The 117,502-nt window shown below is 38.9% G+C and overlaps 2 protein-coding genes across 2 annotated transcripts; one reads left to right on the top strand and one right to left on the bottom strand.

Annotated features, from left to right (window-relative positions):
• Positions 1-29,201: 29,201 nt before the first annotated feature.
• Positions 29,202-84,113, top strand: RNF17 (ring finger protein 17). Its single transcript, XM_081952457.1, has 34 exons — positions 29,202-29,276; positions 31,876-31,956; positions 34,247-34,347; positions 34,928-35,099; positions 35,642-35,718; positions 36,978-37,052; positions 39,873-40,111; positions 41,941-42,021; positions 42,816-42,971; positions 43,659-43,845; positions 51,544-51,715; positions 54,144-54,334; positions 56,460-56,598; positions 57,739-57,898; positions 58,854-58,969; positions 60,058-60,178; positions 61,464-61,584; positions 61,776-62,000; positions 62,221-62,371; positions 63,697-63,815; positions 64,752-64,842; positions 65,733-65,839; positions 66,295-66,575; positions 67,550-67,713; positions 71,547-71,666; positions 73,983-74,063; positions 75,763-75,891; positions 78,507-78,566; positions 78,979-79,095; positions 80,419-80,563; positions 82,276-82,411; positions 82,541-82,730; positions 83,273-83,371; positions 83,947-84,113. Exons 1-33 carry the CDS (start codon positions 29,274-29,276, stop codon positions 83,366-83,368), a joined length of 4,404 nt encoding a protein of 1,467 aa, XP_081808583.1. The 5' UTR covers positions 29,202-29,273; the 3' UTR covers positions 83,369-83,371; positions 83,947-84,113.
• Positions 84,114-85,619: 1,506 nt separating this feature from the next.
• Positions 85,620-115,303, bottom strand: CPAP (centrosome assembly and centriole elongation protein). The gene is made up of 17 exons (XM_081952684.1): positions 115,144-115,303; positions 109,123-109,625; positions 106,475-106,598; positions 104,654-104,938; positions 101,724-101,862; positions 99,954-100,059; positions 98,262-99,807; positions 96,150-96,282; positions 95,345-95,510; positions 91,675-91,914; positions 89,828-89,927; positions 89,476-89,534; positions 88,812-88,916; positions 86,968-87,108; positions 86,801-86,885; positions 86,583-86,703; positions 85,620-85,957 (listed from the first exon to the last, which is right to left on the bottom strand). Exons 2-17 carry the CDS (start codon positions 109,543-109,545, stop codon positions 85,765-85,767), a joined length of 3,966 nt encoding a protein of 1,321 aa, XP_081808810.1. The 5' UTR covers positions 109,546-109,625; positions 115,144-115,303; the 3' UTR covers positions 85,620-85,764.
• Positions 115,304-117,502: the final 2,199 nt, after the last annotated feature.

A 117,502-nucleotide genomic window follows, 5' to 3' on the forward strand; every position in this document is an offset into this window, starting at 1 on the left:
CCTGTTCTTTGAGCAGAGTCCTGAATCCAGAAAATTTTCCAGAGCGTGCATTGGATCTGTCTGGGGCAGTGTAACCCATCCAGCACCAAAGATGGTAAATCTCCAGATATAGAAGTACCTAAAAGCCAATGCCACTCAGTCTTGCCAGGGTTAAGCTGAAGCCTATTGTTCCCCATCTAGATCCCACCGGCTCCAGGACATCAACAACATTGCTTAGCTCACCAGGGATGAAGATGTACAACTGGATATCATTTTGTCATACGTAAACAGTCTTGTGTACCAAGAGCGTCCACCAGCAGGTGGCGCTGGCCCGCTTCCCCCTGATTGGTCCAGCTGAGCCAAATTCTTGGCGGGATAATCCTTGTCCTCCTATTGGTTACCGGTCTGACAGCTGTCAGTATAAATAGCTTTCAGCCGGTCTGTTGTTGTTCTGTTCCTGTCAGAGTTGTGTTAATAAACAGTTGATGGTTCAGCAGCCTCCTCGTCCTTATTACCTCAGAACTTAAAAAACAGTGATGAATCTTTGGTCCATAAAGCCAGTCCTTGATGATACTGATCGGGATGACCCATTGCTCTATACTAGTGTTTCTCAACCTTGGCATTTTAAGACAAGTAGACGTCAACTCCCAGATTTCCCAGACAGCCATGGTGGATGGGGAATTCAAAGAGTAGGAGCCCACACCCTCTGAAAGTTGCTGAGATTGAAAAATACTGCTCTAATGCGATTTGTCTGATGCACTTTAAAAACGCTGTTCGTGAAACATCTAAAGTCAGAAAAATAAGCAAACGAAGTAATGATTGAATGTGTAGTGCTAGTTGTTATGGTTGGTAAGCTTTTGTTTATAGTTTAGCATAGGGTATGAGCATACCCATTGTGTCTTGCTCATTAATCATGGGAAAGCAAAAAGGTTGTGAATCTAATCAACTGACAACAGCATTCTTTCCTGCTCTATTTGGAGATGCCAGAAGTCCAGTATGGATTTTTATGCTCTACAAGCTTGTCAATAATGTGTATATCTTAACTTGCAACCTCAATGGGCCTCCTAGGCAGCTTAAAAAATATTGGTTATCATTTTTAAAAAAAATTAAAATAATGAAGACAGCAGTAACTGTAAGAGAAAATTCTCTTATTAGCCCACAAGAGGTCAATAGGAATAATATAACTTTGAGTTGTTGCCTTTGAAAGGATAAGAGGAAATAGCTCCTGAGAAAGATTTTCAGAACTGGAGTGCTAATAGAATAAAAATGCTCTGATTGCTGTCTTCCTAATTTCTGAAGGTATCTGGCCAGGCTTATTTTAGCAAGTAGGCTTTTAGATTACAGAAAGTCCTCACTTACTGACTGCCTCGTTTGCCTTCTGTTGAAAATTACAATGGTGTAAAAAAATGAGCTTTGTCACCAGACCTCATATTTATGACAGTTGCCGCATCCTGAAGTCATGTGGTCACCATTTGGGTTCTTCACAACTGCTGTGCATTTATGACCATCAGAGTGTTCTGGGGGTCACATGATTGCTATTTGTGTATTTCTCAACCAGTTTGCAATAAGCCAAGTTAATGGAGAATGTGGACATAAAATCTTAAGTTACAGTCATGTGTGTGTGTGTGTGAGAGAGAGAGAGAGAGAGAGAGTATATATGTATATATATTTCAATTCTATCACAATTTAAATTTCTTGATGTGTCTAATATTGTTGTACTCTATATAGAAAAAATATTAGGGCTACATTGTATATAAAGGTAAAGGTTCCCCTCGCTCATATGTGCTAGTCATTCCTGACTCTAGGGGGCAGTGCTCATCTCCATTTCAAAGCCGAAGAGCCAGCGCTGTCCAAAGACATCTCCATGGTCATGTGGCTGGCATGACTAAATGCCGAAAGTGCACGGAAGTCTGTTACCTTCCCACCAAAATGGTCCCTATTTTTCTACTTGCATTTTTACATGCTTTTCAACTGCTAGGTTGGCAGAAGCTGGGACAAGTAACGGGGGCTCACTCCGTTACGCGGCGCTAGGGATTCAAACCGCCGAATTGCCAACCTTTCTGATCGACAAGTTCAGTGTCTTAGCCACTGAGATCATTATTCAGAAATGGTTTGGAACTTATGCAAAGGTGAATGTAGCCTCTCTGTCACATAAAAACAACCTTATTTTTTATTTCTGTGTGAGCCAGAAAAAAAGCAGTGTTTTTAATGTGTTAATTCATTAAAGCAGCTACGTGCTTACTGCCATTATTATGGTATTTCATCTTTTTAAAGATGTATGCCAAACCCCAACAAAATATGCTGCTACTTTAATCATTAGCAGAGATATGTTCCTATAGATTCCAAAGCATTTCTTATATATATATAATTTTTGAAGAGTACATAGTCCTACTAAATATAGTAGCTTATATCTGAAAAACATGTGACCATTTAGTATGAACATAATGCCTTTTATGTGCTTATTCTTTCAACTGTAGGAGTACTGCAGGTGGTCTGTGTGCGGGCCAGAGACGAGGGAAATAATATAACATAATTCAATGTACTGATTAAGGATTATATTTAATGTTACGTTATTATTTGCAATGTAGCTTATTTCATGAAGTTTCTTATATAATATAATAGCTTATAAATTGAAGTACTGTGTGTTCTTTTAACATTAAAATGAACCTATTTTTGCACATCCAAAGATTGAATGAGGGCATACAAAAATGTATTGGTTGTCTATGCTTAGATATTCTAGAGAGTAGGAATACTCTACTTTGATTACCCAATGAGCCATAAACCTTTCAATCGCTATTTATTAATTTCCATAAAGGAAATATTGGAAATCACTGTCATTTGGTCAAGAATGGCTAATAAACACAATGACTCTGCTCATACAACATTCTGAGCCAAAACAAACAAATTGAATTTCAGCTTGGCCTTGTTCACACATATTATAGCATTAATTGTTTGGCTACGACTTATCTATTGGTTTGTTATATTCTTAGCAATCTTTGTGATCAGTCAGTACAACTTGCCTCCAGAAGCTGTGAATGCTCCAACACTGGAAGTTTTTAAGAAGATATTGGACAACCATTTGTCTGAAGTGGTGTGGGGTTTCCTGCCTAAGCAGGAGGTTGGACTAGAAGACCTCCAAGATCCCTTCCAACTCTGTTATTCTCTTATTCTGTTGTTTGCATGCAGCAACTCCGCAGTCATTTGGAATTCCACAAAGAGGAATACAATCACCTGCCTTATGTATTTCCCCATGTGAAACCATGCAAAGGTCACCCCCAGTGATGACAATTGAATTCTATACAAAAACTCTCTTTTTACGACCTATTCAGAGTGAGTGGGGGGTGACTGAATGGAGCTGGGCATTTACTGGCAGGTATCTTTTCTTTGTGCCCTAGGTGAGGAACATCTGCCACTACCTAGGATTGAACTCTCAACCTTCTAAGGGGCTGGTGAGCATCTTCACCACTAAGCCAGCATGCCTTTCTATATCTAGGACTGAAATCATGCCGAAAATAATTACTGTAAAATAAATTCTCATTCCCTCTGGAATTCTCTGTAATTGGTGCGGTACTACTACCTTCTCCAAAATCTTCCCTGTTGCACACTACACAGCACCTCTCCAAATGGCTGGATCCAGAAATGATTTTGTCAGAAGGGAATTCACCATTCAAATCAATGGATATAATCCCCTCCCTCAGAAAAGCATCAACCTCAAGATGTCTCTTTTATCTGTTGGAAGAAATATCCATCTGGTTCCGTTCCAAGTTGGGAGAAAGACACTGGAAACATGGAGGCTGATTGGAAAGATGGATTTAATGGTGAATAGGACCACCAAGCACATGGTCCTGGTGCAGCTGACCACTTGGACTTGAGAATGAGGGCTATTTATACCTTCTGTTGGGCCTTGCCCTTGAGCTTTTTGTTCCTGTGCAAGAGCATGTATTCTATTGGCTGTTGTAGGGGTCAAAGCTAACCCTATAGGTTGTCTGAGAAGTTTGGTTGAGGTTTGGAGCAGAGGTGGGTTCCTACTGGTTCAGCCCGGTTTGGCCGAACCGGTAGTGGTATGGCGGCCTGGGTTGCTGGAACTGGCAGTGACCCAGGCCTGCCACACCCCTGAACCGATTCCCCGGTTGCCGCCGCCATCGTTTGAGTTCTGCGCATGCGCAGAACAATTTTAATTGAATTGCACATGCACGCAAAGCGCCCACACAAGCAAACCAGCAGTAAAGCCAGCCAGAACCCGCCACTAGTTTGGAGGGTGATGCAATGTCCCCAGGTAATTTTGCAATGTGGTGAGCTCTGCTATTATATTCTGGAGGGTCATGTCTTAATCCCATTACCTTGGACCTGAAGGTCTTTTGTTTTGTAGATAGGCTGGCTCAGCCCTTCTTAATGGGCACCAAATATTTGCTGGGAGCAGGGAGCTGGTTTCTGCCTTCTGAAACACGTTTCTCCTCTAGGGGAAATATTTTATCCTGCCTTTTTGAATATTTCTCAAAATATTTCATTTTTCTAGAAGAGGTGGCTTCCCCCATATCACTTCATGTCTAGAGACCTTTTGTACATCAAGATGTGTGTTAAGATTAGATTACAGAAAGGCCACTTGAGGCCTTCAAGTAGTCTCATCCAGTGCTTTCATCACCCTGCATTCCATACTATAACGTTAGATGCCACGAGGTCGCTATCAGCCATGTTATCAATGATAGCCCCAAACCAAGATTCTCTGTAGCACTTTTTCTGACTAATACATTTTAATAAAAGTCACATGTTTAACAGAATCAATTAGTCAGAAAAGATTTTTCTTCTGACTTGGGGTTACAAGAGAGAACATGGCTCTCCTCCTACCATGATTCATTCAATTAGCCAAAATTATCTGGTTTTGCCTAACATATTGTGAATCTTTAGCTAATTCCATCAGTTGGGGTCATACAACATGCTAGATTAAAATACAACTAATACTCTAGGTCCGTGATGGCGAACCTATGGCACACGTGCCACAGGTAGCACGCAGAGCCATTTGTTACAGCATTCAAGACATTGGCCTCTCAGGTCCAGTATGCATGCTGACTTCGACCTTCATTTTCGGCTATTTTTCGCCCTCTGGAAGCTTCCCTGAAGTCTTTGGAAGGTGAAAAACAACCCAATGTGCAAACCGGAAGTTTGGGAACGGACTTCTTGTTTGCCCATAGAGCCGTTTTTCGCCCTCCAGAGACTTCAGGGAAGCCTTCAGAGGGGGGGGTGTTTTCACCCTCCCCAGGCTCCTAGAAAGCCTCTGGAACCTGGGGAGGGTAAAAAATGGGTGCATCATGCATCAAAAGCAAGGTGGGAAGGCGGGGGTCACATGCACATGCACACGGGGTGGGGGGGTCACACATGCATAGAATTATGGATGTGGGCACGACCCCCTGCACTCTCCCCGCTTTTGGCATGCAATGGGAAAAAGGTTAGCCATCACTGCTCTAGGTCATTCTGTCATAGGAACACAATAGTCAATGAATAGCTTCACATTTTACCCAAAGCTGTAACGTGGGTAGCTTTTTTTGTTTGTGATTTAGCATATTGTATGTACTTAACCCAGGGACATGGTGGCTCAGTGGCTAAGACGTTGACCTTCTCGATCAGAAAGGTCAGCAGTTCAGTGGTTCGAATTCCTAGCACCGCATAACAGAGTGAGTTTCCATTACTTGTTCCAGCTTCCGCCAACCTAGCAGTTCGAAAGCATGTAAAAATGCAAGTAGAAAAAATAGGACCCACCTTTGATGGGAAGGTAACAGCATTCTGTGCGCTTTCGACATTTAGTCATGCCTACCACATGACCACAGAGATGTCTTGGGGACAGCACTGGCTCTTCGGCTTTTTAACAGAGATGAGCACCGGCCCCTAGAGTCAGGAACAACTAGCACATATGTGTGAAGGAAACCTTTATCTTTATGCACTTAACGCATGTACTTTATTCATGAAAGCACAGCTAAACAAACATAATTTAGCACAAATTCAGTTTCTATATTAGCTCTGCATATGGATGCCAAAACTTCATGGTCCAATTATATTCATGTACCATGTTTATATTCTATTGTTTCATTCAGCCTTGGAAGAATGGGCAGTATAGTCTCAATGCATCTGGAGGGCTGAACAATTTCAAGGGGACATAATGCCTGACTAGGCAGATTTTTTTGCCTGATCCAGCACAGCCCTTATCGTTTTTAATTTATTTTATTACTCCTTCACACTATACATCAGTTTGTCAGGCAATAGCGTTTAAAAAGGCTGTGGCAATTTTCCACAAAGAAGTGATGGAGACATTCTTTTCAAAACTGCAGCACAAAATACCTTTTCTCCAGCCTGATGCCTTCCATATGCGTTGGGTGTGCTAGCTAGTAAAAACCAAAAGGGATTGAAGCATTTGAAAAGTTCAGCAATCTGGAGAAAGGTTTGTGCAGATGTTGTTCTAAACATCTAAACACCTTAAATTGCCTCCTTTCCTTCAGGAGAAGGTAAAAATAAAGGCTCGTCAGCTACCCACTGTATATATTTTACCTAATTCATAATTGGGAAGACCGTCTGAATCAGAAACTGGAGAGTTACTCACCACATCAGCCATTTTAGATTCTTCATTATTTTATAGTGCAGAATTATTATAATATGGCCTGCAGTTATCAGAACAATTTGCCAAGTATTGAAAAGCATCTTAAGTGTAGGAATTCAGCAAGCTGCTCAGACTCTGGCCACTATTGTTTCCAGCCAAGAAAATGTCCATCTTAATTGGTTGAAAGAAACCAGGACACTCACGAGCTCCATCAATGTTAGTTTTAACAGCTGCTTTCTGCTGTGCCCCACAAATAGGGACCAATAGTTTTCTGACTTAGCCTCATAGACCTCTCTTCATTTGTATATCTCTATTACAGGTAGTTATGTATATTTTTAAATAATTTCACCCTGCAGTAAAAATCGCAGTTTCGTTGGGGTTCTCTGTATTCATTACACCCATGGTGGGAAAACACATTCTTCATTTACACATACAGAAGAGAAATGCACAGTATTAGAGTCACAGAGAAGTGAGCCTGCTGTGCAAAGCATTATTCCCTATTTTAAATGTGCCAAATCTGAAACAGGCGTTCAAGCAAATTATAAAGTCATCCATTTAAAGGAGTTGTTTTGTTTGGCCATCAGGAAGATTCCCCCCCACCCCAAAAGATGATTTAGAATGAAAACTCCTCCCTGGAAAGGAGCCATTTCAAATGCATCAAAAAACCTCTTATCTGAACAGCTGTTAGCAGGTAATCTGAAGTAAAATGCAAACGCCTTGATGGCTTAAATTGTGTGATTTTGTTCAACTGCAAATTTCTGTTTATTACAGAACTTTCAGGAAAAGCAATTATGGGGAAGCTAATAGCTATTAGATAGAACATCTTCATCCTTATCTTACTCTACCCATCCCATTTTGAACAGGTACCAACAATAAATCACTAACACACATGGGCTGGCTCTTTACAAATGTCTAACTTGGTTACTCAATTAATCCATTTCTAAATTTCACATAATATATCCCATATACTAACCAAGTATACGGATTTGCTCAGAAATCTGGGCTAAAAAAGTCCAAGCACCCTAGATGGCAGTAAAGAGACCCAGTAAGCTATCCTTATATACCATGTAATACATACAGTATAACAAAGGAGTGAGTACACCCCTCACATTTTGTAAATATTTAAGTATATCTTTTCATGTGACAACACTGAAGAAATGACACTTGGCTACAATGTAAAGTAGTGAGTATACAGATTGTATAGCAGTGTAAATGTGCTGTAACACAAGCAACACACAGCCATTAATGTCTAAACTGTTGGCAACAAAAGTGAGTGCATCTTAAGTGATCATGTCCAAATGGGGGGCAAAGTGTCAATATTTTGTGGGGCCACCATTATTTTACAGTACTGCCTTAACCCTCTTGGGCATAGAGTTCACCAGAGCGTCACAGGTTGCCACTGGAGTCCTCTTTCACTCCTCCATGATGACATCACGGAGCTGGTGGATGTTAGAGACCTTGTGCACCTCACCTCCCATTTCAGGATGCCCCACAGATGCTCAATAGGATTTATGTCTGGAGACATCCTTGGCCAGTCCATCACCTTTACACCTTCTTTGGCAAGGCAGTGGTCATTTTGGAGGTATACATATTCTGAGAATTGATGAGTTTTGATACAATAAAGTGAATTTGGCTGTAAAATATTAAGAAACACAACCTAAAAATTTATAGAAGATGAATAAAATGAATTATCTGTTCAGATAATTTAATGACTGTAGTATAAAAACAAATCCACAGAAGGTAAATCCGAGAGGCAGGGGTTTGTTGCTGATTTCATTGTACGCATATTGTAATCAGCAACATGTATGTATTGTTCCACTTTGAAGAAGCTGCAAATTATGTCATATAAAGCATAGTTTTCCAGTATTTGGACTTTTATCCAGTGCTTACATTAAAAAACAAATCTGGAACTGCATACCAAATAATAAAATAGGTGTTATTCTCAAAGTCCATTCCCTCTTTTTAATGTTTAATGCTTTTAATGTTTAATGTTTAATATGTCTTACTAAATGAATCCAGAAGTTTGGCAAATCTGAATAGGAAGAGCAAATCTAGTAGGGCACCAGGTTTCTGTAATATCTTTCATAAGTGCTTGAAAATCATGCATTTCTGAAATGTTCAAGACCAGATGAAGATGTACTTTATTTCCTTGATCACATGTTTTTTTTAAACAAAATTTTATTGGTTTTTTAAAAAAATAGTCAAGGAAAGGGGTAATGGATAAAGTTACAAATTTTGACAGTTACATTATGCAGGAAATGGCCCTCTCCCCCATTCTCATAACTTTCATTTATCAATACATTAGATTGTTACTACTTAATAGTATTTTGTCAGCATATAAACTTTTATCTTCAAATAATTTCAATCATTCTATATCAAACAGATTTTCTAGTTCATTTTTGTGATCTGAGTTTTCTAGATGTTGCCTCTTCTCCCCCCTCCAGCAGAGCTCCGGCACCTCCCGTGTCCTGTATGTCCGGTGTAGTGTCCCTTGATCACATGTTTTTGATGTACACAAATTCCATATGAGTAATAATAGTCACCAGCTCTTCAGTGTTTTCCTTCTATTAGTTCCCCAATCATTTATTCCTTTTATTCTTTAGGGAAGCATAACCACTTCCAAATTTTGAGACTGGACCATAATATCTACCCAGTGGGTACAGTGGCTTGCTGAAATTTTCTCATTTACCTTTTTCCCATGAATATATTCTGCAACTTAACACATGAGGAAGAAAGACACCAAATCTAATCAATGGTAGATAAACTGTATATGACCAGACATTCCATCTTAGATTAGATTAACAGAGTTGGAAGGGACCTTGTAGGTCATCTAGTCCAACACCCCACCCAAGCAGGAGACTCTACAACCATGTCGAACCTATTGCACGCGTGCTAGAGGTGGCACACAGAGTCCCTTTCGGGAGAGGGGGCGGTCTATAAGCGCTAATAAATTCAAATTCAAATTCAATTCCCTCTCTGTGGGCACGCGCACCATTGCCAGCTGCTCTTCTGGGTTCCATTGTGCACATGCATGCCAGCCAGCTGGTCTGGCGCATGCACACTAGCCACTGTCCAGTGTGCAAGCACACTGGCCTGCTGTCCGGCGCACATGCACAGGACATTACCAGGAAGAATATCTGGCCACCACGCACCAGCTGTCTCTTCCGGGTTCTAGTGCTCCGGTGTGCTCCAGTTTTGGCACTTGGTGCCAAAAAGATGAACCATCACTGCTCTACACCATCCCCAACAAATGGCAGTCCAATATCCCCTTAAAGCCTCCAGTGATGAAACTCCTACAACTTCTGAAGGTAAGCAGTTCCATTGGTTGATTGTTCTCACTGTCAGAAAATTTCTCATTTCTAGGTTGAATCTCTCCTTGATCAATTGCCATCCATTATTCCTTGTCCGGCCTTAGGTGCCTTGGAAAATAGGTTGACCCCTTCCTCTCTGTGGCAGCCCCTCAAATATTGGAGCATGGCTATCATGTCTCCCCTGGTCCTTCTCTTCACTAGACTAGCCATGCCCAATTCCTGCAACCGTTCATGAATGTTTTAGTCTCCAGTTCCCTAATCATCCTGGTTGCTCTTCTGTGCACTTTTTTTCTAGAGTCTCAACATCTTTTTAATAGTGTGGTGACCAAAACTAAATGCAGTATTCTAGGTGTGGTCTTACTAAGGCTTTATAGAATGGTATTAGTACCTCACTTGATCTTGATTGTATCCCTCTGTTAATGCAATTTAGGATTGCATTGGCTTTTTTTTTACTCCTGTAACACACTGCTGGCTCATATTTAGCTGGTTGTCTAAGACTCTAAGGTTCCTCTCACAGTTACTGCTATTAAGCCTGGTTTCAGCCAGTCTATATCTGTACTTTTGGTTTTTCTTGCCAAAAGTAAAACTTTACATTTCTCGACATTGAATTTAGTTTTGTTAGATCTAATTTATCCTCTGTTCATTTCATCTGAATGTGCTGCAAATATTATGTATTCCTGATCCACCAGATAGTTTATAATCTAAAAGTGGAGCAACATCACACCCCAGAGAGAGTAATAAGGTATACTTGTATGTGTGAATTTTATCTGAATGAGATGGCAGCAACCGATGATCTTCACAAAGCCTTTTTCACTTTTTCAAACAAATGTTCACTTAGGGATCATTTTGCTTAACAACTTGGTTGTTAGAATGGAATTTTGATGCTACACGAAGAGTTATAAATAAACCCATAATCATGCTAAATCCTAATGTGATTTGTTTGTCTTTGTTGTATAAACCCAGCTAGCAGAGTTTGTACATCAAAGTTTAGCGTGTTTTATAAATACAACCAATATTAGTTTATTCAATAAATATTGATTCAAGTCAAATATAGTTAGGCCACTGATGCTCTTCATTCTTTCATTCATTCACTAGGTATCCAGCAAGGAGGCACAGATATACTGATAGGAGACACTTATCTTGACCTATAGATTGATACCCTACTATCAATCCTCTTGCCTTTGAACAAAGACTTGATTTCCTTAAAATACACATTTATTAATGTTTACTAAAGTGGTTTGCACATTTCCTGTTTCTATACGTGGATGGAGGCAGATAAAGAAGCACAAAAGTTACAACGTGGAGTTTTAATTTCCAGTGGTCACAGTTTCCAGTAGGAATCATAAGTGATTTTTTCTCTCTTCTTACCCATATCTCTTTAATTAAAACAGATTGCTATGTTAACAGTACTGTACATATTTTTATATATCTTCGGAAGCTGTGCTAGCTATCATTACAGCTTAACTATCATAGAGGATCATATCATGAGGATCTGTTAAAGATATGCTAACATTTGGCATTCGAGAATAGGACAGCCATTGTTAATTGTTGATAAAATAATTAACATATATACATTTTCAGCTAAGGATCTGTATATCTAGAGGGATAAAATTTAAAAGCAATAATTGTAATTTAAATAAAAATATATTCCCCAGATAAGGGAAATATTGACATAATTTTCTTTGTTTTGGCTATCACTGCCCAATTTCTGCAAACCTTTTACAAGTTCTGTTTCAATATGGGATAAGTTATGAAAAGTGATAGCTGGATTCTCTGGATTGGGGATCCTTGACTCTCATGGGATGGAAATTTGACAAAGTTGTGGCCACTTCAGCAATTATGTGCTCATCATTTACAACACTTCCTGCTAGCTTCCCACAAGGAAAGTCAATGGGGAAGACGACAGGAAGTCAGAATTTGCTCCTGCTCCCACTACATTTTTGACCACCCGTAGTCATTCTGTTCTTTTGCTGAGGTGAGAAATATCTCTGAAATGAAGATGAATTGATCGTATTCTTTCTAAGGTGTGCTGACCAGAAGTGTATGCCGTGTTCCAAGAACAACTTTGGGGCAAGAAAATGTATGTGATAGTGGTGAAATGTATACAACTTGAGCTAATACTTATATGCAGAGGTGGGTTGCTGCCGGTTCGGCCCGGTTCAGCTGAACTGGTAATGGAATTCAGGCCTGGGTCGCAGAAGCAGCAGCGACCCAGGCCTGACATGCCCCCTCCCCGTCGCTGATGTCGCCACCATGTTGGATTTTAGTGACTATGCATGCGCAGTTCACTGTAAATTGTTCTGCGCATGCGCGCAGAATAGTTTACATTGAACAACGCACACGCACGTTGTGCACGGGTTGCGAACCGGTAGTAAAACTGGCAGCAACCTACCCCTGCTCATATAGTTTTGGGGATGCTTCTACAGCCCAGCTGTTTTATTGCTAACTAGACAACCTGTGACCAATTCATCTTCATTTCAGAGATATTTCTCACCTCAACAAAAGAACAGAATGACTACGGATTGGTCAAGATGCGCCTGCTGGCTGGTGGGAAAAATGCAACTGTCTCATTGGTTCCCCGTCTGACAGCTCTCGTATAAATAGCTGTCATACGGAGTTTGTTCCTCTGTTCTATTCTAATGGTTACCATTTAAATAAATAGTTACTGAACGCAGCTATCTCCTCAGTTATTGAATGCGTTAACGGAGACTACAAAAGTTATATGTGCCGAACAAGCAAAATGGCAGCCCACTCCTCAAGTGAGAGAAGAAGGTTAGTCTGGACAGGTGAAAGAACTGGTATTCATTGCACAATGAGCTTGTCCTTCCCTTGTGAACTGAAGGGGATCCAAGGGCCAGGCTGCTGATCTTCTAACTGCCCTCTACTAGTGTTCCCAGAAAATCATGCAACACTTTCCTGCCACTCCAGTTGGAAAAACATGGCATATCTGTATCCCTGATCTACTACTGTAAGACGTTTCCCCAAGTTCCAATGCTGAGAGATTCTGGAGGGTACAGTAGCTGTAAGGCCTGCAAATATTTCATACCATCCATGAAGGCTGTTAGAGTTAATGATGGAAGAGTTGAGACTGGGATATGGTGGCAGCTAAGCTTCATTTCTTATCTGGCCAAGATGAATTATTGTTGGAACTGGTTGTTTCTTAGTTTAGATCAGGGTTGTCAAACTACCGGCCCGTGGGCCAGATGAATAGAATAGAATAGAACAGAACAGAACAGAATTCTTTATTGGCCAAATGTGATTGGACACACAAGGAATTTGTCTGGTGCATATGCTCTCAGTGTACATAAAAAGACAAGATACATTCATCAAGAATCATAAGATACAACACTTAAGGATAGTCATAGGGTACAAATAAGCAATCAGAAAACAATTAATATCAATATAAGTTGGTAAGGATACAAGTAACAAAGTTACAGCCCTGGAGTCATAAGTGGGAGGAGTTGGGTGATAGGAACAATGAGAAGACTAATAGTAATAGTAATACATCACGCACTGGCCACGCCCATGTCCTGGTTTAGCAAACGGGGAAAAGGTCCCGATATGTCACGCAACACCGCCATGACGTGAGTTTGACACCCCTCGTTTAGATCGTATCTCAGGATTCACCTAATTAAAGGGACAGTTTTTGCATCAGGGTATCCAACTTGTTTCTACAGTACTTGAACATTTTGCATGGTTGAATGTTTAATTTAAAAGTTTCTCATTAGAAGTAGTTTTGAACAAAAAGTAAAATTCTCTATCACTGTTGTCAGATTTAATGGCTGATTTCATGCATCAAGAGGCAAAAATTAATACAAATGACTGCTTGAAATCATGACCAAATTTGTGGGGAACAAAAGGTGTAGTTTCTTCACATTTCTCTGTAGGAAGGAAAAAAATCTCCAATGTTTCTAGAGCAGAGCTTCTTTGCAGTGAAGCTGTATTACACTAGAAAAAGTCTTATGGGATAACTGTCCATAGTATCTTCCCCTGGGGTTTAACTAAAGCATTATGGATTGGAGAATGCTGAAGATAATCACACAAACAGAGACTAGGCATGTACGTGAGTTGTTTTATAATTCTTCCAACAAATTATCTGCAATTGAATGAGCTGCCCAATGCTGTAGGGGGAAAAATACAAGATAATTTCTTTGCTTGGCTCTACTCAACATCTAGAGGATAACAGATTAAGAAAGCTGGCCTCATTATTATGTGTTCTAAACACTGACATTTATATGATTTGAATCAACAGAATGGATGCAAGATGTGGGAAACTGGTGTCCTTGGCTAACCAATCTCTTGTGTAGTTTCAACATGGCATCTAATATTACTGTAAATCATGGTTCTCTAAAATGGTCAATATTGATCCCCAAGGATCAATGAGACAATCCAAGGAATTAATGCTATTATTACTATGGTTCGTTGCACAGTCAGTCAAATGTTTAAGCTGGATTTGGGATTTTTATCCACCTCTTGAGCCCTTCCCAGGATCCTGAGATAGGAAGATGTTGTTTGACATCTTGTGTTAAAGATATCATCATAGAATGCAAGCATTTTATCCATCTATTGAGTCTTTCGCAAGAACCTGGGCTAGGCAGATTTGATGTTTGCTGGTGTTAGAGGTATCATCACTGGATGTAAGCTATTCCAAGTAAAGCTTCCTTTTGCAATTGACTGATGGTGAATTTGTCTTTGCTGAACACATTCAAGTAATGCTCCAGTTGTTTTGGGGTTGCACCCAAGAAGACTATTACTACTGCTACTACCTTTGCTTTCTTTTGCCAGAATGAATGCTCTTACACTGATGTCCATTCAGTTCCAATGTTTAACAAAGCTCATTGCTGATGTTCAGCACAGCTAGCAGATGATTGCAAACAGCTTCTAACTTGCCTCTGTCTTTTGGTACTCAAAAAGCTGCTTTCACAATTGACTTGCAGTTAGGCATCTTACACGAAAAATTTAAGATTAGGGCACAATGCACAACTTACTTACTTTAACCCTAACAGTTAACTGATAGAAGCACTTGAACATTACTATTAATACTATAGATCAGGACGGTCAAACTCACGGCCTGCAGGCCAGATGTGTCACACACTGTCCACGCCCATGCCCAGTTTAGCGAAGGGGGGGGAAGTCCTGATACATCACGTGATGCCGCCGTGACACTGCAAGTTTGACAGTCCTGCTGTAGATGTATTATAGAATTAGATCTAGTATCTTTGGTATGCCTATTGCTATTTCGTTTTGATTTATCCAGGAATAGTATTTCCTCCAGAAAGCCAGTTTAGTATTATGGTTAAGAGATGAAGAATTCTAGTCTTGCCTTAGGCACAAAGCCAACTGGGTGACCTTGAGCTAATCACTCTCTCTCAGTCCTAGGAAGGAGGATAATGACCCACCATTTCTAAAAATCTTGCCAACAAAACTGCAGGAACTTGTCCAGGCAATCTCCAAGAATCAGACACAACTGAATGAAAGAGAAAAATATTTCGGCAATGCTTCACAAGCTAGGACGGTTTTTATTCTTTTGTTTAAAGAAGGTCTTCACAATATTATCAAACCACATCTAGGGAGTATAAATGTGAAGAGATAAGCATTTCCCTGTAAAATATACCATTTTTAGTGCTCCTTAAAGAGAAACAGAGCTGAAACATGAAAAATTGGACAAACTTAACAGTTTGCATCACTTTGTAAAGAAATGCTTGAAGATCCATTATTTATGCTTGTTTGACAATATACACTACAGTATCACATCATGAAGTTTGAAAGATCTATGGCAGTGACGGCGAACCTTTTTCTTACAGTGTGTCAAAATTGTGCCCTTGCACATGCCCACTCAATTCCCGCCCCACCCACGCATGCACACGCGCCCCCCCTGTGCATGCACGTACAACCCTTCCCCAGGCTCCGGAGGCTTTCCTGAAGCCTGGGGAAGGCAAAAACAGCATCCTCCGGCCTCCCGGAAGCAGGAATCGTTTCCAAACCTCCGATTGGCCTGTTGGGGCCATTTTTCGCCCTCTCCAGGCTTCAGGAAAGCCTCCAGAGCCTGGGGAGGGCGAAAAACAGTCCCAATGGGCCAACCAGAAGTTGGAGCTGTAGTTCACCCTCCCCAACCTCCGGAAGCTTTCCTGAAGCCTGAGGAGGGTGAAAACGGCCTACCCTGGTCCTTAGGAAAAGCGAAAAATCAGCTGGCCGGCGCACACATATGCACCAGAGCTGACAGCTGGCATGCCACCAAATATGGCTGTGTGTGCCACTGTGGCACACATGCCATAGGTTCGCCATCACGAATTTATGATAATAAAAATCCCTTTATTTTTCTTAGGAACCACTACCATTTTAGTACCTATAACAAAGCCGTCTATATAAAATTTATAATTTTTTCCCTAACAACAGCTGTAACAGATAACATCTTAACTGTTAAAACAAGTATGTGTTTATTCATATTTATTATACTGAATTAAGACAAACAACAGGAAATAAAGGTCTATTAATGACGTGTTTTAGAGGGAAATATATCCTAATCCTCCCTTTAAGTGAGAATTAATTTAGACAGTTAAGTTAAAACCATTTAAATTAGAAGACCACAACAGTTCCATTTCAAAATCTGCAATGTACACAGAAGCAAAAGTTTAGGAATTGGGATATTAATGTGACTAACCTTTGGAGACTGATGGTCCCATATACAACATATATATAAGCTTAGAATTAGAATAGAAGTCTTTATCGGTGATTGGACACATAAGAAATTTGTCTCTGGTATATAAGTTCTCAGTGTAGCTACAAACAACAAAATAAGTCATAAATCATAAGATACAATCATAAAACATAGGATACAAACAATTGATAAATCATAGTACACCAATAGGAGAAGATAGTAGAAAAGATGAGAGGTGAGAAAGATGATACATAACAAGGATAATAGCAATACAGCCTACTACATGGGTAAATAGCTAGGCATAAGATAGTGCCGTGGGAGTTAACTGTTTAGCAGAGTAATGCCATGGCGGAAGAAACTATCTTGTATCTAGTTGTTTGGGTAAAATTATATTATTAATCTAAATTATATCAAAATTCAGCCTCTGTGGTTTGTAAACCATAGTTTAGCTTATAGCTTACTATGATTTGTGATCACAGGCAACTATGCCTTATTAGCTATTAACTTATACAAACTATGTCTGATCAAGGTATTAAATTCAAAATATTTAACTCAGGTAAATTATCAAAGATGAAAATTTGCAAAGTTGTCTTGGCAAATTCATATGAAAAACTCCAATTTTGAAATCATTACTGAAATTTTAAGCAGTAATCAAAGAAAATGAAGTATATGTGGAGTTTCTAAGTTTACAGTCCAGCTGCAAATGCTAATTGGCAGCTTCAAAGTATCTGTTTTATTCTTTCTCAATATAATTTAAATTGATTTAAATATTACATAGTCATTTTGACAGTCCTTTTTTATGGCCATTCACAGTAGGGATGGTTGACTATAGTTTCCCTCTTATCAAGTTAAATTTTTGGTGAGTTCTTAAATGTTTCCATTGAATGATTTTGGCAACAGCAGGGAAGTGGCTTATCACTGCTTCTTTCAACTATTATTTTACTGTGAAATCCTGACACAGATCTTAAGAATAATGTGTATTTTGGCACTAAATACATACTACTATGACATGTTCCGAAACAAACAAGATAACTAAATGAAAGAAAATTCTAGATTATGTCCTATATTCATATAGATTATTTTCTTAGAAAATGCTCTTTTCTGGGGTATGGAAACCATTGTTACATTTTTAAAAAATTAAGCAGTTTTACGGGACTATATTTTTGGAAAGAAAAGTATATTGCATAAAGCAAATGACAGTTTGGTGCCATAGTTATGGCATTAGGCTTTAAACCAGGTGACCATGAATTCTAGTCCGAACCTTAGACAGAAGCCAGGTGGGTTTGGGTGATCTTCAACGTTTTCTCAACCTTAAGGAAAAGGCATAGCAAAATACTTCCAAGAAAGAACAGTGCAAGGAGTGGTCCCGGAATGTGGCAGGAGTCAAAATTGACTTTTGAAAAAATAATTTCATACAATTCTGCTAAGGAAATACTTGCATTTTAATATAAAGATGCCTGGATTTCAATTTAGGCCTACATGAACCATGGCTTGCTTTAATTCATTTGTTGAATAAGCCACAGTGGTTGGCTCAGGGGGTGAGCTGCTGGGGGTTCACAGGGGTTCAGGATAACTTCTAGCTAAGATTCTGTGCAGTTTGGAGAACCCCCAAATCCCACTGGCCCTGCCCATCCTGCTCCTCCCCTCCCACATGTCCCCTTTTGGATGCAGGTAAGTGCAAGGCACACATGGAGGCACGGGGAGGGTAAAGAATGGGCCTACCAGATGTTTGGGCTTTTTTTTGCCCTCCCAGAGGCTCATGGAAACCCTCGGAGCCCAAAATGCCTCCCCCACCAGCTGTGGTGCAGGCGGCCGACTAGCCCACGCCCACCCAGCAACCAGGCAGAGAATCCCTTGCTAAGAATTTTAAAGCCCACCCTTGGGTTGGGTTCACATAAGCCAAAATCAATATCAACTAAACTACATTATGATATTCACTCTACAATATACTAAATATAACGAAAATAATTGCATTTAAGCTGTCTAACTGATCGGCTAACTCTGTACTTTAGATTAAACTAGCTACTAACCCAGCATTGCCCGGGTATTTATTTATAGGGGGGAAATGTCCAGAACAAACATACAGTAATTTTTAATGTTGGATTTCCCCACGTACCAGAGGGAGCCCCCTTGTGGAGTACTGTGAAGCCTTTACCATGGCAACTCCACTGCACTGTACAGTAGAAGCCAGTGCAGCAGTAAGGCACAGCAAGCTGTAACACACACCCCAAGGGGTGTTAGAGGTATCTTACCCCCACAGTATTTTTCTCCAGAGAGTAAGTCATCTGTGTACCAAGTTGGCTGAAATTGTTCAAAGCGTTCCAGAGTTATGGTGAAACACACACACACACACACACACACACACAGAGCGGGCGGGGTGCGGGGGGAAGAGAGAGAGAGAAAGGTATAGATAAGGTGGGTCACCTCACCCAACATACTGAGTCATAGTATGTTTGGGGTCTGTTTTAGCTCTCAGCAAAGATGGACAACTTTGATATGGGCAAGGGCTATTCTTTTAATTTTTTAGTGTAGACTTTGAAAAATATGCCAGTGAAAAGACTGTTACCAGATGAAGTCGAATTTGGTGTTTTTTAAAATAATTATTGAACTGTAGGATATGGTAGCTGTAACACAGAGATGCGGGAAGTTGAGGGAAGCTGTCAGAATTTATCTTTGTCACTGAGTTATCCCAGAAAGGAAACCGAGGTGATTTTTCCAAGCACATCAAGAGAAAAAAAAAAGTCACTAAGTGATGAATGAAGGCTAAAAATTAGGCATTTGCTTTTTGCCATTCCTGATCATTAGAGATTTATGCAGCTGAAAATGTTGACATTTAATTCTTGGTAATAAGCATGACATTTTCAGAATTATGGCAACATAATCAAATGTCAGAATAAAGTGCCATTATCACATCAATCACAGCCAAACAGCTACTAGGCATCACAAGTTTATGTTCATCAATCTTTTGTCTCAATCACCTCCCAGTGGTTCCTAGAAATAATGGCAGTGAATAATCACAAAAGGAGTAATAGTAAAATGAGCTCAGGATGATAAAGGAACATTTTTAAGGAAAATGTTGATTACTATTCTATCATATGTCAGAAAACCAAATAGTGATCAATTGAATTAGTTGAAACCTTGAAATGCCCAAATATTTGTGACTTTATTTTTTTTTTTCATCTATTAGGTGTAGAAAGTTGGCACCCACCCCTCTCCTAGAAGAATGAAATATTTTGATAAATATTTAAAAGGCAGAATATTATATTTCCCTAAAGAAGAAATATGCTCTTGGAAAGCAGCCCACACCTTATTTAATAGCCTCAGCAGGACTGGGCCAGCCTATCTACAAAAGACCTTTCGTTCCAGGTTGATGGGATTAAGACATGACCCTTCAGGACATAATAGGATTATCTATCAGCAGAGCTCACTGCATTGCAAAATCACTTGGGGACATTGCATCACCCTTCAGGCTTCAACCAAACTTGATTCAGACAAACATGGACCTCTGCATAGCCCCATGGGAGCCTGACAGCAGCCAATAGAATACATTTCTTGCACAGGAACAGGAAGCTCAAGGCCAAGGTCTAAGAGACGGTATAAATAACCCTCACTCTCCATTCCATGTGGTCAGTTGCCCAGGACCTCATACTCATGTAGTCATGTCCATCAATAAGCCATCTTTCAGTCAGCCTCCATGTTTCCAGTATCTTTCTCCCCGCTTGGAACTGAACCAGATGGATATTTCTTCCATCAAAGGTGTTCCTCACTCATCTTTTAGCCCTGCACTATGAAGCTCAGATTGCAAATCCTAGACTTCCCAACCAACATGGCTCATAACATTAAGCTATTGTTCCATCATACCTTTAGAGAAAATGTGCATATGACAAGTGAATTGTTAAAAATAATGTATGCCTCTTTTTTGAGCAGGTATAAGCAACATATTAATTCTACTTCCTCCATCCTATTTAAATTCATAGCAATCAATAATGTCTCTTCAGTTTGCTGCCTATGTGCTATCAAAGGCAACAAAAATATTTTCATAATTGTTTCTTGGGATTTATGCTCTGCAATTTGCAAAAGTCATATTGTTTTCAAGAAAAGTCATTTATTGTCAACAAGAACCTAACAATCAAGTAAAATTAACTTTCCATTGTGCTCAGTTCATTCTTGTAACTTCACTTTTCCTATTCCCTTAAGTTGTAGTTATTTTTTTAAAGCGTAAAAATATGAATCAAAGAAATGCTGACAAAAGATATATATCTTTTGGATATTTTTGCTGATGTTTCCCAGAACAAAACAAAAATGATAACTGAATCTCATCCTTTGCAGTAACTGAATTTAGTAACAAATGTTGTAGACTTGTGTAGCCCTATAAAATTTTAAATTAGAAATAACATTTTTAAAAAATATACTCAAACTAAACCGAACAAATCAGGGGTGACATTCACTTACTTTCCCTACCGATTTGCAAATGTGAGAGCGCACTCGTGCACGCTTTGCTCACATGAGCCACGTCTGCACATGCGCTCAGCCTTATCAGTGTGAACCTGCCTAAAGTACAATATATCCAAACGAGAAACAATTCTTTTCTACATTTTTTGAACATGCCTGGAAGTGTCTTATGAATCTAGGTATTCTGTAGGACAAGGGAAGGAACTACTATACCATGATTAGATATACACCTCAGTATGTCATCAGGTGATAAATTGACATTTTTAAAAATTCAGAAGAAGGCATGTATTAAAAATTAATCAAGTTGCAGTTCAATGCAGATTCTCATTGAAACTCGAGTCCTGTAGTCTACATATTAAGCATACTACAACTGATTTGTTGATGCTGTGCGCTATGACATTTTCAAGAAAAACATCTGAAGCTTTGCAAAGGTCACCTTCTTTGAAGTAACACCAGAAAAGACAAGAATGATCTTTCCCAGGAAATGCAAAATTACCACTTTTGATCATGATGTCAAACCCACTCCAATATTAACATGTATGACAGCCAATCTTCTACTAAATTGTGGGCACATAACACTCCCCCCCCCCCAAACACAGCCTTATAGGCTGTGGGTGGAAAAAGAATCCAGAGATAATGCGTTTACTGGGATCAACCAAAGTTCAGAATTTTTCCTAAGACAACTTGTTAATAAAAGGAGATACAGATTATGGATTTCAGCTTGTAAATTTTCAAAACAAAATTATTTACAAAAAACCATAGATTAGTCTTCTATTAAATTAGTAAACACTTTTTCATGTTACTGAACAGATTTAATGAAGCTGCTCAATATTTACTCAAAATAATGAGTCTCTTGTCTTGAGCTGCATTTCAGGTTCTTGAAAAAAAATCATAAAATTAATCATAGGCAGAAGGATGAATATGTAAGAGTCTCTGTGATCTTCAACAGTGGATTTCCTCCGCTGGAAAAATAAGGTCTGGCTTCACGCACCACACTAGGTCATAATAACTTGATAAGATGAGCCATGGTTCAAAAACCATCTTTTATGGATTGGCATAAGTATGAACCTGACCAATTGTGGTTTATTCGACAAAAAAGTTAAGCAAATCATGAATTGGCATTGAATTTCAATTCCGTCCGTTTCTGAAAATCCATTGAATTTTCATTTCTAAAAGCTATGAGAGACAGAAAAAGTTTTGTGAAAAAAATATTGCCTTCTGGAAATTCTCTTCACTAGACTAGACATACTCAATTCTTTAATGTCTCCAGAAGAGATCAAAAAATATATAATTTGATTTTAAGCTATTTTTAAAAATATTTTAAAATGCTTTTATTGGTAATCTAGCTAAGGAGAAGCAAATTCATTTCTCTGGGATGTAGTATGTTAGCCAATGATCTAAAACAGAGGTGAGTCTCACAGACGTTTACCACCAGTTCATTATGAGCACACACACCATCCGTGCATGTGCGCAGCCTTCTTCGCATACACTTTGCTTGGGCCCGTAGCTTGCACACCAGTGACGTGCGGTGAGGTTTATGGCTGGTGAGGCTGGTGACATCATCAGTGCGAGCCGCGGTCCCCTTCATGTTGACTCAGGAAGGCGGGGAATGGGACCACGTGTGCAGGAGGCTGAAGCTGCCTCAGCCTCCTGCACACATGGTCCCATTCCCCTCCTTCCTGACGCCTGAGTCAACATGAAGGGGACCATGGAGCACGCTCCCCGGGATCACGGAGCGCGCTCCGCGGGACCACAACTCACACTCCGCGGTCCCCTTCATGTTGATTCAGGAAGGCGGGGAATGGGATGTGTGCAGGAGGGAGGCTGAGGCTAGAGGAGCCTCCTGCACATGTGGTCCCATTCCCGGACGTGTGCAGAATGCTCCTCAGCGCCTTTTGCCTTTTCCCTTTTTTTTATTTTCATGATGAGCGGTGAGGCTCTGCCTCCCCTGCCTCTCCTGACCGCACGTCCTTGTTGTACACACATGCGCGGCTTCGAAAACGTGGCTAAATAGGATGTCATAGAGCCAGGTGGCCACCCACAGGTCGCCATTACCGGTTCATTTGAACCGGTCCGAACTGGCTGAATACCACCTCTGATCTAAAATGAGTACAATGAATGTACAATGAGTAAAATGAATGCAAAGCATAAATGTTTCCAAACGTACCAATATTAATTGTCATAAATCTCAAAACTCATTGCCAATTTGATAGTGCTTTCCCCACAAACTACTAATAAGAAAAAACTAAGATCTTGAAAGGATCAGATACAGAACTGTAAAAATCAGTACATAAGCTATCTGGAGAAACACAACTCATTTGCAGTCTCGAAGTATCTATCAAATTTCCTGGCTGCTTTGTGCATTACGCCTCAAAGAATCTTGACAGTTAATTGCAGACATGCAATTATGCAAAGATTCAAAAGAAAATTAACAAGCAATCCCCTTCTCTCCTCATTTAAATGACAGCCATATTGGTTGAGCTGATTTGTAGGGCTATATTAATATTATTCTGGCATCAGTATGCATACTTAGAATTTTGTAGATACATGGAGTTTTATTACACTGTTATTCTTTCCATGTCGAGATCATCCCCAATGTGCTACATTGCTACCATGTCTTTGGCCTCAATCTGCATGAATTCAAGTGCATTTAGCATCTGGTTGTACAACTCAGGGTTTTGCTAAGTGCCTTCAGCAAATCACAATACAGTACATGTCAGCCAGTGATGCGATAGTCTCATCCGTCTGAACAATCAGGCCTTGCTCTCCAGTCTTATGCTTAGCATTGCGTATTTTCCTTACAAATCCAAATAAGGTTACATGGTGCGACAAATGAATAGTTTTGATATGATGTGACAGTGCTCCTATAGAAATTGAATGAATAAATCAATGAACCTTTGGTTATCTTAAAAGCTGTCTGGTGTAATCCCATTTAGACAGCAATTTAACAAGAAAAAAATTTAAACAGTAAGTTTATAATTCCAACAAGAGCAAGTACTACGGGATAATTTTCTGGCGAGATTAGTGTTTAAATTGCCCTAAGGAACTGGTGGTCATATGGTATGGGATGGAGGATATATGTCAGAAAGAGACAAAAAACCAAGGAGGCCCTATCTATCAATACCTAAGTCAGTGGTTCCCAACTTTTTTTGGCCATTCCCCACCTAAGCATCTCTAAAATTCTGATTCCCCTCCCCCCCTCAGTGGTGGGTTTCCAAATTTTTTAGAATCTCTTCTGTAGGTGTGGCCTGCTTTGTGGCAGCGGCTTGCCGGCCATGTGACTGGGTAGGAGTGGCTTGCAGCCATGTGACCGGGTGGGAGTGGCTTGCCAGCCATGTGACTGGGTGGGCATGGCCAACTTGTAAAATGTGGTGAAACTCACTTAACAACGCTCTTGCTTAGCAACCAAAATGTTGGCTCAGAAACTCTGGCATTTGAAGCACGCAAGTCTTAAAGCTGTCAAATTACAAGACCCTTGCACCCATAACCCTTTAGAGAAAAAAAACCCAGGGATGTTCAAACTTGACAGCTTTAAGATTTGTGGACTTCAATTCCCAGAATTCCTCCTCCAGTCATGTTGGCTCAGGAACTCTGGCATAAAGCTGTCAAGTTACAAGACCCTTGCATCCCTAACCCTTTAGAAAAAAAACCCAGGGATGTTCAAACTTGACAGCTTTAAGACTTGTGGACTTCAATTCCCAGAATTCCTCCTCCAGTCATGTTGGCTCAGGAACTCTGGCATAAAGCTGTCAAGTTATAAGACCCTTGCACCCCTAACCCTTTAGAAAAAAAACCCAGGGGTGTTCAAACTTGACAGCTTTAAGACTTGTGGACTTCAACTCCCAGAATTCCTCTTCTCGCTCTTCATCTTGATGATGTGCGGACTGGCGGGGGGGGGGAGCTGGAACCGGTTCTAAACGGCACTGTAGATTTGTGGAACCTCTTCTATATAAGAGGTTAGAACTGGCAGGACCCCCCCCCTTTGTCGTCCCCCCTCTATAATTCTTACTATTCAAAAAGTGAAATCCTACTCACACGGAGGAAACCTAAATGGCCATTAACTTGGTTTAAATAAGGTTCCAAATTTTCCCCGTTAAAAATCAAATTCCCCTCCCCCACCTAAGTAGAAAACCCAAATTATCTTTCTTCACCAGACTATGCTTTAGTTAGTATATAACTAGTTTAACTAGCCAGCTTGTGATTATTTTATCTGAATATCGGTGAGTGTGACTGCTACCTTTTCTATATTGTCTTATCTCCAGGAAACTTAAGTCTTTGGCTTCATTGGTTCAATAAGATAATTTTTAATTCTTCATTTCCTAAAAGGTGTATGTTCATTTTGGGTACAAAGATCCCGAAGCATGTTCCTTTGCTTTTCAAAAGCTGGACTAATAGTCCTTAAGACCCAACATCTCTCAAAATAGGTGAACTTGGCTATCACATATATTTGTTACCTGGATATTTTACAGCAAAGTTTTAAAATATCCCCCTTTTTTTTGTTTGCAACCTATGATTGCAGGCTTTCATGTAAGCACTTAAACACCTGTTGAAGAATTGTCTCTAGTTTTGGCTAGGAGTGTTGCAAATAATCTATCCAACTGGAACACAAGCATACATGGGAAGTGGAAGAAAAGATGGGGGGGGGGGGAGAACGCCTCTCCTCCTACAAAGCAGAAGCCAACACTAACATATGTTTCTAATGTCAATTAATGTTAATTGGAAATGCATACAAGATGTTTTGAATTCATAAGGCATAATCAAAGGTGAAGCAAATCATGGATTTCAGTCAAATAGCTGTGTGGAGTGGGGAAATGCAAGTTGACAGCACAATCACATTAACATGCTGCAATGGGTTGGCATATTGTGTTGGAACATGATAAAAAATACAGATTGAAAACTTTACATGGTTAAAAATATTTCAAAAATTAAATAATGTAATCCATGTTGCGTCTTTAAAACATTGAAAGATCTAGTTAAATGCATCATCCATGTTTTGGTTGCTTTTAGTAATAATTCTTGATATCACTTCATATTAATGCAAAAAAATTAAAGACATCCCGTGTTGTCAGGTAAAACACTCCCATTAGTTTTCCTGATACAGGTGTATCACAGAGTTGGGTAAAAATTGTGATAATAAATGTTATTTCTGGAGATGGCCTGACCCAGCTAATAAAATTTCGACTAAGGACCTCCTCCTCCAGCCAGTTTCTAGGGCGCTTGCGGTACAGTGATTGGCTATCTCAAGGACGCTAAGGCGTTACCATTGGTGGAAACGGACATGTGACGCAAATAAAGCAAATAAAGCGGGGGAAGTGGGCGGGGGATAGGTGGCTTGATGGTTAGTTCTACTGTAGTCTAATTAGCGGATACTGTGGTAATTTTGAGTTGGATAAAACATAGGAACGCAAGTAAAAAAAATGGCGCCATTCTACGGTTTTCAGGAAGGGAGATAAGGCGAGGCTCGGCGTAAAATTCACTTCGAGGGGTTCTGGCAGAGCGGAGTACTAGCTCAACGGGGCTCCCTTGAGCGCTTCCGCAGGTAACGTGCTGGCAAACCGGGGTTGCCCGCCCGTCTTGCTTTGTAATACAGGCGGTTTCCAACCAGAGGAGGCTTATTAGACGCAAGGGAAAGCACCAAGGACGCGCTCGTTGCTCCGAAGGAAAGTAGAAGTTTGCAGCACAAACAGCGAGACCAAAATGCTTAAGAAGGACGCACTTGCCAAGCGAGCCCGTGTACAAGGTTGCAACTGGGGAACAAGTTCCAGAAACACGCGCAGGATCAGGCCAAGCGGCATATTCTCCAAAAGCATGACCTTGTAACATGGGGTGTGTGTAAATTCCCTGGAGTTCAGAGTTTGGAAAAATTGGGCGTCTTGTAGTTCCCTTAGGGTGGGTTGGAGTGTCTTAGGAGTCAAGCCGGCCGGCCTGATCCAACGCGTGTTTGTCGAGTGCTTCGAATTGCCATCGTGTGGACGTGCTCATTTAGCCACAATCTTGGTTATCCTTGATGAAGCAATCCTGGTTATCCTGGGTGAAGCAATCTTGGTTATCCTGGGTGAAGGAATCCTGGTTATCCTGGGGGAAGCAATCTTGGTTATCCTTGATGAAGCAATCCTGGTTATCCTGGGGGAAGCAATCTTGGCTATCCTTGGTGAAGGAATCCTGGTTATTCTTGATGTGAAGCTTACGTTTCCGCAAAGCAGGTCTAGAAATTGTTTTCTCCAATAAGGCTTATTAAACAAGATCATTAGAAGATACATTAAAGGAGCTATTAAATAGTTATTGAACGGGGATGCCCGGCTCTTGGTTGAGCTCGGCTTAGGAAAGAGGTGAGGCGAGGTTTCCTTATGGTGGCTCGCTTCAATTTTGGGTGTGAGTGGAGCCTTTTGGTTTCCCTGCCAATCTCATTCAGTTAACAGCGACCCAGGAAAGGAAGGTCGTCAGAAAATCACGAAACTTGGAGTCCTACCCGGTCTCAGCCAGCTGGATTTTGAAGCTCGCTTTAAAGCAAACTCCCCCCTCCCTCCCCCTCTTCCTGATTTTAAGGTGTTTCTGTAAAAGTCGTCTGCTTGAACAGGGGTTGGGCTAGATGACCTCCAAGGTCCCTTCCAACTCGGATTCCCTTTTCCTACTTCACCCGAGGTGCGCCCTGTGTAGCGGCCTAGAGTTTGGCGAGATGCGGCGATTTGCCCTAAATTCATCTTTCTTGGGACAAATCTCAGCGCGAGATTTCCGTTGAAATTGCTTATCATCCATACCCGGTACAACAACAGTGCTGGCAGTGACTCATCCCAGCTCTATTTTTTTTTAAAAAAAGCAGCGTTGTCCACTTGTTGCAGGTTTTGCTCATCTTTTCAGAAGTCCCACTTTGGAGAGAAAAGCAAGTGGTTTTAAGATACTGAGAGCTGCATTCAGAGCAGTACAGCACAAAGCACGTGGTGGTCCTTGTGTTAAATTGAAATGAAGCATTTGCATGCAATATTCTTAAAGGGCCATCTAAGGTTTATAAAAATGCTTTATTGATTGAGGGTGGTTGTTTTTTTTTAACTTTAGATGGCTTTATATTTTGGGGGGAAAGTTCAGCTTTTTTTGTATAAACATAAACGTTAGATCTATGTGGAAAACATAAAAAGATAAAAGTTAGATCTATGTGGGGAAAAAATGACATGGTCTGGAATAGGTGCTAGAAAAAATGAAAGGTCCTTAGAGTACAGGAGGAGTTTAACCCTTGCTTAGGATTTTGTGAGCTACATTAACTTTGCTGAACATGGGCTTACCATGATTGGTTTCTGTTTGGAGAAAGAATTTTGAATGATGAGATTAATGAGAAGCAAAATGGGGAAGACACATTGCGCTGAACCACATTATTTTTATAATAGATTTGGTGGCAGATTCATGCAACATCCAAAATTGAAACCAGACCAGTTGCATTTGTGGAGCAATGTGATATGTGAGCCCAACCATTAAGAATGATATAGGCATAACATATTCTTTTAGGATAAATAGTGTTATACAACGCAGGGACGTGTGGGCAGGGGAGGCAGAGCCTCACCGCTCTCATCATGAAAAGAAAAATAAAGGGAAAAGGCACACGTGGTCTGATTCCCTGCCTTCCTAAGTCAACATGAAGGGGACCGCAGAGCGCGCTCCGGCTCGCACTCCGCAGTCCCCTTCATGTTGACTCAGGAAGGCGGGGAATGGGACCACGTGTGCAGGAGGCTGAGGCTGCCTCAGCCTCCTGCACACGTCGTCCTGATGACGTCACCAGCCATAAACCTCACCGCACGTCACTGATACAACGTACAAAAGAAGAGAAAGAAAATAGTAAGCAAAAGAAATTGGAACCAGAAGATGAGATTTCCTTTTTGTTTTTCACCAGTACTGTTCACTATAGTTTTAAATACTTTTCTGTCCTTGCAAATCATACATCTTCCCTCATTTCCCTATACTTTCAAGAATCCCACTGACTGAAAATTAACATTTCCCACTTTTACCTCCATGTAAAGGTAACAAGTAGAAGCATGCTTTTATGTAAGGTATCCTACTTTTTTGACCAAAAAGTTGTCATTCCAATTGTTGGCGTGCTCCTAATTTCTTTTAGATTACTTTTCATGCCTTAACATTTCTCAAGTTATCCATTTTCAATAAGCATTCAGCCAAGTGCAGCCATTCAAGAAAACACAAAAACATATAGCTTGTTTTGACTTTGTAGTTGCAGCATTCAGAAAGTACACGACCCAGTTGGACTACAATTCATCAATTGCCTTTGAAGGCATCTACAGTCAATATGGTACGTGAACAATCTAACATTGCTTTATTTCTATTTATTAAAGAGCATATTAACCAGCAACTAGAAATGCTGATTTTATAAAATACTAAGATTTTGTCTTTAGGTTTTAGGTACAAATAAGGAGTCATAATTTCAAAGTGAATATTATGAAGGTGTCTTAGAGCATATTTGAAAGATACTCTGATTCTGGATACTGGACTGTCATATATATTATTTGAAAGTGGGATTAAGTCTCTATTTTACTGATCCTCATTTAATGGACTCTAGATACAAAGGAAAATATATATAATGTGATTTTACATACATTTTAATATATGCAATTACATAAATGTGGGTTTAATGGTCACGTGGCTTTTCAATTGGGACATAAACTACAGGTTTTGCTGTAGTTCCATTTTAAATATAATAAGGCTTCTTCCTAGAGTGGTAGATATGGAATTGAAGCTTAATAATGTGTTTCGAACCAAACCTGTGGAAAATGTAATGACAATGTTCTTAATAGGACATGGTAAGTATTGTCTTTTAAACATGTGCTAAAATTAGTGCATAAGAATATGTTGAACAATTAATAGGCTTAAGAAAAAGTACTTGTTTATCCTTTTAGTCGAATGCTCCCTATAGTTAGAAAAAAACAACAACCCTTCAATAACTTCAATATTCCTTCCTACCATGTCATTTAAATATGGAGGATCAGATTATGGAACAATCCTTTTTGTAGTAATTTGGTTCGTTATCGACTTAAAATTATGATAAAGTCAAATTTGATGAATATAATTAGGCTTTTTTTAAAAAAAGTGATATATAGACAGTTATTCCTTATAGATATTTTATTTTTGTTTTAATAATTGCACTCTTTGCCTATCTATTGATTTGCTTAAATATTTATTTTATTGTGATGTGTGATTACAGGACTTTCCTTTTACTAAAGTTCTTTTGCCTTAACATAAGAGTGTTTTAGTATAAAAATTGAGGTCATTGCTCATTGTTGGAGAAAATAAAAACAATAGGAGTGGTAGCTAGCTACTTTATTTGGAAGTGTGTAGAAAGCCAAAGGTTAGTTAAACATACTGCATGAGGGGAAAGTAGAAAGGTTGGCAGATAGACCTGTGGTAAATTAGTGATTTGTAACTGCTTATTTCTTTGTGTGAATAAAGAACTGCACCCAAAGCATTCATTCTGAGAGCATGCCCATAAGTTAACATTTTCAATAAATGCCCTTTGTCTATGGAAAGTTTATGAATGAAAGATATATGTCCCAGAATAATGTTGCAGGATCACTGGGACCAGAGGTTTTTGTCTAGAGAGCTAGAGAGAAGTTCCCTAAAGATGAGCCCAAAAGCTTGGAAGACAAAAATATTTGGTCCAAATGACCCACCCAGATTGGATTTTGCATAGATGGTTTATTTATACTCTGACCCATTTTGGTAAGGTACAATTTGAAGTTCTAAGTGTCAGAATTAAAATTTGTAGTTTCCCAATTGTCATTGAAGATTCTTAGTCATCTAGGTAGAGTTGTCTGGAAGTTAGGTCATGGCAACTGGTTATCTTGTTAGTTCAGAACATTTTTTTCTCTCTGATTAATTGCTCCCTTCCCTATAGATCCAGCAAAGAAAGCGTATTGCATATACCAGCAATGGCGAACCTTTTTTGGCTCGCGTGCCATAAGCGGGGGGAGCACAGGGGGGGCGTGCCGCTCCCATAATGCAATGTGCGACTCCACCAGCGTGCATGCATGCATGACAGGCGCTCCCCCGTATTTTTTGCATGCTTTTTTCACCCTCCCCAGGCTCCAGAGGCTTTATAGAAGCCTGGGGAGGGCAAAAACAGCCTCCCCCCCCCCGAGGCCCTCCAGAGGCTTCAGGATCTTCCCTGAAGCCTCCACAGCGCAAAAAGCCGGCCCTACGGACAAACCGGAACTTCAGGAACGGACTTCCGGTTTGCTCGTAGGTCCGGTTTAAGCCCTCCAGAGTCTTCAGGGACCTTCCGGAGGCTTCTCTGAAAGCTCCGGAGGATGAAAAACGACCCTATGAGCATACCAGAAGTGACTTCTGTTTTGTCAGTTGGGTTGTTTTTCGTCCTCCGGAGCCTTCACGGAAGCCTCCGGAAGGCTCCAGAGGGCTTAAACCGGCCCTACCAGCAAACTGGAAGTCTCCTTCCTGTTTGCCCGTAGGGCTGGTTTTTTGTGCTCCCGAGGCTTCGGGGGGGCAGGGGAGGTTGTTTTCACCCTTCCCAGACTCCTATAAAGCCTTTGGAACCTGGGGAGGGTGAAAAATGGCTTTAAAAAAAGCTGAACTCAGCTGGCCAGTGCACACATGCGCGCTGGCCAGCTGACAGGGCAACAGCTCTCATGCCCTGACAAATTGCTCCGCATGCGATAGGTTCGCCATCCCAGGCATATACCATCTTCCAGGGACTTATATTTGGTAGGACCTTTTTATATTTTGAAAGGCTTGTTTTGTTATATATATTGTTTTTATTTAATAATTGTATGCTACACAGAGTCACTTGTTGTAAGATAGGGAGCTATATAAATTGGATGATGGATGGATGGAGTTCTAGAATAGCATCCTTCTAACTCTTTCCTTTTGACTCCTCTTAGGACAGCAAAATTCTGCAAGACATAGAAAAAGCCCTCAACAAGGCTAAAAACAACCTTGAACATTTAAAGGTTTTAGAGGAGGTAGGTGGGCTAACTAAACTTTGTATGAGTTCTTATCTCCCAACAACTCATACTTTGGGAATTGAAAATTTCCTTTTTAAAAAAGAATTGAAAATACTACTTCAACATTTGTTGGTAACTAAAAGAAGAGATAATACTAGATATTTGGTCAGCTCCAGAGAATTAATAGCCTGTTACTGTTAATAGCCTGTTACTGTAATAATGAGATTGGAATCAGATATCAGACAGACCTTCTGACCAGGCAGAAGATACCATTGCGATCTTTTTGGATCAGATGATCAATCTTTAAAAAAACTATTAATAATAGCAGTGAAAGATTTCAATTCTCCAGACAACTTCTGAGAATCTAACTTTTCCAGGAGCAAATTTTGTCTCCTCTTATTATGACAACAAATGTCTCAATGATTCCACTCATAGTTACATGAATGACAATACTCAAAGAGTGCTTGTTAATAATTTCATCTCATCGTTGAAAATAGCAGGTGCTAGAGGGATTTTTCCTGGACCATGTATTCTTCAAACTTTTTATTAATGACTTGATTGAGAGAGCTGAGGGGATATTTGTCAAGTTGGGGAAAACAGTTAATGTTCTTCCCAACTTGACAAATATCTGTAGAGTATAGACGGAAAATTCCAAAAGATTTCAACAGGTTTGAGCAATGGACTGAAATGAATAGGGTGGAATTTAACATAAAGTTCTGTATTTGAGAAGAAAAACAGAATTACAAGCACAGAATGGAGTGTCTTGCAGGTGCTGAAAATGCAAATAATATTCTCAGTTGTGTTAATAGAATAATGAAGTCCTGATCACAGGAAATAACTGTTTTACTTTGTTCTGCTCTAGTTATGTCCCTCGTGGAATACTGTGCCTAATTTTGGCACAGTTAGAAAAATAATGACAACTTGGAGAAGGAGCTGTCAGGATAATGTTGGGTCTGGAACTAAGTCCTACAAGGAATTGTTAAAGGATCTGAATATGTTTAGCATGCATGGAAGAGTGATGTAGGAACAATCTTCAAATGTCACTTAAAAGAGGAGTATAAATAATTTCTATATTCTATGCCCCAGGGATAGAACTAGAATTGGTAGGATCAAATTTAGAAACAATTATGTTCAAGGTAAAGGAGTTTAGGAGCAATTGGCCAGTAAGGACAGATTGCTGCCTAAGATTCAGTACTTTTGGCTGGAGATCTTCAAATAAGATGGAGCATCTATCAGAGATGATAGTGAATCTGGAGCAGTGGTTGCATTACATGACCTTTGCTTGTGTGTAAAATTTGATCACCTGAAACCAGGTGGACCCTTACGAAGTTTATCTAGTTAAACTTCACAAACATAATGCTTTTTTCTAAAAGCCAAGTGGTGTTTTCATACTCTTCTAGAGAAAAAAAAATGGATGAAAATGATTTTCTTAAGTAGTAAATATTGTGCAGGCAAGCTACAAGAAGTATATAACGCTTGCTGTGACTCATTTTTTTATACAATTTGGATGATAGGTAGAACTTAATGTATTTAGTTAGTTATCTTTGTTGGCCATAGACAAAAACAAGGGGCTAAAGGTTTCTGTTTGTATTAAATTTCTATTGCTTCTTTTGATGGAACCCTTTAAAGCAGGGGTATAGCTGGCTGGGGAATTCTGGGAGTTGAAGTCCACAAGTCTTAAAGTTCCCAAGTTTGGACACCCCTGCTTTAAATGAAATGTCCTTTTTGTTGTTGTCTTTCCTGAGCTTCCTGAATACAGAACATGAAATTTAGTGCTTTCCTAAATCGGAATGTTTCACACATACAAATATGAGTAAAACTATGAGCTGATAATGGCTTTCTGCATTTAAAATAAGGACTGCTGTAATATTTTACATTACTAAAAGTACATTGGAAGAAGTGCCTTATTTGTGCGTCTACACATACATGCTTATATTTCTTTAAATCACCACACTGAGCATTTCAACTAGAATAATCATAAGTAGTGACTAGATTTCAATGGCATTCCTATTGACTTTGACCACTGGATATTTTTCCAAATTCTTTTTAATTCTATTTTAGCTATGTCTTCATTTTATTTGGAATATTTAATTACCATAACTGTTAAAACCGCATTGAATAAATAATATCAAATAAAATTCTTATCAAAATCTGTCTTCTAAAGCATTTGGAAGAAAAGAATGTAAATATTAATTTTGAATTGCTTTTGTTATTCTATCAAATAGTGCTTACGTTGCTTTTAAATTCTGTCGTCAATGTGTGCAAGTGTGGATATATTTTTTATTGTTATTATTTTTAAATGAATAAGCTACTTCAACAGTTGATCACTGAGACAAAACAGGAAGAAAGCAAGATTGCGGATGTTATCACTGCCAAGTTTACAGATTGTGTGGCTTCTCTGAACTCAAGGTAACCTGATTAAAATTATAATACTGATTTTGTCTGAATTCTACAGTACATGTTTATATATAAATTAACTTTAAGATAAATTGTGGAAAAGGACAATGTATTCAAATTATTCTTTGGGTTTGTTCTGGCAAAGAGAAACAAATATTTCAAAATAACTACCTTCCATGTTTCCTTTTCTACCGTTACTTCCTTTATTTTTTGCACCTTGATTTGTTCAGGTTATAATTCTTATTCTAATACTATGGTTTGTTAGCTTGGAGTAATTGTCATGCTTTCACCTAATTTAAAAGTGACTTTACTTTTAAATTCTTTATCAAAATGTTAGTTTTTGAAGCATTCTTTCAAATGTTAAGCTACTGTATTCCAGAGTCAGATTTATTTATCTTTCAGAGTAATGTAAGTTTATGAAGATAAACAGATTTATGATATAATTATTTTGTGACTAGTAATTTATAACTTTGTTTTTAAATGGGATAAAGTGTGCTTTTCTATGCTATATAGTTACCTATTGAGATGCTTAAATTATGCGGTACTTTTGTAGGATAGGACCATTTTTTCTAATGTATTTGTTTCTAATCAGAAAAAGGAAGATTGAGGCAGAGTTGGTAATGAACACCAGTTACTATGTAACTGATATACATAGCATTCAGGTTGCTGTTATACAGAAAAGAAGCAATTTGATTGACGCGGTAAAGAAAGCAAAGGACTTGAAAACAACTCATTCATTAGAATCCTGCCACAGCTTGAATCAGGTAAGTTAAACTATGTATTGCATTTGTTTGATTTCTGGTTGGGGTTTTCATTAATGTAATCAGAAATTCATTTTAAGTGTTTCGGTAAAGGTAATTTTAACAGTAAAATAAACTATAACATATAACAAAATAATACAATTAAAATAAACTTCAGAACTAGTTTTATTGATCTTATTGTTTTAGAATTATAACATGAGGGGTAAAATACAAATGATTCTAAATTTAATTAATTAAAATTGGTCATAAAAATAAATTCATATATGTTCTGTATTAGTACACTAATCAACTGATTCCAATAAGAAAAATGAATTTATTTCTTTTTAAGTTCATAAAACTATTTTAGCTTAGGCACCATTTTGGCTTTTAATGCCCCATTACATATATTCTTTGTGTGTTTGTGTGTATATACAAATAATTATCAGGGTAAAACAAATATAAGACAAAATATGAATTGTGGCACTCCTATTCTAAACCATGTACTGTCTACATAACTGCTTGATTTAGTGTATTGAAAATTGAATAAGGACTCATTATTCTTTAAGGCTCTTTGCAACTTAAACGTATCAGTTGAAGAAGAAGTCTTAAAACTAGATAATCTGAAAAAAAGAACACTTCCAAGGTATGTTTTTGGAAAACTAAGAGTTTTAGCACATTAATTTTTGTGCGTAAGCAGTGTTAAAATAAATTGTAGTTGCTAATATGACTAGATCAAACTAATTTATTGAAAATAAGCTCAAATGATTTTAGATGTGCAGTCTTCTGAATAAACCAAAATTGCACACTAAGAATGGTAAAGATTCTACATTTAAAATAAAGCCTATCATACCAACAAAGCCAAATTAAAAACATTGAAATAATAAAAGGTATTTCAAAAACTAGTTTGACACTGTAGTCTTAACTATTATTTAACAGCAGATGATTTAATTATTAGGTTTGCATGATAACTATAATTCATGATTCACTAACTGAATTCAAGATTTGCTAACTGATCATGTGCCATTAAGTCATTTTCATCTTCAAATGATCCTATAGACAGATTTTCTCCATGATGACTATAACTAACTTCTTCTTACAATGGTGCATTCCTCCCCACTCTGAGTTCATCCACCTTGTCGGTAATCAATCTCTTCTTCCCTTCCATCTTCCTCAGCCTTAGAAATTTTTGGGGGGAGAGCTAGGTCTGCATATAATATATCTAAAGTACAGAATAATTTGAGGTTGGTTATTTGTGCCTTGAGTGAAAATTCTGGATTGATTTGTTCAATAATCCATCGATTTGTTTTCTTGCCTGTCTCAGGAGTCTTCCAACATCAAAGGTTAAATGCATCAAATATTTTTTTCTGCTTTGCTTCTTAAAGTCCAAATTTTGTTTCCATAGAGTACCTGGGTTGCATGATTCTGATCCTTATAGATATAGATATATCATGCAATTTAATATTTTTTCCAAAGTCTCATGTCTGCTGTATTGAGTGCTAAGCTGCAATGTATTTTTGACTGCTTGCTTTTTTACCCTTGATGTTGATCCTAAAAGGTAGAACACCAGTTCAGTATCTTCATTTCCAGTTCTAAGACTGTTCTACCTGTTGTCATTAGTTTTGTGGCCTTTATATTTAATATTAGTTCCATTTTTAAACTCTGCTTTTTCACTTTTAGAGCAAAGACAACATGTGTTACTAGCACAGTACATGTTATTGATGGGTTTTTTTCTCCAGTTTTAAAATCACTTCTCCTTAATATATCTCCTTATTCCACTAATGAAAAACTATTCGATTGTGTATCAGTTTGGAGTCATCAATTAAGTACTAAAAACTCAATTATATGCTTAAAAATGTGTCCAGAAAATATATTTGTAATATGGATAATATATTCCTAATACAGGTTTTACATGGACTATGATGAGATAAACCATCTATTTGAAAACATAGGTAAATTTTCCTATGATGCCTCAAATGTGTAAGTATTTGGCACTGTATTTGAAACACAGTGGTTTTGTTCAGCCACCTTAGAATCTTTCAGTTTATATACCACATAAAGCTTCATACATGGGTATAAAGAACAAACAATATCAAGAAAAGGAAATAAACTGGAAACAGCATCTATACAGGCATGGCTGAAGTTAAAAAATAAAATCTAACTAGGGTTAGTTTTGGTTTGAAGAACATAGGAAAATTCCAAGGCTTTAGGTATTAAAGTTGTATAAATAAATAAATTGGTAAAAAAAAACTTGAAAGAAAGGAATGGAAACTACCCCTATTTGATGAAAAAAGAAAAACATTGAAACTCAAGGGAAATTTTATCTGTAATTTGAAAATAGCCAACTGGTTCCAATCAGAAATAAGATTTCTGGTTATTTTGGAGGCAGTAATTACAAGTTACATTTGTATTTTCGATCATGCTGTCAATGAGCTTTATTTAGAAATGTTTCCATTATTAAATACTGTGTAGAAGCATCTGGAATGAAATAGACAGTTTGGTTGACAGATGCAGGCAAGTGAAATTTTTTGTTAAGATCAGTATATGTATCTAACTTCCTGATTTTCAGTAGTATTTGGTATAATTCCTATGAGTAGCAATTATGTGATCTTTGACATTTACAGGACCAGCAACTGAAAGATCCAGTCTGTAGCTCCTTAAAATCTTGGTTGTATTATACTCAACAAAATATCTCCACATTGTAATTTTTAGTTGAATAGGAGATAAAAAATTTTAAATATGTGAGAATCGGTTATGTTTTAAATAAAATAAAATTGAGTAATGATTATTATGCAGTTAGGGAGTGAAGCTTCCATCAAGCATCTCTGATCAAATTCAGTCCTCAATCCCTACAGTTATATGCCTCTATTCAATAAAGTGGGCTTAGTATGAGAAGCCAATATTTGTTTTAATGAGCAATTAAAAATGTCCTGGTCACATAGAGTGAAAAATCTATAAATTATGATTTACAATTTACAGTGCCTAGGATGCAAATTTAAATATGAAGAAATTACATTATGGTTTTATAGAATATATAAATCAAGCCTTATACATTAGTGTTGTACACATTCTTGTCCATGGGGGCAGCTGTGATAAAATTAGATTTTTTTTAAAACTGCAGAATCTGAAATTGTTACAACCACAGTAGTGGTGGGTTGCAGGCGGTACACCCCGGTACAGGCATACCGGAGCCTGCCCGGAGCACCGGATACCGGTATGGTGCTCCGGAGGGCCGATCCACCCACCTGATCTCCTTACCGGTCTTTTAAGTCTTCAGCGCTTATGCACACAGCGCATACAGTGCCTGCGTGACACTCCGCTGAGCAGCTGGAGGCTCGCAGAGGTGGTAAGATGCATGCGCGCGCTGCGCGCATCCACGTGGACAATGCTGGGCCGGTTGGAACGGGATCCGGGACCCACCACTGAACCACAGACGTATTATAGATTACTGTATTAAAATAAGTTCAGTCCATGAAAGCTGTCTATAATGTGTCGAGGTATATGATACAATACACCAATGTAAGTTTTTTTTTTCTCTGACTCTTTGATTATGTCAGAGAAGTAGGGAACTTAAGGAGCGAAAGGCACATTTACATAACACTGGAACTTAAGCTAACACATAGCTGAAACTGAAAGTTAAAGATCTGTCCATAAAAGATAATCCATAGAAAATAGTCCATTAGAAGCAGTACACAAAATTAAACTTTGATTTTTTTTTAGATTGTACTGTATAAGAATTATAAAATCAACTAATGTTGCTGTTCATGTGTACTTAAAGTACATTTTTCTTTAGCCTACTATCTTTGAAAAGATGGGAATTTGTTTGAAAAAGGGAACACAGTATTGAAGTTTTAAAAAATCAAATTGAATATAGTTTTTTCTTAGACACTTATTAACTATACTAATGATTTTTTTCGGAAGTGATTTATTTTGTGTTGTACAGATGTCTTTCTGGATAGACATATTCAATATAAATGCATAAATCTTGTGGGGTATATGGATACCATACCTCATTTTTTAGCTTCTTTTAAAAAAAATTGTGGGGGAATTTTCTATTTTTTATATACTTTTTCTTCTGATAAAAGTGAAGTTAAAAATAAAAATGTTGAAAAATCAGTGATTTTGCTGTAAGAGTTTGGTGAAGAAATCTGACAGCGTTCTGGGACTGAAAAAATTTATTAGAGGATGTATTTAGCCTTCAGGTTTAATGGAAATTAAAGATGCTTCTTAAAGTGGAGACTCTAGAAAGAGCGCAGAGAAGAGCAACAAAGATGATTAGGGGACTGGAGACTAAAATATATGAAGAATGGTTGCAGGAACTGGTTTTGTCTAGTTTAATGAAAAGAAGGACTGAGGGAGACATGATAGCAGTGTTCCAATATCTCAGGGGTTGCCACAAAGAAGAGGGAGTCAAACTATTCTCCAAAGTACCTGAGGGCAGAACAAGAAGCAATGGGTGGAAACCAATTAAGGAGAGAAGCAACCTAGAACTGAGGAGAAATTTCCTGAGAGTTAGAACAATTAATATGTGGAATTAATCAGTTCTGAATGCCCCAACACTGGAGGTCTTTAAGATGATGTTGGATAACCATTTGTCTGAAATGATATAGGGTTTCCTGCCTAGGCAGGGGGTTGGACTAGAAAACCTCCAAGGTCCCTACCAACTCTGCTATTGTATTGTATTGTATTGTATTGTATTGTAAGTCAAAGGCCTTTTCATTATATCTGTTTATTTGATCTCTTGTGCTAATATGATGTTTAATAAACAAACAGCATTCAATGAATAATTGGTCAATTTAGGTACAACTTTGAAGAGAACTCTCTAAAAATGAATAATGAACTTGGTACTTCACATCAAGTAAATGTAAATCTTGTTAAAGAAATTGATCCTCCTCCCGAAGAATCTGATAAATGTTTTGGAGGTGCCCACCTGCAAGCAATGAGTCTATTATCCATTCAGAAACACACTGCTGCATTATCTCAGGCCACATCTACACCAGATGTTATCATTGAAGAAATAATTGAAGATGATCAAGAAAGTGAGTAGGGGCTTTATACCCCTCTAAAGCTTTTTATATGATTTGTTACATTATAGCTAGAATATCCTTTCTCTTTCAAAGCGTTCATAGTGTTTTCAAAAATACATAAATGGAACACACACACACACACACACACACATACATACACAGAGCTTTGCAATAGCAGAACAAACACCAGATGTTTAACTATAGTTCTGAGCATTCCATCACCAGTGAGTATGATCATCAGAGTTCCTGGGAGTTGTGGTTGAGCAATAAGAGAACAACAAATTGTCCACTTCTTTTAACTAAAAAAATTACAGATAAGCTCACTCAAAGATTGAGAATGCTTCTTCCTGGCAAATAGCAACTTGTGAACAACTCTTGTTATGTTGATATGTGGTATCCTCTTTTGTAACATGCTATATTTATTATTTATTATATTTATATGGCTGCTCATTTCACAAAAAGCAACTCTTAGGCAGTGGTGTTGAAGTTTCTATAAATAATATTATTTAATTGGATATAAGTAAATCTTTCTGATGTAAGTGTTTGGAGATTGATGTAATCAAAACAAATTAAAAACATGACCATAACCATCTTATTAAAAGTGTGTGGATTAGCCAACACTCAGCCTTGGAAGTGTGTTAAACTCTGTGGATTGTGATTGCCACCTTGCACTCTGGTTTCCAAACTTCTGGGCAAGTTTAAGCGAGGTGAAAGTTCCCACCATCCGCATTCCTTCTCTGAAGGCTTCCTTGCCTCACTTTCCAGTGCTTGCCTAAAACACAGGCTAAGCAGGAGTCATTGTTCTGTGCACACATACACACACTATTCTGACCTTGACGACTTTTATTTGCAACCCAGCTGGCAGGCAGCCAGTCCTGCCCAGGTTTTGGGAGAAGAACCTCTCCTTCAGCATGCTGTGCTGGACTCTGACAGTCCCAGACAGGGAGAAAGGCAAGCAGGGATGATGACAGGGAAACTCACTCCCCATGGCCATTGCCGCGAAGGCTTGTTCCCACTGAATCTTCCAGCCCAGAACAATAACTCCCGCATAGCCCACCTGCACTCCTTTTCCAAAGGCTTCCTCACTTCATTTTCCAGTGTTCCTTTCCCACACAAAAGGCGAACTAACCTGGAGTCCTTTTTCCAGGCTGAGTCACCTTTTACTGTCCATGCTTGCTCCTTTCCCTGCCTGGGAGCCATCGAGGTCCAGTGCAACACACCAAAGAAGTGGCCCTTCTCCCCAGGCCCAGGCACAATTGGCAGATTGCTGGCTCAGATGTAAGTATGTCCCCAAACTCATAAGTGTGTGTGTGTGTATAAAATGATTCCAGCTAGCACGACTTTCAAGGGAGGGGGGGGGGGGTGAACTGGAAAGCAAGGCAAGGAAGCTTTCAGAAAAGCAGTGTGGGCTGGTTTCTCCTCCCTTAAGTTCACCTGGTTTTGGAAACCAGCATGGAAGGCCCAGCTTATGCTGAGTTATCTCCTCAGCAATTTAGCCGGAGTGAGGTGGTGGTAGTAGGAAGAGAATTGCCTCTTTCTGCCACTTCCATACAACGAAGGGACGATCAAAAAAAATGCCAGGTGGTATCTCCCACTAGCTTGCTGGTTTTAACACACACAATCCCCACAGATGCCATTGCTCATTACTTTTGGGATTTCTCAGAATAGACTTCTATTTCTCAGAATAGACTTCTTAGGGAAAAATGGAAACCTGTAAGCTTGACTCCTGAACTTGGCTTTAGAAGGCTAATCGTTAAGTCTCTGTTCTTCAATAAATTTGTTCCAGGTGAATAATATTCACATATGGAGTTGATTAAATATATCCATGTTTTCCCCCCAAGCATTTTCTACAGAATATCGCAAATCTACATATCAGAAGAGTTTTCTCCAAACACAGCAGGTCCCATTTGAGTTAAAGGCTGGTATGTAACTCTGATCTGGCAAAATAAAATGTCTCAATGATTGCTTTAATAGTTTGATTTTTTGAAATGTAGAAATAAATGCTACCATCCCTTTAAAAAAAAAACTTTGAAGATATAGATCAAATGTATAGGACAGGGATGTCTAAACTTGGCAACTTTAAGACTTGTGGACTTCAAGTCCCAGAATTTCCCAGCCAGCAGAGCTGACTGGGGAATTCTGGGAGTTGAAGTCCACAAGTCTTAATGTTGCCAAGTTTGGACACCCCTGGTATAGGAGGAAGTTTATGGAATAGACATACACGTTTTTCACAATAACTAATTGTAAAGCAAAAAATGCTTGATTTGGAATAGTCAAGTGTATTGACTCTTAATATTTCAAATGTAACATAACTATTATTGAGAGATGAAGTACATTATGATTATTGGTAAAATAGTTAACTGTTGAGCCAGCTGCTGCTGTTTCCAAGTAAATGTTTTGCAATTTCATTCATTCTGTGTAGAAATCTAGTTTGCTAATTACTTAATGGACCCTTCATTATGAATATGAATTCATTATCATTTTGATGTATCCATGTTATTTTTCTTTATTATTTATTTTATTGTTCTATTGTTTTGTTTCTGGTTTGTTTCATTTCTTTGTTTTTATTATTGTAAACTGCCTAACCCATGGTGAGATATATGGCAAGTAAAATAAATAAATTTCTGCACAAATAATTTGATTTTTCATGTATAATGTACGAAAACTTGCTTAATATTTGATTTTATTCATTCATTTTATATTCTATCTTACACAGAAGTTCCTGAATATGTTGTTGTCAGTTGTGTAATAAATCCATGTCATTTCTATGTTCGGAAAGTTTCCCAAAGGAAAACTGCGACCTATTTGGAAAAAGTTTTGAAACACTATTGTAGGAATAACTATTTGTCTTCTAGTGACATTTTGGAACTAGGTAACTCCTTTAATTTCAGATAAGTTATAATTTCAGAATTTTTAAAACTTCAGTGGAAATGAATTTATGTGGGTTTTGGTAAAGGTTTTCCCTGTCCAGTCACGTGCGACTCTAGTGGTGGTGCTCATCTCTGTTTCGTAGCCAAGGGAGCCAGTGTTGTCCAAAGACATTCCCACGGTCATGTGGCCGCATGCTGAGATGCATGAAACGTTATCTTCCACTGAAGTGGTACCTATTTAATTACTTGTTTTTGCATGCTTTCAAAGTGCTAGGTGGGCAGGAACTGGGGCAAGTACCGGGAGCTCACCCCATCACATAGCGCCTGGTCTCAAATCTGGGCTGTCAGCTTTCCAGTGACAAGCTGGTTGGAGTTACTTCATTTATTTTGAAATTGGAAAAATGATTGTGAAATATTTAAGTTTGCTTGCAGTACAAATGCATTTTTAAAGTAAAACCTTATGCTAATAGCATGGTTTATTAATGGGATTTTGCTGCCATCTCATGACTAGTCAGCCAGAGTTTTGCAGTTCTAAGTAAAACCTCGGCTCTTACTTTCAGACAAACTTTTTAAGTGTCAAAGATTGAATTGAACAGTGAGACCATTCAACATTTCTATAAATATCCTTTCTTAAGAATGCTTAAAAGTGGTCATGAATTTAAAGATAATTAAATCTTAATGTATTTCAGGCACAAGGATTTTGATTAAAAGCAAAGAACATGGAATGTGGTGCCGTGCAGAAATAATGGAACTAATTCCACTGAATACAAATGAGGAGAAAACCTGTGGTCTGACAAAACACAAAATTTGTGATATTGCAATAATGAAAGTATTCCTTATAGACTTTGGGCATCCAGAAGCTTTAATTATTTCAAGGCATGAATAAGTTTAAATAACTTGTGTTCAAATCTATCATGTTTAGATTTCCCCATTTTTTTTTGTAATTATAAGGTGGTTTTGAAATTATCATTTCTGCCTGAGGTGATTTAGTGAATGTGCTTCACCAGATGCTTCAGAGTGAATTTGATTTTTTTAAATTTTATTTATGACTGGAGCATTATAAGGAGATGTTATTGGTTATCCTGTTGCACAGTTTGATAGATGTGCTGGCCACCCCCACCCCCGGTTTAGCGAAGGGGGGGAAAGTTGTGATACGTCACGTAAGGACGTGTCATCGCAAGTTTGACCCCCCTGGACTGAAGTGTAATAAGGGGGTATAAGTAACACAGAGATCTTTTTTCCCCTTCTACAACTGAGTTGTGTTCAGGGGTGAAATCTACTTACCTTCACTACCGGTTTGCAAACGATGACGTCCGGGTAGGTGGGCGGAGTCTCCCACCACAACTGGTTTGCCCAAACCAGATAGAACCGCCTGAATTACACCACTGGTTGTCTTCATAGAAAGACAGAAATGATGTATTGCAAAACTCCTGGAAAGATTCACTTGAATCAACCTGAGCAACAATAGTTCCTTTCATTGTTGTTATGTCTCTGAAAAACAAAATGATTATGTCTTAGTAATTCAGCAACCATTGAATGTTTTTTTCTCAGAAATTTCAGCTCTTTAAAAAAAAACCTAACAGATCTTTATGAATGACCGCTGGCTTACCTGAACGGTCGTTCTCTGGGCGCTGCGGGAGAGTCCAAGCATGGGTTAACACAGCCTATTTGCCCTAGGACTGAGTAGATTTTTCTTTGGTCATGCCCCCTTTGCCTCATTGAGGTCCGTTTAAAAACGAAGTCTTGTCTGCTGTAGGACGCCCTTCGGGTATCCTAATCGTAATACCGAACCCTGGACCTTGCAATAAACCCTGGGCGGGGTTGGACTCTCCCACAGCACCCAGAGAACAACTGTTCAGGTAAGCCAACAGTCATTCTCCTGTGCGCTGCTTGGAGAGTCCAAGCATGGGACATACCCAAGCTATTTTGTCCCAGGGAGGGCCAAAGTCATGACCAGATTATCCGGAGCCAAGGTAACTTGCTGCAAAATACGTCTTCCAAAGGAGGCTTCAGCTGAGGCAAAGGTGTCATTTTTATGTGCCATCACACGACCCCCCGCAGTCCTTCTCTGATGTTCATAAACCATTTTGATGAGGCCCTCAGCCAACGCCCAATGGTTGAGGATGAGACCTTACCACCCAATGACCCAGGCTGAAAATACACAAAGAATGACTCTGAATGTCTGACGTCCTTAGTCCTGTTCATATATATGCGGACCGCTCGTCGAACATTCAGCTTGTGCCAGGCGCTTTCCTTGGGGTGCTTAGGCTTGGGGCAAAAGTTCAGGAGGATCACCTCCTGAGATCTGTGAATGTGAGAATTCACTTTTGGCATAAAGAAGGGTCGAGACACAGGATGACCTGATCATGATGGATGATACACAGTTCCTCCCTGACAGAGAACACCGCAATCTCTGATACCCTCCTAGCAGACGTAATTGCTATTAAGAAGGCAGTTTTAAGACTCAAGTGCTGAAGACTGGCAGTTCTCATAGGTTCGAATGGAGCGGGGGTCAGGGCTCTCAGAACATATGATAAGTTCCAGGACGGGTACCTGTGCATTGCCTGAGGTTGAATATTGGTCGTACCCTTCAAGAAGCTTCTGACCTGAGGGTGCTGACTCAAGGATTGATGAATGGTCTCTAGCCAGTATAGTGGACAAGGCTGCAACCTGGCGACGGAGGGTGTTGGGCACCAAGCCTTTGTCCAACCCCTCCTGAAGGAAGTCCAGAAGTTGAGGTATGGATGCTGAAACGTCTACAATGTCACACCGCTTGCACCAAGTGGAGAACGCGATCCAGTTCGCATAGTAGATGCGTGTTGTCGATGGTCTTCTGGACACTTGAATGGTCTGGATGACCTTGTCAGATAGGTTTTGTTTCCTCAGGAGTGCCCCCTCAAGTGCCATAGGGCTGGTTGGAGCCACTGGGGCTCTGGATGACTCATTGCCCCCTCGCTGAGAGAGATCTGCTCCTGAGGAATTCTCCACAGTTTCTGTGCAGACAGATTGACCAGGTCCTTGTACCAAGACCTCCTGGGCCAATGCAGAGCTACCAGTATGAGTTCTGCCTCCTCCGCCAGGAGCTTGGTGATTACCTGCGGGATGAGTGGCAGGAGCGGGAAGGCATACAGGAGGCCTGGGGGCCATCTGGACCTCAACGCATCCATTCCCTCCGCCTGGGGCGAGTGGTAGCGTGAGAAGAATCTCGGGAGCTGCTCGTTGACTGCAGTTGCGAACAGATCGACTTGTGGCTGCCCGAACCACCGCACTATCTGTTGGAACAGAGTTGGATGTAGACGCCACTCGGAGTTGTCGATCCTCTGTCGGCTCAGCCAGTCTGCCCTGACATTGCTGGTGCTGGATATGTGATCGGCTCTTATTGATGCTAGGTGTTGCTCCGCCCAACGGCCCAGAGAGTCTGCCTCTGCCATGAGCCTCCTGGAGTGGGTGCCACCCTGCTGATTTACATGGGCCTTTGTTGCAATGTTGTCTGTGAGTAACAGAACATGGCGACCCACCAGTTGGGCTGAGAATCGTCTTCGGGTGAGCCTGGCTGCTCTCAGCTCCAGCCAATTGATGCTTCAAGCTGCCTCTGTCCGCGACCATCTGCCTTGTGCCAGTTGACCGTGGCAATGTGCCCCCCAGCCGTAAAGACTGGCATCCGAGGTGACCATGACCCTGTCGGGTTCCTTGAATAGACAACCCTTCTCTACTGCTGTCGACTGCCACCACCTCAGGGAGCGAATCACCTTCAATGGGAGCCGAACTTTCTGGGCGAGTTGCTGGCCTTCGATCTCTGCATCGGCAGCAAGAACCACTGTAGTTCCCTGGTATGCAGCCAAGGCCAAGAAACTACATTTAAGCAAGATATCATGATGCCAAGACACTGCGAGAATTGAACAATCGGCAAGAATCTGACCCGGCGGCACTGACGGATTCTGTTCCTGAGATTGCATAGCTGGTCTGGTGACAGAAACACCTGGTATGAAACAGAATCTATTATGGTGCCGAGGTACTGAATGCGAATCACCGGGTCGCGGTGGCTTTTATTCCAATTCACTGAAAACCCGTGGCTCTGTAGGGTGCGTATGGTGATTTGCATGTCTCTTAGAGCCTGGCGACGAGTCGTTGAATGAATGATGATGTCATCTAGGTAACATTCCAGGCGTATTTGGCGGGCGCAAAGGTGAGCCGCCACCGCTGCAAGAAGCTCAGTAAAAATCCTGTGGGCGGACGAGATGAGCTCATGCAGATAAGCTTCTTTCAGATCGATGGACGTGAGCTGGTCTCTTTGTCTTATGCAGCCCAGGATGGATTGGAGGGACTGCATTTTGAAGCGCTTGTAGGCCTGATGCTGGTTCAGGCACTTCAAGTCTAAGATGGCCCTCCATCCCCCTGAGTTCTTGGGAATCAGGAAGAGAATGGAATAAAATCCCTTCCCCTCCTGGTCTGGTGGGACTGGCTCTATAGCGTTTATTTGCTTGCATGAGGGACCTTTTGATGGGGTTTTTGGGCATGGGACAACGAAGAAACGTTCGTGGGTGAAGCGTCACAAAGTCTAGGACCACACCCCTCCTGATGGTGTTGAGGATCCATGTGTCAGTGGTGATTTCCTCCCATCGGTCTTCATAGAGTTGCAGCTGGCCTCCGATGGGAGGGTTGCTTTGGCGGTCATTTGCCACGTCTGAACTGGCGGTTGTTGGAACCACTATGAAAAGGCTTCCGAAAGGAGCCCTGTTGCTGATGTCTACCCCGGGAGCCAAAGGAGATCCTGTCTTGGTTCCTATTGCTAGGTTGAGTATAGGCCCTCTGATATGAGAATGAGGTGGACGCCTGAGCATTATCCTGGGCCCAAAAGGATTGTTTCCTGAAGGATCCAGATCCTTTCTTCTCATTCTTTTTGTGAGTGGGGAGGCATCTTTCGCTTATCTTTAGTCTCTATCAAAAAAATTTCCAAGGAATCTCCAAAGCGATACCCCCCTTTGAAAGGAGCTGAAGCCAGCTTCCATTTTGCCTTCATGTCCGCCTGCCAGCGGCAGAGCCATAGCAGATGGTGTGAGGTTACATTGGAGGCTAAGGCTAAGGCTCGGGGTAATGCTCAGGCGTCCGCGTTCAATGAGGCATCCACGGAGTACTCCACTGCTGTAATGATCTTGTTAAGATCGTGATGCCATAGAGACTCTTCTGAGGGAGGTTTAGATCTCAACTGGCGTAGCCATAGTAAGGATGCCCTAGTGAAGAAGGAAGCGGAAGTTGAGGCCTTAATGGCCCAGGCAGCTACCTGGTGCGTCTTATGGCATGCTTTTTCTGCCCTCTTGTCCTTTGCTTGAGGCCATCTATGAGCTCTGCAGGCAGGGCAGAATGGGAAGTCAAGGAGACAACTGGGACATCAACCTCTGGCAACTTCAGGATGTCCTCCATTTTAGCCTCCAGGGAATATAAATTTTTGTCCTTTGGCTGCTCCCATTGGTGCTGCACAACATCCATGAACAAGTCAGGGACTGGAATGCGTTCAAGGTCCGGAGTGGTCTCCTTAAAAAGACCCTCTTTGGGGTTTTGGGAAGCAGAAGGAACAGCCTTGTCCTTAGGTTTAGCTGGCCCTAGTTCTGTAGAAGCCCTGGCCTTTAAATAGGGACGGTTTGAAGAGGCCCGTGGAGGTGGGCTTATCAGGTGGCATATCCTCATCCTCTGATAATTCAAACTCGTCTGCAACCTCCTCCTCCTAAGCCGATACCTCCGTCGTAACAGAGGTACCTGGAGAGTCGGGATTGTGCTCCCTGTTCTCCACGAGGAGGTGATCGGCCCTAGGGCCCTTGCCACTTCTGGACTCTTTTTGTTGCATTGCCTACACAATGCCCTGGGAGATGACCTGAGATATAACCTCCCTCATTTCAGCTGATAGAGCTGTGCCTTTGTCTTCTACAGGCCTGGATCTGGAGGAAGGCAGGGGACGTTTACATCTAACGGGCTGAAGAGACCTCTTCAGACAGGAGACACTGAAAGGGCTCCAACTCCTCTTATGGACGAACTGGGAGGCTGGGGGAGATCCTATTTGTGAGTCCCTATCATCTAGGGATGGAGACTGACCCCCCTGGAGAGAGGTGACCTTTCCTTCCTCAGATATGGTGAGGTGAGCCTGGAGTCTTGTCACACTCATGAGGTAAGACTTGGCCCTGCAGGCTTATGGAACCCTGTTTTCTGGGGCCCTTACTCCCTGATGAACAATGGGTGGATTTCCCCCCAGTGCCCTTCCGCTCTTTCCCCCATTGTTTGGGAGGATCTGGCCTACTGAGCTTTGAAGAGGGACCTGCCAGTTCCTCCCTTGCTCCCAAACCTTCATCTGCCATGGTGGACTGTAGGTGGTTGGATTCTTGGCTTGTGAGGCAAGACTGCAGTAGCGAAGGACACCTGACGCTGGCCAGCCGGCTTCGCAGCATCTGCAGATCTGCTTGAGAACTGAAGGCTGGCTAGACAGCCAGGACACTCCAATGTCACCTTCCTGCAACATGAAAAATCCACTGGAAGGGGAGGAAAGCCCTGCCGGCGCCCCGGACAGGGCCAAGCACTCCCCTGGGGCGATCTGCGCTGAGGTGGTGAGGCGCGATTTCCAGGGATCTGTTTCTGATTGAGTCGGAGCAAGGGGCGGTTTGGCGCTTCTAAAGTGCCGTCACGGCTTCGCACTGCTGAACAGATCCTTCCCGCTTCAATTAGTGTCCTTAAGCAAACATAAGAAAGACGGACAATTGTAGTCTTAAAAATGGCCGCCACCGCCTCGCGTTGCCGAGAGGAGAGCTTCAATGTCCGTCCCTGCTTCAGCCGTTAAAAGGCGCACAAAGGCATCGCTTCCAAAATGGCCACCACTCTCCTGGAAGGCTCAGAAACACCATCGTGGCCAGGGTTCACTGGATGCTCCTGATGCTCTCAAACGGCCGGGAATGCACAAAAAACCTTCCTGCCGTTCTCGCAGCTGTTCTCGCCGGACAGGTGGTCTCTGTTATTCCAACCGCTGCGTGCGACCAGCAGTTGGTTGAATTGCCAACCGTCACCTTAGCAACCCTTGTAGGTAACTGGATTTCAATTAAATCCTAACCCTATACTAACTGAATAACACTAAGAAAAATAAAAAATACTAAATCTACTGTGAATTGCTTGGAGAGTTTCAGTCTATCAAGGACTGAAGAGCTCCCCAAAACTAGTCCTAACGGGCAGACTGAGTTTTTAAGCTGACCTTAATGAGGCAAAGGAAGCGTGACCAAAGAAAAATCTACTCAGTCCTAGGGCAGATAGACTGTGTTATCCCATGCTTGGACTCTCCAAGCAGAGCACAGGGGAATGTAATATTCAATTTCACCAGAAGATAGTGTACTTCTTAGCAGAGTCCCTGTTTCTATTTTTAATGAAAAAGCAATTGTGCTACAAAAAAAATCAAGCAGAGGAAAACAATATAATTGGCCAAATACTAAGTAATTTCTATTATCCTGCTTTTATGAAGCTTTTGACATGTTTATCTTCTTGTACTGATGTAACAAGATATAAACCCCAAACAACCTTCTTCCTCCAACCCCTATTTATCTCCTTTTATGTTTTGATATTTGTATATACAAGAAGGAATGAACTGTCAATGAGACAGAAAGTATCATAGTATGTTTTGTTACCAACTTTTGAAGTGTTACACTGGCAATTCTTGATTATGATTGACATTAAAAAAGGGTGCTTTTGAGATAGAGACATTGGAAAAGGAATGAGTTCTTTCAGCCAGTTTTTCCATTTCACAATTAGTAATCAGAAAACAATGATGGAATGAGATAAATTAAGAGATAAAAATGGTGACCTAATAAATGTCACTACAAACAAAATTATTCCTTTATTGGTTCCCATTTCGATCAGATTGTGGAATGCTTGGGGAAAAGGTGAACATTGAATCCAGATAAGTCACACTCCCAAAGTAATACCTTGGCAGATGTTTTACAATCTTTTCAGATAGTTACTATTCATGCACTGGTTATTTTACAATTGGATTAAATAACTCACTCTACATTATTTATTTAGCTTTTATTCCACTACAGTGAAAAGACTCTTTGTGACTTTATGCAGTGAAACAAATAGCTTTCAAAATTTGGGAAATAACAAATTGCAGCCATTATAAAAATAACACAAGCTCAAAAAAACTAAACTCAAATGAAAATAAAACTATTGCCCCAAATTGACTAGAATACTCCCTGGTCTCCAGCATTTGCAGTAAGGAATTATGCCAGAATTGTGCCAGCCTGATGCCCCTCAAAAAACATCCTTTGCAGCCATGAGGCATTTGGTTAAGCATGGCAAACAAGACTGAAGAGATTGCTATTGCTAAGTAATGCGGTAGTGCTTTAGGACCCCATTGCTTAGCAAGGAAATTCCAGTCCCAATTGCCATAGTAAGACAAGGACTATCTGTATCTTTTTTGTGTGTGATGCACATACACACTTGCATATATACAGTATACATATCAGTATTGGGGAAATGACGTCTTAATGTACGGTATTTCAACCTGCACAATGAAACCATATGTGTTTTTTTTTCTTCTGCCATCAGAGTACCTAATGAAGTTACTGTGAATCCAGAACACGTTACTCTTAAATACATGATGATTGAAGATCTATGTTCGGTTGTAAGAAAAATGGATGTATCTTTAGAGACTCGGCTCAGAGGTATAAGTAACCTAGCCCTACAATGTTCACTAAAGGGCATTGTTCCTAAGGATTCAGTAAGTGAGAATTATATTGTCTACTTTTTCCCATTTTTTATTTTAAATGCCTTTTTTTTATAGTCTCACGTTCGTCTTACTGATTTTCTTCTTTATATAGCAGTTATAGACATTTTGGATATTTTTTTAGATGAGGATAGCGACAGAGATGTCCTGAATCAAGGGGAACCGATATACCTAATATTCCAGAACTTTCTGGAAGGATTCCCTTTAAGCCAAATAATGTTTATGAATACTGTATTCAATATTTTCCAAGGTTTGGTTTGAGGTAAACCATATTTCACAGCCATTATGATTCTACAAGCTACTCCGCTAATGAAATGAGAGTGTTCTTTTGAAACAATATTCAAAAGAGGAGAGAAATAGAAGGAAATGAGCAGCTATAAAGCATAATTTGTGGTATACTTACAAACTTAAATGGTGGTTTGAGTTTTGTGATTAATATAAATCATAATGAAACATGAAGTCTGAATTGAGCATTTTGGGAATTTTATTTCTAGTTCACTGCTAGTTGTAAGCTTATTTTATGAGCCATGATGGTGCAGTGGTTAGAATGCAGTATTGCAGGCTAATTCTGCCGACTGCCAGTAACTCAAGATTGACTTAGCCTTCCATCCTTCTGAGGTTGGTAAAATGAGGACTCACGTTGTTGGAGGCAATATGCTGACTCTGTAAACCACTTAGGGCTGTAAAGTATATAAGTTTAAGTGTTATTGCTAAGTACCTTCACAAAAATAAAATCCAATAATCCACTTCTATCATGGAAGCTGTTTCTATTCACAGAACAAGATGGAGTGATTGTAGCCTCTCTGCACTTTAAATTCTTCTCTGGAAAGTATTTCCAGAATAGATTTTGATAGCGTAAAAAAGGCTGGCGGTGGAGGAGAGAGGATTTTGCTCCTCAGATATTAGGCAAAACACCATAAACAATTTTCATTTATTTTTAAAATAGCTTTTTGTGTTCTACTGTTCCTCAAAGAGTATGTCATTTTTTTCTAAATTGATTTGAAAGCAACAGAAGTTTACATAAATTCTGTACATATTTTTGATATTATATTTTGTGGCCAGTTAAACTTAATACACTGTGAATTCCTTTACAGGTTTAAATGTCAGTAAATATCTTAAATATCAAGCATTTGGTGCTCTGTATTGACTGCCTAGGACAAAAGAGATCTTGCAAAAGATCTGGTTTTTTTTTAAAAAAAAAAAAACCACAAAACTCTGAGAATCTTCAGTATACCATTTCAGAAGATTACCTTAGTGATTGTTGCAGGGAAATCCTTCCGACTGAACTGTGGGCAGTCTGACAATTGATATAAGGCAAATTTGTTCACATCAGTATTTGAAGGGTCTCAGTTCTTCAAACGCAAAAGATTGGAAGGACTTTATGATGATCAAAGAGTCAAAGCCAAGTCTTTCTTTAAGGAAAAAGATAAGAGAACTAAAAAAGAATCCTTTAATTCTCAAAGAAATCCCCTTCAGTCTTATTAAATGGGATGCTGCTGTACTATTCTGATTCTGTTCTAATCTCCCCCCAATACAAATCCTTCAATTATAAACCTTACTTTTTGAGATCAGGCAAAAGAGATTTTGTTTATCACTTAGAGAGGGCTGTAAAGCACTATAAAGTGGTATACAAGTCTAAGTGCTAGTGCTATCTCCAGTTATCTAAATTAAAAGACTGATTTCAAGCTTAGGAAATCTCACTTCATTATTACTTGGGGTGATGAAGTTTTAATTAACTAAATGCAAAAAAAAAAAAAAAACACAGAAAATTTCTGGTTATTGAGTATTCTTAACTATTGTAACTTTTACAAGTAGTTCTTGATAGCAACCATTCATTTAATGGCAGATTAAAGTTATGTTGGTGCTGAAAACAGTTACAACTGTTGCATCACCCCAGAAAGTCATTTAATCATGATTCAGGCACTTGGGCACCCACTCGCATTTCCAGTGTGAATCTTGCAATCTATGGTCACATGATCATAATTTCCAATCTTCTCGGCCAGCTTCCAACAATCAAAGTCAGTGGGCACAAAATCAAGGAAGATTGCAAATCACAATCACATGATGTCCTGCTTAGTGACTTTGCAACAAATGGTCGTACAATCTGGAGCAGTCGTGATTCTTTGACAACTGCCGTTTAATTCTCTTATCCCAGTTGTGGTTATAAGTCGGCAACAACCTGTAGTTTGAAATAGTGGAGACATCTAAGACTGCACATTACTCAAGACTAATGTATTTTGGTGTTTCCAATTCATTATGTTTCATCAACCTTTTCTAGGGATAAATTTGATTTTTTTACTCTTATCCTGAAGCTACCTTCATAGGCAATTATTTAAAGTTTATTTCTGTTTAACTTCTAGTTAAAGAAATGGAGAAGATTGAGGGGAAAAATTGAATTGTTTGTCTTTTCTGTCCACAACAGGAAAAGGGTTGGGGTAGAAGAGCACGGATAGAATTTTTGAGAATGGTAAATAGCAAAGCTGTTCTGATGAAAAATTTTAGAGAAGAGAATGGCGTGCTTATTGTAGACCTTCTGAAGCCTCCAGCACACAAAATAAGCAGTGACATGCCTGTATCCCTCAGAGATGCTCTAGTTTTCTTGGATTTAGCAAGGTATGCATAACTAGAAGCTTTTTAAAGTCATAGCATAAAGAATTATGACATTAAACATGTTTTGAATAGAGATTTAACAGATTACCTTACATATGATTTAAGATGGAATATATTTGGTTCTTTTGAGTTTATAGATTGATTTGATACTGTTTCTTAATGGATAACATTTCTATTCCTCCCTTGAAACCTTCTGTTGGAAGTTGAAACATGCTTTAAAAAGGAGGCTTACAGCCTGGATCCAGAGATCCAGATCCCCGACATGTGCCCTGCCCTCCAGGCATGCACATGCCATGCACCCACGTGCACCCCACGTATGTGCGCGTCCCCCCGCATGCATCCCTCGTGGGCACACCACCGCAAGTCTAGGTCTTTTCTCTTGATGTTAAGAGATATCAAAAATATGTGGGGTGCCACAGGGGTCGGTCCTCTCGCCTCTCCTGTTCAACGCATATGTGAAGCCGCTGGGTGAGATCATCCGTGGTTTTGGGGTTGAGTACCATCTTTACGCTGATGATACTCAGCTGTATATTTCAACCCCAAACCACCCCAACGAGGCTGTCGAAGTGATGTCCCGGTGTTTGGAAGCCGTCGGGGTCTGGATGGGGGACAACAGACTTAAACTCAACCCCTCCAAGACCGAGTGGCTGTGGTTACCGGCGCCTCGGTTCAGCCAGCTGACTCCATCGCTGGCCATAGGGGGCGAACAATTGTCCCCTGTGGAGCGGGCGCGCAATTTGGGCGTCCTCCTCGATGCCCGGCTGTCAATGGAGGACCATGTGGCAGCCGTGGCAAGGGGGGCGTTCCACCAGGTTCGCCTGGTGCGCCAATTGCGCCCCCTACTGGACCGGAGTGCCCTGCGCACGGTCACTCATGCGCTGGTGACGTCTCGCCTGGACTACTGCAATGCTCTCTACATGGGGCTTCTCTTGGGACGCGTCCGGAGACTGCAGCTAGTTCAGAACGCAGCCGCGCGGGTTATTATGGGAAGTACACGTTACTCCCACGTAACACCTCTCCTGCGCGAGCTGCACTGGCTACCTGTGGCCTTTCGGGTGCGTTTCAAGGTATTGATCACCATCTTTAAAGCGCTCCATGGCAGTGGACCTAGTTACCTGCAGGATCGCATCCTACCACACACGTCCCTGCGACCTATCCGCTCACACAGAGAGGGGCTCCTCCTGGTGCCGTCTGCTAGTCAATGCCAGCGGGCGACACCTAGGAGTAGATCCTTCTCTGTGATGGGCCCAACCCTCTGGAATGACCTCCCCCCTGACATTCGAACTACCACCGACCTCCGTTCCTTCCGGCAAAAGTTAAAGACTCACCTATTTCAATCAGCTGGCCTGGCACTTTCTTAGTTCTACCTCCCGGGGATTTATTCATTTTAATTGGGTTTGGGGTTTTAAAAAGTTTTTAATACACTATATACTATATTTAAGATTTATTATTCCATGTACAGTCTAGCAACCTCCTCCACCTACGTATTTAATTATTTAACTGTTTTGTATGTATTTTATAACGTATTTTAGTGACTGTACACCGCCCCGAGTCCCTTTCGGGAGAGGGGGCGGTCTATAAATATGAATAATAAATAAATAAATAAATAAAATAAATGTTACAAATTCTATGGTATACTGCAGGAGTAAGATAAAATCACTGTTGCCTGTTATTAGCAGGATATCCCTAATGGCATTTTTTTTTACTTTTTTCCATAGAAAGCAATCGAATATATTAATTTACCCTGGAGAAATTAAAAGATGTACTTACAAATTTGATTGAAATGTGAATTAGCCTAGATTTTGGATTAAATTCTGGAAAAAGATTTTAGCCAAGTCATGGGAATTCTTTGGGGTTTTTTCTTCTTTGGCTTTTTAGGATGGGAATTGACATAAAATAACAGATTAAATGCTGTTCCGTGGTGTCCCTGGTTTGAATATATTACGATTTATAAGATTTTGTTAAAATAAATGTAAGAAGAGTATGAATAGATTTTCTGTGTAATTCATATCTTCATATCTTAATTGTGTTTCATATTCAGTACTATTAACAGTAAAGTAAAAAAATTAGTCTCAGATTGCTTTCTCTTGCATATTAATAGTTTATTCTCATCTCTTTACCTTATTAGTTTTCAGAATGAATTTTCTGATTGGTCAAAAAATACTGTACCACTGGAGTACTATCCACCTATTATGCCACGTGACAATACAGAGGTTGCTGCTGTTGTTAGTTACATTAATAGCCCTGGAGACTTCTACATTCAGCTGGTAAGTGTTGCATTTTAATGTTAAGGTTCATGTTAGCATAGGTCAGTGATGGCGAACCTATGGCACGCGGAACCATTTGTCAGGGCACATGAGGCGCTGCCCTGTCAGCTGGCCAGCGCGCATGCTTGCATTGGCCAGCTGAGTTCACCTTTTTAAAAGCTATTTTTCACCTTCCCCAGGCTCCAGAGGCTTTATAGGAGCCTGGGGAGGGCGAAAAGAGTCTCCCCCGCCCCCCGCGGAAGCTTCAGGGACCGTCCAGAGGCTTCCCTGAAGCCTTCGGAACGCTTAAAACCACCCTCCGAGCAAACTGGAAGTGACTTCTGGGTTGCTCGGAGGGTCGTTTTAAGCGTTCCAAAGGCTTCAGGGACCGTCCGGAGGCTTCCCTGACGCCTTCGGAGCGCTTAAAACCACCCTCCGAGCAAACCGGAAGTGACTTCCAGGATGCTCGGAGGGTCGTTTTAAGCGTTCCGAAGGCTTCAGGGACCGTCCGGAGGCTTCCCTGACTCCTTCGGAGCGCTTAAAACCACCCTCCGAGCAAACCGGAAGTCACAGTTATTAAACGAATCTGGCTTCCCCATTGACTTTGCTTCTCAGAAGATCGCAAAAGGTGACAATGTGCTCTCAGGACACTGAAGCCGTCATAAATATGAATCAGTTGGCAAGCATCCAAATTCTCATCACGTGATCATGGGATGCTGCAATGGTTGTAAGTGTGAAAAACAATAATATATCACTATTGTTCAGTGATGTAACTGCGAACGGTCACTAAATGAACTATTGTAAGTCAAGGACTACCTCTAATCTTAATGTTTTTGTTCATATTGGTACTTTTTTCAGTACTAATATAAAACATTAAAACTGTTTTAAAGTTATCTTTTTTAAAATAAGAAGTGCAAAGATTCAGTGTTGAAGGCCAAAATATGGAGCAGCAAGTGGCTTTTCCTTGGCTTTCAGCTTGAAAGCTGATATTGATTGCATCAGTTTCATCTTTGCTAAGCCTTTTATCTTTCTGAGCCCTTCCTGTGGCATTAGTTACAGTAGCATCAAATTCAGCTAAAAATAAGCAATATGATTATGCAAATTAGTATATTAGAGCCAAATGTTAACATGAAGGAGTTAATTTTTTTTTCATTGTGATAGTTAGAACAAGGTCCCGAATTTGCAGCTTTTCTAAAGAAAGTTGAAGAAGTGTATGAAAATGAAGCAGGACCCGACTTGCACATGCTTTGTCCAGCCCATGGCCAACCATGTGTGGCCAAATTTGAAGATGATGGTGTTTGGTACAGAGCACAAGTGATTGGTAAGTTTCTGCATAATTATTCTGGACACACTCTAGTTCAAAAACATTTTCCAGTGAAATGTAGAACATTTCATCTATCCAATATTGTGATTATTGTAGTCCAATAATATATCTGTTTTGACACTGTATCATAAATGTATAAATAGCTAGATTATTCTCTGGGCAACATATAACTGATGTAATAATTAAGGGGTTCAACTTTGAAAGATCTGTCTGGTACAATACCCGCTCAACTTCGGATGTCATTGGATTTCTTTGGACCACTATTTTTTTTAGCCCAATCTTTTTTATACGGTTAGGATTATGAAGTTATTAATGTATAAGTATACAGACTTATAGGTTAATAACCTTTTTACAGTTAACTTCATAACTGTACAGTGAAGTTTGTTCACTTGTAGCAATGGCAAATTTTGCTTTGTGTTTGCTTCCAACTTAGGTATTTTGCGTCCTGATGTTCTGATTTATGTTAAACACTGTTTTGCAGTTGCATTAAAACAAAAACAAAAAACCAAACCGCAGCTTACATTCTGTCCATGTGAAAATAGATTTCAGGTTTTGATTTTCAAGACAAGCACTGAAGGGTAGTATGCCACTATGAATTTCTATAATGAGTTATATTTTAAAAAATCTTAAATTCATGTAGGATATTATAACTTTGTGAAATGTTCATTCAAATCAAGCTAACAAATGCTGATTTTTGATACAGAAAAGAATATGTAACAGTCTTTCTGATTTTCTTGTATTTCTAACATTAACCAAAATCAGGAAGAGAATTGTAACATAGATAGTAAGACATTTTCTTTTATGTAACTTTGGAGAAGTAGTAAGATGATGGGTACCTAAAAAGAATATGACACATAAACACACTTTTGCAGATGTTTTTCATTCAGATAAACATATTTCTTTTTATCCTTTCAAGGTCTAAATCTTTCCTAATTTCATTTTTCCCCTTAAGGATTGCCAGGTCATCAAGAAGTTGAAGTTAAATATGTGGACTATGGTAATACTGCTAAAATACATATAAAAGAAATGCGTAAAATAAAAGATGAGTTTTTAGTTCCCCCAGAAAAGGTAGGAAAAGCCATCTATTTTATAGAATCTAGTTAAACTGCTAAAATGCCTTGTATAATTTTTGCATCTTCTTTCATAATACTTGATTCACTTTAATATCAATTAATTTTTAATGTTTATTCAGTTTAATGCATATTTCAATTTAAATACATAAATACATAAAATATAAAAATATGATACTCAAGATAACTGTATACTAACCAAATTATTTCCTTATAAGATTTTGCCTTAAGCATTCTTATATCTTGTCCCTAGTATCCAGTGTATAAATGGATCAACCTCCTGTAGTATAAAATCTGAATAAGAGAGCCAGTTTGGTCTAGTGGTTAAGGCACCAGGTTGTAAACTGTAACACATGTAAACATGTGTTCAAATCCCACCTTAGAATGGAAGTTAACTGGTTGACCTTGGGCCGGCCAATCTACCTTACAAGGATGGTGGTTGTGAGGAAGATGGCAGGAAGGAGTATTAGGTGTATTTGCTGCTCTGAGTTATTTGTAAAAATAATAAAGGTGGGATATAAATACATAAATACCAAATCCAGTAATCACTCTGAGAACCTGTGTGTGTGTGTGTGTGTGTGTGTGTGTGTGTGTTGCAGCATAACTCTGGAACATCTCAAGCAATTTCAACCAAATTTGGTACACAGATGACTTACTCTCTGGAAAAAAAAATACTTAAGGGATAAGACACCCCTCAGGGTGTGTGTTCTGTTAATATACAGCCTGTTGTGCCTTAAAATGGCTTCTACTGTACTGCCATAAAATGGCTTCTACTGTACAGCGCAGTGGAGTTGCCATGGTAACAGCTTCACAGAACTCCACAAGGAGGCTCCCTCTAGTAAGGGTGGAAATCCAGCATTAGCAATTACATTTGGTTTGGACATTTTCCCCCTATAAATAGATATCCGGACAACACCTGGTTATCAGCTAGTAACTAATAATACAAGGAATAAGTTTATGTTGTGTGAATCTAACCTTTGTTGATTTGGAAACCATTAGGGTTTCTATGTACGAGAGAATATATTTCTAAGTATTTCTGTGATGAGAATGACTTCTCAGCTAACCAGTCTGTATTTCACAACCTAGGCTATCAGGTGCAAATTGGCTTATATTAAACCATGTAAAGGAGCCACTGAATGGAGTGTTCAATCAAAGGACAGATTTGAACAACTGATTCAGAACAAATGTATGCTCTGCTTTGTTACTGGTAAGTATTTATCTCGGCCCTGACAACATTAATTCCTGTCCTGCTCATCATTGAGTTGACTACTGCAAGAAACTTTAGGGCTGATTTTGCAAACAACCTGAACATTTGACCTTGGCACAAAACTCAGTGTCTAGATTGCCAGTGTAAAATACTGTTATATTGACAGTAGGCTTCCAGACTCCATTCAAAATACTGGTTATTGTCTTTAAAGCTGTGTAAACTGCAGCATCAGAATACACGAGGTACAGAATTAAATCCATGCTTAAAATACCTAGAAGATGACCTTGGAGGCTTCCTCTTCTCATGAAGTGACTGGCTGTCGAGGTTGCCACCCTATGGAATACACTCAAATGAGACCCTATTTCTCCTCACGTACTGCAAGCAGGTCAATATTCCAGGTAGTCCTTGTTTAGTAACCACATTGACACCGGCAACTTTATTGTTAAGCAGAGATGAACAGCATGTAAATAATAAAAAATGAAACCACGAATGTGCTTATAATATTATCTTTGATTTGATTTTCTGCCCTGTCTTGTCCTCCAAAGGTCATACATTTTTCATTACCATCTACTATCTTAGTAGTAGTAGTAAGGACTACTCTGTTTTCAGTCTTCAATTGATTTGGGGTATTATTGGAAGTATGATTACATGGATGTTTTAACTATCTTCATATATTTTGTTCTTTAATACTGCTGCTTTTCTGTTATTCATGATACAAATTAAAATACTTTTCAGTTAAATAGCTGTTGGTTAACAATTAAATGATTAAAGATCAATTATTTATTTATTCTGTTCTTGTTTAGAGGAGAGAGTCCTGTGATGGGTAATTGTTCCTAATAGTCTTGTGAAAATCATACTTGCAAGAGGTTTATAAGTTCTGTTATAATTTCCACTTTCTTGCTAAGTTATCTATTTGGAAACTGTTAGGTAGTTATATGTATCTAAACATCAGCACAGGAAGAACTCATCCATTACCCAGTTCATTTAATATATATCAATTTATTCGGTTGGAATCACTTGGAGTTCAGGCTTAAAAGATGTTGGGTGATTATGGGACATAATTAATGTTATTTTATAGTTATTTTCTCTTAAGCCACGATTTGGGGGGGGGGGGTCACACAATATTAAGCAACAAATCACTGCTAATAAAACACATTAAACCAAAACAAAACCATATTATAGTGTAGAGAAAAATATTCATGTTCTTAATTTGGCATAGAGAATAGTTGCATCATTGTTTCCCTCAAAATTCAGCAGATTTGAATGTATTTTCCTCTCTTTGTAGAAAAATCAGAAGATAATGTGCTATCTGTTGAGCTCTATCAAAGTGTACGTGTGTCCCCAAAGCAGTCAGGCAGTGTGAACAATCTTTTGGTTAAAGAGGGCTTAGCATCTTACATAATAGGGTAAGTATGCTTGTTAGCTTGTCATAACAACTGTAGTTTGTACAATGTTTCAGCATATTTCTCATGTTCAACTTTGAGCTAATTTATAAGTTTCAAAGCATACATATTGACTACTGTGGACATATTTCAGCTTTTTTGGCATTGGTAGTAGGTATATGCCAATATAAATGAAATTGATTTTCTTTTTATAGTAATAACAAAATGATTGTTACACCATATAATGAAATATGGGATCCTGATCTGGAGGATATATGCAAACCAGAGAAATCTTCATTACAACCTGAGATTGAAGACTTGCCACAGATGGAAGATTTGGTTTTGGAAAGTAATAAAGAATTGCAAGTGCAAATTAACCACATTGTATCTCCTAGCAAGATATTTGTGCATTTTATGTTATCAGAAAAAATTCTAAAAAGGTAAGGGAGCAGTTTGGTGCCACAAAAATGTATTTTTGATGAAAACGTAAAGAGTAAATCATTGTTCCATGTTTTCTTTGCTAGAACTGAGTAGCTTGATTGACAAGGATTTTAATAGTAAGGAATAAACTTGACATTTTTGCACAGATCTGTAAAATTAATTTTTAGAATCATTTTGAAAATCTAGATTGATGATGTGATTCACTTTTCAAAACTTTAGGTTACAGGAAAAGATGATTGCTACTTATTTTGAAACAGAGAATAAAGCAATTAAGTGGGAAGTTGATATGAATTGTGCTGCTTATGTATGTGAACAAAATCAATGGCAAAGAGGCCAGATCATCAGGATTGTTTCTGAAAAAGTTGTAGAGGTAAATAATTTTAAAAAGTTGTTTCAGATGCAAAACAATTCCTTATAACCAGAAGGAATTCATCAGTAAGTATGTTTTGCAGCATAGTTTTACCCTGGTCTAATCTTAACTTGTTAACTGTTTGTTAAGCAGACAAAAAAAATAATGTGGCTAATTATCATTATTAACTATTGTTTGAATCTATTAACTATTGAATCAAACTAACCAAATTCTGGCTTAATATGGCATATGAATGAGATATTGGTTTATAGAACAGCTTGAAGTTAGAAAATACTATAAAGGGAATGTACCAGATAACTAACCCCTAACCCCTTTTTTCTTTGTTGTTGCTGAGCTTTAAACAGTTTGAAAGCTCTGAATGAAGAAGTCTATATCACAAAAATCTGGTTGCACTGTGAATCTTGAAAAAAGAATAAATCAGTTGGAGGGGACTTAGAAGTCTTCTAATCCAACTCCCTGCTCAAGCAGGAGATCCACCATGTGAGACCAATGGCTGTGCAGCCTCTTCTTGAAAACCTCTAGTGATGGAATACACACAACTTCTGGTGACAAGCCATTCCACTTGTTAATTGTTCTCAAGATCAGGAAATTTCTCCTTAGTTCTGGGTTGGACCTCTGCTTGATAAATTTCCATCCATTCATCACTTCTGGTCCTGCTTTGGATAATAGGTTGACCACCTCCCTTTTCTTTGTGTCAACCCCTTAGATATTAGAAGAATGCTACCAGGTCATCCCAGTTAGACTAGAATGCAAAATTATAATAAATAAAGGTGATTTATACACCTTAAACTGCATCTTAAAATTAATGCCACAAAAATAATTTCTTTATTGATATGTATGGCTGCCCATTTCACGTACTGTACCTCACTCTGAGCGGCACATTGTTGTTAAGTTGTCATAGAACTCTTCAACTTGGCAATAAAATATCTGAAAAATGAAATTAAAATATATACCTAAATAATCAAGTTCAATATGTTTGGTTGTCTTTGGCCTTGGTCTTTTGTAAAAAGTCAACATTAAAAATTAGAAATTAAAAGAAGTCCAAAGTAATAAAAAGTAACCAATTTTGTTGTATTTAAGTACAATGACAATAAAGATTATACTTATAATAAATATTCTCTTAACTTAGATTCATAGGCCATTTTTTAATTAATGTGCTGTTTATGTTAAGCTAGTAATGATGTTGCAGTATTGAAAAGAATTAAAGTGAGGTTGTACTCGTATCTAGTAATAATAAAAAGAATGGCTTAATTGGCAAAGACATTCAGAATTAATAAACAGAATACTCATATTATCTATTTTTTTGTTAAATGTTTCTTTTGCAGGTATTCCTTATTGATTTAGGCATAGTCCAAATTATGGATATTACCTGTCTAAGAGAACTTGAACAGAATCTGAAGACTATCAGACCACTTGCAGTAGAGTGCTCATTAACAAATATAAGGTAATATATCCATTTACCACTTACTTCAGTAAACTACTACAAGCCCATGTCGATTAAGACAAACCAAAGCTAAAATAAAAATCTGCTTTCAGAGCAGAATTTTGTATGAGAGATGTATAATTTTACTATTATACTATCTCAGATAACAAAGGAAATTGGGACCAAAATTTCCCTCGCCAAGTGGTGCAAACGTACAGCGTGATGTCATGTGACGGTACTCCTTAGCAACAGCAATCTCACAGTTCGTATTGCTGTTGTTAACTGAATCCCACTGGTCATTAGGCGAGCGTCTATCCAAATCCAAGTTATTCCTGGCATGATACCTTCTAGTTCTGAGACTCGGTAAGAAAAGGGACTGATTCCTCTTGAAGTCCCCCTAACCACCTATTTTCCCCCATCATTGCCCTTTTGGCTGTCCGGTACAGCAGCATCCTCAACAGTGGTGGCAACTCTGGAGCTAAAGTAGAATCTGGGACCTTTAGTATTCTCCACAGCTGCTATCCCTGGGCCTCTACTTTAGCCACTGCTACTGTGTGTCTCTCAAGCCCTCTGCCATGGCCAAGCTAACCCAGTGCCACAGTGAAAAGTTCCAGCTATGCCTTCTTACCCTCACCCTCCTCTCCCACTTGCTGCTTCCTTGCCTCTGTTTCAGCCCCAGCACCACCACAATTAAAGAGTGCCACTATGCAGGGCACTCAACAGCTGGGTGGGGGAATTAGGCAGGTGAGGAAGTTGCAGCATTCCCGGGTCATAAGTGCAGGCAGGCTGCCAAATATCTGAATTTTGATGATGTGACTATGGGGAGTGCTGCCACAGCTATAATTTCAAGGGCCTGGTGTAAGTACCATTTGTTCAGTACTGCCATAACTTCAGTTGTTAAACAGATTCCAATCTGCAGAACAGTATTCCACCTCTGTCCACAACATTTTATTCTAGACCATCCGGTGGGACCGAACAGTGGACAGCAACTGCTTGTGACGTTCTTAAGTCTTATTTAACTGGAGCTGTTGTAAACTTAATAATACAGGTTTGTACTGGAAAATATTCAATTTTTTTGGTATAGATTTTATTTCAGGGACTGTTATTCAACTGAAAGTATAAGATATTATCACATGATACTCAGCTGTTCTAGAATGGGCTGCGGTGGTGGCGAGTGGGCTGCAGCAGCAATGAACGGGCTGTACCAAATGGGCCGCGGTGGTGAATGGGTAGTGGCAACGAATGGGCTGTGGTGGCGAATTGCGGGCAGTAAAAGGGCTGCAGCAAACTGACCAGATGAATACTGGATGGATGCTGGGAGACAGAGGCAGATTATTTTTTCTTGTTTTCCTCTCCAAAAGCTTCTTATAGGCCAAAAAATACGGTAAATCAAATAAGCCAGCCATTGTGGTTTATTTCCATATACAGAACTGTCCCTCTCATGGGGAGTTTTTTGACTCCTGCTTTGGCTAGAGGGTTGGAATAGAAAAGACCTCCAAGTTCCCTTCCAGCCTTACGATTCTATAATTCTATTTGGAGAAGCCACCCACAGTTCTAGGAGTGGAAAATACCCTTAGCATTTCAGGTTGCACATTTCTGGTTTAAATCTTACTTGTTGATGAACACAAACATCTTAAAATGAAAATATTTTCTTTTATATATGTTCTCATTTTTTTCAAATCTCATATTTGTGTCCCATTTATAAATTTGCTTTCCAATTAAAACATATTTTTTAATTTTAAAAGCTTGCGTTTTCTACTACTGCTTTTCTGTGTACAAATTAAGTTGCCCCAAATTCCAGAATAACTTCCTAAATTTTGTCACTTTATGGATGTAGTATGTCTGAAAATTGGATGTTTGCAATATTTGGAAATTGGGTAGCTGCACATTTTCTTTTTCAATGAATAATTGATTTTTACCCCTAAACATTTGTCCCAGGATACCAACTTGTCACCTTTGCCTGTAAAAATATTTTACAAACATGAACGACACTGTACTGATATTTCAGAATACATGATTCAAGAAGGCCTGGCACTCAGAAAAAGGTATGTATTTTTTTTAATGAATAGTGGTTATTCATTTTCAAATGTATTTAAAATAGTTGTTTTCTATATAAAATTAATGCTTCAATTTTATCTGTAATTCACTCAATTATAAATCAACAGAAAAATGTGTAGTCTTAAGTTTGGAATGGGACAACTCACTACAGGCAGTTTGCCGCGGCCAAATCCCCACGGGACAATTTAACAGTTTAATATAATTATTTAAAGTAGTTAAAATTATTTTGAGTTTTGTCGTTCACATTTCATTTTGTCCTTCTGGCATCCTTTCTTTAATGAGTCTATTACACTATTTCTTCAATATTAGTGTAACACTTGTCCCGCGGTTGGCCATTGCAAGTTGGCCATGATGAGTTAGCCGCAGGTGCAGTATTTAAGGGGAATGATATGTATTTGATTTTGTAAAATTTGCTGACATATGTTCTGTTGAATCCTAATAGATTACCTAAAATTGATACAAATCAAGCTTCCTCTAACGAACTACAAAATAATGTGGACATAAACAAGGTAGTTTCAGAAAAAGAAAGTCCTTCTAAACTAGAAAAGCCTTTTGGCCCTTCAGATACTGAGAGTAAGCAACAAGAATTGAAAATGTCAGTGGCTAAGCCTCTAGTGGTTGAGGCCTATAAACCACCAGCTCTTCCTACCCTGGATTGCTTCAGTGCTGTTGTTAGCTGCGTTTCAGATAATGGAACAATTTATGTGATTCCCACGTCACAAGGTAAAGCAAAATATATTTGTACAACTATTTAAGATTGGAAGATAATACAGTGAACTTCAGAGTTTTGTAACTATTTAAAATGGTTTAAATGAGGGGATTTTGAGCCAATAGCTGCATTTTGCTTTTCATTTTGGCAAGTACTGTCCTCCAAAGAATGAGTGAACCCAGGAAAAATAAATGTACCTAAGTTATTATCGATATTATTGTTTGCCACATATGTGTTTCTCCATTCATCATATTAAAACATTTGATTTGGTAGCAACATTTGGTTTTGATTTTGATAGCACCTGCGGGACGGGTGGCACGCTGAGAAATTCTTTCCAAAGGTCTGACAACCTCCCAGTTGTGGCTGGATCCTTTGCAGCAAATATAAGTACAATTGCAAAGTTTTCTCTTACTCTAAAATTAGAAAAGAAAGCCCACTCTTTTGTATTATCCAGCTTTTTTCTAAAATCATAGAAACCATGAATCATAGATGCATTTTTTTACATATTACACAAAAGGTCTATAATGTGTTTCCAGTCAGCCATAAATATAGACACTTTTTTTCCTCTAAAAAAAAAAAGATAATTCAGCCATCTCTGAAAGTTCCACCATCTTAACCAACCATTCTTCCATTGTGGGTATTACCATAATTATCCACTTTTGAGCATATAATAATCTCACTGTAATCGCAATGTATAAAACAGCGCCATGACATTTTTCTAGCTACTTATCCATTCATCCCTAAAGAAAAATCTTTCAGTTCAATTGTATTTTAATCTTTAAAATTTTCAGAATTAATGTATGTATTCGTATCCATTTTTTTTAGCTTTTTTACATATCTACCAAGCAAGATAAAATATCTGCTCATGTTGTTCATATTTCAAGCATTGTATGCAAAGATAGTATTGCATTATCTTAACAACAACAACAACAATTCAATTGTTAAGAGAGATAATAACCTTAACACCTTTTGCTTGGATTTTTCCTAGAGCAAAAGTTAAAAGAGTTAATGTGTAATATACAAGATAATGTCAAAGGTCTAGGCCTTCTGAAACCCTATAACTGGAAAAGTGGAGAAGCTTGTGTGGTAAGAGGAGCAGATACAATGTGGTACCGAGGTGAAGTTAAAGATGTTGGTGCTGGCATTGTAAGGGTAAGATTGACGTTTTTAAGAACATTCCGGTTTTCACCGCTGCTGTTTTTTTTTCTTGTGTTTTTGTTAAAATGAAGGCAGTGTTGTCTATGGAGATTCCCAGTCAATACAGGTCATGGTTGTTTCAAAGGTGTTTTTTCTTTTTTTCTTTTTTTTCCAATTTTTTTTATTTTTTGAATAAAAACAAACAAAATCATCCTCCATTACAAATTGTAGAAAGTGTGTCAATTGGTTACAAAGAGCTTTTGTGCATCCCTTCCACAGTCATCACCTCTGATTCATATCAAATTATCTATTTTACATCACATATATTTATATATATTGCTATCATCATACCTCATCCTTGTCAGGGGAAATTTCACCCTGAACTAATGAGGTGTAGACCGTCGGCTTTCCTAAAAAGCATATCTTCAGAAAAAGCGAAAATAAAACTCGATAACATGTTCTAATTAAAAACAAACTTTAATATGAAAATAAAAATAAACAAATCTATCTAATTGTTACATTTTGGCAAGAGCAATTGTCGCCCACCTTCTTGGCAGACGAACAGAAGATCAAAAGTCTCTGGAATGTGTGAGCAGGCGCAGTACATCACTTGCTGATAAGGCCTATGACCTGCGCAGTACATCTTCAGCTCAGCTAGCAAACAATTAACGCAGTGACAATCCTTCATATGACTATAGTAGTTTTAACGTCCCTTTATAACAAACATTCCAAAATTTAAAACAAAACCACATAGTGCTATTCCCTTATCTATTTTCAGTTTCATCCAACCACATTATACCTTTATAACACATTCAAAATAAAAATTAATTATATTTAATAACAAAATTTTTAGATCTCTTTTCTTAATCATTGTTTACAATTTATATCCGATTTCCCTTTTATCCTGTCAATACAAATTATTACATTATTATCATTATCAGTCATTTAACGATAGTTTGATTAAGTTTAACTTATTTTTCCCCTTTTTTTCACCATTTAAAATTTTTACCAAATTTCCTCATCAAACCAATACATACATACATAAATACATACATATATACATTGTTATCCTTATCAATTATTTATCTAACTATCCATTAACACTACATTTTTAACATAATGCTCTAAATTTAACAAAATTTTTAAACCTTTTCTTAATCATTGTTTACAATTTGTATCCAATTTTCCCTTTTATCATGTCAATACAAATTATTACATTATTATCATTATCATTTATTTAACAATAGTTCGCCTATGTTTAACTTTTTCCCCTTTTTTCACCATTTAAAAATTTATACCAAATTTCCTCTTATCAAACCAATACATATGTATACATTGTTATCATTATCAATTATTTACCTAACTATCATTATCAGTACATTTTTAACATAATGCTCTAATTTTAACTAAATTTAACTAGTGTTTTATTATTAATTTTCATATCTCAACCTGTGTCTTTCCAGTAATAGTGTAGTCCTATTTCTTTTGCCATTTGTGGAATTGGTCTTCTGGTTTTTTCCTTAATCAAATTTTTTGGACTTCTCTTCGCAACTTGTTGCTTATTACATATCTTGTAAAATCTCGAAACCCTCCATCAGCTTCCTTAATCAGTTTATCTTTGGTTATCAGTAGTGTTTTGGTCAAAATTTCTCTCCTTAAGTCCATCCATTCTTCTCTTTTTTCTTCTTCTATACCTTGAAATCTGTAGTAAAGTGCCTTTCCATCTATCTTCCCTTTCCTTGTTCCACTCTTTTCATCTCCAACCACACTCAGTTCACTGTCAATATCCATAGTTATCTTGCCTCTTTGTTCATTTTTCCGCTGGGTTTTTAGGACTCCAGCCTCCACTTTTTCCATTTGCTGAATATCTCCTATTTGCTGAGTATCTTCCATTTTTCCATCAGGTTTTGCCACATTAAAGTTTATATTTTCAATATTTTCCAATCTCTTCTCAATTCTCTCTTGTTTCTAATAATTTTTGAATTCCAGACATAATCTGTTGAAATGTTATGACTTCTTTTTGCAGTCCTGTCATCCTTCCAATTAATAAACACTGCCACTCTAGTTTAAAAACAAATCTTTGTTTTCATTTCTTACCAGCTAGCAACAAGCATCCAGAGAGCACCTGCATAAACAATCCATGCCCTTTATAAACAAGCTGAAGCCTTTGAAGTGCAAGGTCAAAATGATCAAAGGGAAAAAAGAAAAAGCAATGTTTCCAGGTCTCAACCTCCAAGTGGCAGTGTAACTTCTTTTCCCTCTAAAGTTACTACCCTTTTATATACCTTTTAAATCATCTTTATGTTTCAGGCTTAGAAGAAATAAAGTTCTTAAACAAAACACAATAAAAAGAAAAAACCCACCCCAACCAATATTGTAGAAGTGAAAGAAAAAAATTTAATCCATAGATAAAAAAAGAAATAGAAGAAGAAAATCCGAAACTTCCACTTTAAAAAGTAAAACCTTTTTGTATTCACAAAACTTCCATCGATAGAAAAAAATAAAATGAAAAAAGATAACACACTGTCCAATAATGCCTAATTCCGCCACTTATTGCCTTTTCTTTACCAATTTAATTTAACTTCAATCTTTTTTGGGCAGTCTTTTATAAAAATAAAATTTCCTCACCAGATGGACACACTTTCTCTTTCCGCTTTTCCTCCCATTGCGGAGCTGTCCCGACTTCAGCAGCTTGAGGCTGTGCTTTTTGTCGCCAGCTAGAAGAGATTCTCTTGGATCAATCAGGGACTTTGCGATGTCCCTGAGATCAGCAAGACGTACTCTTCACTGTCACCGTCTCTTTGGGACAGTTTAGGTCCAGATGGACCATCCAGCGGCAAAAGTATCGACTGCGATCTCGGAGCCCCGAGATCGCACGTCGCGATGTCAGCTCCTTTCTGAACAAAAGGGTGTTTTTTCAAAGGGCAACTGACTTGCTTTGTTTTTCCTGGAAGATTTTTCGCTTCTTATACCACACCACCTATCTCCTGTTTACAATACAGACCTTTCAGCAGTTCCAAGAAGGTTCCACACCCATTTGCACTACTCAGGTGACCCTCAGGGCACAGATAAACTACCAAGTGGCTTCAGCAACTCAGAAAGAGTGCTAATGACCAGATGACCTCAAGGAAAATAAATCCTTCCAACTTCTCACCATTCAGTCAGAACTGAAGAAGCTTCTTGGATGAGAAGCAAAACATCTTCAAGGCATAAAAAAGTCCAGTTGCCTGGTACAACAATAGGTTAACTTCACAAAATAGACACATTTTCAAGAAGCATGCCCATTTTTAGTTCCTCTTGCTTCCCATTTATGAAAAACACAATGCAGAAAAAATACCAAACAATCTATCATTGCCCCTTGCTGGTTAGCATTTTAGAAACTAATTCAACTAAATAAATCTTCTCTTAACACTATATATGAATCAGTTTGCTATGTCACATCTACAGTAGGACCTTGGGTGCTGACTGTAATCCGTTCCAGAACTTCGGTCAGCACCTGATTTCTTCGTGACCAGAAGCAAAGACTGTGCATGCGCGCGCACACAAAAAATGGCACGAAAGGGGAAATTGCCACGGAAGGGGAAATTGCCAGGGCTGTGTTTATTCGGCACCCGAGGATGTGTTTGTGACCTGAGTGCAACATTTAGTGGATTTTTCGGTTGGCACCCGAATTGTTCGTGGTCTGAGCCATTCGGGACCCGAGGTCCCACTGTACTTTCCAAAACTATATGACAGGAAATAGGTTTGGCAGCCATTTGTACATTTGTGCATGAGAAAAGTTTTTCAAAAAGAATTACATCATGAAATGTAAATACTGATGTTCTTTTGTGTATTGTTTCTTTTCTTAGGTACATTATGTGGACTACGGATATACTGAGAAAATTCCTCCTTGCCATCTGTACCCCACTATTTTATATGCTGAGATAGCTCCATTTTCTATACCATGTCATCTGTATAAAACCGTACCAGTGAGTTAAATGCTATGATTTGAACATAATGCATTTCTACAAGACAAAGTATGGAAATGTACAAATAATTTACCTGCACGATGCAGTGTAATTGTATCAATATTGTAGTTCATGCCTATCATCATCAGAATTGTGCATATCTTTTTTTCCCTTTCCACATTGAGAGAAGTGTTAGGTACATATTCCACTCTGTAATGATAAAGTGTTTTGGGAATTCTAAGGTTTTACAAGGCTCGCTTTCCATAGAAATAGACTACTAGAAAGTGGTTTGTTTTAAATGCACACAAGCTGTATATTAGATGAAAGTGTTCAACGTTAACAAACCCTAGCGGCGTCAGAATGACTTATTGCAGGTTAAACTCTGTCCATAGCCAAGAGTTTTATCCTGATGGGGCTTAAGGTTGACTCGGCCTTTCATTCCTCCGGGATCAATAAAATGAGGACCCAGATTGTGGACAATATGCTGACATTATAAACTGCCTAGAGAATGCTGTAAAGCACTATGGGGTGTTATATAAGTGTTATTTCTATTGTTAATGCTAACTCTCTAGCACAGGGGTGTCAAGCTCAAGGCCCGTGGGCCAAATCCAGCCCGCAGGGTGCTTAGATCTGGCCCGTGAAGCTGCCCTGGAAACAGCAAAGGTCTGGGCCATAGTGCCTGTGCTAGCGCAGCCCTCCCAAACTCTGTTTTCACTGACAGAGGGTTGCAGGAGGCCGTCACAGGTGATAACAGAGATCGGGAGCACGTTTTTGCTGGCAGTGTGCTCAGGTCACCACTCGTGCCCTGATGAGTGACGTCAAGCTGGCTACGCCCACCCTGGCCACACTCACTCCGGACCACGTGAGGTCAAACACAACTCTGATGCGGCTGACAATGAAATTGAGTTTGACACCCCTGCTCTAGCATGTTCCTGGGCCCCACCTAATTTCTAGGGCAATACAGAATACCAGTTTTCATTCTAGTTCCAACACAAATCGCCTACCTGTTGCTTTTCTCTAGTAAAGCGAAGAACATTAAATCTTCTAAGCTGTCATCTACACAGGGTGAAAGCAGCGCACTTGTACATATTTCCCTCTGTATTAAGTGTTTTAATATTCTCTGGGTTATTTAAATTCTATTAAATGACCAGAACACTTTAGTAAGATTGTGAAGTCAAGACCTATCTCCAGGCTTGATTTGCCTGAATGCCCTGGGTGGAACCAGATAATTTTCAATGAAGTAAAAACGAAATGTGCTGAAAGGTGATGCTTTGTGTATAGCAGTTCCTACAACATACAGTACACAAAAATAAGGAAAGGGTGTGATTTTATTGTAAGGAAAAGAGAGAGTTGGGCTTATTTGATTGAAAGTAGGAAACAGAAACCAAGAATTCAACGGAGAAAAAGGGGTTTTGATCTGGGAGAAGCAGCATGGAGATTATGGCTCATGTAGAGATAACAGGAGAAACAAGAAAAAGTGTGGATGTGTTGTCTATTGGATGAGTTATGATTGTGCTACAGAAATGATACGCTGAGGATGTGGAATGAAAAATAATAGTATGAATGAAAAGGTGTTACTGAAGGAAAAAAATCAAAAGTTTGTATTTAGAGTCAGCTTCTACTCCTTCCTCTTGCTCAGATTCTTGGTAAGCTATTGCTATGTAGTCCCAAAAGTTTTCCTTTTCTATGAAATGAAAGTAGTTGTGCCTATAGAAAATAATTTATAATGCCATCTAAGACAATGCTTTGAAATTCCAACTGGCTGCAAAGATTATTTTCCAATATTTGCCTTTTTGAGACATTCTAGCTCCAGGATAACAGCAACTCTCCATTGCCTTTTTCAATCCTTAGAGAATATACCAGATGTTAATTCCAATTGTTACGTAAGGCTTCCATTAACAGAAGCCTTAAGTAACAGTTGGAATTAAAAATATTCCATGGGGACCATTTTGGCTAGCCCAGTAGCTCATGACATTCTTAACAATTCTTCTTTAGGAGATCACAGAAGGTAGGGCTGTTCATATGAACATGGCTGAAACATCTTGGTATGGAATGAAAAAAATGCAGTTGTGCTTACCCTCTGCTTTTGGGTGAGCTGGAAGTTGATCATTTTCTGCTGGATAGTCATTTGTCTGAAACGGTATAGGGTTTCCTGCCTAGGCAGGGGGTTGGACTAGAAGACCTCCAAGGTCCCTTCCAACTCTGCTTTTGTATTGTATTGTATTGCTGCATGACAATTCTTTCTCCAGATTAGCTAGTCTTGTGAATGGAGGTTTTGGATCAATGGGTTTTCGTAGTTGATAATCGATTGGTGTATTTTTCCTCACAATCATTTAGGTTGGCAACGTTTGGCAGCATGATGCAGTTGAATTGCTTAAAGAACTACTTACAAAAAGATCTGTTAAAATTCGCATAATGGTATGTCTAAATACTGTATCTTTTATTCATTATTTCAATCAAATGCTACCCTTACCGAAGGCTTGGGAGGGGGGGAGCTAAAAGTAAAAACAAAAAACAGTCCTCTTAATCAAAAATAAATAAATTTAACCAATAAAATAAAATAAGTACAAAACCAGTATTATACAGAAAGAAAATTCACAAAAAGCACACCTATCAAATAAAGTCTGTATTAAGGCCTAACCGTCATGATCTAATCATGATTAATATGGGTAATCTGGAATGCTTTACTGAAATCCTATTGGGTGAGGAGGAGGAGGAGGAAATCCCCCTTTCAAAAATAGGCTCCCTGGTTTTCAGATATGATACCAGCCAAAACACAGGGTGGGGAGTGTAGTCACTGCTGTCCAGAAGTCTCTGGTGACTACCAGCCTTGCTGCTCTCCAAATAACCCCCTATGACATTCTGTGAAGCTGGACCTTAAAAATCAGATGGGTTTGCTACTTGTGTATGAGCCTCGCTATGCTTAATTCTGTGACAGATTGGTAGTAATATTCACCAGTCTTATGGTTCCAGAGTTCATGACCACCATGGACCTGATCAGTTATCAAAAGCCTGATTCATCGTTTTGGAGGGCTATGTGTGTGTGCAACGTTAGATTTTATTTTTTACCCCAGGTCATATGATCTAGAGTTGGGGGATAGCCCTTAGAGATTGTTATTAGACCCTGGTCATGGAGAGATCACTCCCTGTTTGCCATGGAGTTCTCTGTAGAAAGGAGCAGTTTGTTCAATCTGCTCCAAATGGATCCAGCAGGAAGACTAGGATTCAACACAACCATAGCATGACTGAATGGCTATAGATTTTAAAGTCCCCTAGATCTAGAGGTCATTGGACATTAATTCTGGAAGAGCTTGCACTCTCTTGGTGAGTAATCTAGAGGTTTTCCAAATAAAATGTTCAAGTCTTTAATCACTTCAAAAATGTGATAGTTTTAATTCATCACCTGAAAGGAGCAGATCATATTCGTCATAGGGAGCCGAAGTATGGAAAGTGTCAATCAAAAATCCCTGCTTCCAAGGTATCCTAGGATGGCATTTTCACATAGACAAGACCTTCTTTAATTGGATTGGAGGGACAAATACATTAACTTGAGTCAGAAGAAAAAAGTCAAAAGAACGTAGCTTCCCATTCTTTTTTCTTGATGGGTTCCACATGATTTAGTACAGAACCACACAGCGCCCTAAAAATGACAACCATTGTAAAGAGGCAGTCTACAAAGTAGCGCTGTCATTCTCTTTTCCTCCATCAACACCGACGGAACTGAAGAACATTGCTCTTCACTCTGATTCTGCGGAGTGGCCCAGAAGTATTGAAAACCTCTGAGCGACTTAAAAGATGTCCAGGAAGGTTGTGTTCCCTGATCCCAGCTTCTCCAGAGGTTATCCACAAGTGCAACCAATGCAGCTTTTGGGATGCATCCTTGCCTGAAATCAGACTGGCAAGAGTCCGTTTTGCTCTATGCGCTTGTAAATATGGAATGTGCTTCTTCAACAAAAGTAATTTCTTTTAGGGTTGATGATACATCTTGTCATGTGTGAGCATTATAGCAAGTATCTGAAATTACGACAGGCTTTCAGCCATAAACACATGCCAGTTTTTAGAGCTGCTTTTAGTAGCAGACGGGATGGTAGTAATGAGTTTGTTAATCTTTCAACAGGAGCAGTCAAATCCTCCTTGGGGAAAAGTGTCTGTCAAACTCTGGTTTTCGGGGATGTCATTATCTTATTTCATGGCATTCCACAAACATTGTATTACAGAAGACGATGGTGATTCTATACCAACATGGGTATTTTTTTTTCTCTTTTCAATCATTTAACGGTTTAACGCGAACATTTCATGCTGAAATAAGTTTCTTCTCCAGTGATAGTACTATCAAGCATAGTGCTGGTTGTGATATTGTTGTCTTTGGGGCTTTAGTTAAAAGTTGGGTCAGTATTGAAAATCTTTTAGAAGAGAAAAACTTTCATAAGTAATAAAAACTATGTTTATCAGTGAGATATGAAAAACACTGGTTTAAACTGTTACTGTAGTAAGAGAGTTACCACATCTACATCCTCTTGTATTATCAGTTCTAAACAGCTTTCCTAGATGTAATCTGGAGCTCAAATAGCAGAACTAGTGCATAGACATTTCCCCCCAAGTATAGCACTTATTCTTTCTTGACAAGGATTTTGGAGTTTCCAGACAAATTTTTGGCAAAGAATTTGGAGACAAAATATTTGCTATTGTCAGTTTTGTTCTGGGACTGAGTTGCAAATAGAGGAACACCCATAAGACAGACCATACCAATTTCAAGAATCTTCTTATGCTGTTACATTGAATCAGTGATTGTTCCTCATCAAATTCAGTGTAATACCTCTTTTGTGCTTTTGCCACGCACTGTCTCACAACTAAATGAACTTCCTCACTTGGGAGCTGTTAATTGTCCTTTGCAACCAGTGTGATTTTGCTTTTAGCAGCCTTAGATCTCAGGTTGTGCATTTTTAGTTTAAATCTTATTTGCTGATGAACATCTTAAAATGAAAATATTTCCATTTAAATCCTTTTCCAAATTATTCTCATGGTTGCTAACCTAGTATTTGCAAAATTGTCACCCAAATATAAATATATTTATTGAAAGCAAGAAGCACAATGTTAAAAAAGGCATTGAATTCATGAGTATGGCTTCTGTCTATGACTGGTTAAAATTGCCACAATCCCCATAATAACATTTTTTAAATCACGTTGGTACAATGTATCTGGAAATTGGGTGTATTATGCACATTTTGTTTTTCAATCAATTTATTTTTCTACCCTAACAATTTTCTAATTTGTCTCAGGATAGTAGCTTTTCACTTTGCCTGTGAAAGTATTTCCTCTTATTAGGGTTTATTATTACCAGAATAGTAGTCAAATACCATCAGAATATAATAGCACCAGCCATATAACTCCATGGTTTCTGAGGTAAATATAGATCATCTGTGCAGGGCCAGACATTGGTTCCCGTCTACAATTTTTGAATGTTAAGGTTAAGTATTCTCTTTCGAACCACAAACCTTATGCCTAATGAACTGGTTATGCTGTGACTAATTTCTTTTCTGTAAATTTGCTTTAGAATCCTCTGGGAAGCCTTCAGCTCTGTGTTACTACAGAGTAAATGGCCCTTTTCCTTTGAAAATTCAGCAGTCTGTGGCTGACTTCTATTTAATTGAATTATTTGAATATTTTCAAATGTTCTTATTGGAATATTTATTTGGCTGTGCCTTCAGATTTTATCCCTATCTTGCTAATAGATTGGATTGCTTATACCATTTAATATGCAGTTTGGGGTTTGGACTCTGTAATCTGTACATTGGATAGGATAGGATAGGATAGGATAGGATAGGATAGGATAGGATACAAATAGAATAGAATAGAATAGAATAGAATAGAATAGAGCTGAAAGGAACCTTGGAGGTCTTCTAGTCCGCCCCCTACTCAGGCAGGAAAACTTACACTATTTCAGATAAGTGACCAGATTCTTCTTAAAAACATTCAGTGATGGAGTTTCTGAAGGCAAGGTGTTCCACTGGTTAATTGTCCTAAGTGTTGGAAACAGTGTCCTCACTGTTTTCCTTAATTCCAGATTGCTGCTTTGATTAGTTTCCAACCATTGTTTCTTGTCCTACCTTCAGGTACTTTAGAGAATAATTTGACCCCCCTCTTCTTTGTGGCAGCCCCCCAAATACTGGAATACTGCTATCATGTCACCCCTAAAAAAATTAGACTAGACCAACCGAGATCCTGCAGCCATTCTTCATATGTTTTAGTCTCTAGGCCTTTGATTGTCTTAGTTGGTCTTCTCTGAACTTTTTCCAAGGTCTCAACATCTTTTTTGTAGTATGGTGACCAAAATTGGTTGCAGTATTCCATGTATGGTCTTACTAGGGTTTTATAAAGCGGTACTAATACTTCATGTTCCTGACTTGCTTCTCAATGCATCCTTTCTGCAGTAATTAAGTCACCTTTAAACTTTTTGAAGTCCTAGCCATTGTTTAATTCCAGCTGCTGCTGTTGAAGTCAACCCTTTCATTTTATGACTGCAAGACATGCTAGTGGCTGGGCAGATTTAAATGTTGACCTTTTTGAACCATGTGGCATAAGACAAAGCCTTATGTGCAATCTGATTCTCTTTTTGTTATCTAATGCCTCCAATTTTATAGAATCTTCACAATGTTCAAATGTTAAAAGGCATTTTACCATCCCCATAGAGGGCTACAAAACTCTTTCATATAAAGTTTCTGGCTATTTTGTTATAGTATAGGTAGTCTTATATTTTTCAGCTGAAAAACATTTTTTTCTGCTTAGGGTATATTAAAGAGCTTTCTAAATGTGAGTGTGCAAAATTAATATTGTATTAAGATTTGAATTTATATGTTCTAGGATTCAAAGTCGGAGTGCAGTAATGAAACCTTGGAGGAAAATTGTGAAATCAGTTATGAGGTAAGGTTTAACACTAAATCAATATAAGAATATTTAAATAAATAGTATTAGCTTTCTACTATTAGCCTACCTAGTCAATAGTATATTATCTATTACAGTTTGTTTTCAGGCTCAAGATGAATCATAGATTTCTGCTTCGTAAAATGGAATTGCCTTGGAAATTTCTTCCTCTTTAGCGGTCTAGGAACGTTCATTGGTTCAAGTGGCAACAGTCCTCCAATTAGCTACATTCTAAAACCCTGTATTTCGCAATATTTAAAACAGCAGAGAAATTTGCTGCTCCCTAAATAATATGTGAATATGTGTAGGGAATAGTCTCCAGGACAGGTTGTTCCCAGTGCCTTCGGAAGCACTCCTTGGCATTCTCTAGGGTTGTTTTGCAAATTGTGTTCTAATAATTTGCTTATTTTAGGGATTACTGAACATTGCACTAAAGACTCCTCTTTTGCCGCCGTATACATCTCCATCATTGCCTATCCTTGGAGAACACTTTCCAGTGAAAGTAACACACATTGTGTCACCGAATGAGGTATCTTAATTAAAAATGTTGAACAAACACCATCATTAACAAGTCTGTTTTGTTTACCTCCATTCACAAAAAAATGATTTCAATATTTTGTTTGTATTGGTGCTTTTAATTGAGCTACATAGCGCAACTTAACTCAGGTGGAGAAATAATTTTGTATTTTAGATTGAGAATTTTGTGTACGATCTATATAGTACTAAAGCCCTTGTGCATCATAAGGCAACAATTTTTGAACCAATTTATCTCAAGTTACTTTACAAAATACAATAACCATTGGCCTCCCAAGGGAATGAAATTTGGGGAAGTTGTGGCTGCTCAGTGGGGAAACTACCAGGAAATCAGAAGTTGCTCGCACTCCCACTGCTTTTTCCCTGGTCTAGAGGAAGAATGCTAGAGCACAAATAAGGAATGTAAAACTGCTCAACTCTAGAAGTGAAAAAGTGCTCCTAAGGAGACCTCAATGCACGTACCAGAGAACCTTTAAAAATGTAAGTTGCCACCACCTTATTAGCTTGAACATATTTTAGTTCAAGTGTATAGAGCAGTGATACACCTGCAACTATGTCCCCTCTTTTCACATCAGGTTCTAATGGTTGCATATCACAAGGAGAAATGAAATGTGAGTGAGAGAGAAAAGCTTATTCTTTGTAGAGAATCTCCCAAGAGATTACATTTCTCTTGCTCAAATTCACTAGTGTAATATTTCTCTCTTCTCCCCTCCCCCCTATTTTTAAAAAGTCAGTGTTTCACCCAACTAAGAGTGGCAGATGTAAAATGTTAACAGACCCCTGTACATTCCTCAATGGTCTGGAAAATGAGCAGCCAGGGAAGCGGTATTAGAAATAAACTGAACATATCACCGCCCTCAACAAATGAAAAAATAAAGTGATTTCTAAAATAAAAGTAATGCAGTAATGGGAAATTGTTGCAACCTGATCTCTTCCCGGCTAATAAGTTGATAAAGAAAAATGAGTGTTTTGCTCTTAATGAAATTGAATGCTAGGAATTTAATTCATAAATACATAACCCAAATCATGGGTGTGATTTAGTGGGGTTCCAAAATAGAGCTTTCCAGAGAAGGAAGGCCTTCAGAAATTCCTTTTTTGCCAGCATGTGATTTTTGTTTTTAAAAAAATATAAACTCTGTTGCCACTGTACTGTTTTAGTATTTACTTTTTGGCTTATTTATCAAACTGCTCCCCTTTGGTTAAAATCAGGAAGGTTATCTCTCAATATATTATTATATCTAACGCCCTTTGATTTTACATGAACAAACTTATTTCTAATCTTACAGTCTTTTGATACAGATACTTTCCTCTACCCTAGGTGTACATTTCCATGGTTCATTCAAACAGCACCAGCCAAGAGGGAGATATGGAGGGCAACCTGGATTCTGACACTCTAGAGAAAGCCTTGGCTCAGTATAACCAGAACATAGAGACTCTTCCACATCTAACTGATTTTCAAAAAGGTGTAGTACTTAGAACCTAAGACAATAAATATGTAATAGCCTGCTTTGAATATTTTCAGTTGTATTCAAGGTGGCTAACTCCTGTTTGCTTAGAAGCCTGAGAATCATGTGTCCTAGTTTGCATGAGCTCCTTTTCAAGGAACTTCTTCCACATTTAAAAATAGAAGAAGAATCTTGCCATAAGCCCACTTTGTCCACATGGAGGCATGCCAAATGGAGAAACTCACATTAGGGAAACTCACAACCTCCTCTACTGTCATTTCCCAGCAAATCATCACATAGGCTTGGTGCCTGGAATTCAGGAGTTAGTGAACAGCCCTCTAATACAAATAGCCATTGATAGCACAATTCTCCATGAGATTGTCCAGTTTCCTTTCAGAACCAGCCCAATTGACTGATATTACCCCAAAGAGTACATTGCATCCATGGCTAAGAGGGCCTTTGGAAAGGTTGTTCATGGGTGCCACTTGTGCCCATTCTTGGACTTTTCTCAAGTCACTTGTGCTTTAGTCCCTTCTTGTTTGGACTACGAGTAGATCTTGATTTACAACCATTCATTCAATGACCACTTGGAAGTTACAGTGGTGCTGAAAATATGGATTTATGGCATATGGTCAAAGTTATGGCCATTGCTGTGCCCCTGCAGTCATGTGATTAAAATTCAAGGACTTGGCCACTTGCTCATGCTTAGACTACAAGGGCACGTCAACTCCTCCTTGCTCCCTGTTGGCCACCTTGCCCCCTGCCTTGTGGGATGGCAAACACTTACAGAACTGCATGGCTCTGGGGTTGCATTCCATGCCCTGGGAAGATTGAGGGACCCCCAGTACCTGCAAGCATTAGTTCTCCCGGCTGCCTTCTCCCCCAACCTTTCCCCTTTTGCAACCAGCCACTATAGCCAAAGCAGAAGCACCTCACTACCTTTTATTGTCTCCTTTTTGGACTTGCAATGCGACCCTGAGCATTCCGGTATCTCTGACTCTTCAACAGTTCAGTGCTAAACCCCAGCAAGCTCCAGTAAGCATTCATTCACTCCTCTGTCTTCTCTCCCAGTTCTCTGCATCAATTTTTCATTCCAAGAGTATGTGTAGTAAACATTTGCTGGAGAAGCTGAGTCCAGAAAGGCTTCATTTTTTCCCCCCTTAAACTCATTTGCTTTAAAATAGTAGTCATTGATTAATTGCTGAATCAATAAAACTGGATCTCAGTTGAATACAGGTAGTCCTCAAATTACAATAGTTCTTTACTGACACTTCAAAGTTACAATGGGACTGGGAAAAAGTGGCTTATGACCGTTTTTCACACTTATGACCATTGCAGCATCCTCATGGTCACATGATCAAAATTCAGGTGCTAGGCAAGTGGTTCATATTTATGACGGCTGCAGTGTCCCGGAGTCATGCGAATCAGCTTTTGAGACCTTCCGACAAGCAAGGTCAAAATGCGGAATCCAAATTCAACTTAACACCCATGTTACTAACTTAACAAATGCAACGATGCACTTAACAGCTGTGGCAAGAAAAGTTGTAAAATGGGACAAGCTCACTTAACAATTAGCGACATAAAATTTGGGATCCATTATGGTCGTAACTCGAGGGCTACCTGTAATTTCATGCTATTGAGTTACCTGTCGTTTCATCTTTCTCCTGCTCGCATCAGAATAACCAGTGTAAAGACATTCCAGCTAACTGAATGGCATGCTTTCCTTGTAGACATGCCCTGCCTCGCAGAATATAGTGACGGGTTGTGGTATCGAGCAAAACTCATTTCTATTGTTGAGTTCAATCCTGTTTCAGTTCTTGTGGAATTTGTTGACTATGGGTCGACTAAAACATTGCCCATAAGCAGGTAAACCTAAAGATGTTCTTTTTTCACATCGCTTTATGAAGATTGATAATTCAATAAATAGAAATATTGTGCTACAATAAGTGTTCCTGTTTTAGATTTAACTAGTTTGACTTGCAAACTGTGTTCCAGGTTGCGTCAGATTCCGTGTAAGTTCATGCAGTATCCCGCTCAAGCATTCAGAGTGTTACTAGCTGGATTTAAACCTGCTTTACATGATTCCACAACAGAGAGAATTCCTTATTGTCCAGAATGGAGCATGGATGCATTGTGGGCTGCAATGAACTGCTTTGAAAGCAAAAATCTCAGTGCCTCTTCGGTGGTAAGCCTTTTTAAAAAATCCTTCTCAATTTATCTCACTTTCATCCGGGAACTATATATTCCTTCTATATATAAATCTCTCCATTGAAGCTGATTGGAAGAAATAAAATCAAGGAAGAAATTAAAAGCCAGGACCACATTCAGACTCCTTGATAAGTAGGATTTGTACTCAAAGCATCAAATGTTTCTTTTTCATCTTTGTGAAAGATGGCGTAAGTGTTTTGAATTTATAGTATGGTAGTCAAAATCTATTATTTTCTAATTGTTTGCTGTTTTCTGTGTCTGTATTGTGGTAAAGCACAAAAGGGCTTGAACTGCCATTGCAATCTTCCAGACTTGGTATCAAGATGTTTATTTGCTATGCCAATAGGGGAAAAATCATTCTCCCTAAATTCAAGCAAACATGTGCAAAAGCATGTAGCTGCAGACAAGATTTAGATGGTGGGGAAAATGGGATTTCTTGCCTACATTGTACTTTTATTGGAAATGTTGATATTGCTTCTGAAACTATATTTGTGTCTTTTGAAAAACCTTGCTTCCAAGACACATTCACCAGAGCACATTGTATTTTTATATGAAGAAGGACATCTATTTCATATGAAGCTTGTGGAATTGGGATTTGCAGAACTGACACAATGAAAGGTAAGCAAGCTGTATTGATATCTGTCTTTACCAGCATTAAAAAAAACTATTGATCTTGCTGAAAATTAGCAAAAAATTAGAACATGAAAACTTTATGAATGGATCCCACTAATTTTGATTAGTGATTTTTTTAAAAAACTGGAATTCTTGTAGAAAATGTTTTTAAACTGTAAGCCCTAATATTTCTAGGAATAAATAAAAGAAAATTGCAACTTTCTTCTTGTTAACTCACATAATAAAATCAGCCACATACAGAGGTGGATTTAAACTGAAGGTGCTAACACCTTTATCCAAATTGTAGCCTCCAAGGTAGAAAATAAAGGCACCGGAAAAGAAAACTGAATTAAAAAATAAACAGGAAAGTTCAGTAAAAGCTTTTATATACACCTATAAAATTATGCAGTGAACAATAACTGCATTATTCAAATGGTTCTTTTTTTACAATCGTTAATGTAATAAGAGGACTCAATAGCAATAATATGTAGAAGTTGATTGCTTGAAAGTTTGTGGGTATTTATTTTTACATTCCCAGGTGTTGATACATGAGAATGATACTGGTTTCTTGTTTGTTTCAGATGTGGACTACCTCGATTAGAAACAAAATAGAACTGATTTTGTATTAAAATTGCCTTAAGAGTTACAGTTTTTTGTAAATTCTGGGAATTCTACACAAAAGTGTGTGTTTTTTGTTAACGTTCAAGTACTAATAGTTTAAATAAAAATAGTTGGATTTGCATCAAAATATCTTTACATTAGTTTATGTTTTATTTAATAAGTAGGGATAGGGAAAATGTTTCAACTGCTTTGAACATGGAACTTCCTGACCCAAGAGCAAAAAACTGTTGCTTCAAATGCTGGGTAAGAATTCTGGGAATTGAAGTCTACAGATCTTAAGTTGCCAAGTTTGAAGACTATCAATGTAAATTGTCCAACCACAGAATGATTGTCAACCCATCCCACTTAACCATCTAGCAAAGAAAGACTCCCGGTCATTTGTTTTGCTGGGAGTATAATTTACTGAAGCTTAAATGGTTACAGAAATAGTGTAAGCTGAATCTGAGGTTTTCCTGGGCAAACAACACAAAGGAAAGCTCTCTCTTCCCCCCCCCCCCCTCCAGCCATCTCCTGGTTATCTGCAAATGTCCAATCAGGTGCTTGTATATTGTTCAGGAAACAGGTGCTTGGTTCCCAGCTCTGCATATCGCTACATGTCCGCTGCCGCTAACATCAGGCTGTCAGTTCATGAAGCTTGGATAGGTGAGATGCAGCCATGACAATGGCTTTTTAGATGTTGGTAAAACCATTTTCCAAAATCATTTCCCTACTATCACTATTACAAGATTTTTAATTACTATTAGCAAGTTTTGACCTATATTTTTATGCAGTCTTTTGTTACTGTTCCAGTATTTTCCAATTACGTCCTTAATGCAGATCAGCTCCAGTATATCATGTCTTAGAAGCTATTACAGACTACCAAATACATTTGGCAATATATTATTGGCAAATAATTTGGCACCCATGTCCTTATAGTAAGCTTCCAAAAATTTTGGCCAATAGTTGAAATTTTTTCAACTATCCGGGTACTGTTTTTCTAGGTTTAAGATTGATTAATCTTATAATAAATTTTCCTTAAATTTCATTCTAATTAGATTATTTTAAAAACTGTATTGGGATGATGTGATCTAATAATATGGTTTGGAATTTAGAGTTCTTTACACATAGTTGCAGGGTTGTTGTTTTTTCTTCCAGTGATTCACACCAATATTTTACTGATTAATACAAGCTGAAAATGTGCATGTTGTGCTTATTTTGAGTAACTTTCCTATCAGAAATGTGGAGGTTAATTTTACCAAAACATTTGACAGTGTTGCCTATTAGGTTATGATAAGCAGGTTGATTATTTATTGGCTAAATGGCATGTCTATTAGGAAATTGGCTTGAAACTAATCTCAAAAAAGATCATAAAGCTTCTTTAACAAAATTAGAGTGAAATATCAAATGGAATGCCACAAATTTGGTTCAAGACATGTACTCCAAATTTTTTAAATGGAATGAATACTTATCAGATTCATGGGTTACACAACTGGGTATGTAGCTAATACAAGAAAAATGGTTTGAAAATAAAAGTGAAATGTAATACTCAAATGAATTATTTAGAAAAAGAAATTGTTTAGTCTCTAAAAACGAGAAAACGGTTTTATTCCTAATGAGGTATACAGCAATGTTAATATATAAGCATTAGACATAAGAGTTTTAAAAATAATTTATTAAGAAGTTTATTGCATGTGTACAAACAGAGCTTTTATATTTTTATGCAAACAAGAGAACATCTAGAAAAAGTAACTGCAAATGTAAATGTTGATAAATATTAGGATACAGAAAAACATCAAGGTTCAGGGATGGGTGTCCATGACAACATCACCATTCTTATTTTTAACTCTTAGTCTACCAGAGGCATATTGAGTCTCTTGATGTCCATCAGCATAAACAGTTTTGATTGTGCCATCAGGATACTCACGTCTTTTGAAATCAGCTGTATGAACTTCTTGCTGACCATTGCTGAACTCTATAATCTTACTTCCATCTCTGAATTAAAATACAAAAAAATACCAATACCTTGGTCTTATTAAATTTGTCGGAAAAGAAAAATTAGGAACTGGGAAAAAGAATATGATTTTGGCCTAGTTACTGTTTGAGGTTCAATTGCTATGCAAGGTACTTTTCCATAAAATGTGCATACCTCAAATACTATTTTATGTTTCTGTTATTGATAATCTTCCGGCTATATAATTTGCTTTCCCCTTTTCTCATTTTGCCACATTATAAGTCTATTATGCTCAGTTGTAATGACTAGAATCAGCCTAATTTTTTCAACCGTTTGCATCTCAACTGCCATCAGTCCAAGAAACTAGTTATTAATACTGGAGTTGTCAAAAATATTTGGGAAGATAAATTTAGAATAAATCATAATTCTGGCCATAACTCTTCCTTCCACCCTTTTTACTCTTCAATATGGGCAAATGACCATGGACTCAAAACAAATGGTCATCTGAAAGACAACCAGTAGAATTTGATTGATTATTACCCCCACCCAGCACTTACCCTGGTTTGCTCCAAAAACCAGACTTAATAATATCCCCACCATAAGTTTGCAATTGAATTTAGATCAAACTTTCTCTAAAATTATATTGTATCAGGGTAAAAACCTTACTGTTGCATGTGGACAATAGTGCCATCAGGAAAAATGTTTACTTCTCGCCCATCTGTGAATACATTCTTAATGGTTTGATCAGGGAAAATAATTTCTTTTTTTCCATCTGGAAAATGCTTTTCTGCAATAATACATTCATACATCAGATTTCTCTTACATTGTATGTACAAAAGAAATGGAATTCATGATAACTGCATACAAGCACTCCCTCGTCTTACCTATCTGTCCATTTGAGAAATGGAGAACCTCTAAACCTGTCGGATAAGTGGTATGTGTAGTTTTTGCATCCGCATAATAGTATATCTGTTGAGAAAAGTTTTAAAGTTAATGTTAATGCTAGTGCATAGTTCTGATTATGTAAGACTGCCATATGATAGATACATACAACTCTCTGATCGTCCAGGACTTGTTTTACATCCCCATTAAAAAAGGTTACAGTTGTAGTCTTTCCATCCCAGCTTACTTCTTTCCTTGTGCCATTAGGGAAGATAATAAGATGGCAACCATTTTTTAACACTTTTTCAACCTAAAAGGAAGCAAGCAAAAGGTTTCACTACTAATAATTCTAATCTGGGAAAGTTTAAATGAAGCACCATATAGCTTTACTTTTGTAAAGTCACACAATATTCAAAATGCTGAACAATCCCAACATTTAAAAACAAAGACCTGGAAAAACAAATGTCTGTCTCCCCTGAAGAAATTAATCTGATTAGGATCAGGGTTTCCACCTTAATTCCAAAAAATCATGGATACGATTTTGCAACATAAAGTATTACTATCCTGACCCCTCCAGTCATGGTTCAGCCTAGGTCACGAGTCAAAAACAGCACTGGTTAGTCTTGTGGATGATCTACAGTGGATGTTGGATGGATGTGGTGTTTGTACCTTTATCTTGCTAGATCTCATGGCAGCACTCAAAGCAATTCTGGCACACTTTTGGACCATCTAGGAGGATTACGAATCAAGGGTACTATTTTACAATGCTTCTGCTCCTTCCTGAATGAGCAATTCCAGTGGATATTAATGGAGGAAATGTTGGACTATGGATATATTGATGACAAGGTTCCCAAGCTCTCTATTGTCCTCTCTTTTCTTCAATGACATGAATTTGTTGAGAGATGTGGTCCATAGATTTGGGGTTGAGACATCAGTTTGCTTATGATAACCAGCTATATATCTCCAAACTGGAGATACAGTGCAAATTTTGAACCAAATCCTGAAGAACTACAATAGGAAAGAGTGAAGGAGGTGATGAAGTATAAGAAGCAAGATGAAGTTCCTGTCTCTATAGACGACTCCTAGATGAGATGGTCTCCTCCCTGAGGTATGCAATTTGGGAGTGCTTTTATACTCACGGCAGCTCCTAAAATAAGAAATGGGGGCTATGGCAAGAATAGTCTAAAGCTGGTTTGGCAGTTGGAATAGGAAACACATCATCTCTTGAAATGGAAAAGACCTATAAATCATTGCATTTACTTGTTTATTGTAAGTATTTGGATGCTGCCTACCCCACAGGATCAACGGGGTTTACAATCATATAAAGTATACAAGTATAATGTTTTTGACTCAGTTGTTTAATCAGGTTCTCTTTATTTAGTTTTAGGGCTTGTATGGACAGCAGATCACACGTTAGGTTGCATTTTCCAACCCTTTTAAATTTTCAGTATTTCTGAACACATAAAAAGATTCGTAATAATTTCCAAGTAGAATGTAGCCCACCTTATATATTACCCCTGTCATGGATATACACAAAAAGATACGTGCTTATGCATTTCAGAATCTTAAGAACAATAATGAGCTAAATTGCAAATGTTCAACATTTAGTCCTGCATCTGTTCCTTGTAAAATTATACAATGGGGCCAAATGTGAGCAGGTTCCATGTACTTGGTATTGCATGGGAATAGTTTTAAAGATTGGAAAAATGGCAGTCTGCTTTATTCTGTTCAAGATAGCTCAAACTTAAATTCCATGTTGTGAAGATTTTCAAGACTGAGTAGAACATGTAAATAAACTCGTACACTTTGAGCTAATATCAAAAACTGTATTGTGTGCATTCTCAATTTGAATTTCAAAAAATCAAAATAATGTAGCACACTTTTAGACTAAATCTAAAAGATCTACCAGATTAGCATTCTTTATAGATCCAAATATGGAACAAGGAAACATTCCCACTGTACTTCATTGTTCCTTAGCGCTGCATCTTGTTATAGCGAATAAGAGGAACTTACTTTTCCATCAGGATGACTGGCTTCTCTCTCAACTTCTTCTTCACTTTCTGAAGAATCAAAAGTTACCGCTGATGATGATTCAATAGTTCCATCAGCAGGAAAATTCTAAAATGGCAAAAGCAATAGGAACTTCTTAAAGAGGCAACTATATTGCTATGGATTTTGTAGAGATTATACCTCATGATACTGAGTTTTTTAGATTGACAAGGAATTCTGTATTTCATGTAGCTGTAGACGTTAACACTCAAGAAAATTGTGTTTTCAAAGAGACCTCATTTTCCAAAGAACAGGCTTCCATACCATGAAAATCAAATGTCAGAATAAAAATTAGTTAATTGAATTTCTTGCATCTGAGATGTTCAGAAGATAAATTCTGCCTATTCATATTCTAAGAATAAAAACTAGGGTTTTCTAAAGTACATCTTTATACATCATGTAAGTATCAACCAATATTTCTCTGAACACTTTTTACAAATTTCATCATGGTTAAAAGATGCATATAGTGGGCATAAAGAAATATTTTGTTTAAACCATTAAACTATAACTGCCATAATTGTAATAGTCATTATATGGTCAATTTTAGGAATCAAATACTAGCACGCCTGCTTTCAACAAAAAATAAACTTACTGCCATAAATGTTTTGGGTGTTTCAGGTGTTATTACCTTTTTGTCCAAATCAGCTTCATATACTTTTGCTGGTTCACATTTTGGCGACAAGCTTCCTAATTCAAATATAGATTCATTAATAAATAGGAATATAAACCTTGCCAAATCTTATCAATGACATTAATCCACTTACATAGAACAATACTAAAAACTGATCAGTGATGTGGATGAACATATTTAAAATCAAATAGATTTTTTTTTAAAAAAGATTGTTTTAGCCCAAGAAAGAAAACACCTTGCAGCTTCATATACTTTGCAAACAAACAAATCCATTCTAACAGATTCAAAATTCTGAAGGGATAATAAACTGCCACTTCTGGCTACTAGATCCAATTTTTAATCAGTTTACCTTCTGATGGCAAATCACTTTTGACATTTATTTTATTGCTCTTTTCTACTTGATTCATTGAAGACCCACTGTGAGACTTTGGCAATGCTGCTGGCAAATGCTAGAAAGACCAAAAAAAGGGGGGAGGGAAAGATTTCTTCAAATGTCTACTATTCCAAAACTTAAGATTCCTCAAGAAACAAATTATGTCATCTTTTAAATTCACAAACCAACAACATGGTAAATATTAATATGCACATTGGTATACGTCACAAAAGCAATCAAGGTATTGAATTTTATAGTAATACACAATAATAAAAACTTTAGAATTTTTTTTTAAAGCTGCAATTTTTGTACTTCAGTTCTGCTCTTCCTGCATACTTCTTCAAGGTCAAGGTGATCACCAAAATTGCTCATATTTCTAGCTATTTACACAGAACACTGAAAGGGAGTTTATACTGTACTATAACAAAAACAACATTGGATAAAAAATAATAATCTCCCAGTACCTGGCAGTGTGTCGCAATACAGATCACTAGTGGCTGAATAAATATCCTGGAAGCAAAGCCACATTTTTAAAGATTTGTGGTGCCCTTATAGGATGAGAGCCTGCAAATCTCTAGGAAAATGCTATTCTACAGGATGGGTACTGTATAAGACAGTGATGGTGAACCTATGGCACGCGTGCCATGGGTGGCATGCAGAGCACACTCTGCGGGCACGCCAGCTGTTGCCACAGCCCAGCTCCGCCGGGCATGTGTGTGCGCCTCCCGCAAGCCAGCTGATCTTCAGGGCGCATGCAGGGGATGTGTGCGCACATGCATGAGGGGACGCATGCGCAGGGGTGTTCACATTTTGGGCCCCCCTGGTGCCCTGTTTTGGACCTGGAAAGCCTGCACCAACATGGAAGCCAAAAATGGGCAAGGGGGCACATGCACGGGGGAGCGCGGTGGGGGGTCACACACGTGCAGGGGGCAGGGCACATGGGGGAGTCACACACACATTGCATTGTGGGTGCGGGTACAGTGTCGCACGTGCTTTCAGCACACGACAAAAAGGTTAGCCATCACTGGTATAAGAAATGGCGCACTACTGGCGTCCCATTGGTGGCATGATTTAATCAATGGGATTCAGAGCATCTCGACTCGGTCTATGTTACTGGACAGACAGAAATTACTGAGGCAATCCCTCAGATATCCTAACGCTATCAAAATAGTGTACCTCGGGACTCTCTGTTAATTGGTTCTGGGAGGTGTGATGAGTACCAAAAACGATGAGTACCGAACAAATTTTTCCCATAAGGAATAATGCAACCAATAGCTACACTGAGTACCAAACAAAAAATACCGGACAAAATTTTCATATCAACATGAGTACCAAATTGATGAGTTTCAAAGCAGTTGAGCACCAAGGTACCACTGTACTTTACTCAGGGTTCCCTGAATAGTGAAATAGACCCAAATGCAACAAGGTTTTCAGAACAAATAGAGCAAAACAGATGCTTTTAATGAAACAGCTGTCTGGAAAAACCATGTGTTGAAATGTAAAATACCTGTCACTTTTTTAGGTAAGTGTTTATTCTCCATTTCACCTGTTCCTATGAAGGAAAGCTGTCTATGACTCAATGGACCTATCTCTTCAAACTCAGAGTTGGGAAGAATTCGTGAAGCCCTGTTTTTTTTAGAAAATGGAAAATAAGAGTCCCAAGTAGCTCTGAATCCTGTTTTCTCCGTCATTTGATACATGCAGTGGAACTCCAAATAAATTCTCTCAGGTCTGGAAAACATTGCAGGCTGCTTTTGAAGCAGTGCAAAATCTTTGTGTCTCTAGTTTTCTGAAAAAAATTTTCCCCAAAAGAAGAAACTCACAGTAGATTCATGCTTGTCTGAGGAACCAGAATTACTCGTTTTCTTTTTCTTGGTGGGGGCTTCTTTTCTCTTCCAGGCCTCCAAACGGAATCTTTCCATGATTTTGATTTCTTCTCGCAGCTGTGCATTCTCCTTCGTTAAGGCTTCAATCTGATCCCTCAGACGAGTATGAGTTGCTGACCATTTTGTTTCTCTCTTTTTTACATCTTCCTGCAGCGTTGCTATTTGTTGCTTCAAAGCCTTAAGAAAAAAGACACATGAACATCTTTCCGTAGCAGAAAATCAAAACAATATTAGAAGTACGTTCATTCACTTCAGAGATGAATAATGTACTTTTCCCCAAAAGACTCCTTTTATACTTTGCAATACAATAGCAAGAGTTGGAAGGGACCTTGGAGGTCTTCTAGTCCAACCCCCTACCTGATACCGTTTCAGACAGATGGCTATCCAATATCATCTTAAAGACTTCCAGTGTTGGGGCATTCACAACTTCTGGAGGCAAGCTCTTCCACTGATTAATTGTTCTGTCAGGAAATTTCTCCTCAGTTCTAAGTTGCTTCTCTCCTTGATTAGTTTCCACCCATTGCTTCTTGTTCTACCCTCAGGTGTCTTGGAGAATAGTTTGACTCCCTCTTCTTTGTGGCAACCCCTGAGATATTGGAATTTTTCTGCTCGCTTTTTATTAACCTGTGCTCCTCACTTTTAACACAACAATTGGGTTCCCCCTTCATAGATTGTGAGAATGAAGAGAAAAAATTGCAGAAAGGATATATTAGGAGGTGCTCACAGCAAGTCCTATTGGAATAGAACAGCACTCCAACTGGGGAATAAGCTGCAAAGCATAATTGTGCAAGAGATACAATCACTTCTATAAGCAACAACTGAAGCAATCTTTAAAAAGTGGTAAATTTTACTTTGCTGTATGATGCGAAATCACTGTCTCCCAAGGCAAATGCTGCCTTAGAAACAATTTATAATGCTTCCATTGTGGTCTCAGTGATAAGACAACCAGGAAGTGACATTTGCCAATTTCCTGTTAGCCAGCTGCTCTCAGCTCATTCACCAAGTACTGCCTGCCATGGTCATTTAATTTGTGATGCAGAAGAGAGCGGACACTGGTTTCTGCAGGGTATTTATCTGCATCATGTCTTCACAAAGTACTATTTATATGCCATCCTTAATATATTCGTGGGCATGTCAGCTTTCTGGTATTAAATGGGTTCAAGGATCTTTTTCAAGATCAATACACCTGTTTTGAAAAAAAAGGACTAAAAATAAATTTACCAGAGATATGCTATTGATTCTCCCGTAATTCAGTTTGGCCAAGCTTCCTACATTTGTGTGTGTGTGTGTGTGTGTATTCTCTCTCTCTCTCTCTCTCTCTCTCTCTCTCTCTCTCTCTCTCTCTCTCTCATTATTTAGTAAACACTACAAAGGATTTTTACAGGGATTAAAATAAGTTAAACATAATTGAAACAACAAGACTTAAGTAATAATGTAATAATTAATTCAATTTGTTAAATCTAGAGTATACAGAAACACACTCCTTCATCTTTTCCTTTTTAGACTATAAACATTTCAAAAAACGGTAACACATATCTGGAATCCATTCTTTTCAACACCCAAAATATGTTTATTGTTTCTTTCCATCTACATAAAATGATTGCTTTTGCTGAACTGTACTGTTTTATTACTGAGGATGGGACAAACGTCCCATTTCGCGCGTGCCCTGGAAAACCTCCATGAGGTACGGCTAACTCATTGCCAATGCTGCTGCTCCTTTCCGGCCTTCATTGTGAAGTGGGAGCTGGGTGAAAGTCAGTGCCAATTTCCCCCTTTGGCCCACGTGAAAGGAACACAAACTGATGTCCAAACAGCTCTGCTGGCAACAGACCCAGGATGAAATGAGAGCACTCTGGATAAGTCAGGCAAGCTGTCATGTGTCTATATTTTGACACTGCCTGTTTTTCAGAAAACTGGTGAACCAATCTGACTGGTTATTATTAATGTCCCTATACCAGCAACTCTTCCCCTAGGCAACTTGACACATGCCATCTTTTTAGGTACCCATCCACATCAACTAAGCCTCTCCCACCGCTGGACAGAACTGCTGGTGGTTTTTTTCTGCCAGTTAGTGACACTGCCCAAGAGAAGAAATAAAGATAGGGGAACTGGCCAATTAATTGCCCTTAAATTCTATCTGAATTAAACCTGCCAGCCCTCATTGCTGAGGCAGATTAAAGGCCAGCTATCAAAACAGGACAAGTTATGCCACCTGCTTCTCTGTTGACTCAAGGACTGGAGAAATGCGCAGTAGCATGGCTGCGAGGAAGGTCCCACAACCATCCATGATTATAATTATTGGATGAAGGGATTTTAGCTGCAATTGAAGTAGGATGTGCTCTGTTTCCAAAGACTAAGAAGAAACAGTTCAGTATCGCATAGCAATGGTTTCACAGCCAAGCTTATTGAACCAGACAATTTGGTCTAGAGCAGTGATGGCAAACCTGTGGCACGCGGAGCCATTTGTGAGGGCACGCGAGGCGCTGCCCTGTCAGCTGGCCAGCGTGCATGCGCGCGCTGGCTAGCTGAGTTCACCATTTTTAAAAGCAATTTTTCGCCCTCCCCAGGCTCCAGAGGCTTTATAGGAGCCTGGGGAGGGCAAAAAGAGCCTCCCCCCCCCCCCGGAGGCTTCAGGGACCGTCCGGACGGTCCCTAAAGCCTTCGGAGTGCTCAAAACGACCCTCCGAACAAACCGGAAGTGACTTCCGGTTTGCTCGGAGGGTCGTTTTAAACGGTCCGAAGTCGTCAGGGAAGCCTCCGGACCGTCCCTAAAGCCTTCGGAACGCTTAAAACGACCCTCTGAGCAAACCAGAAGCCTCCAGATGGTCCCTGAAGCCTCCGGAGGGCCTCCGGGGGGGGGGGGGCAGGGGAGGCTCTTTTCGCCCTCCCCAGGCTCCTATAAAGCCTCTGGAGCCTGGGGAGGGTGAAAAAAGCATGTAAAAATGGGGGGGGTCACGCCTGTTGTGCGCGCATGTGCACTGGGGGGTTGCGCACTGCATTATGGGTGCGGCACGCCCGCACACGACCCCCCTGCTCTCCCCCCACTTGTGGCACGCGAGCCAAAAAAGGTTCGTCATCGCTGGTCTAGAGGTTAAGGCACCAGGCTAGAAAACAGGAGATTGTGAGTTCAAGTCCTGTCTTAGCCATGAAAGCCAGCTAGATGACTTTGGGCCAGTCACTCTGTTAGCCCAATCCACCTCACTGGGTTTTTGTTGTAGGGAAAATAAAAGGAGAAAGGTGTGTTACATGTGTTTGCTGCCTTGAGTTATTTATTAGTAAATAAATAAATGTTTTCTCCTAAAACCTTCACATGTGGAATATATAGGAGTATCTAGTGCAAAGCAATTGTTTTCATTAGCAAACTAGTTGTTTCACAGGAAAAAGGTTTGAACAGAGAAATGAAGGGAATCTTTTCAATTCTTGATGCAGCGTTCTGGTCACCATGGTGTAAAAAAATGAATCTCTTTGATATTATGGTCATATTTGCTCTTGTGAAAAAATGTCAACTCCCCTCAAATTTATCTGATGCTTTAATTTCTGTTGTTAGGCTGAAACACCCATTATTCACTTCCTTCACTTAGGTTGATCATCTATGTTGCATTCATACCTGAATTTCATCACGTTCTTTTTTATCTGGAATGGCTCTAGCAGCCTGTGCATACTTCTCAAAAACTTTACGTTCTTTCTGCAATTTCCGTGCTTCTTCTTTTTTAAGTTCTTCTATCCGAGCAAGCTCTTGTGTTTTATGGTGTTCAAAGGCAGATTTTTCTTTCCTGAAGGTTTATAGAACAAAAATTGCAAAAATATTTATCACACTAACATCAGATATCACAATGTAATTTGGAAACATTGGACCATATATATATATTTTAAAAAAGGATGTGCACTGAAGCTGAACTCTTCAAAGATTTTTAGAAAATCCTTTACATTTATTTATAATAATAGGCTTGAGATATTTTCAGAATAGATTGTTGGCTGGAAAAATAAACAAAAGAGAATTTATATTTATAATTCTCCTTGCTAAATCAACAATTGTTCAAAGTAAAAAAAATAACTGATCATTGGATACTGTGCTAATGTATCATTTATTTAGAAAAGGCCCTTATAACATTTGAATAATAAATTCATACATTAATTATATTATTTTTAAATCTGGAAAAAGTTACATACTTTGACAAGGCATGGAAACAATGACTAAATTTTGACATATAGTGTTCCAGAGAAATAAATAAAATAAAATACAACCCTGCCTGTTAATGTATTTGGAGTAAATGAGGAGCCCAAAGTCTCTTGTACAATAGGAGCATACGTAACTAAATCATCTCTGCATAGATGTGGAATAAAGGAAGAAAAGACTACAGGGAGAAACGTAATTTAGATCATTTAGCCTGTTGAGACAGAACTTACATTACCTAATATTTTCCAGGGCAGTTTCATGCTCTTCTCTAAGTTTTGATAGGGACGCATTTTCAGTCCTGAACCTTTCAATTTCCATTTCCAATTCAACAAGCTTCTCTTTCAAGAGCTGTGAACGCACACTCTCCCCTAAATAAGAACAAATTATATACAACTTTTGAATATGTATCAAATCTCATCTACTCATCTTAAAATGGGATTCATACCTAGGGCTTTGCACGTTTGCCATAGGTTCGCCATCACAGTTCTAACAGGTCATGAAGTCCATGCCCCTATGCACTGCAGGACTCACTATCCCATCTTCACTAGATCATTATCCAGCCTCTGAAAACCTCCAGTGAAGGGGTTTTTTTTCACTAACCTATTCCAAAGATGATTGAGAACTATTACTGATAGTTTTTTTCCCCTAAAGTTCAATGTGGATTTGGTCTTTTCAAGATTCACCTCACTAGTTCTTCTCTTACCTTCTGGAGAGATGAAATAAGTCGGAACAATGTAAACATCATTCAGATCTCTGAAGACAGCTGTTCTGTCCCCTCTCCATTTTCTCTTCTTTGTATACCACTTTTGTTGGCTATTTATTTTGGTAACTGCTTCCCTCTTTATGAGTCAAAGAATTGACTTCTTATAGAAAATAACATGAAAATATAAAATGGCTCCAACAGATCATGTCATTCACAGATCACAAACTTGTTCAAAAATGAATGATGCTCAAGAGATAAGAGACAATATCCAGGGGTGTCCACACTTGGCAACTTTAAGACTTGTGAACTTCAACTCCCAGAATTCCCCAGCCAGCAGAGCTGGCTGGGGAATTCTGGGAGTTGAAGTCCACAAGTCTTAAAGTTGCCAAGTGTGGACACCCCTGCAATAATCATAATGACACATTTCAATCTGTAATTTTTCTGCACCATTGAGAACTTGGCCCCGAAGCCATAAAGGAAAGACACAAGAATCTACTTAGTACAAAAGCTATAGTTGCCATAACTGATCACTTGTCGCTTGTATTTACGCAGAGAGCCTATGCACCAGAGGCAAATTCCTTATGCATCCGATCACACTTCGCCAATAAAGAATTATATCCTATTCTTTTCTTGAACTGGACAAAGTGATAAATCATAGGATGACCATTTTTGTACCAGGGTACTAATGGGCTGAATTACAGTATACGTGTCCAAAGTCCAGGAACCATGACTTTCATGGAATTGAAATTGGGCAAATTTCATATAACATCTTCTGATATCTTATCATGAAACAGTTGGTGACATAATACAAAATGTCACAAAACATTTCCTGTGCTGATCTTTGATTGCACTATACCAGGGGTAAAAAACTCAAGGTCCGTGGGTGGGATCCAGCCCGCAGGGTGCTTAATTCTGGCCCACGAGGCTGGGTTGGAAACAGGAAAGGACTGGCCCGTGGGGCCTCTGACAGCCAAAATGGCTGCCTCCCCATGCCACGTTTTGACTGGCAAAGTGTTGCAGGAGGCCATCCAGGCCAAAATATGGGGCACCCAGTCCCATCTCCCCACCCCCGGTTGGACCACGGAGGAGAACTACAATGCTGATCCAGACCTCGAAGAAATCCATTTTGACACTCCTGCACTATACGGTTCATCATGGGCTATTTTCAAGGCAGATACATTTCTGAATTTTACAGTGAAGTTAGAACATTTGAAGTTCTGTCACTAAGCAATCTGCTAAGGCAGGGGTGTCCAAACTTGGCAACTTTAAGACTTTAAGACACAAGTCTTAAAGTTGCCAAGTTTGGACACCCCTGTGCTAAGGAAATGGCTAAAAGGATGACCTTCCTAAGGGGTCACGGATTGTCTAGTTTTAATTAAAACCATTCATGACAGACTGCTAAATATGCATCAAATAGATCCCTGAAGCCTCTATATGCCTTATAACTGCTGCACAATTTGAAAACAATGCTTTCTAAATTAATAATTAATTTAATTATTAAGTAATTTTTGGCTCTTAACAGTGGTTTACAGTGCAATGAATCTACTTGCCATATAAAAAGATCATACATATAGGGGATATTTTTTATAAAATGATATAGGGCTAATTCTTACATACAGCAACTGATTTTTCTCTCTCCCTTACCACTCGATTCTTCCTGAGTCGTGTTCGATTTGCTCTCATGCCTTGATTGTCCATCTGCCTTCGGTTTAGGTTTTAGGGAAGGAAAGAGTTTTAGCATCAGATCTGATGTAGGAGGCTCAGCTTCCTCATTAACAGTCATATTTTGTTTCAGCAAAGCATCTCCTTTCTTCACCATGGCAATCTTCCTCTTTATTACTTTATCAGGAAAAGGTGTCTTAGAACAATCAGGAGTCAGAGGCACATTAGAGAGCATATCCCCATCTGGAATGTGTGTACACAGATTGCTATTCTCAAAGTCAGTCCATGAGATTTCATCATCAAACTCAAATTTATTCCTGTCCCTACAGAACACACTTGGATAGGCAGCATCTCTACGTAGCTCATTAGTCTGGCCACCGTCCTTTTCCATTGAATCAGGACTTTTTGTGCTCTCTGCGCTCTCCACTTGTTCTCTGTACTCTGAAAATTCAGGACAGTCATTTTGGGTTTTCAAAGTCATCTTCTCAGCTCCCTCGCTTGCAGGTTTTATGGTAATCTCAAAGTCTTCTTCACTTTCAGAAGTCATCTCACTGCTTTCATCAGAGTTTTCTTCATCTAATTCAGAATCTTGACATTCAGCCGAGGAAGAAGTTTGAAGAGTTTCATAATCAACTGAACTTCTATGAAACATGAATGGTTCTGGTACCTGGGAATTATCCTTGTGGCTTTCCTGGTTAGATGCTTGGGAAACCCAATTTTTGCCGTTCAGGTTAGCTGCCGCTGTGACGTTTAGCACATCCATCTGCTGCTCCGGCAACCTTGGTTTAATCGGCGTTGAAGACAGTCTATGCCCTGAGGAAATTTGTTGGCCTTGATCCAAGATCCTTATTACGAGTGAAGAGTTACTGGCAAAAGATACTTCATCAGCAGCCTGCTCCAAAAACAAAAATTCATCCAATTCCTTTTTTTCTTTTTCTTTTTCGGCTTCCCAATTTCCCAACTTCTTTTGGAAAGAAAGTTCAAAAGACAGCTCTTGGTCTCTTTCAGGTGGATTTATAAGAAATTCAGTTATTTCTGACGGTGCTTCTTTTCCTGCTGGTAATTTGGCATCAATTTCATGCAGCTTTGCAAGTGGCCTTACGTTTTCTTCATTCTTTTCTTTTTCTCCATTTATTTCTGGTCTTAGAGAGTTTCTCAGTACTTCCGGTTTCATTTCATTCGTGTTTTGCCTTGCAGATGAAGAAATACCTTTTCCAGTGCAATTTCTGAGTCTTGTTGTCTTTCGAGCAGAAAAAGACAAATTTGTTTTCGTTTTAATATTCTGATTTACAAGTTTAGGCACAAAGTTGTCAGAAATTTTATTTGAAGAGGCAGTTTTCCGATGAAGCTGCAGTTTGTCTGCTTTAACTGTATTTTTAATTTCGAAGGGATCGGGCTGTAGAATTGTCTTACTTTCTTTTTGTTTAGCTACTTTATATTTGGCATTGGTATATCTATTTAAGCCTTCGCCTCGTTTTAAAAATGGCTGCTTTGAAACTGGTTTCTGGAACGCTGTTTTTTCAGCAACCTAAAAAAAAAGCAATGCATATATATGTAAGAAATTATATGAAAATAATCTGTTCAGATTCCAGATTTTCTACAAACTGTACAACACCTACATAAAAAAAAATCACATTATGAAACAGGCACATTTTGTATACTGTAACTATTAACCTTGAGGTTTGTTTTTTCATTCAACCTCTGTTCTTCCAACCGTATCTGCTCTTCTAGAAATTCTTCAAATGTTTGCTTTCTCTCTTGCATACTAGCAGCAATAGGCCTGTTTCAAGAGAATCAAAACAGAACAAAATAATTTTGTATATTTTTCCTGTTGTAATTTGTTAATTAAAAGAATTAAAATTGTTAAATCCTGCAACACTGTCCTAATGTACTCAATACTCATGAATAAAAGCAAATATACATGTGGCAGGATCCAATCAGGATCAAATGTAAAGTTTAATGACCAATTTAGATTGGATTCTATACCCAAAGCTATTGCATTTTAATACATTTTCACCTTTTGTCATTCATATGATGCTATTATTTCCCTCTACTACAGATCTACTATTAGTTCAACCTTTCCATCAGAAATAGATTTAACACACCAACTGTGATTGGTATACTAACTCTGCTCTTCCCTGGACAAATGCAGCCTAGTTACAATTGTTCATGTGCTGGCCACTTCATATTTGGACTGGTACCGTATGCTTTATGAGGAGCTACCTTATGCTTGGTTCAGAGACTGCAACTGCAATTGCAACCTGCAGTAGCCAGATTACTGAGTGGAGCCCTTGACCATGTGCTACCTACTGAAGCAATGAGTTACTTATCCAGAGAAACAATGATGTTGTACAAGGCCATCGTTATTGCTGTTTTGATTGTAAATTGCTTTGAAATTCTGAGGCATAAGAAATGGCATGTTAATATATTAAATAATAACTAATAATATTTAGATCCTTCTTGCTCTCTTTTTAAAACTTGGTGTTACGTTGGCCACCTCCTACAATAGGCATCTACTACATGATTTATTTTAATGAAAAAAATGCACAGGGAGACTATTCTTGCCCGGATATTTACTATCCTGATGGTTTGAAATTTCAAAGTGGATGTAAGGATTTTGGAGTCACCTGGGAAATATTCAAAATAGTAGTACTGAGCTTTTTAGTAATAGCATTCGATTTCTCCCCAACATTTTTATAGACCAAATTTTAATAAGGGGATCCTTCTAACATTCGGCTTTCTAAAAGTTTTATATTCCTGCAGGTATCTAAGGAGATTCTGAATCATCCAGGTCATGGTTGTCCCAAAAAATTGCTTTTCAAAAGGCAACTGGACTTGCCCTATTTTTTTTTCCTTGAAAATATTTTGCTTCTCATCCAAGCAGCTTTCTCTGTTCTGGCTGAATGGTGGGGAATAGAAAGGTTGACATTCTTAGTAGTCATCTGGTCATTAGCACTCTGAAGGTTAATTGTTAGTTCTCTGAGATTTGTTGAAGCTATTTGTATATGCTATCTGTACCCTCAGGATCACCTGCATCAGAGGGCAAATGGGACCTTCTTGGGGCTGCTGAAAGGGCTGTGTTGTAGTCAACGATTCTCAGAGAACTAATGACCAACCTTCACACTGCTAATGACTAGGTGACTGCTAAGGAATACAAATCCTTCCATTCCCCATCGTTCAGTCAGAACTGAAGAAGCTTCTTGGATGAGAAGTGAAACATTTTCAGCAACCCCCCCCCAAAAAAAAAAAAAAGTCCAGCTGCCTTTTGAAAAGCACCTTTGGGATTTCTGCAGTTGGCTCCACTGGAATCGTCTTCCAGGCAAATAATTTTGCTACTGCCATTCTTTCAGCTTTAACTAAGATGAATATAATCCAAATTAATACGCTTAATTGCTTTTACCTTTTTTGTCAGCATTTATAATACTGCACTTTTACTTCTTTTACCTTTCTTCTTCATTAACAGCTTCTGAACACTTCCCCGCAGTCAGATTTTTAGAGGCCTCCGTATTCCTTTGATCTTCAGAATCACTGTCTCCTTCTGTATTTCCTTGCAGACTTGGTTCTGGAGATTGTTTAGTTTTGCCTTCAAAAGTAAAAGTCATGCAAAGCTATTCCCCACTGCCTCTTTATGCACAAAAATATTTCTTGTGCAATCTTTGTCAATAAAGCAGTGAGGTTGCCATTCTAGCCAAGATCTTGATTTTTCTCTCTGCTAGCTTTTGTTAAAATTTACTTTATTTTCCTTAAAAAAGAAATGTAACCACAGAAACAAGGTGAGGGACATACAACTTAGCAATAGATAATAAAATATCCATTGAGAATATTCAGTTCAGAGGGAAAATGGCAGGATTTAAAATTTTAAAATATCATAGCAGAATGTATTTATTTGGTGTAGCGGTTAAGGCATCAGGCTAGAAACTGTCTTAGGCACATACATGACCTTGGTCAAGCCATTACATGACCTTGGTCAAGCCATTTCTGAAAAACCTTTGCAAGGAAATTGTGCAGGCTTGCCCAGACAATCCCCAAGAATCTGTCAGGACTGCAGTTATATTCCTTTTCAGGATCTTTGGCCTGCCACACTCTCTATTATTTCATTATGCTGTTTCATTAGTGTAGTAATTGGGAGGGGGAATAGAAAGGAGTAGGATTGTGGAATGTGTTGTTGTCATTCTTTTCTAGAAGCCCAAGGTCATCTTTTGTCTCCACACCTCTGCACCTGACCGGAACCAGCTGGGTGGAGATGCCAGCGTGGCCGAAGAAGATTGGACCATGTGATGGATTTATGGGTATGGGGATAAGGTCATGAACTTTCAACTGGGTGGAATCCCAGGAAGCTTTTAGATTTGGGATTCCACATGTCTGTCTTATTAAATTGGAACTTTAAGGATAGCTCTGCCTTGGACTCTGATTTAATTCTGCATGATATTTGGAACGCTGACACTAACATGATCACAGGGAGGAAAGAAAAAGAAACAAAGACTCTAAAAATATTTTTTTCAATAAACTGGGGTAAACAAAAATAATTTGGACTATTAGATTTTGCAAAAAGAATAATTATTTCCCCAACTAAATCAAAGGTAACTTTTCTAGTATATCACAGCATCTGCCATCTTTTATACATCAACTTTTCATATGAAAAATCTAATAATGGAGGCTCTGTATTTTTCCATTATTATGCTATAGCTGCACTTGCCTATATTGAATCATATCAATCATCATATATTGAACAGTTATGTTTTCCATTGTATGAGTTATCTCCCTAAATAAAGACAGTAAACGTATCTTGGGAGCATAACTAAATTTTCCAATACCCATGCTGTTAATCCCTCGGATCACTTCTGTCGAGAATCTTTGTACAACCTCAAGGTCCACCACACATGCGTATAGGTACCTTTTGTTTTACCAAATTTCCAAAATGTATTTGAACCTCTCCCAATTATTTTTAAAAATTCTATGGAGATATAATAATATTTAAACAGTGTTCTCTGATTTTTGCTGATCTAGAACATAACATAGAGTTCTACTATGTGTCTACTCTATGGTATTGATTCTTAAATCTGATTCCCATGTTTCTTTGAGAAATGTCTAACCACTACTAACAGTATTTTATATATTTCGGGTATTAGACTTTTAGAAGACTCTGAAGGTTCTAACATAAGATTTTCAAGTCTATTAGTGGTCGTGAGTCTATCCTATTATAGATTTTATTTTTAACACATCCTCCCCCATTTCACCACTTAGGAGCCAATTAAAGTTCATTCATGACAGTTACTGTTTTAAAATATTTTCTGGAATAAGATCTTTGTCTCCACACATTACTGGATAGCTCTGCAAAGTTTTGGGGGAAAGCACCATGGCCAGAACTATTTTTTCTCCAATATTTCCAAATCCTCAGAGAACAGTCAAAAAACTTGTTAATACATGTTGGATTTTCTCACCTTTGAAGTACAGAGCAATGCACAACCTCAAAAGATTTTCACCGTACTCTGCAGCCAAAGGATTTTAAATTTGGTTTACATTAGTACAAAGGAAATTTGTCTGCTCCTACAATCTAACAGTGTAACATGCAGACCATGAAAAGAAAAGAAAAAATATACAAGTATATGAGATTCTGTCTCATGGTAAAGACTCTGGATTTTTTTAATTGGACCAATTCTCTCATCTATATTATGAAAGTCAGAAATTAATCTACGTGTTAACCTTTGAGTACATAGAATTACTTTACAGAAATTCTTTTTAAGAAAACCAATCTGTCATTTATGTAAAATAGAAGATCCACTGACTTCCTAAGACACGTGTCTCTGAAGATGTGGAATAGAGGATAGAAGATTGAATCTTCTATACAAATTCTCATGTATTCAACTAATGAGAAAATCATCCCAAATGATTACCAAGGTAGAAAGAGTAAATGAATTTGGGTTGAAAAAAACAATAAAAATAAATAACATTCTGAGTAGCCTTAATTGCTTGTTTTTAGAAAATCCTCCTCAGGATTTGGAATACATTTCCTAAAAAAGATTAAATGAATTATTATCGTAAATCTGAACACCTCTGAGGCCCCAAGCTCACCATATCTCTCCATCTAGCTCCAACCAATATAGAGAAAGATATGGAAGCTATTTCCTTATGCTGAAATTTGTACAGATTCTGAAATAAAGAAAAGATTATCACCGAACTCTCAATGCAAAACCTAGAAAATTTTCCATTTTTTGCAAGATCGAGGAAACACTAGTATTTTCCGGTAAGAGAGAAAATCATAATCTCCAATGGTGAACAAATTTCTGTATCATTACATATATTATATCAATAACTCTAGGTTGGCCAATGTTAGATATACATGTATTTTTGATTAGGATACAGGTTTGCTTTACCTGAAATAGTCTTTTGGTCTTCAAGTTTCAATTCATTGTTTCCTTTCAAAGAAATGTCTAAAGGCTGCTTCTTATAAAATGGGTCCGCAGTATGACTTTTCTTCAATATTTGGTTATGATTGAAATTTTGTAAATAATCTCTTTGGTCGGCAGGAGAAGAAACACGAGATGTACTGTCCCAATCAGTGTTGCCTCTACTGGGACATTGTGGAAAATAAGGGACAGGAGACAAAGAAACCGATCCAGGATAGTTCTGGGTTCCATCATCTTTGATTGCAGGAGAGCCTTTCATTTAAACACAAAATGACAGATACTAAACTGATTTGTGGGAAACTGGAACAGTCACCTTTTCCATTCCTTTCTGCATCTGCTATTTATTATCAAGGAAAGCCTGAAACACTTAATACTTTGCAATTGTACAGATACATATTTTGAACCAGGGGTGAAATCCAGCATATTCTGACATGTTGTGGAGAACCGGTAGCGGAAGTTTTGAGTAGTTCGGAGAACCGGCAAATGCCACATCTGGCAGGCTCCAGAGTGGGGTGGGGATTTTGCAGTATCATTCCCCTGGAATAGGGTGGGAATGGAGATTTTGCAGTAGCCTTCCCCTGCCACGCCCACCAAGCCACACCACGCCCACCAAGCCACGCCCACAGAACCGGTAGTTTAAAAAAAATGAATTTCACTACTGTTTTGAACTAACTGTATAGTTAGAGAGGGTAGAAGAACAAATCTGAAAATCTTGGGCTGAGAATTTTTGCATTTTCATTCATGTGTCTCTTACCCTTATTTTAAAAAAAAAAATTCAAAAATACAAATGTACCATTTTCCTATAGTCAAAACTAATATCTATTCACGTGAATCATCTTTATTTTATAATTCTGAAACAGCTGAATCATTTACTTGGATTTACAAAGCTTCATCAGTCTCCTGTTTTTAACAACCAACTTAGTGTGTAAAATGGGTGTCATATTTTCCACACCTATTTAAAAAGAAGATTTATAGGTAGTCCCTGACTACTGATGGTCATATAAAGTTACAATGGCCTTGGAAAAAAGTGATTTATGATCTGTAGTCGCACTTACAACAGTCGCACCCACCCTCCGGCTACGTGATTGCAATTTGTGTGCTTGCAATTGGCTTCACATTTATGACAGGTTGCACCTCCCTGCTATCAAGTAATAATCACAATTTGCATTTTTTTTTCTGCTGGCAAAAAAACACCCATTGGGGATGTTGGAGCCATTTAACAGCCTTGTGATTCATTTAATGGCGTGGTTTTCTTTAAAACTGTGAAACTAAAAATTGTCAAAAAATCAGGTCCAACTCAAGTTATAATCATGATTTACAAAAGAAATTCTGCTCCCAGTTGTGGTCATAAATCAAAGACTACCTGCACTGTGATTTTATAAGAAGGATATGTTTTAATAACATGAATTCTATACATGAATTGCAATATGAACATTCAAATTTCTAGAATTTGTTATGCTTAAAAGAGTACACTATGGGTCTTAATAGTAGCAGCCATAAAATGTCTTTCTAATCAACGTGTTGGAGAAGGGTCATAGGATGATTAAGCAATTATATAGTAAAGAGAATTATGTCACATATTTATACACTAATAAGGATGTCTGAAAAAAGAGGTGTCAATGTCCATCTTTCAAAAATCTTTAGCAAGATTCATATATTTCAATTTTTTAGATGGTTAGTGATTAGCTAGGCAGCAAGAAAAGTAGATTTTACCAGCTATCTCAAAACACATAAAAGCAGATGTAAAATGAATGTCTACTAAAGATTTTAAAATTAGGTCACACTCACCAATGTGTTCTTGCTGCTCAGCAACCAGCGAAAGTAAGTTTTGTTGCTCTTCCATTAATCTCTGAATTTGCTCCATTTGCTGCCTTCTCAGAATCTCCTTTTTGTGGTGTTGCAGTTCTTTGAGCTTTTTAAGTATAATTAGGTAGATTTATTCTTAGATCTTATGCATTAGACTAGTTAAGTGAAACGGTTTTCAGAAAACTTGTTTATTTATTTATTTTATTTATTTATTTTATTGACTTTATAGACCGCCCCCTCTCCCCGAAGGGACTTGGGGCGGTGTACAGACAGAAGCTAAAAAACCAAATACACAATAAAAAATATATTAGAAACCCCTTAAAAACAAATTAAATATAGAGTCTGTACAGTAATAGTAAAAATTAAAAAACAGCTTAAAATGTCTACCCCCCAAAATTTAAAATATCCGCCAGGAGGATTGAAGATTAGAACTACGATTGGGCCAAGCCAGCTAATTGGAACAGGTGGGTCTTGAGTTTCTTGCGGAAGGAGCTGAGATCGGTGGTAGTTCTGATGTCGGGGGGGAGGTCATTCCAGAGGGTCGGGCCCATCACAGAGAAGGCCCTACTCCTGGGCGCCGCCCGCTGGCATTGCTTAGTGGACGGCACCCGGAGGAGTCCCTCTCTGTGAGAGCGAATTGGTTGCAGGGATGTGTGGGGTAGGATGCGATCCCGCAGATAACTAGGTCCTGTGCCATGGAGCGCTTTAAAGGTGATAGTCAACACCTTGAAACGCACCCGAAAAGCCACAGGTAGCCAGTGCAGCTCGCGCAGGAGAGGTGTTATATGGGAGTACCTGGTACTTCCCATGATTGCCCGCGCAGCCGCATTCTGGACCAGCTGCAGCCTTCGGGTGCATCTCAAGGGGAGCCCCATGTAGAGAGCATTGCAATAGTCCAGGCGGGACGTCACAAGCGCGTGAGTGACTGTGTGAAGGGCTTCCCGGTCCAATAGGGGACGCAATTGGCGCACCAGGCGAACCTGGTGGAACGCCCCCCTTGCCACGGCTGTCACATGGTTATCCATCGACAGCCGGGCATCCAGGAGGACGCCCAAATTGTGCGCCCGATCCACGGGGGCCAGTTGTTCACCCCCGATGGCCAGCGATGGAACCCACTGGTTGAACCGGGGCGCCGGTAACCACAGCCACTCCGTCTTGGAGGGGTTGAGTTTGAGTCTGTTGCTTCCCATCCAGACCCATACGGCCTCCAGGCACCGGGACATCACTTCGACGGCATCGTTGGGGTGGTTCGGGGTAGAGATGTACAGCTGAGTATCATCAGCGTACAGATGATACTCAACCCCAAAACCATGGATGATCTCACCCAGCGGCTTCATATACGTGTTGAACAGGAGAGGCGAGAGGACCGACCCCTGTGGCACCCCACAAGTGAGTGGCTTCAGGGTCGACCTCTGCTCCCCTGCCAGCACGCATTGCGTCCGGCCGGAGAGGTAGGAGGAGAACCACCGCAGAACGGTGCCCCTCACCCCCAACCCCTCCAGACGACGCAATAGGATACCATGGTCGATGGTATCGAAAGCAGCTGAGAGATCTAATAGGACCAGGATGGAGGAGCAACCCCCATCCTTGGCCCTCCAGAGATCATCCACCAACGCGACCAAGGCCGTCTCCGTGCTGTGACCGGGCCGGAAACCGGACTGGCGCGGGTCTAGATAATCAATTTCCTCCAAGTGGCGAGGGAACTGTTGCGCCACCACACTCTCTACAACCTTTGCCAAAAAGCAAATTTCTGACCTAGGCTTCCCGAGAACATGAAACAAACTCCTTGTCCCGACAAAAAACCCTTTTCTTAATTTACTGTGAATTCTGCTCATTCACATCCAGCAAAGTCTTTCAAAGTCTTACCTTATCTGGCTTGGAGAGCTAAGAGGCTGATATCTGCAAAACTTGGCAAGGTGTCTCAGAGAGTCACGAACCAATTAAGTGAACTAATTGTCTCCTGCAAACTCCACTCCCCTTTCGCTCCTCTCTTATTTCCTCTGGGAGGGGCCATTCATCGTCCACCTGTGGCCTTACTTCCAAGTCGACCCCTGTTCTTTAGCTGTTCCCTTCGTCTGGCAACTCTGTGCACGCGCACACTGGGAACAGCTGTTTGTCTGCATCACTGACGTCTGACTCTGAAGGCAGCTGATAAGTGGCATACAGCTCTGGCCCCCTCTCTGCCTCTGACACAGAGCCTTCATCAGAGCCTCCCTCAGACTCCAGGACTGGCCCATGAGTTACTCCCCAATCTCCTTACCGTCCGAATCTGCTACCAGCTCCACTGGCCGGCCACAACAAAACTAACAATATACTTTAAAAACATTTCTAGCATTGAAGGCTAAGCACAAGTACCACCTAATTCTTGCAATTTGGACAGTAGCGTCTAGCATTAAAACAGGTGAGAAAATATGGATGCGTTACTGGTTGATAAGTACCAGACTGAGATTCAAATGAAACTATAACATCTCTCCTCAGATTTGGCAAGAGTAGAGAAACCGTAACAACACATAAAGAAGTGGGTTCACGAAAGTTTCCCTGGCAAAAGGTTTGAACTATGTACCCAGTTTTCACAAGGAAGAATATTTTTAATCTGTCTAAAAAACATACATCGTCTTAGTGTTTTTTACCTGTTCCAGTTTTTGTAAGAGTAATTCGGTGCAGCATCCTTCATCCAGGTCATCTAATTGATCAGAATCAGCCTTAGTTTCAGTGGTGGTCCATTGAGCTGGGACATCTTTAACCATTAACGTTTGTTCCCTGTTAGAAGCTGAAGTTGAAAAAAGTGTCTTGGAGACATCCACTTTTTCTTCAAGAGAACTTTTAAGGTCCAGTGTTTGCTCTTTGTGCATAGTGTCTTCACTTGGAGAAATGCTACTTGATCTGTGCACCAAATTAACCCCATGACCTGATGAGACACTTTCCTTGCTGATTGCTCTGGTGGTTTTCAAACCAGAGAAAGCAGGATTTAGTATGACTCCAGCACGGGCAGTGTTAGACATCCAGTCCGAAAACAAATTTTCCTCCCAATTCAGATCTGTGGAGATGGCCATCTGGAAAAGTAAAACAGTCCAGCCTTAAATAATCTTCTTGCCGGAGAGGTTTGAGAAATCCAAGGTCTCACTTTCCGTTCCTGAACAATTTTAAAAAGAAAACAAAAACATCATTCATATAGTTAGTGCTCGGCTTACGATGGCAATTGGGGCTGGAATTTCTGTCACTAAGTGATGGGGTTGTAAAGCACGACGGCAATCCCGGTAGTCCCATTGGTCAACCTTAACTAAATCCCACTGTGGTTAGAAAAAGCAATTTCTAGCCAGCTTCCCATAATCAAAGTCAGTGAGAAATCTGGCAGGATGTTGCAAGTCCCAGACCGACATGTATAATACTAATAAATAATATTATTTTTCTGTGTCCAGAGATCACATGAAACTCAAAGGTGATGTAATGATGTTTGTGTGCAAATTCTTTGTTGTGTCAGTATTCAGCAAGAAATTATGCAAGTTATGCTTGGTAATTCTTTTCTTTTTTTGTGAAATTTGTATTTTATTTTTAAACAAACAAACCTTTGTGCTTCCTCGCCATAGTCTTCACTTACAATTTATATAGAATCTCATATTATCAATCTGATATATATGTATACAATTATTATCATTGTTAAACATTTATTTGACTATAACTATTATTACTTCCTTTTATGTCAGAGATTCTAAATTTGGAATACATTTATATTATGGCATTTCATTACATCATCCTAAAACCATCCAGTAATAATACATCTTTATGTTGTATTCTGTATAAAATTGTTTATATTTGGTTACAAAACTTTTGTGCATCCTCTCCATAGTAGTCCTGACTTACAATTTATATAAAATCTCATATTATCAATCTAGTATATATGTATACATTATTATCATTGTTAATCATTTATTTGACTATAACTATTACTACTTCATTTTATGCATAATATTCTAAATTTAAATAAATTTAGATTAATTTTTATTATAGCATTTCATTACATCATCCTGTATCCATCTTTTATCTCTTGCCATTTGTAGTATTTGTTTTCTAATTGCTTTCTTGGTAGATCTTATAGGAACTTCTCTTGGCAACTTGTTTTTCACTGCATATCTTGTAGTATGCTTGGTAATTCTTGAAGTACGATGGGGATCTGGTGATTTATCTAAAAACTGCATGTGGATTCAGGGTAACTGATCTAGCTCATTCCCACAACTACTAAAGGAAAACGATAGGAAAGACTAATTCAGATGCAGCAATGCTTAAATTAAGATGAAATATGTTATATAAACCCTTATACTGCTAAGGCTGCACTATTTAGCAGATGTTTATTTCGATATAGATATGATGATGATCATAGATATGCTGATTATCAACACATAATTGTACTTTTTCTATGTCTGGGCTGATGCTGTCAAACCAATTACTATGCAGTTGAAGCAAGTATTAATTTGTTAGGATTTAGGAGCTAAAAGGTATTGATTCACCCAGGCCCTTTAACGCTTTTGTGTAATGGTTTCATAAGCTACTTTCAGATGTTAGAGGAGCAGAATAGCTTGAATAAAGGGATCTGCAGGACCACCTTCCCCTAAACTAAAGACATCTACCCATCCTACCACCCAGCCAGCGTGGGCATACTCCTGGTCCTTTCCCACAAAATCTGTCATCTAATGGAAGCTAGAAAGCATGCCAGCAAGGTCTTGCAGAACACCTTGTTTCCCCAAGGTTCAGCAGGGCTCCAGCCATTTATTCATTAAATTTTATTTTCTGTCTAACTCATCATGGGGCTACTCTAGGCTGCTGACAAAATTAAAAAGGGAGAAATGAAAGCAAGTGTAAAGATAACGGCAGTAAAGGAATAGATCAATAGAATGAGCAATGGAAAAGAAAAGACCTGGCTTTTCGTCAGGCGCTGGGAGAGGATTAGATGAGGGCACGTTAACAAGGATTGGCACCAGGTTTTATTGTTTAAGTGTTTCACGTCTTAACCGCCAGGAGTGGGCTGCTGGGGATTTTCAGGGATTCGGGAGAACCTCTAGCTAAGATTCTGTGCAGTTCGGAGAAACCCCAAATCCCACTCCTGGCTGGCCCCGCCCACCCCACCCCTCCCAGGAGTCCCCACAGGGCCCGTTTTGGATGCAGATAAGTATAGGGCGCATGCAGAGGCTTAGGGAGGGCAAAAAACGGACCTACCGGAAGTTCAGGAAGGCCAGAAACGGGCCCGTTTCCGGTCTCCAGAGCGTCCGCGGAGCTTGGGGAGGCTGTTTTAACTCTCCCAAAGGCTCAAGAAAAGCCTCCGAAGGCCAGGGAGGGCAACCCCCCCCGCCGTGATGTAGGAGGCCAACTAGGCCACGCCCACCATGGCCAGGCCCACCAAGCAACTGGGCAGAGAACCCCTTGCTAAAATTTTTGAAGCCCACTCCTGTTAACTAGTTGTGCTTTGTAGTTTTAAAAATGATTTTATGTATCTTTTAAGTCTGGATTGGGAACAGGCCAGAGTTGCTTGAAAGGTGACTAGCTATATCCGGGATGGCAAACCTGGTCCCTGAAGCCTGCAGAGAGCCTCCGGGGGGGCAGGGGAGGATGTTTTCACCCTCCCAAGGCTCCTATAAAGCCTCTGTAGCCTGGGGAGGGCGAAAAGAACATGCAAAAATGGGGGGGAACGCCTCTCATGTGTGCATGCGCACTGGGGGGGTCGCATTTTGCATTATGGGTGCGGTACGCCTACGCATGACCCCCTGCACTCCCCCACTTATGGTACACGAGCCAAAAAAGGTTCGCCATCACTGAGCTATATCAAACAAACGAACAAAATACCCTTCTAGACTGCCCATGAGCTTTAGAAATGAGAGTTTTACTAGGGTCCTCTTTCTTTTGAGTGGATGTTTCACTAAGTAGTGATGGAGAAAAGAGAACTTCCAGGCCCTTCCATTACCGATGCCACAGGGTTAATAGATTGGTTCCTCTTATTTTCTATCTACAAGAAGCCATTGAGTGAGATCATTTGCTGACAGAAGTCAGGTATCATTTGTAAGCTAATAAGGATTTTCCTATGTGAATCAAAGCAGCCATATAGTGCCTCCTGGTGGTTGCTATAATTGAAAATACCACACAGTATAATGTACACTGATGCTCCACAAGGAGGTGTAGAACTCATGATAAACCCCATACATAGGAAATAACATAATGTAAGATTAGTAACTCTATTCATAGAGAAAGAGGATTTCCATATAATACTTCAGTAAGCTAATTCTCAATTGAACATTATGACTGCACGCCAAACAAGAGATGCAGTGGTAGGCCTTTCCTGATTTCCTGGAGGCTATTAGGATATGGACAGGGACAAACACTTAGTCTCAAGGCAGAATTACTTTAAGCATGAAAACCTTCTGATACCAAAGACCATCTTAATTCTGGACAGGCCATTAGCAAAAGTTGATTGTAACCCACAGTTCTTGCTCAAAAAACTCAGTGGTGGGTTGCAAGCGGTACGCCCCGGTACGGACGTACCAGAGCCTGCCCGGAGCATCAGATCTGCAGTGCTCCGCATGGCCCGTTTTCACCAAAAACGGGCCTGTTTTCGCCAAAAATGCACCCAGTTTTGGCCTGCAGTGTGCTTCAAGGGGCCTGGGAGGGCAAAAACATGACACGTGGAGGGCTTGGGATGCCAAAAACACTTGTATTCGGTCTATAAGACACAGCTAAATTTTCAACCACTTGTAGGGGTGGGGGAATGTTTGTTACTTCAAAAAAATACAGTAATTAGATTATATAATTTTTTAAACTAAGTTTTAGTTCTATTAACTAGGTGTGTAAGTCAGAATCATATAAACCACAAAAAATAAACAAACACATAAATACTCATGTACTTTTTTTCAGCTTCTTGGACCATATTTGATCAGACTAATGAGGGACAATTCTTAACTAATCTTGCCTGCTTCCTCTTTTCATGGAAATATAATTTGATGGAAATATACTACAATAATTAAGTGTCCAATATTTTAAAAATCTATCTATGTTTTTTTATTTGGCTACCAAATTTATTTATTTACAGTGTCTTAATGCCACCCAATCTTTCAGTTCTAACTGGATTACAATTAAAAATAATAATTTAGGAAAAATCTACAAAACATATACCAAAAACATACAAACACAATATGACAATCCCACATGATAAATTGACAAGTAATCCATATTGCTGTCCTGTTGGCGTAAGACAGCAGTTACTGTTTTTGCATTTCACAATTACCTTGACAGAATTCAACACAACCTTATTCCACATTCTGATTTAGGCAGCTTTCATAAACTAAAAATATTTTCTGTGTTGGTTGTGATAATATTTTTTATTTATAAATCTCCAGAATTTGCAGTATCTCTCTCCCCTTTATATTATGTTGTTATAAATCTTGTTTATTGTTAGGTGTCATTTTAATAGTAATGTTTATATAATTAAAGATAATTAACATTGTACTATTTAGATAGTTTAGACAAGTATTGAGAAAAGAGAAGAAAAAGAAAAGTATTCCATTAACATTATTTACAGTTTAGGATGTCAATGAAACAAGCATAAAATTAGTTGCCTTCTTTCATCTAAAGTTGAGTAAAGCATTGAAAAAAACACTACAACTCATTTCAAAGTATTTGTTGTATAATGTTTTGATCTTTAACCAATTACTTAACAATAAAAGGAACATTATTACTTTTGTACTGTTTTTATTATGTACCATCAAGTCGTTTTTGACTCCTAGCAACTAGATATTCGTCATCACAACCTATCCTTAACCTACTCTGTCAAGTCTCCCAAATGGTGCATTCTTTCTACACTGCAACTGAGTCCTTGCTAACAATCATTAATAATAATTGTCGATTGTATTGTGTGTCTACGCACAGTACATGTTAATGAAAGGGAAAATAAAAGCAGATTTGACAAGAATTAAATATCAAGCAAGTAGGAAAAAAAGGATTTTTTTATTTTAAAAAATGGATTTCTGACTCCATCATGTTTATACCTCTGATTATTTGCATGTTTTTAACATGGGAAGATAAAATACAAGGGTCATCCCATGTTTGATATGCACCCAAATGAATCATAAATCTTTTAAACTCTGGTGTCCCCAAGGTCAATGGAGCCCCAATTCCATAAATTCTCCAGATGAGATTTTATTCCCCATTCATTTGGATGGCACCATTGCAGACATCCCGAACTGCAATGCCGGGACCCATCACAGGGATTGTGCCAAAGATGCCAATGTGTTCATTTACGTAGCCTTGGGGCCTTTTTGACTTCTTAATTAAAAACTCTATTCATCTGGTGTGAGAAGTAGAAGAGAAGGCAGACAGGAGGCAAAGAGGGCCTAAAACAGAGGTCTTCAAACTTGGCAACTTGAAGACTTGTGGACTTCAACTCCCAGAATTCTCCAGCCAGCACTGCTGGCTGGAGAATTCTGGGAGTTGAAGTCCACAAGTTTTCAAATCGCCAAGTTTGGGTACCCCAGGCCTAAAAGATGGGCTAGAGATCAAAATAAAAGTAAGCGAATTCGCCGTCACGTCCTCAAATCCTGAACGCAGATGCATCTTATGAAAGGCAGCGGAAGAAAAACAGACTACAACGGCCTCTTAGTCGCCTCACTCACCTCACTCGACGTCCAACCTCTTCCCGCAGAAAGCGCCGACAGTCGGATCCTTTACAAGTACAAACCTACCGCCACCTTCGAAGCGATCAGCGCCACAGGCTGAAGAATAGGGAGCGCAGAGTCTTCTGGGAGTCGTAGTTCGCCGCCGGGAAAGGCACCGTTCTACGAAGCAGGCTGCCTGCGGCGTAGCTGACTACGATTCCCAAGAAGTTTCGGAGAATGTTGCTTGACGTCATGGCTCTTGGCCGAACTTAGTGGCAGTTAAAGGGAGGGGTAGAGTCCCTCCCTTTGAAGGGAAGGGTAGCTCTAGGCGTGCACTATTGTGACCATAGTCACCATCGCAACGCTATTAAATTTTAAAGTGAGGAGATAATTTTAATGTGCGATGTAAACGTTAAAAAAAGGCTTTTAAAAAGTACAGCAAAATATTGTGATGGTCTGTCAAGTTGAAAATAAGTTCTGTGTTGCTTTCAAAACCAAAAATAATTTTGCTTTGTGGATTGTGATGTTGCCTAAAATTTTAGGCTTCATTGTTACCGTTTTTAAAAGGTGACATTAGCACTTAACATGGCAATCTAGACCTCTTTTTAACGTCAGGAAAGCACAGGGCACTTCTTCTTGGCCAAGTCAATTTCTTTTAGTGTGCAAGAACTTGTCAGTTCAGCACTAAAAAAGAGATTGTATTCTGAAAGTCTTTAAATAGACTTGCAACTTTTAAGAATGATACAAACCCAGCTGGGGAAAAGTAATACAACCCCTGGAATGTTATCTAGAATGAACATTTTCTATTGTTCAAGTGTGGCATGTAATCAATGTTTTTTATTATTTCATCACTTGCTTTCTTGATGTATCACACATCCAAATATATGCATCATTTATTTCTGTACCCTATAAACATCTATTGGCATCTCCTTAATAAATGCTTTTTGCTTTGCCTAACTTACCAATACTTGGTGATTCATATTTGCTGATTGGGGAAGAAGACTTTTTCAAAAGTAAAAGTCTCTCAAAGTCAGGATCAAGTTCTTATCAGTTCCATGCCAAACTGGAAGTGCAACAGTGGGGATTATGAATGCAAGAGTGAGTCTGGGGGCAACAGTGGGAATTGTAAACAATAATGGTAAAAATAATACAAAATAAAATACAGTGACTATGGTTTTCCAAAAAATACTACTTATTTGATTTGTACACTGCCTTTCTACCTGGCAAGTATACCCTTAGAAAAATTTTAAAAAGAGAACCCCTTTGGTTCTAATAGTGGGTAGGGCACTAGTCTAGAACAGCGGTCACCAACTGGTGGTCCGTGGACCACTACGTCTGCGATAAAATTTTGGTGGTCCACAGAAATTTTTTTTGCATTTTTATATTGCACTAAATACTATTTACCGTTTTAAAAAATTCATATTAATGGACTGCGGGATTTAAAATTATGAATTTAGTGGTTCCTGAGGTCCGAAAAGTTGGTGACCCCTGGTCTAGAAAGCAGATTTGAGTTCTAGTCTCACCTTAGAGATGAAAGCTGGTTGGATGACTTTGTACCAGTTATTTTCTCTCAACCCAACCTATCTCATAAGGTGATTGTTGGGACAATAGGAGAAGGAAGAAGCATTATGTACGTTATGTTTGCTAGCTTAAGTTAATTATAAAGTAATAGAGGCATGATTTAAAAATCCAAATAAAAGTCTAATTCTTTGAATCATAAAATATAATGCAGAAGTGTGCCTTATCCAGAATCATGCTTCTGCTGGTTCAAGGTTCAGTCTGCTTTATGTGCCTCTCAAATCTCCATTAAAAAACTCCCAGAGAATCATTAGATGGCAGCAGAGTTTTCTTTGCTGCAATCTCTTGATCATCTGGATATTTACAATTTAGAACTGGAAATTCTAATCTTTGAAACCTGTTCAAAATGGTACTTTAATACAAACAATCAATTATTTGTAATATTATCAGAATATGGCTATTGTTCTTAATATTCCCCCTGGGAGATTTTTCACAGATTGAACAAAATTCAATTTCATACTATAGCTATGTTGGCATAATACAGAGTACCACAAATGTAACCAGCTGCATTTCATCTTACGGTATTGTTTGAAGTAAACTTAGATGGTGTTTGTAGATCTGTGTGTCATACAAATCCAGAACCATGGGAAAATTATCAGAGTAATGTGTCACTTTTATGAAGTATTTTACTATTGGTAAATCTTCATTGTAGATTAATGCTTTCATTAAAATGTAAGATATCCAAAGAGGAGGAGGAGGAGAAGACTGGAAAAGAAGAACTAGACTGGAGTAGTAGTAATCAAGAAGTCTAAAAATTAAGCCAGATGATTCAGCCAGATTTTTTAGGATTTCTTCTTGA

The sequence above is a fragment of the Natrix helvetica genome, assembly GCF_964273705.1.
Source record: "Natrix helvetica genome assembly, chromosome: 4".
In the NCBI taxonomy this organism is placed as follows: domain Eukaryota; kingdom Metazoa; phylum Chordata; class Lepidosauria; order Squamata; family Natricidae; genus Natrix; species Natrix helvetica.

What these genes read in the sequence shown, in the direction of transcription:
- CPAP (XM_081952684.1), bottom strand. Translation starts at nt 109,545, where the DNA reads ATGGCCATCTCCACAGATCTGAATTGGGAGGAAAATTTGTTTTCGGAC. An exon ending in AAGCTGATTTGGACAAAAAG is followed by an intron (nt 88,917 to 89,475) that starts GTAATAACACCT and finishes TTGCCATTTTAG; the next exon opens with AATTTTCCTGCTGATGGAAC. An exon ending in ACTATTGTCCACATGCAACA is followed by an intron (nt 85,958 to 86,582) that starts GTAAGGTTTTTA and finishes ATTTTAATTCAG; the next exon opens with AGATGGAAGTAAGATTATAG.
- RNF17 (XM_081952457.1), top strand. An exon ending in GTTTTCTTGGATTTAGCAAG is followed by an intron (nt 54,335 to 56,459) that starts GTATGCATAACT and finishes TTACCTTATTAG; the next exon opens with TTTTCAGAATGAATTTTCTG. An exon ending in TGCTCATTAACAAATATAAG is followed by an intron (nt 63,816 to 64,751) that starts GTAATATATCCA and finishes ATTTTATTCTAG; the next exon opens with ACCATCCGGTGGGACCGAAC.